The 125049-nt window shown below is 46.1% G+C and overlaps 2 protein-coding genes across 11 annotated transcripts; one reads left to right on the top strand and one right to left on the bottom strand.

Moving 5' to 3' along the window:
• The first annotated feature begins 15928 nt into the window (after positions 1 to 15928).
• On the top strand, positions 15929 to 95152 carry LOC123355391 (lethal(3)malignant brain tumor-like protein 4). 10 transcript variants are annotated; one of them, XR_006575098.1, is made up of 23 exons: positions 21446 to 21544; positions 32091 to 32259; positions 37645 to 37807; positions 40449 to 40566; positions 41694 to 41865; positions 43599 to 43656; positions 44778 to 44866; positions 47955 to 48059; positions 49747 to 49882; positions 50359 to 50450; positions 51640 to 51791; positions 53900 to 53976; positions 55376 to 55461; positions 61886 to 61996; positions 65843 to 65957; positions 66055 to 66154; positions 67571 to 67735; positions 70481 to 70615; positions 71036 to 71097; positions 77552 to 77718; positions 78602 to 78701; positions 85628 to 85690; positions 90364 to 90440. XR_006575098.1 is itself a non-coding variant. In XM_044997814.1 (22 exons), the coding sequence occupies exons 2-22, from the start codon at positions 32143 to 32145 to the stop codon at positions 90490 to 90492; spliced, it is 2412 nt and encodes an 803-aa protein (XP_044853749.1). In that variant the 5' UTR covers positions 15935 to 15987; positions 32091 to 32142; the 3' UTR covers positions 90493 to 95152. The 10 variants fall into 10 exon arrangements, 9 of the variants coding, with proteins under 9 accessions (XP_044853756.1, XP_044853753.1, XP_044853749.1 ...); XM_044997814.1 differs by lacking the exons at positions 21446 to 21544; positions 78602 to 78701 and adding an exon at positions 15935 to 15987 and having other exon boundaries at positions 90364 to 95152; XM_044997813.1 differs by lacking the exon at positions 78602 to 78701 and having other exon boundaries at positions 90364 to 95152.
• A 2920-nt stretch (positions 95153 to 98072) lies between these two features.
• On the bottom strand, positions 98073 to 98384 carry LOC123355462 (histone H4-like). Its single transcript, XM_044997972.1, has one exon. It carries the CDS (start codon positions 98382 to 98384, stop codon positions 98073 to 98075), a length of 312 nt encoding a protein of 103 aa, XP_044853907.1.
• Positions 98385 to 125049: the final 26665 nt, after the last annotated feature.

The raw sequence follows: 125049 nt of genomic DNA on the forward strand, positions 1-125049 counted from the left end.
GTGTTTACCTGCCCCGTCTGCAGGTCTGGCCGATCGCAGCTCCACTGGCCGCCGATCGCTGCTCCCGGCCAATGGGAGCTGCTGGAAGCGGCGCGGGCCGAGGGATTTACTGGCTGCCGCTTCCAGCCGCTCCCATTGACCCGGAGCAGCGATCCACGGCCAGTGGGAGCCGCAATCGGCCGGACCTGCGGACGGGGCAGGTAACCACACTGGCCCGGCCCACCAGGGGCTTTCCCTACAGAAGCGGTGACCCCTGTTTGAGAAACCCTGATATAGGTTCTTATGCTGCACTCATCACCAGATATCTGAGGCCCAGATTTTTAAAGGTATTTAGGTACCTAGCTGCCAAATCAAATGGAAATAGGCACCAAAACACCTTGTAAAAAGCTGGCCCTGAGTACCCTCCAGGAGCGCATTAAGCCATGTGACTAACATGGGTCATGCAGAAGCAGGTATCAGGACTCAGGTTCTATTCCCAGTTTTGCCACCAATTTATATGTTATCTTGGGCAAATGAGTTGGGTTCTAACTGTGAATGTCCAATTGTGGACCCCGGGGGCCTGGTTTTCAGGAGCTCCAAGCACACTGCCACTGACTTCATATGGGATTAGGGGTGCTCAGCACCACTGGAAATCAGGCCCTACAGGGCTAAAGTCAAACACCGAAAAATTGAGGCACCTTTGGCAAATGTGGCCATATTCTCGCTGTGCCTCCTCTGTGTAGGAAGTGATGCGGGTGATTCAGTGGATGATGTTATTACATCTGAATCTGTATTGAACCAATGGCAAAGGGGTTAAACTAAGTTACTGATAGTTTATGGCCATTAAAGATTGCATGGAACTTTTTGTAAGGGAAGGTGTCCTGGTTGCATATCAACCTGGCTAATTACATTCTCAGTATTATTGACCCAAGGGTTCGCAAACCATGAGTCAGATTCATGAGAGGGGCTTAAACCATGGGATTTAAAAAAAACAATCAAAGGTGGGTTATTTTAATTCGCCTTTTGGTTTTGAGCCTTTAGGGTACCCTCAGTTCACATTGTCAAGCTTGTCTCCACAGCCATGACAGTGGAGATTCTCATATAATCACATGACTCCAAGAGCTGGGGCATTAAGGAAAACACCATATATCGTGAGGACAATGTGACAGCCTGATTCTCTGCATTCTCCTTGCACTTGCAATTGGATACAGGATTCTTTACTTCCTGTCCTAAACTGTTGTGCGATGTTGCGGTACATTGCAAAAAGCCTGGCTGAAGTACCGTGGTGGTCAAAATGAGCCCTGTGTGGCATCTATAGAGCAGGTTGGTAGATTTGTATAATACATTGGGGGCATTGAGGATGAAATGTCATTTGTTTCCCCTTCTGTAAAATAGGGAGACTGAGGACGGGTGATCTTGCAGTTAAGGCACTGAGCTGGGACTCTGGAGACCTGGTGTCAGTTCCTGACTCTGTCACTGACTTACCAAGTGACCCTAGGAAACTCCCTTCATAACTGTGCCTCAGTCTCCCATCTGCAAAATGGGGATAATAATCCTTCCTTTGTTTATAGTGCAATCCATTTGGGGCAGAAATACTGTCTCTTACTATGTGTGCGTACAGCGCCTAGCGCAATGGGGCCCTGATCTAAATTGTGACCTCTGATAAAATAACAATCCCACTGATATCAATAATAAAATGCCTAAACTACATTACCAGCAAACACCCTTGCCTGACAATAGCTGATCACTTTTCTTTCTTCCCCGGGGTGAGGGAGGGTGATGTAACCACCTGAAATACATGCTGGAAGAGAATCAACACATTTACAGGTGGGAGCTGCTGACAGAGCACTGGAAAATTTGGATCTGCCCACAGATGAGCACAAGTCCCTGGGGCCGGATGCGCTGCATCCGAGGGTGCTGAAGGAGTTGGCGGATGTGTTTGCAGAGCCATTGGCCATTATCTTTGAAAACTCATGGCAATCGGGGGCGGTCCCGGATGACTGGAAAAAGGCTAATGTAGTGCCCATCTTTAAAAAAAGGGAAGAAGGAGGATCCGGGAAACTACAGGCCAGTCAGCCTCACCTCAGTCCCTGGAAAAATCATGGAGCAGGTCCTCAAGGAATCAATTCTGATGCACTTAGAGGAGAGGAAAGTGATCAGGAACAGTCAGCATAGATTCACCAAGGGCAAGTCATGCCTGACTAACCTAATTGCCTTCTATGAGGAGATAACTGGGTCTGTGGATGAGGGGAAAGCAGTGGATGTGTTATTCCTTGACTTTAGCAAAGCTTTTGATACAGTCTCCCACAGTATTCTTGCCGGCAAGTTAAAGAAGTATGGGCTGGATGATTGGACTATAATGTGGATAGAAAACTGGCTAGATCATCGGGCTCAATGGTAGTGATCAATGGCTCCATGTCTAGTTGGCAGCCGGTTTCAAGCGGAGTGCCCCAAGGGTCGGTGCTGGGGCCGGTTTTGTTCAATACCTTCATTAATGATCTGGAGGATGGCGTGGACTGCACCCTTAGCAAGTTTGCAGATGACACTAAACTGGGAGGAATGGTAGATAGGCTGGAGGGTAGGGATAGGATACAGAGAGACCTAGACAAATTAGGGGATTGGGCCAAAAGAAATCTGATGAGGTTCAACGAGGACAAGTGCAGAGTCCTGCACTTAGGACGGAAGAATCCCATGCACTGCTACAGACTAGGGACCGAATGGCTGGGCAGCAGTTCTGCAGAAAAGGACCTAGGGGTTACGGTGGACGAAAAGCTGAATATGAGTCAACAGTGTGCCCTTGTTGCCAAGAAGGCTAATGGCATTTTGAGTTGTATAAGTAGGGGCATTTCCAGCAGATCGAGGGATGTGATCATTCCCCTCTACTCAGCACTGGTGAGGCCTCATTTGGAGTACTGTGTCCAGTTTTGGGCCCCACACTACAAGAAGCATGTGGATAAATTGGAGAGAGTCCAGCGGAGGGCAACAAAAATGATTAGGGGGCTGGAGCACATGACTTACGAGGAGAGGCTGAGGGAACTGGGATTGTTTAGTCTGCAGAAAAGAAGAATGAGGGGGGATTTGATAGCTGCTTTCAACTACCTGAAAGGGGGTTCCAAAGAGGATGGAGCTCGACCGTTCTTGGTGGTACCAGATGACAGAACAAGGAGTAATGGTCCCAAGATACAGTGGGGCGGGGGGTTAGGTTGGATATTAGGAAAAACTTTTTCACTAGTAGGGTGGTGAAGCACTGGAATGGGTTACCTAGGGAGGTGGTGGAATCTCCTTCCTTAGAGGTTTTTAAGGTCAGGCTTGAGAAAGCCCTGGATGGGATGATTTAGTTGGGGATTGGTCCTGCTTTGAGCAGGGGGTTGGACTAGATACCTCCTGAGGTCCCTTCCAACCCTGAGATTCTATGATTCTAGAGTAGCCCCACTGATGATGATGGGGTTTCTCCAGGTTTACACTGGTGTCACTGAGAGTGGAATTTGATTTTATGTCTTCAGGAGCAGAGCTGGTCGAAATTGTTCAGAGGACTGATTTATTCCACACAAATACAGTTTCCCTCGACCTGCAGCTAGTTGTGAATTTATTACCCTTTGTCACCACCCCCATAACATTTAGCTCAGTGGTTAGGGCATTCCCCTGGGTTGTGGGAAACCCAGGTTTTAATCAGAGGGGTAGCCGTGTTAGTCTGGATCTGTAAAAGCAGCAAAGAATCCTGTGGCACCTTATAGACTAACAGATGTTTTGCAGCATGAGCTTTCGTGGGTGAATACCCACTTCTTCGGATGCATCCGAAGAAGTGGGTATTCACCCACGAAAGCTCATGCTGCAAAACATCTGTTAGTCTATAAGGTGCCACAGGATTCTTTGCTGCTTTTACAGGTTTTAATCCTCACCCTGGAACAAGTGCAAAGCAGCTGTTTTCAATTCACAAGAATTCCAGTAGATTTCAGTTTGGTTCAACCTGAATCACATTCCCCCCCCCCCCCCCGCCCAGTTTTTCAGAACTGCCCCTGAACTGAAAAATCAATTACTCTTTAATAGAGAAAACCAAGGGAGAAATCCTGGCTCCCTGGAAGTCAATGGCAAAGCTCCCATTGATTTCTGTGGGGCCAGGATTTCACTCCAAGCCCAAGTGCTCACAAGGGCATTGTCCCAAAGTCTTACCTGTGACACAGTCGTGCATGGAAGGAGCAGGTCACTGCAGAGAGAGGAGTCAGCATAAAAATTGCCCCTAAGAAATGTACTGTGGTATCCATAAAGAACGAGGAGTACTTGTGGCACCTTAGAGACTAACAAATTTATTTGAGCATAAGCTTTCATGGGCTAAAACCCACTTCATCGGATGCATGCAGTGGAAAATACAGGAGGAAGATCTATATACACAGAGAACATGAAAAAATGAGTGTTGCCGTACCAACTATAATGAGAGCAATCAATTAAGGTGGGCTATTATCAGCAGGAGAAAAAAAATGTTTGTAGTGATGATCAGGATGGCCCATTTCCAACAGTTGAAAAGAAGGTGTGAGTAACAGTAGGGGAAAAAATTAGCATGGGGCCCACTGACCTCATGCTATTAACCCTGCCGGGGACACTGCATCAGGGACAGCAAAGGCTCTGTAGGCAAGATAAATCCATCCTAACCAAGGGCTTGAGCCAACGCTCACTGAAGTTAATGGGAGGCTTTCCAATGAGTTCAGGGGCTTTGGATTCGGCCCCGTGCTCACTCTTCTGACACTGAAACATTGGCCAGTAAACCCAGTTCTCCATCGCTTGGCTTTCCTGTCTCTTCAGCCCTGTTAAAAGGACTCAGCGTGAGAGTCTAGTCTACCCAGTAGAAATGGGAACCAGTTAGGACTGAATTGGCAGATAAACGACTGGAGTTTCAAAACTAAAAAGGCCCCAGGTTGTTTTCGTCTCTAATTCATGGCAATGCCATGGTTCACGTGGAGCAGATTTCTGTGTGAAGACGAGACACTGCTGTGATTGAGGTGAGAGGAACCCACCTTGCCAATCATTTTGGGTGCATTATGCTAAAGTCTTATCTAAATTTGCCAGCTTCAAGAGGTGGAATCTAAGCAGGACGGTGTTTGAATTTTCCACGTCTGTTTGAGTTTTTCTCTTTCCTAATTCTACTTTTGCTTTATGTTTTGTCCAAGGAAAAAGGAAAGTATTAAAAGCTCATCTGGAAGGGAAGAAAAAAATGAACATGGTTATTTTCATGTCAGCAGCTTTTTTGCAGTACAATCCATGGCTGATTAGAGGGACCAGAACTCAGTGAATTCTCTGCAGTTCTTTGAGAGGGTGGCAAGAAAGGTAAAGTCTTGCGGAAACATGAACAACCGGTTCGGCGGGGGGGGAGTTAAACTTTGCAAGTTTAGGCAGTGTTGTGTAATGGTGAGAATAGTGGATTGGGAGCCAGGATTCCTGGGTTCTTTTCCCAAGTTGGCCACGTTTAACCATATGGCCTGGAGCCAATCACCTAACGGCTCCGTGCCTCAGTTTCCCCATCTGTAAAATGGAGGTAATGAGGCTGACCTGTCATCTGTGAAGCTTAATTGATTCATATCTGTAAAGTGCCTTGAGAGCCTGAGAATAAGGCAGCGAGACAAGTCAGTTATTAATATTCGATACAAAGCTTTTATTGTAAGTAGTTGGTTGTGTAAACACTGAAGCAAAATCACAATGATACATAAGAGCGGCCAGACTGGGTCAGACCCATGGTCCATCAAGCCCAGTATCCTATCTTCCAACAGAGTCCAGTGCCAGATTCTTCAGAGGGAATTAACCAAACAGGGCAATTTATTGAGTGATCCATCCCCTGTTGTCCACACCCGAACAGAGGCTAGGGACACTCAGAGCAGGGGATTACATCCCTGCGCATCCTGGATAATAGCTATTGATGGAGCTGTCCTCCAGGAACTTGTCTAGTTCCTTTTTAAATCCAGTTATAGTCTTGGCCTTCACAACATTTCCTGGCAACGAGTTCCGCAGGTCGGCTGTGTGTTGTGTAGAGAAATACGTCCTTTGGTGTGGTGTAAACCTGCTGCCTGTTAATGTCATTGGGTGACCCCTGGTTCTTGTGTTATGCGAAGGAATAAATAACACTTCCTTCTGCACAGTTGCTGCTTTGCTGCAGAACAAAGGGTAACACAGAGGGCCCAGTTCTGCTCTGAGTTGCTCCCTGAGAAATCCCATGGAAATCAGTGGTGACTCTCCAAGGTGCAATCAAGGGGATTGTCAGAAGTTGTCTGGCCCCTTTAAGAGGTAGTGGATCCAGCCTCACTCAGTCCTCCCCAGGTAGGGTTGTGAACTTTCTAATCACACAAAACTGAACACCCTTCACCTGCCCCCGCCCCTACCCCTTCCCCAAGGCCCCGCCCCTGCCCCACCCCTTCTCCGAGGCCCCACCCCCCACTCACTCCACCTCCCCCTCCGTCACTCATTCTCCCCCACCTTCACTAACTTTCACTGGGCTGGGGCAGGGGGCTGGGGTGCCGTGCAGGAGCAGGCTCAGGGTTGGGGCAGGGGGTTGGGTGCAGGAGGGGGTGTAGCTCTGCTGGGGATGAGGGTTTGGGGTGCAGGAGGGGATTCAGGGCTGGGGCAGGGGGTTGGGGTGCAGGAGGGGGTGCTGGCTCTGGAAGGGGGTTCTGACCTGGGGCAGGGGGTTGGGGTGCAGGAGGGGGTGCTGGCTCCGGAAGGGGGTTCTGACCTGGGGCAGGGGGTTGGGGTGAGGGAGGGGTTCAGGATGCAGGCTCCAGCTGAGTGTCGCTTACCTCAGGCGCCTCCCAGTTGGGCAGCACAGCGGAGCTAAGGCTGGCTCCCTGCCTGCCCTGGCTCTGCATGGCTTGTGGAAGCAGCCGGCATGTCCGGCTCCCAGTTGCAGGGGCGGCCGGGCGGCTCTGCGTGGTGTGCTCCAGTCAAAAGCAGCTCACAGAGCTTCTCTGATCACCCCTGCGCCTAGGGGCCTCAGGGACATGCCAGCCACTTCCAGAAGCCATGCGGAGCCAGGGCAGGCAGGGAGCCTGCCTTAGCCCTGTTGCATTGCTGACCAGCCTTTTAGCAGCCCGGCCAAAAACCAAATGCTGTCAGTTTATTTCAATGGTAAATATATCTTCACCTCAATGAATGTCTAAGTGGCCGCTTTCTTGCAGTGGGGGGTGGCTGTATTGAGTTATTGTGCACACTGGGCATGCAGGTTTTGTTCATTCCCTCCTGCCAGGCTAGAAGCCCCTGAAGCTGCACTAGGGATTCTGTGTTTCACCTCCTCCCCTGCCATTTGTGTGTAACTTGAGAACATAAAAACATAAAAACACGGGGTCAGACCAATGGTCCATCTAGCCCAGCATCCTGTCTCCAACAGTGGCCGGTACCAGAGCTTCAGGGGGAGCGTACAGAACTGGGCAGTTAGGGTGATCCACCTGTCTTCCCTTCCCGGCAGTCAGAAGTTTAGGGTTGCCTCGGGCATGGGGTTGCATCTCTGACCATCTTGGCTAATAGCCATTGATGGACCTACCCTTTATCTTGTTCTTCAATGAACCCAGTTATACTTTTGGCCATCAACATCCCATGGCAATGAGTTTCACAGTTTAACTTGCCATTGTGTGGGAAAAGTACTTCCCCTTATTTGTATTAAACCTGATGCCTATTTTAAAAAAAACACAAAAAAAACCCTATGTGGATGGAGAAAGATCTGGCACTCACATGGCAGGCAGGTCAAGTGGCTAGATCAGTGATTGCCTAGTGGTAAGAGGAGCCTCTGGAGAACCAAATGGGGAGAGGGTGAGCAGGCAGCTTGAAAGCGGGCTGCTTCTCAGGGAAGGGGCCCGCTTGGAGGAGCTGAATGAGGAAGGCAGCTGGCCTGAATCGGCAGCCCAGCCCCTGTGTGTGTGGAACGCCTGACCTATGGATGGGAAATCTACCTGAAGATTTGCACAGGCTCAGCAGGAGGATGGTGGGATCTGGGAATCAAGGGGAACAAGGGCTGGATCTCACACACACACACACACCCTCCCTCCCTTAGGGCTTCCCTGCACAGCTCTGAGTGTGGACTACAGGGGCGTGAGCTGCAGCGCACACTGGAGTGTTGCTCTGTAACTGCCTTGTGTAGATGCTGCTAGTGTGAACTCACAGGTAGCTGGTGTGTGGGAAGGTAGCCCTGTTTCAGGGCTCTGTTAACAAGCACTAGCTACCTTTGAGTTTAGAATCGCACACAGGCCTGGAGCAGGAGAGCTAACGTTTCAAAACGTGGGTGCCTAAAGTCAGGCACTTCAACACATATTTAGGCAACTAAATAAACACGGCCTGATTTCCAGAAGTGTTAAACAGCTGTAGCTCCCTTAGGCTGACCAAGTTATAAGCATCCCCTTAATCACTGGTAATGTAATAACCATAGGATCACTAATACTTCCCCCTCGTTTGTTTTATCTGATAACCACAAAAGGCTTTACTATAATTAATGAAGTTAGTCCCACAGCCCTCCTGATTGCTCAGGAATATTATCCCCATATTTAAGGTGGGGATACTAAAGCAGAAAGAAGTGGAACATCTTGCCTGACACATGAAAGGGATGAAATTAACACACACAGAAAAGTTAGGCTGAAGATCAAGAAAAACATCCTGGCGGTGAAGGATCAATCAGGCTACAAAACAGCCTTCTGGGGAAATGGTGGAATCTGGACAAGATTCTAGTAAAAGAACCGTAGGGCACAGTACTGCGCTGGCTGGGAGACAGGCTGAAGTATCGAATAGGTCTTTCCCACTTGTAACTTCTGTGATTCTTGGTACAGATCCAGGTAATTTTAGGCTCAGCAGTAACAGTGCCCCAGAATCACTAAAGGATTGAGGCTCCTCACTTCTAACTGATTTCAATGGAAGTTAGGAATCTGGACACCTGGGAGGATCTGGGCCAAAACCAATACATGTCAGCCCTCACTTCTCCCTGGATATTGGGAGTTTGAAGAGAACCAATACTCTTTTCTCGTGGTACTTTGTAGTTCAGGGCTCCGGTACTATGTTGACAGGTGTTCTAGACAAACCATCAGTTGGGTCATATAGATTCTCAGGCAAATTCATATCTCCCCATCATTCATGTAAGACCATGTTTTCTGCTGCACCCTCAGTGAGATTGTGTTCCCCGTGGGGGTGGAAAGGAGTCACACAGCTAAAATAAAGTGTGCCTCTGTACAAAGGTGTTCAAAGCCATGCTGTTTGCTAGTGCCCTCTGCAGCCAGCGGCAGCTCCAGGCACCAGCGCTCCAAGCGTGTGCCTGGGGCGGCAAGCCGTGGGGGGTGCCCTGCCAGTCCCTGCGAGGGCGGCAGTCGGGCAGCCTTCAGCGGCTTGCCTGCGGGAGGTCCGCCAGTCCCGTGGATTCAGCGGCAATTCGGCGGTGGGTATGCCGAAGGTGTGGCACCGGTGGACCTCCCGCAGGCAAGCCGCTGTAGGCAGCCTGCCTGCCGTGCCTGGGGCGGCAAAAAAGCTAGAGCCGCCCCTGCCTGCAGCCTGTGATCCCCCCAGATTTTATGTTCAGGTTGAGTCTATACTTGAATGAGAGCCCACTGAGGTCCTTCTGGGAACTTGCTTTGTGGTTCAGTAGGTAACATTCTGATCTGTCAGGAAGAAACCAATACCGAAGGCAGTGTTAGGGGTGGTATGCTGCTGGACGTATTTAGACTGAAACCGAAACCCAAAGTCCTGACCACTTTTGGCCATCTCACTAAAAGTGTAGGTTTCAGCCCCAAGGCCCTGGCCTAATTCCAGCTCAGGATAATAACATTTTGCCAAACTAAACACCCCTTTGTGCTTTCAAATATAATATCACATACCTAATCTCCTGCAGCGTTAACCATCTGCTGCAACCCATCCCAGAAGGGACCTCATGTCAGTGGTGAGTAAAGTCATCCCGATGTACCCCTCATACACACCACAGGAGTTGTGTAAGGTTTAATTAGCTAATGCATGCAAGGTGCTTTCAAATACTCGGGTGGAAAGTGCTACAAAAGTGCAAACTCTTGCATTAATTGTAGTAACTCATCTCTGCAAAAGTAAGGGAGTGATTTTGAATTCAGCCTTAGCCTTCACAGCAGCAGACACATGACACTTGCTTGGCATTACAGCAAGAATTTCAAATAAGGGTCTTTACGGGACACACCTTCCCATGTAATTCTAGTGAAGCACCATAATCATCTCTCGCAGCATGTCTGTGTGGCTTCATTGTTGTCACTGTAGCAGTTCACATGGGTGGCAGGGACAGATCTCAACTTTTGCACCTCAGACCTTTCTCACTTGACAGAGAATCTCTATTGGCCACCTTATGGCAGGTTGTTGGGCAGTTCAGACTCCTGCAGGGATGCGCTAGCCAATTCATTACAATATAATATGATTTTGCAGTTGTTAGCAGATGGTTGATTGAGCGTAAAATCTCCCGGACTGTTTGGCCATGTGGCTTCAGAAAGGTGATTTTCCCTAACGTTGCATTAAGATAGCATACTTGAGCTGTGGCCTCTGTGCCACAACAATGTTGGCATTCAAAGTACACCACAGTGGTGCTGGATTCTCCATCACGGTGGTTTTTAAATCAAGAGTGGGTGTTTTTCTAAGATCTGCTCTAGTTCAGACAGAACTTATTTCAGGGAAGTTCTGAGTTACACAGGCAGTCAGACAAGATCACAGTGGTCCCTTCTGGCCTTAGAAAATGTGACTCTATTAATCTATTCCTCAGACTGGAACCGCCACTGGTACAAGTATAGCTGAGCACCATGAGGTTTATGTAAATTAGAGGGTTGATCTCTTCTCCAAGTAACATTGGAGAAACAGAAGAAAAAAAATTACATCACAAGAGCGAAAGAATCAACTAAAAAGTCAGTTTCTTCATGACTATTTACTCTTATAACCGAGCAGGAGCTGTATAAATAATGGTAACAGCCAGCTTTAAAATGGACCCTTCCACCCAGTTGCATGTTTAAAAATAGCTTGAGTTTAGGACTGGGGCAGCTGTGTTCACAGGAAGTGAAAGTTAAAAGCCAGTTGCAGCCAGAGAGAGCATGAATTAGAGTCACCGCAGGGGGCAGTTTCCGTAATTAAATGACTCAGGACAGATTGGTGGCACACAGGCAAAAAGGGACCTGAAACTTGTTAATAAGTGTGTGTGAAGCTAGTGCTGGTAAAAGAGGCCAGCGTGACAGCCCCGGAGATTGATGTCCTCCGTGTATCACGGAACAGGACAGCTGGAGCCATGGTGTTACAGAGTTCTTCCCACCTTACCTTGCCAGTGCATCTCACGCCTGGAGGGACGTCCGTTAGGGGCGATAGGTAATTCAGACTCCATGACCCATTCACTCCTTGGCCCCTTCGTTGTGTCTGCCGGTTAATGACAAATATGTTGGGATGACGATGAAGACATCAGTCCCCTGGGAACTAGACTTGAGCCCCCAAAACCTAATTTCACATACTGTATTTCACAGAGCCACTATCAGATGGTAATCATTTCCAGTCACAAATGATTTGGGCTGGATTTGAACCAACTAGAGACAAAATCCCATTGCAGATCCCATGAGCCGTTCAGTCCCCCATAAACTCTTTACAAGTTTTATTCTAAATAATAAGTTACACTAACGATGATACAGCAAGTAAGCATTGAAAGTGTCCTAACAGCATACACATTGGTGGTGATGAAGGAGAGAGAGCACTGCTGGGCTTGCAGCCCCCAGGCATGGGTTTGCAAGTAGAAACATCAGGCCTGATTCTCATTTTACTTTGGCAGTGTAAAGGGACCTGGAAGGAGTGTAAATGTAATTTCTGAAATGGCATTGCTAGAGCAGCATCAAGGGTCCTTGACTCCTAGTGTCAACAAGCAGCAGGCCCAACACCTTGCTAGCTCTGCAAGCTTGAGCCAGAATCAGGTAGGGTTTGACCCAGCCAAGTGTCTCCTTTGAGATGCTGAGCACACTCAGCTCCCAGTTCAGGCAATGGAAATTGAGGGCACTCAGCACTTCCCAGGATTAGGCCCCGAGAGGAGGTAAATATGGAATCTCACGCTGTGACTTTTGCAGTCACTTTTTGCTATCAGAATTCCATCCAGAGCTGCAATCTCAACAAAATTCCACAGAATAAGTGGCTACAAGGTGTCCTGTTCGTCCCTGTGTGACTTCTTCCTTTTCAGTGTGCCATTTACAAAGAGAAGAATGGGGCAAACTTGGAAAAAGGTAGTTACATGACAAGCAAATGCTTTTGCAGTTTCCTTTCTATTAATGACTGTAAGTCCTCCTGTACTAGGAAGAGCCGCTGGACGCTGCCTTGGTGTGATTTTCACAAAGCGAAATGCCCATTCCCTGACAATAAGCCCCTTTAATGTGTCTCCAGGTGGGCACCCAAAACTGGAAGTCATTTATGAGAATCTTGCCCCTTCGTTTTTAACCTGAACATTTAGTTCTAAATAAAAACAAGCCACTTCTTGCTGAAATTAAAAGAAAAACTTTTGTATTTGAATGAATAAAAATACATGATCTCTTTGAATAGTTTTTAGTCATTTTTTCCTTAACAAAAGCCTATTTTGGGGCTCTAAATTACCTGATTATTATTATTAATTTGCATTACAATAATGCCCAGAATCCCCAGTAAAGTGTGGGTCCCATTACTGGTTTACGGTAGCACTGGATCAGGGCCCTATTGTACTAGGTGCTGTACAAAAGTACAATAAAGGAGAGTCCAAGGCTCGAAAGAGCTCAGTCTTAAAGTGGGCCTACTTCTGATTGCCTTTAACTAGCATTACTCCTGGAAATCCGAGGCACTGGACCACTGCGAAACCAGTCTGAGTTAAATTTCAAGCCTAGCTCTTTAATTTAAAGTAATCTAAAATTCAGAGCGCCCTAATTTCATGAATCAGAAGGTCGTGCATTTGGTTTATACTGTACCTGCCACATCCCACTCAGAAAACTGTGTTTACTCACTTTCCCCCACCTAGGAGCTGATCCTGCAATCTGAGCCATACGTGAGAACCCCTGCACCTGTGGAGAGCCGCACTGGTTTCCATGGATCTACCTGTGTGGATCAGATTGCAGGACTGGGTTCAAAATTAGGTCCTGATGCTGCAAACACCTAGGCCCAGATTTTGAAGGGATTGCTTGACCGAGTGAAGCAGCGCCTGACCCATGGGCGACCCGCCTCCTAGTGGAATTTTCAGCCCTGAGTTAGGTGGCTCTAGAGTGTGCATGCAACAGTTAAGTGCTTAAGAGAGGGATTTTCAGAAACTGGCCAGCTAAGCAGGGAGCTGCCTAAGAGAGCCAGGGGTGAAATGCAGAGGAGAGGGGCTTAGATGCCAAAGCAGTTGACCTGACCAGAGGTACAAGGTGGGTGAGGTATTATCTTTTATCAGACAAACTTCTGTTGGTGAGAGCGACGAGCTTTCGAGCTTACCCAGAGCTCTGTGGGGCTCGAGAGCGCGTCTCTCACCAACAGAAGTTGGTCCAATAAAAGATATTCCCTCCCCCACCTTGTCTCTCTAATCTCCTGGAACCGGCATGGCTACAACACTGCATACCTAGACCAGAGGGAGGATTCCTGCTGTGCAGGAGCCGCAGCTGCAAACCCTTTCCTGGAGTGAGGCACCTAAGACAGGCCAGATGCTCAGGTAGCCCAGGCCCCAGCAGCCAGAACTGTCTCACTCTTACTAGACAACTTGCTCACACTTGCCCTGCATTTCCCTGCACCCCCATGTGTCTTTTGTGCTAGTGCTTTGTTGCCCGTCACCTGTTGGTGGCCTTCCTCTGACCGTCCTGATGTGGGAGCTGGCAGGGAACAGGTGTTAGGTGTGCTCTGACATGCTAAGGGGATCAAGCCCCACTGGTGAGATATGCATCCCCCCAGGGGTGGCTCTAGCTTTTTTGCCACCCCAAGCACGGCAGGCAGGCTGCCTATGGCGGCTTGCCTGCGGGAGGTCCACCAGTCCCGCGGCTTCGGCATACCCGTCGCCGAATTGCCGCCGAATCCGCAGGACTGGCGGACCTCCTGCAGGCAAGCCGCCAAAGGCTGCCTGTCTGCCGCCCTCACAGGGACCGGCAGAGCGCCCCTCATGGCTTGCTGCCCCAGGCACGCGCTTGGAGCGCTGGTGCCTGGAGCCGCCGCTGCATCCCCCACCTTGGCTTTGAGGCCTCTGGGGCTTCAGCTTGGACTAGGGCTCAAGCTGTGGGATGGCGTCAGCACTTAGCTGGCTTTGCAAATACTGACCGGCACTTGGACAGCTATAGTGTTGGTCAGCAGCTGATCAGTGGCTTTGAAGATGTCAGTGGTGCCTAAATGATGGACTTAGGCAGGCCCCTAAAGAGGCAGATAGGTGCCTTTCAAGAGCTGGGTCTCGCATGTGCTTAAAGAATCAGGCTCTTGGAATGAAATCATGGCAGGAGATGAGGTGAGAGATGATGTTGGTATCTCATACTAGCGATGAAGAATGTGTTTCAAATGAGCCATTTCAAATCTCACTTATTTTACTGAAATCCCATTCCATTCAAATTGTCACAGCGTGAGGCCTTCTTGTGCTTTTCTCTGTCTTACCGATGCAGAAAATTGAAAATAGTGTCATGAAAATAATCATTCTTTTTATTGTTTCAAAATTCAAATACAAATGAAAGTTAAAACATTTTCAGGTAAGAAGACAATTCTAACAAAATGCAGAAAGGTCAAATATTTTACATTTAAAATGGTCAAGGTTTAACAATCTTTGTCACAAAATCCATTGGGGCTGGAAGTATCTATAAAAAAACAGCATTCCCCAAACTTACACTTGGCAAATTAACATGTCCTAACATTCTCAGCAATTCTGTCCTCCCAGATGGAGTAACTTGCAGGATCAGGGCATAAACAATCCTGTCAAAACCATGTATGAAGTGTACAGACTAGGGGATTGGAGGGTGAATCCCTGGCTTTGCCCCTTGCTAATAAATCACTGCCTTGAGAATTGGTTTGATGTTTCCCTTTGTCAGTTCAGGTGGCCAAGAGAAGCCACCCTCTTTACAGAAAATGTCCTTGTGCATCTTTCTCCACTCCTAAGTGTTCCCTACTTTTCCCTCCCCTTCGTATTCCTAGATACACTCTGTTTCTTTATCTATCTAAGATACTAGTGTAATGGGTTCCTGATAAACATCTGAGCACCTCACAATCTTTAATATATTTATCCTCACAACACCCTTATGAGTTAGGGAAGAGTCATTATGCCCATTGTACAGATGGGTAACTGAGGCACAAGAGAGGCTGAATGACTTCCCCAAGGTCACACAGGAAGACTATGCCACAGCAGAGACTTGAACTTTGATCTCCCAAGTTCTAGGCTAGTGCCGACCATGGACCAGCCTCAGCACTCAGCCCCTGTGCACTTCCCTCTTTTATCACCCCCAATGTCCGTCTCTTCTTCCTGCCCCCAAAGACCTCTTACACTGCTCCCTAGTGTCCCCCCCGTCCTGCCCCCCATTTTTCCCATTCTTCAGTTCTCATTTCCTTCCCCCTCTTGCTCTCCCCTTAGGTGCACCCCTTCCCTCCGCTCTGTGCCCCCCTTGCTACAGCCCAATATCTCGATCCCAGTCTGTCCCCCTCCATCTCTCACATCCTTCCCTTTTCTCTCTCCATCCTGTCCACATATCCTGCCCACTCTGAAACACCCCCCTGATCCCGCCCTCTCTGTCCCCACTCCCGCCCTCTGCCCCCTCACTCTGACCCTCCCCCACCTGCCCCCTCTGAAACACCCCCCTGACCCCACCCTCTCGGTCCCCCCCACCTGCCCCCTCTGAAACACCCCCCTGATCTCGCCCTCTCTGTCGCGCCTCCCGCCCTCTGCCCCCCTTGCCCCCCTCACTCTAACCCCCCACCTGCCCACTCTGAACCACCCTCCATCCTGCTCCTGGGTCCCCCCCCCGCAGCTCTCCCCGCCCCGGCCGCGCATGCGCGTTGGCCGCTCCCGGGCCACTCCAATAACAAACTGTCCTGAGGAGAGTTAAAGAGCCGCCAAGGAGGGGGGCGGTGAGTGGGGCGCCGTGCGCGGGCGGGGTCCCAGCCCCATTCCCCCCTGGCCGGGAGGGGTCCTGCCCCCCCCGGCCCTGGGGGAGGGGCTGCGCCATGGCCCCCCAAGTTGGGGAGCGGAGGCGACACGGGGTTGCCCTATATCCCCCCCCCCGCCCAGTGACTCGGAAATGTCCTGGTCTCTCCCCCCCCCACGGGTAGGGTGTGTGTTGGGGGGGGGGGTCCCAGTGAGGCTGCCCTATTCCCTTGCCTGGCTGGGGCATGGGGCATGGGGCGGCCCCTCCCCATAGAGGACTGTAGAAGGGGGGGGCTGCCCCATGTACCTCTCCCAGGTGGGTGTGACGGGGTTTAGGGGATCCCCAGTGCAGAGTGTTCTCCACCCCCCTGGCCGGGGGTCTTAGGCTCGATTGGAAGTGACTGCAAAGTTTGCCATCAGCTCTTTGGAGAGGGGTACAAGGGAATAACAGCCTGGGGGGGCGGTGCCTAGAGAATATCCTCTGGCTGGGTGGGGGCAGGAGGGCCCTCCCTCCTCTCCTATGTAACTTGTGTGTTTCCTGATCCTGCCACATTACAGGGTGGATGGGAGGCAGGAGCAGGAGGCTGCTCCCTTAGCGTCCACACAGCAAAGCCCCCTCTATTCAGTACCTGCCTGTGCCTCCCCAGCATGCTCCAGTGCTTTGCCTCAGTTCCCTTCCCTCTCCATTCACTCTGTCCCTACCTTCACTTGATGTCTGACTGACAGAGGACCCTATTCACCCGATACCGGGGGATCTAGTGAGAAGATGCCATTTCTGACTGAGAGGGGCTGACCCACACAATTTTTCCTTGTGACTATCCTATCGCTGATTGATGGAGAGAGAGGGACTGATATACCATAGTGTAAGGATCTTCTGATGGGAGTACCCCCTATACTCTGGGGGAAAGTCTTCTAATCTCTCTGAGCTGGAAGTCCTGTGTGTGAGATTAAAAATTCACTTTGATGTTATTTTAACACTGCCAATTGGATGGTTGAAAGCATATTTTGAAATATAGTGAAGCATTTACTATACAATCTGTCTCTTTTTATACTCTTGAAATCCCTGGACAGGAATACTTACAGAGAAAAGTGGAACTTGGTTATTCTATTGACTGCATTGTTGCTAGCACAGCTCATTATTAATAAAAGCAGCAAAGAATCCTATGGCACCTTATAGACTAACAGACGTTTTGCAGCATGAGCTTTCGTGGGTGAATACCCACTTCATCGGATGCAAGTAGTGGAAATTTCCAGGGGCAGGTATATATATGCAAGCAAGAAGCAAGCTAGAGATAATGAGGTTAGTTCAATCAGGGAGGATGAGGCCCTGTTCTAGCAGTTGAGGTGTGAAAACCAAGGGAGGAGAAACTGGTTCTGTAGTTGGCAAGCCATTCATTATTAATATTATTTATTATGAGGCTATAGTTGTCATTGCTACTGTTGCCACAAACATTATGTATTTTTTAAGATAACTTAGTTTGTACAGAACCCAGTATATAAAACAATCTAAAAAAACTTTACAAAGTTAAGTAATAACAGACAGAGATTTTAGAGATTTAGGTAAAACAAAAAAAAGTTTTCACTTGAGATGGAGATTTGATGTGTGGGAGAAATGTTATAAGGCTTTTCTAGAAGCAGAATCTTCAGAGGAAAAGGGTTTTTTTTTTAAACCAGCAATATCATGATTTTATTAAAGGAATGGATGCTAGTGGCAGATGAGTGGAGGGATATATTTAATACTTCAGAAATATTGATTATAGCTCTTGATGAGGATCATCCTAGTATAGGGATAAGTATTAATATAGGACAATCGTAGTGATGTTTGGTACTGGGAGGAATGGGATTACATTTTTAATCTGCAAATGTTTAATGTAATTTATTCAACCACTGACTGGACTAGCAAAAAAAAATTAAATGTTGATGTGTAGTTAGGATTAAGGGATAAAGAGCTCTGAGCTTTTGTGCTGAATTGCACAAGATCTCTCCTCTACAACCAGCTTCCTGAGTGTCTTAATATGTAGTAAGACAGAAGTATAAAGGGGGACAAAACTTGTGCCTGATACTGCAAAAACTTACTACTGTGTCTGGTGTTTGCTACTGTGAATAGTCTCTTTAATGGCCACTTGTGCCCACTATAACACTGTGGGTCCAATTTTGACATAACATTGACCGTACCTTTCTCTGCAGGGATACCCATTAAAATTGAATAATTGTGGAATAAGATATAATTCAGCATAAGTATGGATGTCAGAACTGAGCTCTATTCTATGTTTAGAGTTGCTTAATAGAACTCCAGTATATATCTTTGACAGACTGTGTAAATTGATTCCCATTTGTTTTGGTCAGAATTAATTTATTTTGCTTTCTTATATTATTTTTATTGCCATCACAAGTAAATGGCAATGATGAATTTTAATGTGATGAATGTAACAGAGGTGTGCTTTGCAGTCTGTTACTGTCTCGACCAAACTTCTCATGACCTCAGGCTATATCTTTATTGCCTCAAGCATGGTATTTAATGGTCTATACTAATATGTAAACGATAACACATTTTTTGGTTTACTTGCTTCTTGAGGAGATGGTAGGGACTCTTAGTCTATAGGCATATTATTGCAATAGACATTTTGTATCCAGAGTCCAGATTTCTAATGCTTGCTGTTGTTTTTTGTTGTGGTCTAGGTTCCCCTGTTGTCTCCCTTCTGTCACACAACAAAGCTTTTCATCTGAACATCCTGAGGCTTGATGAGGTGTTGATCTTTGGGGAATGACTAATGAATTTAGGGCCAAATCCTGAGCAGTAAAGCAGAGCCCATGTAAACAGATAAACAGATTCCATCTCTCAGTCAAGCTGTTTGTCCCTGGTGTGTGTGTGTGCATGCAGACATAGTTTTGGGAGGAGGAGGAGGACCTGCCACTTGCTGCACGTCCCTTGCTCAACCTTACACAAGCAGTTGACCCTAACTGTCACCGCTTTTAAAAGGTGTGTACCACATGCCTAAGCTAGATTCCTGTAGTAAAGTTTGTTCAGAACAGTTGAACAGCAGTTGTGCAAATTGAGTATCCCTCTTTTCAGTGGGATTTATTGTGTCTTTCTAAACTTAGACAGTATCTCACTTTAAAAGATTATATGACAGCCACCCCTATATCCCTGTTCTCTGAACTTGCCTCCTCACATTTCCATTCACACCTCCATGTCCTCCTTACACAGTTGCTTTTGCTCCTTTTCCTCATCCTTGCTTCCCATGGTGCCGCTTTCTGGTGTCTGTAGGAGCTGGGGGGACAGTGGGGCTGTGGAAGGAAAGATGTGGGGGCTTCTGATATGTACTTCTAGCCTTAACTCCAGCATAATATAACTTTTTTTAAATCTGGGAATAATAAAGGAGGACTGGTACCGCTTCACAGATTAAAAAACTAATCCTATCAAACCAGAAACACAGACCAAATCCCATCAAACTGCATTTCCTTATCTTTCAAACAGCATGAGGCCCTCTCTGAATTTGCCAGCACATTCATTTCATTGTATCACGCCATTACATTTAAACGAGGTGCAGACTTCCATCTTTTCAATATGTTGCCTTAGGCTATGAGGGAGCCTGTCATTAAGAACAGCTTCTACAATGCCTGGAGAGGGCTTGATGCCACTGACCTTACTTGATCAAAACTCCCATTGAGTAAAGATGGCAGGTTCAGGGATGGAATGTTATCCAAATCTAAGTCCTTGGGCTGTTTGGGATATCACAGATCAATACCATTTGAAGACTGGTTCATAGCTCTTAAAACCCTTGTGGTTGTGTCCAAGTCCCCAGGTACAATGGGTGTTTGATTTTTGTTTTATAAATTGTGCTTGATATGAGGTCCAGAAAACATTAGTACTTGGTGTATTAAGTTGGGCTCTATCTCTTTAGGTAGAAAAGTAAGTTGTATTATATAATATAATAATTCAGATCTGAATAGTGATCACTCTTACAAACTTAAAGACCTAATATTAGTTTTGCAGGGTTGGAGACTGGGTATAGGGGATGTATTTACACATTTAATCAATAATATTCTATTGTTATACAAGGTCCTGATCTAGCAAAACTTTTAAGCATGTGAGATGTCTGTGAGAAGTCAATAGGACTGTTCATATTCCTAAAGTTGTTCATGTGCTTAAACGCTTTGCTGGATTGGGGCCTTGCATAATAGTATATTATCAACTAAATGTGCAGTTCCCAAATTGCAAAACTAATATTATGTCTTTTTTTAAAACTTCTAATGGATGAAGGTGGATGGCAAACACTGTGCTGTGTAATGTATAAGAATGTTCATATTCTCTGAAAAAGTGCTTTCCTGTCTTTTTACTTATTTTAATCAGTAAATTGAAGTGATCAGCCAAGGAGCAGAATCAGTCTGTAGGAGGATGTCATTTTTGTTGTAACTTTTTCCTGATATAGTAACACTTGAGCTTTTGCAGCTTGCTAGTATATTTAATATAGAGAAGACATTTTGATGTTGTATTGTTTTTGCTATGTAGGGCTAGTTTCCTGGAGCTTGGAATTTTGTTATACCACCACCAGATTTTACTTCAGATTTTAGTATTGTTGAGCAAAATCCTAGACAGTTTTACTATATTCTATCATCAACCAGTTTAGTAAATAGCTACCAGGTTTTTTTAATTGCATTTTGCAATTTTTGTTGAGCTACTGGTAGATAGAATATGGGTGCTCCGACTAGTTTTGCTAGTGACTTCAAGGTCAGGTGAGTTTTAGTCACCAGTCTGCATACGTGTGTATATTAAAATGTTTGTATTGGTTTATGCTTATTTTGGCCAATTCTGTAAACACTTTTTTATATTTTTAAGGTTCTTGTACATATTTGACCTGAAGGTGAATTATTCTAGCCCTGAAAAGAGCAATTATTAATGTCCGCCTAGTATACATTAAAAAACAGTTCTTTCAAAACTGAACAGTGAGAAGCTGTATTATTCTCCTTAACCTCACCTTGTAGGTGATCAATCAAATAGGTGCATTCTGACCTCTTTTTGCTCACATTACCAAAAGGTTATTTAAGGAGAACCAAATGCAGCTTTACAATTCCTTTAACCTTTCTATTTGGGAACCCATATCCAGCTATTGTCTTAAACTTCAAGAGAAATTTTTAAGGACAACAAAATTTTATGGAGAATGACATTTTCCTTTGGTAGGAAGGGTCAACTAATTATTTTCCATTATTCACTTTAATTTTCTGAACATGTAATGGATGTATTTCATAGCGACATTCCTGGTTTGTGTCTCAGGTAAACTTCAACACATTACTTTACATTTTAGTTTCCCCTTGGAAGAACCATTATGATGTTTTTTTCAGAATTGTGACTCTTTCAATGATGTCACCAGATTGATGTAATTCAGAATCCAAAATTTTATTGTTTATCTTTGGGTCATTAGGACTCGAATGAAAATCATTCAAATCAAAACTGGTAGAGAAATGGCTGTACCTTCCCGTGGTAAATTCATTCATTTGGGAACAATACAGATTAAAGCATCCAGATGATGGATGTTTCAGGTAAAGTGTTTTTACAGGAAATTCTGAAAAACCTGTTTCCAGATGTGTGTCTTGTCAGGTCCGTGCTGCGTTGGCTTAAACTCGTAAAATGTGTGTAATTTTTTTGTGTACAAGTGGCCCCTTTGGTCGCTGACAGTAGAGAGCTGGGACTGGATGAGCCAAGTAACCTGAATTCCCCACTTTCCTCTCTTCATGCACATTGGTGGGGCAAGGTTGTATTGCCACTGCTTGTACTGTACTTGTTCATTGGCTATCTAGAGGAGGACGGTCAGCGAGCATTAAAAAATCACCCAAATCTTCAAAATAGGGGATTAGAGGGGAGGAAAAAGCCCCAGCAGGTTAACAGTTTAATGCAAGCCACAAAAACAAGTTAATGTATTGTGTGGTGCTATTTGTCACTTAGAATAATTGAACACAAACTGTTAACTTTTTGTGGACACACAAGTATGTTTTGTACCTCCTTCTGCTTCCATTCTCCTCTTCTGGGAATAGACTGAAATATTTTTTTCCAGCGTAGCACTGAATGCCTCATTGAGTTTCTGTAATGAAAAAAGATAGGAAAAAGACTGCTTTCTAGTTAACTTCAAGATGTTATACAATGTGAAGAGAAGGGTAGCAAAGCAAGTATGATCGCACGCTGAAGGAAACTTAACTGGAGGAGACTTGAAGAACTGAATGGAAAAACTGAATGGAAAACCTGTGAATCAGGGGGAAAATGTGTGAATTGAAGCACTGACCCTTGGAATTGCATTTGCTGCACCTGACTTGACGTATGATTTCTTTTCACTATGTTTCCTACTGAAACTTTGCTGTAATGTACAGTGGCTGGTGGTTGGAGGATGGGGTGTGAGAGTATGAGAGAGGGACAGAAATTCTTAAACTACATAAATGCTGGTCTAGTAATTGTGTTATATTGGATCTTTGCTTCTGTCAGATGGCATATGTGAATATTTGACCAGTGGCTTGTAAGAGAAAGACGTTCTGTAGACTATGGTGCTAGTCTGGATTTACTGCAAGAGTAAGGATTGGGTTTAGAAGTGTACCCATATAGTATTGCTGCCTGATCTTGTACATTAATAAGGGTTGGATAGACTCTAGTGCTATTTTTGTCTATCTCCCAACATCATGATAGAATACCACACAGATGTAATGAATTTATCCTCACAACGTCTTTGGGAGATAAGCATTTTACACATGAACAACTGAAGCACCAAGAAGTAAAGTGGCTTGCCCATCGAGAGTCTGTGGCAGCACTGGGAAAAGACCTTGGCTCTCCTGAGTCTCAGCTCAGTGTCTGAACCAAAAGGGCATCCTCTCTTTCCTACACCATCCTTCTCTAGTCTTTCAGTCTAATCGCATTTGGGTTGCTTTTGTAGTCATAACTTAACTCTTTTCTCTCACCTACTGCGAACACATGTACGTACTAAGAACGGGAGAAGCAAATAGAAAGCATAATGAATGAAGGCGGTTAGCATTTTGTTTGAGTATGTTCCATGATGTTTTTTCTAGGTTGAGACAGAGGACAGTATGAGCAACTGTATCTTATTGATGTACTAAAGTGCCTGCTGTGGCTGCTTGTAATTTATATTGAAATTATGGTGCAGCTCTAGTTCCACTGCTGGTTTTGATCATCCATTGTGTTTCTGGCTAGACTGACGGGATGCCAGTGGTAAGCTGGCTTTCTTGTTAAGAGGACTAGTTGAGCCTTGCAAAATATTACTTGCTCAGAGTGAGTAATTGTTTTTGATGGACAAGTAAAGTATTGTCAGTCGTCATCATCGTAGTAAAGGGCAGGCAAACAATTGTGTGTCTGGTTGATACATTTTCAGGGCAGTTTTTTGAGGTTAGATTAGTTGTATCCTAGGAAAAGGCCTGAGTCTCTTCATTTCTGGTTATAATCAGCAGAGAAATAGTCATTTACAGGCATTATGCGCTAGATATTTGTTAAATACACCTAAATAAGTGAGGTAATATGGAGCTTTGAAACAATCACTCATGCAAGGCAAAGACGCTTACAGAACTTTTGTTTGTTTCTTAGTAGATTTATTCTACTGAATGAAATGTCCAGCTCTATAGGTTCCCAGTTCTGTTTCTGGGCAAAAAGGAAATGTATAATTCCAGGCATTCTCAGAACAGCAGAAAATCTGGTTTTCTTGACTCCCAAGTATTTTTCAGTTGGGATTCTGCTTCTCCTTGTGTAAAGGCATAGTCAGAAGGGTTGAAAACTTGAAATTGTTGTTACTTGATTTTTAAAAGTCTTTGATCTTAATTCAGCTCTGTGTTGCTCCAGTTTTACATTGCTGTAGCTACACTGAACTCCCTGCGTAGTAGGGATTCAGGCTGATTGCATGTGAAGTAGAACTCTTCTTGAAAGCAGCTCCTTTCCCTGAAAGTCTAATAATATTTAGATCTTTTGTATTGTTTTATATTTTGAAAGCTATTTACAAATATAACTAACCCGAACACTTTTGCTGTATTATTTATCTGCACTTTACAAATAGGGTGAGACAGATGTTAATGGCCACATTTTCAAATATGGGTGTGTAAAGTGAGTCACCTAACCCCAAATTCAGACACCTAAATAAAAGGTGACTGATTTTCATGGGTGATAAGCACCCACAACTGCCATTACTGAAGACAATGGAAGCTGTGGGTGCTCAGCACCTCTAAAGATTCAAGCTGTCTGTCCTAAGTGTGATTTGCCCCAAGCCACAAGGTGATTTGGTGCCAGAGACAAGATTAAAACTGTGGCGTTCCTGGCTCCCACTTTCTGTGCACCTATCCCCTGCCTTTGAAAAGCAAAGTGCACTATGAACTATGTCCAAACCTGATCTATGATGAATTAATTGTAAATTATTCTCTCTCCCAGGATGCTTGCATCATTTATGAATCAGAATTTGCTGTTTAGAGCTGAAATTTCCATTCTAGTTTTGCCATATTTTAAATTACAGTTACAGGACATCCAGTCTTCTGGCACAGTAATGTTTTCTGGGTCTTTTTGAAAGTTAAAAGAAAAACAATCAGATACTGGGGCAAAAGGGAAAAGTTATTGCATGTCTAAGGGCTTGGCTACACTTACAAGTTGCAGCGCTGGGAGTTACAGCGCTGGTCATGCAGCTGTGTAGGGCCAGCGCTGGAGTGTGGCCACACTGACAGCTACCAGCGCTGCAGTGTGGCCACACTTGCAGCACTTTCCAGCGCTATATTGAGAGGTGCATTGTGGGCAGCTATCCCACAGAGCACCTCGTCCCATTTTGGCGCTGAGTATTGTGGGAAGGGGAAGGAAGTGTGCGGGTCATTCCGCTTCCTGTGCCAACGCCCCGTGGTGCATCGCTTCACATCCCAGCATTCACTCTTTCCGGCAACGTTTGGCGCCATTGTGAGTGTCTTTCTGTTTTACTCTCTGTGTGTGAATCGCGATTTCTGTGGCAAATGGAGCCCGAGCTGCTGAGGACTGTGCTGATGAGTGTCGCCAGCACAACACGTTTGGCAGTCGAGCTATTCCTTCAGCTCCAAAGTGACAGTGAGGAGTCTGACGATGATATCGATATCGATTCTCCTGCCGCGTGTGACACCAAAGTGCTTGTGGCATTCACGGAAATGCTCAGCACCGTTGAACGCCGCTTTTGGGCTCGGGAAACAAGCACTGACTGGTGGGATCACATCGTCATGGAAGTCTGGGATGACGAGCAGTGGCTGCAGAACTTTCGTATGAGAAAAGCCACTTTCATGGGACTGTGTGCTGAGCTCGCCCCCACTCTGCGGCGCAAGGACACAAGATTGTGAGCTGCCCTGACGGTGGAAAAGCGGGTGGCTATTGCAATCTGGAAGCTGGCAACTCCAGACAGCTACCGGTCGCTCGGGAACCAGTTTGGAGTGGGAAAGTCGACCGTTGGAATCGTTTTGATGCAAGTTTGCAAGGCAATTAATCGCATCCTGCTAAGAAAGACCATGACTCTGGGGAGCGTGCAGGACATTGTGGATGGCTTTGCACAAATGGGTTTCCCTAACTGTGGAGGGGCGATAGATGGGACGCATATTCCTATTCTGGCCCCCCCCACCTGGCATCAGAGTACGTTAATCGTAAGGGGTATTTCTCTATGGTTCTCCAGGCGCTTGTGGATCACCGCGGGCGTTTCATTGACATTTACACAGGCTGGCCTGGAAAGGTGCATGATGCACGCATCTTTCGGAACAGTGGCCTGTTCAGGAAGATGCAGGCAGGGACTTTTTTCCCAGACAGGAAGATCACAGTAGGGGACGTCGAAATGCCCATTGTGATCCTTGGAGACCCCGCTTACCCGTTACTGCCTTGGCTCATGAAACCCTATACAGGGAAGCTTGACAGGAGCAAGGACCGGTTCAACTACAGGCTGAGCCGGTGCCGAATGACTGTGGAGTGTGCTTTTGGCCGTTTAAAAGCACGCTGGCGTTCCTTGTATGGGAAGCTAGACTTGGGGGAAAGCAGCATCCCCGCGGTTATATGCGCTTGCTGTACCCTCCATAATATTTGTGAACGGAAGGGTGAAACATTCAGTCAGGCATGGACCACCGAGGTTCAAGTCCTGGAGGCTGAATATGCACAGCCAGAGAGCAGGGCTAATAGAGAGGCCCAGCACAGGGCTTCAAGGATTAGGGATGCCTTGAGGGAAGAATTTGAGGCTGAAAGCCAACAGTAATGTTTGCTGCCTTGGGAGTGAATTGCATTGTTTACACTGTTATTCTATTATCCCTAAAATGATTTGCAGTGCCTCTTTCTTTACTGGGCTAAGGTATATTTCACTATCTGCTATAATAAAGACTGTTTTCAAAGCCAAGAATTGTTTTATTGAAAAGAAAAAAACTTCCTTGACAGACAGACATACACACAACATTTCATGAACACAAGAGGGCAGGGGTGTGGGTTGGTGAACTGTACAGTCATAAGTTTGCATATGTCCTGTCTGGAGTGCTGTTTAATGAATCCTGCACTTCAGGGTGCATATACTGCATGGTGATGGGGGTTGAGTGCAGAGGGTAAGGGTGGTAGGTATCAGGGCTGGTTGGTGAATGTACAGGTGTTGGAGGCAGCTGGTGGTGGTAAGAACCTGGATGCTGGGGAAAGGGGGTTTGAGCTGACATTGGGGCACAAGGCAAAAAGCTTTGGGACGGGGGGGGGGGCTGTGGGGCAGCACGGGACTGCTCTGCCTGCATGGCTACGATAGCCTGGAGAGAGTCCGCTTGGCGCGACAGGATGTCTAGCAGCTGGTTTGTGCTTTTCCTCTTTGCCACAGCGTTTCTACGCCAATGTCTCTGGCGGATCATGCTTTCCTTTTCTCTCCACTCCTGCAAGGTTTTACTCTCTCTAGCAGAGTGATGAAGAACAGTTTTCAACATGTCCTCCTTGCTCTTTCGGGGATTTTTCCTCAAATTGTGCAGCCTCTGTGCTGTGGTACATCTGCTCAGTCCAGCAGTCAAGGTCACTGTAGAAAGCCAGAAATGACAACATTTAACAGGGCAGCATTGTATTCACTATCTCCAGACATAAATTGCTACACTGAGGGAGTTCTTAGTCCTCACTTTAGCATTCTTTTACCACACACATAACACAACAGAAGCCACAAAATGGTGAGTGAGGGGTGCTTATAGAGGGAGAAGTGGGGCTTGAGTGATAGAGGGGTGCTGGTTGCTTTGGGTAATCTGGAGTGATAGAGGGGTTGAGTGAAGATGCAGCTGCAGGGGTGATCTTCACTATCTCCCTATCTCTATCACTATCTTCACTAAAGAGTCTCCCAACATTTTTCACAGGAGTTAATCCTGGAAGATATCTCCCTGCTGCGAGTCACTAGGGAACAGCGGGAGGCTCTTCTACAGCAATGTGGATTCCGCCCTGGACCCTATGCGGCTTGCCTGTGTTCAGAAATGGTCTCCCCACCCCTCGCGGCACAGTGGCGCGGACGCGTCAGCGTGACTGGGACAAGGAACACAGTGGCTCTCCCTATAAACCTGCGCAGGCATATTGCCCACGCTCTGGCTGAAACTTTTGCTGAGATCACTGCAGCCGATTACCGCGACATGATAGACCACATCAATGGGCTATTCCACATCTAGGCTGGCATGCATGCAGCCCTAAACCCCCTTCCTCTCCAGAAACATTTCCACCCAGAAAATAAAAGCCGCTTACCGGTAACCCGCTGCTCTGCTTGTCCTTCTGCAACTGCTGGCTGCTGCGATTGGGTACTTTCCTCCTGGCTTGAGAAGAGCTCCTGGCTGCATGCCCACTCTGGGGTGTCTTCCCCCATCCCAGTAGCTTCACTCGCGTTTTCCTCCCCCCCACCCGCCGCCTCCGCCTCCTCCTCCTGTCCCCCAGCCTGCTCAGAAGTGTCCATCGTTGTCCTGGGATTGGCAGTGGGGTCACCCCCAAGTATCGCGTCCATCTCCCTGTAAAAACGGCAGGTCGTGGGGGCAGCTCCGGATCGGCGATTCCCCTCGCGGGCTTTGTAATAGGCACTCCGCAGCTCTTTAACTTTCACCCTGCATTGTAGTGCGTCCCGATCATGGCCCCTATCCAGCATGGACCTTGATACCTGCTCAAAGATATCGTAATTCCTACGGCTAGAGCGCAGCTGGGACTGCACAGCTTCCTCCCCCCAAACACTAATGAGGTCCTGCCAGTGCTCCATGCTGGGGCTCGTTTGCCGCGTGGAGGCATGGTCACCTGTAAAGATTAACTGATTGCACTCCACACCTGGCTGCAATTCCCAGGGCATTTAAAGGGCGGGTCACCTGAGGCAAGAGCAGTAGAGTGCAAACTGATGAGCAGAGTGGCTGAACAGGAATTCTGGGATAACTCCTTATTCCCTGGAGGACAATTAAAGCGCTGGTGAGTGTCCACACCTGCTGAGCAGCGCTGGATCACCAGCGCTGCACTCCTTATACCCCAACCGGGATGGGTTTTCAGCCAGCGCTGCAACCAGGGAGTTGCAGCGCTGGTTGTGCCCTGCAAGTGTGGACGGGGTGTAATTGCAGCGCTGGAAAGCCTCCACCAGCGCTGCAACTTGTAAGTGTAGCCAAGCCCTAAAGCTTTTTCTAATGTTTCAAGCTGGTTTCTGCTGTCTCTTTTAATTGAACATTTTGTTTCTCTTTATTGGTTTTATTGTAATGTAGATTTTACTGGTAGTGGATTATAAAATGAGCATTATAAGAAAAGTAATTTATTTCTTATAATATTTTTCTAGTTTTTTTAATTAAATTTATGAAAGATAGAGGTGAAAAAGACCTATTTTAGCTAGTCCTGCTCTGGCCAGTACGAGCTTATTCCATACATTGTGTTTTCTAATGCTTTTCTTGGTCTGGTTTTAAATAACTCAGATAGTTTAAACCAGAGATTCTCAACCGGGGTATGTGTATCCCTGGAGGTACACAGAGGTCTTCTCGGGGGTATGTCAACTCATCCTCTGGGCCTAGTACAACAGACTCTAGAGCCCTGCAGCGGGTCTGGGATCTTGTGGGTCCCACAGTATCCACTGCCATAACAGTGGCAGAGGGATAAAAATTCAACAAACAATGTGGGAGTAGATATTGCAGGTGGGGCGGGAGTGGGATTTTAAAAATAGTACTCCCAAGCCACAAAGAGTGGCTTGCCACCTTTACTTCTATGCTACTGCTGGTGGTGGCACTGCCTTCAGAGCTGGGCTGCCAGAGAGTATTTAAGTGAGGTGAAACTTGGGGTATTCAAGGCAAATCAGACTCCTGAAAGGGGTACAGAAGTCTGGAAATGTTGAGAACCACTGGTTTAAATTAACGTCTTCCAAGCTGTTCTATCTGAGTGGCCTCAAAGTCTCTGGCTCCAGTGAGACCTCTGCAAATGTTCTTACTGACTCGGGAACCAATCCTGCTCAGTGCCAAGTGCTTTCTGCTAATTCCCCCATGTCCCATTGAGTGCAGTGGGAACTGAGAGCGCTCCGCACCTTGCAGCACTGGGCCCCTTGCGAGTGTGGTAGGAAACAGTACTGAGCATTTGCCTAGTGCTTCTTGTGCCCAAAGATCTGTACAAATGTTCATTAATCCTCTGATGAGGTAGGTCTGTATTATTAACCCTTGTTTTACAAGGGGACAAACTCAAGCACGAAAGGGTGAAGGTGACACAGTGAGAACCCAGGGATTCAGTCCTCCATCTCTTGCTCCACCTATTTATTAGGAACCACTCTTTCCAGTACTGCAATAATACTACTCTGGTGCCATCAGTAAGAACGCATCAAATGTAAACTCTGACCTGGTGTGGGCTTGAGGGTATTTTGCTGAAGTTAAAGATCCTTTAAAAGAGAAGGTGAATTGGAGGAATGACAAATCCTGTGGTACATTGTATCTTTGCAGGACATGGCACCAAACTGTAGACTACAAATAGGCTTTTACAGCTTTACAAGTCTGTATCAAAATATTAATGTATTGGGTTGGACCTGGATGAAGACGACTTAGATGAAGGATGACCTGAGTAACTGTACCAATGTGTCTTGGTAAAAGAGTGTAATGCTATCATGTGATCTCTGTATTAACTTAGTGGAATCAGGGGCGGATCTATGTTTTTTGCCACCCCAAGCACGGCAGTCAGGCGGCCTTTGGTGGTGGTTCTGCAGGTGATCTCCCGGTCCCGTGCCTTTGGCGTACCCGCCGCTGAATTGCCGCCGAAGCCGCGGGACCGGCGGACCTCCTGCAGAAACGCCGCCGAAGGCTGCCTGACTGCCAGTCTCACAGCGAACAGCACGCCCCCCACCGCCCCCGGCTTGCCGCCCCAGGCACGCACTTGCTGCGCTGGTGCCTGGAGCCGCCCTGAGTGGAATCTTTGTTTGCTCATCCATTAGCTAGTAGTACTAAGAGCCTGATGGTAAGATTCTGTATCTCCTATTGAAGTCAGTGGGAGCTGAAGTTCTTGAGCACCTTCAAGAATTGGGCCATAAATGTAGCTAACAGATTCCCAATTTCATCAGCCTGACTCATCATGATCACAGTATATGGTGCTTGTATCTCTGCCAGTCTCTTGGGGTGCAAAAGCAATTGTCCTTGTTTGATTTTTAAATTTAAAAACGTAGAGAAAATAAACCTGCCCCAAGGGAAATAATCAGATTGTGATGCCTACTAGTTGATAGCAGTAGACTTAGTTTTGTTCAGAGGTGCCTAGAAGTACTGTTTGCAAATGTCCATCCCACAAATGAGTTAATCAAGTTAAACATACAACACTCCCTAAGCTGCTTGAATTGGAGATACATGATTGCTTGGACAGTGGGACTTGTCCTACCTCCGAGGTGAGCTTTTGACCTCCAGTAAAATGAAGTTCTGCCTTGGAACATGCTGATGATCTGATGTGTAAGAGACTTTGACATCAAGTGGTGGTATGATTTCCCCACGGCAGTTGAAGCCTGTTTTTGCAGGACAAGGATTAAATTGAATTTGTCACTGGTATGGCCTATTTTTGCTAAGGTAACGTAGGTTATGTGGTCAGAAAGGAAAAATAATAAAACTTTCAGTTCAAGAATGAGAAGTGAATTTCCTTTTTTTAAGCAGCCAGGTTTTTTCAGTATTCATATTATTCAAATTATATATGCCAGGCAATGAAGTACAATTTATTGATAATTGATTATGCCATGTAAAATGCTATATTTGTATTATTGTTGCTGCCATCAGCTACACTTAGTCCACATAGCAATATAGCTTTTAGTTGATTCTCCTGCTGGATACTTATACTTAACTTTTATATGGCTGCAAAGCAGTCTTAGGGTACGTCTATACTACCCACTGGATCGGCGGGTAGTGTTCGATGTATTGGGGATCAGTTTATCGCATCTCGTCTGGACGCGATAAATCGATCTGCTTATCGACGCCCATACTCCACCTCGGCAGGAGGAGTAAGCGGAGTCGATGGGGGAGCCGTGGCAGTCGACTCACCACCATGAGGACAGCCAGGTAAGTCGAACTAAGATACTTCGACTTCAGCTACGCGAATAGCGTAGCTGAAGTTGCATATCTTAGTTCGAACCCCCCCACCACCACTAGTGTAGCTCAGGCCTTAGAGTGTAAACAGTGTAGGAGATGAGAACCAATAATAGTACAATCTGCCAGTGCTGCTAAGATAATATTGCTCTTTAAAGTTGTTTAACGCACCCCAGTGCCACAGCAATGTTGGGGTATCTGCGCATATGTGTGTTGGTGTTGACAGGCCCAAATCCTAGTCCCATTTAAAATCAATGGCAAAGCTCCCATGGACTTGAGAGAGACCATGGCTTTGCCCATAACCTGTAAAATGGACAATATTTATGCAAACCCAGTTGAGTGTCACAGCTTTCTGTTTTGTAATTTTGTCCTGAAACTGCACATTTGTTTCACTCCCGCCCCACTTTTTTTTTTTTAAATAAGTGCCTTGGGCAAATTGCAAGTTGACATCTTTTTCCATCTTTTGAAAGCCATTAACTATATGAAGCATAAGCAGCGTCACTCTTAAAATCCTTCATGAAATGTAAGTGACAGGCCTGTTGATTCTGTGCCTCTCTTTTGTTTTGTTTTCAACCCCTAGTTTTCTTTCTTAAAAATTAAAAAACAAACAAACCCAAAGGCTAAGCTGAAAGATGGAACAGAGTGTCTCGGAGAGAAAACCCACCATCACCCCGACTGCAGACTTCGATGTAATGGGTGCCTTAGACTGGAAAGACGGCATTGCTACCTTGCCAGGTAGCAACATACAAGTAAGAAACCAAGGAGCAGGGTAAAGAAATAACCGTGCCTTTAGTAACGCACTGAAGTTAGCACATGTTCTTTTCTTTGGTTAAAAAAAAGACTTGCTTTAAAATGATTATCCCCTGTCAGCTGCTACTGTGACAAAACAGAGTTGGAGTCACCAAACCAGTAGTGAATTCCTAGAGAGATTTCTGGTAGCTTGTTGATTCCCCCCCCCCCCCCCCCTTGACTCTTGTTCAGTTAATTTAGAGTGTGTAAATATAGCTGCAAGGAGGTATTTAAGAGCCTTCGTTCATTGCTGCTCAGACATTTAAGGCCCGAACTTGCCATTTCTCAGCTGTGTGGGTACATCTTATTCAGGCAAGAAATCCTGTTAAATTCAGCACATAATGAACAAAGGCTATTCTCACAAGTGAATATTTGTAGAACTGTGCCCATTGGTTGCTTTAGTGTGTCTGTGATTATTTTCTCAGCTATTCTCTATCTTCACCTTTCTTATTGGTAGTGGCTATAGTGTAACTTACGTAAATCACAGCTGAGATTTTAGAGGAGGTTGCTCACAAATATGGTAGACAGAAAATGACCCCATCAGCTGATTGTGTTTTCCAAGTTACCTGACAGACTTATTTCAGTTGTACTTTTAAAATTAAATATTCAGGCTACATTTTCATTGATTTTTTTTTTGGATGTCTAACGTGATACCTTGAGCCTATTTTTTTTCTTTAAAAGGTGCTGAACATTTACAGCTCCAACTGAAGTGAATTGGAGCGGTGGGTACTCAGAGCCTCTGAAAATCAGGCTCAACACGTCTCGAATTAGGTATCCATTTCAAAATCAGTGGCCTCGCTGGAAAACATTGGTCTTTTTCTTTCACTTTTCCCCCTCCCCTTTTCTTTGAAAAATCGGCAGCTCGGTCCATTCAAAGCTTACTTCAGTCTATGAAGCAAATTCTTCCATGCTGTATCTCCACAGAAGTGAAAAGAATAAGTGCATGCATGACCCTATGTGTCTGAACTGTTTTGATCAACATATGGGACCTGAAATCAATGGGAATTATACTGACATAAAACCTGAGTAATACAGAATCAAGTTCATGGAGTTCCTAGGAGTCCTGGGGTTTTGTTCATATTGCAGTTTGGATAATTACTTTCTAATGGCTAACTTGTCTCCTGTATTCCCCTGTACTTTCATTTGGAGACATTATTCTTCACTTCCTAAAAGAAAACCTCTTGAGAAACATTGCTGTGTTCTCTTAAATAGCAGTTCTATTCCTCCCCAGAGATGGCTGCATTTTGATTCTGGAATAACAGTGTATGTAGTGTCTACAAAGCATGATGGGATTTATTCAGAACAATATAAATACAGGATTATCAAATACAAAGATGAGGCCTCAGGTATCACAGTGACTGAGCGTGGTACAAATGTCCAGGTTGTTCATTATTAACTAGCCTCGCAGGTGTGCGTCTCAGTAGTATGATCCAATAACGGGGTTTTGTTTTGTTTTCACTGTCCAGTTCCCTTTTATTTTTTGCCTCTTTTTTTCTCCCTCAGGTATGTCAGAATTCTTGCATGTGGAGGGGAAAACAGCACAGTTAGGTTTTTTGTAATTTCTACTTCTTTTGTCTCTTATTAAGGAGAATGTTTTTAAAAAAATCATGTGACTTTAGAGTTAGTGAATATGCTGTACTGGCAACTCTGCAGATTGAAATCCTCTATTTAACTAGCGAGCAGGTACAGTGCAGGCAGTAGCAGAATCAGCCACCTCATATGCTAATGTGCCTTGTCCTTGATCAGAGGGAACCTGTAGGAGCGAGAGTAGAGTTCAACTCCATGGCTCATTCAGTCTTCAGAGACTTCTGTCAAACCCACTAGTTGTGGTGGTGGTTTTTCTGATACGAGTGCTTGTCCGCTGGAAAGTGAACTGAGCCCCACCAACGCATTTAGTCCTGCATTTAGGATGGAAGAATCCCATGCACTGCTACAGACTAGGGACCGAATGGCTGGGCAGCAGTTCTGCAGAAAAGGACCTAGGGGTTACGGTGGACGAAAAGCTGAATATGAGTCAACAGTGTGCCCTTGTTGCCAAGAAGGCTAATGGGATTTTGGGTTGTATAAGTAGGGGCATTTCCAGCAGATCGAGGGATGTGATCATTCCCCTCTACTCAGCACTGGTGAGGCCTCATTTGGAGTACTGTGTCCAGTTTTGGGCCCCACACTACAAGAAGGATGTGGATAAATTGGAGAGAGTCCAGCGGAGGGCAACAAAAATGATTAGGGGGCTGGAGCACATGACTTATGAGGAGAGGCTGAGGGAACTGGGATTGTTTAGTCTGCAGAAGAGAAGAATGAGGGGGGATTTGATAGCTGCTTTCAGCTACCTGAAAGGGGGTTCCAAAGAGGATGGATCTAGACTGTTCTCAGTGGTAGAAGATGACAGAACAAGGAGTAATGGTCTCAAGTTGCAGAGGGGGAGGTTTAGGCTGGATATTAGGAAAAACTTTTTCACTAGTAGGGTGGTGAAGAACTGGAATGGGTTACCTAGGGAGGTAGTGGAATCTCCTTCCTAAGATGTTTTTAAGGTCAGGCTTAAGAAAGTCCTGGCTGGGATGATTTAGTCAGGTTTGGTCCTGCTTTGAGCAGGGGGTTGGACTAGATGACCTCCTGAGGTCCCTTCCAACCCTGAGATTCTATGATTCTATGATTTGCTCTCAGGTGAGCCATCAGCTGGTAACAACCTTCTGTCACTACCGGCTTGGGCTGGATTCAAGTAGATAATTTTATATCTAAAAGGCTCTATATATCTCATTATCCTCAAGAATCTAGTCCCTTAATACAAGACTGCTTTTAATATCCTTGCTTCCTTCAGTAGTTAACTCTGCTGCTTAATGGGACATCAGAGCTCTGGTGAGGCTCCCCATTCTGACCTTTTGTTCACAGTACCGGTCTGTTACTATTATATGCGTTTCTGAGGAACCCTCAACCTGTCATATCTTCCATCCATTCCACTACTGTGCTTCCACCATTTCAAGAAGGAGGTAGTGCTCTCATTAAACCGATGTAAAGACTCCTATAGAAAAGCCCATCAGAATCCCATGTATATAATTACCATTTGTTTGGGGTGGATTATCTTTGCTCTCAATTAAATAAAAATAATACTCTTGGTTACTTTGGGATTCAGGGGCAGAAATCTGTTTCTTCTGGTGCAGCATCTTTGAAGCTGTGAGGAATACAGGCTGCAGCTCAAATGAGTGGGGAGAGGGTTTTGGGGAGAGCTTTTATAAGCTATGGGTGGAATTGAGCTAGCGATGTTGTGAACAGTGAGGGTGAAGGAGAGGAGGAAGACGATGCTTCTGTCAGTGGGCCTGAGAGGTCAGGGCTAGTGCTTTTGTGAACCTGGTTTGGTGCGGTGGAGATTGGTTATGATTTTTAAGGAGTTTTATGCAACCTATATGCTAGTGCAGGGATCGGCAGCCTTTGGCACGCGACCCGCCAGAGTAAGCACCCTGGCGGGGCGGGCCTGCTTATTTACCTGCCACATCCGCAGGTTTGGCCGATCGTGGCTCCCACTGGCCACGGATCCCCGCTCCAGGCCAATGTGGGCTGCGGGAAGCAGCACGGGACGAGGGAGCCGCGATCGGCCGAACCTGTGGACGTGACAGGTAAACAAACTGGCCCAGCCTGCCAGGGGGCTTACCATGGCAGGCCGCGGGCCAAAGGTTGCCGATCCCTGTGCTAGTGTGAATGAAAACTCTACCACAGAGTCTGCTAGCGTGAGTGACCTCTGGTAGTTTATTTCTCTTGTTGTTGGGTAGCCATCTCCATACTGCAGAGGATACTGAGATCAAGGGGCTAGCAGTTAGTTTTTGTTGTACAATTAATTCCAAGATGATAAGAAAGTCCTTCTTCCTTGTGGTGACCTTTGTATACACCAACTTGTAGACTGTGCTTACTGGCGCTGTGCAGGAACCTGCTAGAAGAGCAGTGTCTGCTCGGACCAAGCAAGCACCCCGCTAGCAACCCAGATATTTGAAGCCCAGGTTGTAAGAAACCATGCGGTTCCCAGCTGCCTCAGCTCTTTCCTTTTCCATGGCTAGCTGTGAGTATAAACACCTTTGCTCTGTGTCTGGAAGGATTTTATTATTTGTTCTCTTTTTACCCAAATCTCCTGATAGCTTGTTATAGTTATTGATCGTGTAGATAGTTTAGACAGTTTTTAACCAGTGATACAGTTTGGATTTCCAGAATGACTCAATTTTGGTTCTGGGTTTGTATCCAATCCAGAGTTTAAAGGTCCAGAGAGATTGTGTTTAAGTACCGTAGTATGCGTTGTTTTCTTCCAGCTTCCGAGAGTTATAAGCCCATACCTGCTGTTATCTGTTCCTCAGGGGGAGGTGATCCCTGGACTGTTGTTCTGCCTGCCGGATCTTTATACCTTGAGCTTGAAAAGACAGTCTCCAGTCTGTCCTGAGGAGGCGGCCCTGTGAGCTAGACTCTCTGAACTTTCCTATTTGTTAGACTTCTACAAGTAGGATTTTGCAGAGGCTACCCTGAAGAAAGAAGTTACCACCCAGTAACTGTAGTTCTTCAGTAATGTTGCTTCCGTATATTCCCACATTCCTCCCATCTTCCTGTGAAGTTCATTTGCCATAGGACTCTTGAGTTTAGTAGAAGGAACTGATGGGATTGAGAACTGCATGGCCCCTTATAACTCTAACTCCAAATACTTAGTGCTCTGAAGAACCATATGTGCAATCCCTGCTGATGCTGCATTTATGGAAGGTTCCCAAAGCTCAAAGACATGGTAGGGGAGTGGAGGGGGGAAAGGCGGGGGGTTGGTTGTATGTGGGGAAGAGGCAGCTCATCCTACAGGTGTGTGTGGTACTCCCCAAGAACTGCAGTTACTGGCAAGTGACCTCTTTCTTAACAGTCCCTACTTGCTAAAAGATTTTTAGGTGGGTTGCTACTGTTGTCTATTTATTCATCATAGGCTAATCCTGAAAACTCACAACAGGGATTTTGGCTAAGTTGCTGATCTCTTTCAGAGGGCAGACAAGTCGCTTCATTTGTTTCCTAGAAATGCTGTAGGTTTGAATTACATAAAGGGAAAAAATCTGAAGCACACAAGAATAAACGTAGCTTTTCTGTATTAACACTGAAGCAGATCAATAGCTTTTTTTATGAGACCACCACTGAACAGGCATTTCCTGGTAAAATAGGATTTTTTTGTGACACGGTGTTGTATGGAAAGCAGTTTCTCTTGCCAATGGCGCTTTTTGTCCTAGCTCTGCTTACATATTGAATCTCATGCACTATCATTCCCCCTTTGAAGCCTGTCTGCTGCTGTTTAGTTTGCTTGTTTTCTTTAGCCGCTTTCTTTCTTTTGTTACCTGCAGTTCCGTTTAAGTGAGTTTGGAACATTAGAAATCATTACTGAAGCAGAAGCCATAAAAACTCTCTTGGCTCCAGCAATAAATGCCAGCATAGCCGGCCTTAACCTTGGTGCTTCCACTCCGGCTGCTACCAACACCACTGCTGCCTCTGGCGCTGATTCTGCAGGTGAGCTTTGTGCACTGCCGAGGGACCAAATACACAGCTTGATAGGACGCTGGAACCCCATGTTTTAAGAAGCGCTTCCTGTAGCAATACAGTGCTTGCTTGCATGTGCTGTGTGGTGGTGGTTATTGTAGTGAATCACTGTATGTTTTTGAATATATATACCTATTGTGAATGAATTTAGTTCCCATATAATCATAATACTATTTAGTGCTTATCTAGCATCCTTCATCTGAAGATCTCAAAGCACTTTATAAAGGTGGGTAAGACACTGGGCTAGATCTTTGTCAAGCACCCACTCAAAGCATGGCTCAGTTGCTAGAGCCACCAAGAGTTTGTTCTTGCAGACGGGGATCACTGGAGTGCCTGGTGATTCCTTTGCCTTGGACACACACCTGATGTTGGGTTGGAGCAGGAGTGGATATCATAACACTGGGGAGGAGGGATAGCTCAGTGGTTTGAGCATTAGCCTGCTAAACCCAGGGTTGTGAGTTCAATCCTTAAGGGGGCCACTTAGGGATCTGGGGCAAAAATTGGTCCTGCTAGTGGAGGCAGGGGGCTGGACTCAATGACTTTTCAAGGTCCCTTCCAGTTCTAGGAGATTGGTATATCTCCAATTATCATTACCACATCACAACACTGTGCCAGCCAGGGATTCCCTGTGCAGTTGGAATCCTCAGGTAGCCAGCTGAGCTGGCTTTGTGTTTGCTTGTACTAATTCTGTCTTGGAAAGCAGGGCCAGGGTCTCGCCCATTATCTGTGCAGGATACTCACTCTGGAAACTTGTGCCTCTGGCATGAATCATGTGGAAACAACCCTTAGCTCTAAGAATTTTGGATCCCTGAGGCTACAATAATCCAACTCAAGGGAACTGCCCTAGTGAGCAAAAGGTATCTCAGGCACCAGGAACGTTTCAGGCAGTTCCTTTCAGACCTGCTCCTCCCCCAGGAGCTGCTGCCCAGCAATTCCAACCAATGCAGCTGCCGTAGCTCTTTTGGGTCTAGTCTTGTGTCTTGTCCTTCAGCCCCAGGTGGCGTGCATTGAACTTGCTCAGTCCAGTAGCAGATATTCCTTTGGCTCTTGTTGTTTAGAGGTAGTTTGAGACTTGGTCACCACGTTGAGTCGCTTCCTGGCCATGCCTTGGGAGGCTGAAGGCTGGGGATTAGGGCTCCTGGCACGAAGTCCTGTGGCAGGCCCTGCGTCACAGGATCGTGTGTAAAATGTGTCCCAGCTTGGTGCTATGGAGCCCCTGGTGTATCAGCCTCCCTTGGTGCTAGGGAGCAGCTTTTGCACTAGCACCTTGGAGCAGTTCAGGGCATGTCACTACCTTGGAGCACGTAGGAACAGCGTGGTTTGCAAGACATACTGTCTGCAGCACTGCAGGGAAACTCTGACATGTTCTTCTACCAGCACTTCTGGTAGCAAAATGCCTAGTAAGCTCAGGAGAGATGGAAGACCATACATTCAGATATACCCATCTTGGCTTTATTGGGGGTGCATCTCCTCCCTGTCACAGAGAGACTAGAAGGTGTTTTTCCATCAGGCTAAGAATCTGGTCTTGGATGATGACTCAGCACTAAGACAGCCTTGCTCCGCTTTAACCCAAGAACACCCCCACCCCCCCCCGACAGTGGGTCTTTCTACAGAGCAGAGCTCTGCAGGCATAGCCTTTTATATAAGTGTTCTTCCTTACCTGCCTTCCCCATGTCTTGAATCAGCAAGTCCTCAAGGGCAGATGGAAAGGGCTTAGGATGTAGTACAAATGGACTGTCTCTGCTGAACTCCAACGAAATCCATCCGACGTCTGTATTGGCCCATCTGAGGCATCAAATTATAGACCATATTTTTCGGTCTTCCAGCAGGATATTACAAGCCTTGGTGAGTGGGGGCCAGGGAAGAATTGAAATAGTACCAATTACTCAACAATTTGTTTTTTTAGCATCTGAGGCCACGTTTTAGCAAACTGTGTCAAAACAGTCAATTGTGAGCCCAAAATATGCAGCTACGCTTATGTTAGGTATAGTAGATTGCACCCAGCTCACACGTATGCCCAAGTGCATAATTTGTGCACAAAATTACTTGGTTATAGATGAACAAAACATGCATTATTTTGATGCTAAGTTTTGGAAATATGGACTTTGTGTTTTATAATGTGATATTAGATCAGGATTTAATTTACATTAGGAAGAACCTAAATCAGGGCAGGCTGTAAAATTGTTATACTGGGATCAGCATGCTCATCATTTAAGTCAGTTTTGTTGTATTCAACTCATGTGTTTTCCTTGAAGCATGCAGCCATTTATATAGAGAGATTTTCAGACACTTTTAATAGGATACCTATAATGAGGCTTTTCCAGGGCCTCTTAATAGAGGTTTTCAAGAAATATGAAAAATATATGCAAGTACTGACTTTTAAAACACATTTGCATGTTACAAGCACCCTCCAAAAATTTAGTCACTTTTGACCCAATTTCAAACAAAAGTTGCACTTGTCAGAGATAATAATTACCTCCCTTAAAGGGGGTGGGAGGCTTAGTTAATGAAAGTTTATAAAGGGTTTTGGGAGAGCTCCTTGGATGAGACTGAGAAGTGATAAATTAAAAAACTTTACAGCTTTTTCTTTAATCATTGTCCTCTTCTGCAGGGCCCAAAGACAACTTGCCTAGTTCTGACATCTCAGCCTGTGAAAACTGTGGGCAGATGGACTGCTTGGAGAACGGGAAGTTTTGTACTCGAACCTGCTCTCAGCAGCATAAAGACAAGTAAGAAACCTCACAGCATTTTTCCGTTAAATGAGAATTTTGCATCTGTAGAAGGTGTTGCAGTGACAGCAATAAATCAACAGAGCAGGTATCGGCACAGCACTGGCGGCAGCAGCAGTGCAAAGCCTACTGATCACCCTAGTCCTGTTCTGAAGGTGCCGTCTATAAAGAAGAGAAGAGAGTTCGCTCTCCAGGACCTCAGTCTTTGGCCTCTCTGCCAAGATTGCCAGCAAAGAGGTCAATTAGTGCCAACTGCTCAAGTCTGGCTGCATTGCCACTCTGTGTGCTGTACCTGCTCAGGAGATAAATGCAGGATTTAAGCCTCCCAGCCTGTCAATCTGACATTTCCCATGAAGAAGGATGGTCCGTTGGTTAGGGCATTAGGCTGGGACTTGGGAGACCCAGGTCATCTCCCTGCTATGCTACAGAATTCCTGTGTGACCTAGAGCAAATCATTTAGTCCTTCTGTGCCTCAGTGCTCCAGCTGTAAGACCGAGATAACAGCACTTTCCTACCTTACAGAGACGTTGTGAGGGTAAATACATTAAAGATTGTGAGGCGATCAGATACTGGGGTAACAGGGACATATAAGTAGAATTGTCAGAATTTTATTTTTATAATTTCAACAGGTAATATCAATGTTTATTTTTAAGCATTTTATTAGTTTTTTTATCTATTTAAATTTTCACAGTTCCGCAAAATTATAGAGCGGTGTCAGATAATAATTTTATGATAGTAGATGCTGAGATTTAAAAAGCTAAAGCTTTGTAACTGTTAAAATACAGTCAACATCCTATATCAAAATAAATATAGTAAATATCCTTCAAGCAAACTCTAATAAGGTTTCAGGCATCATTTTTCTTATTTTGCCTAGCTGCAAGTTTATATTATTATTGATGAAAAATCTTTTAGTTGATTTGTATGTGTACAGTGAAATCAATATTTACACACATGTACTGATAAAAATCTAATCTTGCCATGCCTATATAAATATCTAAGATAGATAGAAAAATCTCTCTCTTCCCACAAATATTAAATTCGCTTCTTATTTGCCAGCCAAGCCCCACATACAATCCATACACTGATTATAGAAGAGGTTTTTTATTTTAAATTGTGGCTGTTTGCAGTGACTCTAAAGATATCCCAGCTGATTGCAGAAACAGAATAAGCAGCAAAAACCTTAATGTCAGCATTGGCTGCCAGGTTAATGAGGCTGACAGACCCCTCAAGCGACTCCGAAGGAAGAGGAAACTTCTTCTGGATTCTGAGGATGAGGACGAAAATGTAGATGATGATGAGGTAAACGAGATTGACATGCACTTTTGTTTGAATGGAATTGTAACAAACGAGGTTACTTGTCAATATACAAAGACAATCAAATCAAAGGGTGTATTCTATGTAAACCGGTGGGCTCCGTGAATCTTTCAGACTTGAGCCTGACCTCATTACACTGGTGAAAATCGGGAATATCTCCATTGAAATCAATGGAGTTATGCTGGTGAAAAAACGACAAGAGGTCGCAATTGAGTTTTTAGACTATAATTTGTCCACACCTATAATTTACATATCTAGTGCCAGAGGGGTACAGAGTCCTTTGCAGTAGTAAAAATAAATGCACGGCAAGGTCCCTGTACCTAAGAGTACAATCTAAAGCCACATTACAGAAAACTGTACTATTAAGATTTGAAACAGACAGTGGAACTTCAGTTCAATGTTACAAATGCATTAGATGTGCTATCTGCAGACCTTTCTGTACATTAAAATATCTAGAGACTAATAGTGGGAAAACAAAAATATCCCAGCAGTGTTGGAAAAACTGTAGTGTGCCTGAAGTCACAGGTGAAATAAATCTGATATTTTTTGTTTGAGAAAATTGCATCTTTGCCACCAATTCCCTCAGTCTTTTCAAACTTAGGAGTTGCACTGCATGGTTTTCTTCTTGTCCTTCAAAACACCGCAAAACAGTTTCTGAGACATGACTTGTTCGTTACGAAGGCACTTTCACCAGAGCATGGAAAGGTTGATACACCCATCCTCTGAGTGCTTGTGACCTCTGCTTGCTGTTCAAGTATATACTCATACATACCTTGTTGATCAAGGGAAAGAAGCCGTTCACAAGATTAGTGTTCATAAAACTAGAACTCCTCTGTTTGAAAGGTCCATACTCTGCTACTTGATATGCAGGCTGCCATGTCAGAGTATTTTTATTTGTATTCATGTGTTTTGCTTGTTTTGTAACACTGAGCTCAGCTGGAGCAGTTACTGGTGAACCAGCTGAAGTTTCTAATGGTGCGTACAGTTTAATTTATCCCATAGTTCAGCTGTTATCTGAGGGACTGTATGCAAAACGTCAAAACTACTTTCCTTCTTCCATCTCTCCCTTTCTCTTCCCCGCCCCCATTTATAAAAAAAACTTTTAAAGGGCATGGGACATATTTTGGCTCTGATTTTCAATTTTTGCCTTTCTTGCTTTTTTCTTCAAGAAGTGACAACCCTGGGTGAACTAACGTGATGTTAGTATTTCTTTTTTGTAGTTTACAAGTTATCGGACATAATCTGTGATGCAGTTTCTAGAGGTGTCTTTGTGACAGCAGTTACTTGGAACTTCTATTTCCTTCAGTGGCTGGTGAATATCCTTTCTGCGTATCCACGCACTAGCATAGATGGACACAAATTTGTGTGAATCTAATGTGTAGCATAGTAATAAGGTTGCTTATTGCTACAAATCCTTCAGTGCAGACAATGAATCCAATCCACTACAATAGAGAGTTCAGTCTTTACTATACCACGTGACTTATTTAAATGATCTTTGGTGGAAACAATTTGTAAAGCACCTTGTGATTCTTTCGGGTAAAAGTAGCTGTATATGTAAGATCCTGCTATTACTGTAATGCACTCACAGGTTTGATTTAAGAAGAATATTTCTGTTAGTAACATGTTACACCTTTATCATACCTACATTGTGAAATGAGCACTCGGGGAGCGACAACAATGTGGCTAAACTTTTTTTTTTTTTTTAAATCTGTGTCTAGGAGAAGAATAAATCAAATAATATGAAAAGTCGCAGAAATACTAAACCTCTAAAACAAGGTGAGCTGAGCTCATGGTCTCTTTTCTCATTGGTTGCAAACTTTACCAGCTGTTACAAAATGGATCATTGTAAACAGAAAAAACAAGGTCAGTGGAGCCCATTCCCCTTTCAGAGTAATAGTTACCTTTGTTAGGCACCTGTTCCGCTTTTTGTACATCAACCTTCTGCAGTGCATCAGGTGGAATATTACATTGTGTTTGGTACAGGATAAGAACCTCGAAAGCGTGGGCCTGATCCAAAGCCCAGTGAAGTCAGTAGGAGTCTTTTCCCATTGATTTCAATGAGCTTACGCAGCAAATTCTGAATGGAAGATGTAATGTAAATAAATAGGGAATTGTTTACAGATTTTGAAGGTGATGGGTTTGAGATTTATTATATACTTGAAGGGAGATAGTTATAGATAATTTGGGGTAATTTTTAATATCCATTTAAAATGTAACTTTTTCTTCTTTGTTAGTGTGGTTCTACTAGCCTGAATCCAGACACCTGCTTTGTGATCGTATTCACTATCCGTGTACTAATATATTTGCTAAACAAAAGTTTGTTTGGTTTTTCATTTGATTGATTTTGAGTTTGTTTTCAGCTGCTGTGTGCCTTTCCTGTGCTGTTTTTAGTTTTAACCCCACCCTTATTCGTGCTTCGAGATATTGGGTGGAGAAATTCTTTTCCTCCTTTTGAAGTTCCCGTTCTAGTGCTGTCCCAGCTTTGCAGCACCAACGCTCCAGTGGCAACTTGCCAGCAGCCTGTGTGCCACAACTAATTGGCATATAATTTAACATAATTTTTTCTAATGAAAAATAGATACAGTCAAACTATTGCCTGGGGTTTGTATTTTCTTTAAGATGGGTAGCTGCTTAGTGTAGTTCACCAGCAATTAAAAGTGATGGGGATAGCAGTCACCAGATGTTTGTCCCCCAGACTGAGCTTTGAGCTCCTCTGAGGCTCTTGTTACCTGCTCTTTAAGCATTCAAGGAAGGCTGGGCTGGCATTTGGATCTGCTCCAGATGGTGGTAGTGGCCGTTCAGTGAGTGGGAAGGAAAGGGAGGAGATGGCTGCTCTCCATTCAGCATTCTGTCCTCCATGAGATAAATGTTCTCTCTTTCTGTTTTTGATTATTCAGTTGTTCCTGGAAAGAAGATGGTGTGGAACTGGGTTTCTTACTTGGAAGAGGAACGGATGCCAGCTGCTCCCCTAAAACTGTTCAAAGAGGTTGGCAGCCCTTGGATGCTTTTTCTGCTTTGATAGTTCTAATGCAGCATCACCAAATTATTAACCCTTTGGTGCCAGAACTGGGGACTTCCCTGACACCACTAGTTGCAAGTAGTGCTCGGGTTGCTATAAGCAGGTAGCATAAAAATGTTGACTTCCAGCACCATAAGCAGGGCCGGCTCCAGAGCCCAGCGGGGCAAGCACCTGCCTGGGGCGGCCCTTTCCCGGGGGGGCGGCAGGCTGGGCCGGCGGACCTGCCGCAGTCATGCCTGCGGGAGGTCCACCGGAGCCCCGGGAGCAGCGGACCTGCCGCAGGCATGACTGCGGAGGGGACGCTCGGCCGGCGGCTCCTGGGGACCTCCCGCAGGCATGACTGCGGACGGTTCGCTGGTCCCGCGGCTCGGCTGGACCTCCCGCAGGCATGCCTGCGGCAGCTCAACCAAAGCCGCCGGACCTGCGAACCGCCCGCAGCTGCGGGAGGTCCAGCCGAGCCGCGCGACCAGTGGACCCTCCGCAGTCATGCCCACGGGAGGTCCGCTGCTCCCGCGGCTCAGGGGCGCCTCCCGGGCATGACTGCTTGGGGCGGCCAAAAACCTAGAGCCGCCCCTGACCTTAAGTGGTGTAAAAAAAAACAAAAAAACCCCACACTATGCATCTTCTATGGAGGCTGTGTGTTGTGATGGTTCGAGGGAGGGGACTTGTCAAGACTCCTGCATTCTATTTCCAGCTGTACTGCTGACTTTGCTGCATTACAATAATAATAGTTTGCCCCTAAAGCACTCTTCATTTGTAGATCTCACAGTCCTTTGCAAAAGGGACCAAGCACTGTTATCCCCACTTTCACTTTACAAATGGGGAAATGGGATACAGAGAGGTGTTAAGTGGCTTTCCCAAGGACACGCAGCGAGTCAAGAATAGAACCCCACAGCTGCAGATTGAACAAGTCATGCAACCTTACTTCCTCAGTTTCCCTACCTGTAAAATGAATAAAGCTGGTCAGCAGTTTTTTGACTCAACATTTTTTCATTGAAAAATGCCAGTTAATCATAACAAACTTTTTGCGGGAAAGCTTTGATTTCAACAAATTTACAGTTCAAAAAAATGTGGAGGGATAAACGGTTTTGAAGTTGTTGAAGCATTCCATTTTGACACTTAACAAATACAAACTTGCAGATTTTTGGTTCAGACAGACATATTTTAAAAATTAGTTAATTCAATTTGAGTAAATAAATAAATAAATAAAAAGCAGTCAAAATCAGAATGAAATGTTTTGCTTGACCTGAACAAAAAATACTTTTGGATTTTTGGTTTGTGAAAAGTTTTGAGAATTTTGACTTTGTCCCGGTTCAGGACAGGGAAAATTTTTGAAATTTCAAAAAACTTTGTGGGACAGGAAAACTGTTTCCCACACTAAAAACAAATATAATAATGTACCTTCCCTCATGGAAAGCCTGTGAGGCTCAATTAGTTAATGCTTGTTAAACAATTTGAGATTCTCTGAAAAATAGTCTAAAGGGGCAAAATATTATGACTGAAGTTAATTCAGGGCAGGAAGAGTTAATTCTCTAGATTTCCGAGATGATTGGCTAATATTTGATTTGTTTTAAATCTCTTATTTTTCTTTTAAGGCAACAGTGGGACTAGGTGACATTTACACACCCTTTATATAGTCCTTGCACTTGATCTTGGCCACAAATAATGTTCTAGTCTGCTTCAATTAGTTATGAGTAAATCAGCTATTAGCAGATATCACAGTCACGTTGCAGAGGGGCAGTTTAGTATCTTTTTATATGTCCTGCTCATGACTGGTGGTTGTGTGATGCTGATTTTAGCCTTACTAATTAAAACACTGTTAAAATTAATGGGATCCTTGAATCTTGGACTGTTATAGATTATCTTATTAAGAGGCAATCATTACAAGTGAGGGGAGAAGTAGCATCCAGTTGCTGTGTCTAAATCAGAGTACAGAGAACTTGGATATGATGAAACTTTATTTATAGGCCCTGACCCCGTAGGGTGCTGAGCTCCCACAAATCCCACCGACTTTGTTGGCAGTAGAGGGTACTCAGCAACTTGTAGGACTGAAACCACCATAAAGCGAAAGGAAAATCTTTTAAGGTTTACTGTATTGCAGTAAGCTGTTTGCAGTTCCAGTTATAGAGAACTTATTCTTCAGGCTTATCTATAGTTGAAAGTTAATTTGGATTGAGGTTGGATGTGAATTTAGAGTGCAAAAACTATTCCCAAATAACTGCATGTGTGGACACTTTTTTTTTTAAAGTGGATTAAGCTAAACCAGAACAAGGCACTCTTATTCCAGAATAGGAACATCCACACATGGAGTTATTCCAGAGCAGCTAGTCCTGAATGAATGTGCTCTGTTGGGATAATGACTGTAGTACGGAGCCAATCCTGAAACAGGCAAAAGTCCCCAAAGGTTTTGCCTGTGGCAGGCCTTCTGGATTGGGCCCTATAAAGGGTCCTTTATGTACAAATTAAACTTGCCTTGGAACATTTAAAAAGATTTGCTTGTACCTGTAGTTAATTAAAACAGACTTCCAAGTTAGTTCTTTAAAAAATCAGATACTTTGACAGTGAGTGTTTAGAATGTCATCTGCAGATATATTAGGGACACATGATGATGCTATTTTTGATCCATATAACTGTGCTTGACCGTTGGACATCACTTCTCATTTTAAAAGGGATACAGAACAGGAAACAGTTGCGGGCACCTGCATCCGGTCATGGGAAACAATTCAAAATTATGCAAGGATAACACTGAAGTGATTTCTAGTGATGATAGTTTTTGCTAAACTGAAAACCAGAAGTCTTTAGTGTTTCTGGTGACTATTCGATTTGAGCATTGGCCTGCTAAACCCAGGGTTGTGAGTTCAATCCTTGAGGGAGCCATTTAGGGATCTGAGGCAAAAATCTGTCTGGGGATTGGTCCTGCTTTGAGCAGGGGATTGGACTAGATGACCTCCTGAGGTACCTTCCAACCCTAATCTTCTATGATTCTATTCTGAAATAAGTTGTCTCTGTAAAAGTGAAATAATTTTTTTTTCTTCCAACATTAATTTCCCCACAGTATCAATCCTTCCCACAAACTAGGAATGGATTTAAAGTTGGAATGAAGTTAGAGGGACTGGATCCTGGACACCCATCTTTATTTTGTGTCCTCACCATTGCTGAGGTAATTGTTTTTCCTGGATTTGATTTCCTTTTCATTAGAAAACAACATCAGAAGCCTAAGGAGGACTCGTTAAAGAAATAATCTTTGAGATTGTTTAAAAAAAATAATAAAGCAAGCCAAGTAATGTAAGGGTTGGGAGAAGTTTGAGCTGAAAACCAGAGGAATGTAGTTGACGATCTAAATTTGGGACCATATCCTTCAGCTGTTACGTAAATAATTCTGACTCCAGTGCGTACCTGTAAGGGGCACACCCTCATCTTAAGAGAGGGGAAGCTAACCAGCTTCTCTGGACTCAGCCAGCACTAACCAGACTGCAGGCCTGGTTTGACAAGAGTAATTGGACATGGGTGAGGCCTCATTTTGTGAGAAACAGGATTAGGGAAGTAAATGGATCAGCAGGCTGGAAACAGAATGTCTGTACTTGCTCAAATCAGGGGGAACAACCAGGGAACCATTTACAATGGACACAATAACAATGGATAAAATAAGCCAACACAGACACACCTACAAGGTTTGCTCTGCCTGGCAGGGGAGGAGGCTGAAAAGGGGAAAACCTGTCACAGCAAGGGGTGGCAATTAGGGGGATGACTGCTATGCCTCAGAGACAACTGACTACAGGAATAGATCAGTGAAGAGGAAGATAGTCGGGGACCCTGCCACTCCTGAAACTGTATAGACCAGGTGCTGAGTAGGGTTACTGAAAGGTGAGGGCATAAAGATGGCCCCTAGCCCTGATCAAGAATGCTAAAAAGCAGACCCACAGAAAGGTGTTGGAGAACTGCCTAAGAGGTTGAATACTTTTTTTTTTTTTAACTTTAATTCTCCCAGTCCCCAGGGAGGGGGAGGGAGAGGGAAAGACCCCTCCCTTTTCCTTTGTTTGAAGAAACTCTTGTATACCACAAGCAGGGGGAGAACTCTGTGAGAGCCAGAGACCCAGACTGTGGTCCAAGAGGGCTTCCCCCTCCACAGTGCCCCAGTCAATCCCAGTGGATTGAAATGGGCAAGGATTTCAAACCGGGACTTAAGGCTTCGTAAAACCTATATGAATAGAAATATTTTCACAGTGTCTTTTTAAAGCATTGAAAAACTGGGTTGGGTTGGACCGGACCCTCTGCAGTTCCCTGCAGCATGTGCCACCCAAAACATTGAAGTGTTGGGCTACAGTAGGAGAACAAGAAAATGAAACTGACAAGTCTTATTTTACATTGTCCAAACGGAGGGCAAGTCTACGCTACAGCACTACATCGGCGCAGCAGCTGTGCCGTTGTAACATGTCTGGTGAAGACATGCTATGCCTATGGGAGAGTGCTCTGCCATCAGCATCATTACTCCACTTGACAAGAAGCGGAAGCTATGTCGGCGGGAGAGTGTCTCACACTGACATAGTGCTGGTGTGGACAGTGCGAAACGTGCGCCGCTTCAGGGGGGCGGGGCTTTTTCACACCTCTGAGTGACATAAGTTAGATGGACTTAAATGGTAGTGTAGACCAGCCCTGAGTGTAAAGGGAAAAATAAGCAAAGAGCATAAATGGAAAAAGTAAAACTGAATTTTCTAAAGGAAATTAGTTTTTTACATTTCCTTTCAGTTTTACAAACCCAAAGGGAAGAGAGTTAATGGCTTTTAAAACTAGTATTTTTGTCACTTGTCAGTGTCCCTTTAAGATAATACAATCTCTTGTGCTTGTAGGTGCAGGGATACAGGATGCGGTTACATTTTGATGGTTATTCTGAGTACTATGACTTCTGGGTTAATGCTGACTCTCCAGATATCCACCCTGTTGGCTGGTGTGAAAAGACAAGTCACAAGCTGCTCTCTCCGAAAGGTACGTGGAGAAATAAACCTGTACAAGAAGCAATGCATTTTGCTGTGAACTGGCTGCCCTTAGTGTCCATGCTTTGTTTCATGTCAAACCCACTTTGAATTATTTGAAGTGTGAAGATAATTGCCAGAAGAGCAAACCAATTTCTTACTGATATTCCCAGGGTTTGGCATTGTTAGTCAAAGTAATTAGTAACTCTTTATTAAGTGAGCATGCAAATCAATGAATATCTTTGTTCACAACTTACGCTTTCTTTCTTGCGTTCCATTTCTTAGAAACATTTGAAGTTTCAGATTAATGATTAGACAGTGCAGTAAAAGAGGGAGTAATGTGTTAACTGAAATGCCTAACCCCTGAAGATTGTACAAGGGCAGGTATCATGCAAAGTTCAAATCCTTCTCTAGGTTATTTCCATTTTTGAAAAACCAATCTGAATATAGCAGGAACAATGTAAAACAATCTCTGATCTCTTTTTCTAGGTTACAAGGAAGGGGAATTTAATTGGGTTTTGTATTTGAAGAATTGCAAAGCTCAAGCAGCCCCGAAAAACCTTTTCAAGACCCTCAGCACAGTAAGTGGTGGCATCGGGTATAATGTCTTTTAAAATACGACTGATATTAAGTAAGCACTGCCTAAAACTTTGGCCAGAATATAAACGTGTCCTTTTTATATGCTCAGGACAGAAGCTGTAACACTAAAGAACTTGGTGGAGTCATATGGGAGCAGTTTCCCACAGCAATTTATTTGTAGGATGAGAAACCAGAGTAATTTTCTTACTTCTCCACCCCAAGCCCCCCCAACATTCACTAACTTCCCAGACAGAGACTGTATATTTGCCCTCTTCCTTGATCTCTTTTCTGCTGATTTACATTAGCATTAATTAAATACATTGTAATACTCTGTTTTCGCTCGGGACCTCAGCTTCTAGATGTTTGTGATACTTCCCTGTACTCTAAGAATCTCACAAGTCCTGTTTATTCAGCACCATACACAAAGGTGTTCATCCCTGTACATACCTCTGTTTGTAGTGTCGTTATAGCTGTGTTGAGCCCAGGATATTAGAAAGACAAGGTGAGTGAGGTAATATCTTTTATTGGACCAACTTCTGTTGGCGAAAGAGACAAGCTTTCAAGCTTATCGAGATCTCTGTTGTTTTTCTGTCTTCACCGTCATTGGTTTTTTCCCCCCATCCTGAGTTAGTCAAATGGTCTCCTGGTTTCTTTGCTCAGCACCATTTCCCATTCAGCCTAATCAAAGTATTCTTACCCTGATATTGCAAAAGGATGGAGGATTTGCTTTAGAGGGATCGGGGCCTTAGCATGTAATTCTGGCTCTGCTTTTTGGACTGACCCACCTGTATAGCCTGGAGATTCTCACAAGCCACATCTGACTTCTCCTCCTCCATTAATATGGTAGGGCTTGCAATGCTAATATCCATCCTCTATCCGTATTCATCATCAGAAGGGCCCTCTGTACCTCTGTCTCTGAACTGCCTGGCTCTGGTGTAATTGAACATAAGTATTATTCAGATTGCACCAACCTATTGTTAGAAATCATAGGCATTGTTGCCAGAACACATGGAAATTTGGGCTTTAACCCCCCTGACAGATGTTCTGACAAGCAAGTAGTTACAGTATGATATTGTTTTCTACTATTACAGTATTTTGTTTAAATAACCTGAACCAAATAGGCTTGGAATAGTAATTTAAATGACCTGGCATAGAGCTCGACATGCCTTTTCCCTCTGTGCTATTCCTTAGCCTGTCACACCATCTGGTTTTCGGGTGGGAATGAAACTAGAGGCAGTGGACAAAAAGAATCCATCTTTGATGTGCGTGGCAACCATCGCTGATACGTTGGATAACCGGCTGCTAATTCATTTCGACAACTGGGACAAGAGCTATGACTATTGGTAAAGAAAACTATTTCCAAACTTTATCCGCAAATACTGTGATATTTTTCCCCTTGTAACATTTTTCCATAAAGTACATGATCTCTAATACTTAACTGCTAAGATTTTAAAGTGTGAGTGATTTGGGGCTCCTGAATCCATTTTCAGGCTTCTAAATAAGTGGCCTTGTCACAGTTTTGAGGTAACTGCACCTGTATTTCTCTCTTCATGGTCCTTCAAGGGCCATCCTCTTAAAGGTTTCTGGCTTCCAGCTGTCACCTTTCTTGGGTGGAGACCCATGTCTCACTGCCTTCTGTGAATATATTGAAGTCCATGGAAGTCTTTCCCTTTTAAATCCATTGAATTGATCAGGATCTTACTCATTTTTTGAAAATTATGTCCTGTTCTTTTATTGCACTTTTCATCTGAGAATCTCAGGGTGCTTTTTTTTTAGATGGTGAATATTTAATTTTAATAATTTAAGACAGAAAATATCATATTGCCTCTATATAAATCAAGATGTGGATATAACATGGAGTACTGCATGCAGATGTGGTCACACCATCTTAAATAAAGATATTGGAATTGGATAAGGTTCAGAAAAGAGCAACAAAAATTATTAGGAGTATGGAACGGCTTCCGTATGAGGAGAGATTAAAAAGACTGGGACTTTTTGGCTTGGAAAAGAGACGATTAAGGGGGGATATGATTGAGGTCTATACAATCATGACTGGTGTGGAGAAAGTAAATAAGGAAGTGTCATTTACTCCTTCTCATAACACAAGAACCAGGGGGTCACCAAATGAAATTAATAGGCAGCAGGTTGAAAACAAACAAAGGGAATGCACACAATGCACAGTTAACCTGTGGAACTCCTTGTCAGAGGATGTTCTGAAGGCCAAGACTATAACAGGGTTCAAAAAAGAACTAGATAAATTCATGGAGGATAGGTCCATCAATGGCTATTAGCCAGGATGGACAGGGATGGGTGTCCCTAGCCTCTGTTTGCCAGAAGCTGGGAATGGGCGACAAGGAATGGCTCACTTGATTATTCCCTGTTCTGTTCATTCCTCTGGGGCACCTGGCATTGGCCACTGTTGGAAGACAGGTTACGGGGCAGATGGACCTTTGATCTGACCCAGTATGGCCATTCTTAAGTTCTGATGTTCTTATGTTCATGCCGCATTCCATGTGAGTGTCTCCTGAGTCCTGGTCCCAGCTAACCAAGAGACCATATTGAATATTTGTAAAGGAAACACCTTTCCTCTCCATTTCATATATCCCAATCTGCACTATAGAAGTGTGTCCAGTCTTTAGTTTAATTTCTAAAAAACTTAGCTGTTGATCTGTGAAAGCAATACAAAGCATTTCGATTTGCACCCATCAGCTCTGTGTGTGGTGGTGGTTTCTTTAGTGTTACACTCTTTTCCCAGTTGTTTCTTACTCCAGGAAGGCAAACTTAGATACAAACAAAAAAACCTTCAAAGCAAAATTTGGCTGAAGCTGCATTGTTTTGCCTGGTTTGGCATGAAACCATCAGTCCCTTCTCCAGAACCCATGGGAAAGAAGGGGCTTTCTCAGAACTTGGGCCATGTTCTCTCAGGATTTCAAGTACTTGGACCAAGTTTTAGATTTGTAACCAAATCAGAAGCCAGGCAAGTTCCACTTGGCTTCAGGTTCAATTAATGAAATATGCACACAGTTTTAAGCTCAAGTCTTCAAATCATCCCCTTCCCCCGCCATAGCTTTTATTTCTTGCATAGGCTTTTTATGGTATGTGTTTTAACATTTTTTTTGTTTGCTTGTTTTGTGTGTTTTGAAAATCTGTGCCCAGACTAATTCAGTGGGCTCGTTTTTCAAAGAACAGCGTTTAGAAAGTATGCGTTAGCTACACAAACACATACTTTGGCTCTTTAGTATTCACCTGTCTTGCTGGGGCAACTTGAATGTCAGTTCTTGAAAATGTAGCTTTTGTGAATTCCAACCAGGAAGCGCTTGTGCTGTACATCATGATCACACATGCTAAAAGCATCTGCTGCCCCAGCAAAGAAACATCAGATGGGATTTGATCTGCTGTGTTTCTTCTCACATTAAAGTTGACTAGAGCCAATTCTTTCCTTTTGATCCAGGTGTGATGCTAGCAGCCCATATATTCGTCCTGTTGGTTACTGCCAAGAAACTGGAACCCCACTGACAACACCACCTGGTATGTTAAAGGCAGGATTGTGTTTCTTGCTTCAGTCAGAAGACCTGCAAGCTCTATCTCCTGCATAATTATAAATTTGCAAGTTACGAGTTCTATTCAGTACCCTTTCTTTTATTGGCTGAACAGGATTATTATTAATGCATACTGAAGTACAACTATATTTGATTTCTATAGTTCTTTCAAGCCACTGAGAGAGGGCTTGGTCATTTGGAAATGAATTTAATTTTTTGGGGGGGAGGTCTTTGGAGGTAGATGCAGTATTTCCTTGAAGACGAGCTGGAAAAAAGAGGATCAGTCTCATGCTCTCAAAGATTCCTGGAAAGAGAGGAGGAAAGATTGGAGTCCTGTATGTTTCTTCTGCATTGAAATTGAGATATTAGCAAACGGAAAGGATAAAATCTGCAGGGAAATCGTGTTGTTTTCAGGCTTTAGCAGGTTTTCTTGTTTTGATTTTGTTTTCTTGCTTAAAAAAAAATCACGTCCACTTAGTGCTGGATTGACAGCCTTGTAGCATGAAGTCTTTTATTTGCTTAATAGGTTTAGCAGCATCGGTGGGAGTATGAGCTTCCTTCACAATGGAAAGCTAGTCTCTGTTCAATTCTTGACTCCTCAATTTGCCAGTTGTGTAGTTTTGTGATGTGCACGGCTGTTCAATGGGAACAACACCGAGACTCACAAATTCAGGCTACTAAGATGGTGATAAATAGCAGGGATAGAAAAAAAGACGTAGAACGCTTTTTTAAAATGTAAAAGGAGAGCATATCCCACTGTGGTTGAAATACAGGAAATTAGTTTACCATAATCTCAGGAAGTTAATGGGAGAGATGGAGCCTTTCCCCTCCAGGCTGCTAATTTGCATCCAGCCCATGGATCGGTAGGAAGTGATGGAAAGTCTCTACTATCTGACAGCTGTTCAGAAGCCTGCAATATAGGAAATGAATTTGGTGATCTCAGTTCATATCACAAAAACCCATGACTGGCTCTATTTGGCAACTTACTCAAGAGACCAAGAATTGGTGGCGCAATAAAGAAATGAACTACTCTCGTTTCTTCAAATGTGGGTTGAGGCTCATTGTCATGCATCCAACGAAGTGGGTATTCACCCACGAAAGCTCATGCTCCAGAACGTCTGTTAGTCTATAAGGTGCCACAAGACTCTTTGCTGCTTTGTCTGTGTGCTGGAAGTTTGCACTGCTACTGTCTGTACTGTAATTTTTCTGTGTGAATAAACAGGTGGCTTAATTCTGCAAGGATGTCAATCTGCCATCTTTTGTGAGAGCTCAGTTCAGAGAATAGCCACGTATTACATAGCTGTGCTCCTGTGGTGGTGGTGGTGGTTTTGTAGTTGATTGGGGTTTTTTATAATTTAACGCTTAAGATAGTCCTTCATCTTTTCCAGAATACAAGGATTCCAAAAGCTTTTCATGGGAGAAATATTTGGAAGAAACCAGTTCCCAGGCAGCCCCAGCAAGAGCATTTAAACTGGTTGGTGAAGTTCTTTTGTCTCACTGGGTCAGAATATTACTATAGAGTGTACCATTCTCAGTCCCATCCATGTCAGGCAGGCTTCACAGTGGGGCGTTCCCCATCTCCACGCCACTGAGGCACACCGGATCTTTGCTCTGAGTCTGGGTTTAGCATGGCCCCTCAGGAGGACTCTCCAGAATCCTATCTCCAAGCCCCAGACATGGCAGACTCCTGGGCTCCCTTTGGCGAGGAGCTTTTGAACAATTTGTAAAAGATTTTTAACTGAATGTCTCTGTTTCTTCATTGGCTTTGAAGTTTTCTCAAAACTGCTAAACTAAAAAGAAAAAAAAATATTTTGGCTTTGTGAGGAGGGTATGAAGAGCCGCACCTCCCCTAACCCATAGAAATAGCAGATACAGACAGCAATCGCCCGGGACACTCATCAGGCGGCTCCTGGGACCAAGGGGAAGCTCTCAGCCAGCGAGTGAGAGGTCCATGCTGAGACTGTCAGGCAGGCCACATGAAAGCTCCCTTCATTGACTGAGAGCAGGCTAGAAACATTTGCATGGAATCAGAAGGTAGCTTTGTTTTTGTTTTTTCCAAAGCCCCCTCCCCTTACACCTCTTAGGCATGCGACCCCTATTCCCATGGCTTGCCAAGGAGGAAACGTTCGCTGGAGTCCCCTGAATATCAGGGGAAGGTGAAGTCCCACAGCAACAACCCAGAGGAGCAAAGCCCTGCTCCCAGCCAGCCTGTAAGCAAGGTCCATGCTCAGATGGTTGACAAGGTCCATCCTCCCTACAAGCTGTTCTGCCTACAGGAGCTCAGCTGCCATGAAAGGTGTCAGCGGCTGCAACCTTTCTGATACCAGAGCCAGTCTCCACTGATTCCAGCTCACTGCTCATGCTGTGTGGTCAGTGCTCACTCAGCCTGGAGCCAGCAGCAGATGAAGTGATCCCCTTCCATGGGAGATGGACCTATCTCCTCTCCCCTTCCAGTCTCCAGGAGGCCTACAAGAGGGAGTGACTACTAGTAATTTTCCTTCAGGATACATGCCTACAGACTGTCCTTTCAATCTCCTTGGTAATGCACTCTCCCCCTGCCTCTGCCCCTCCCTCACCTTTTCAAAGGGATTTGGCCCAGGACCTGAAGGACATTGTTCACAATCAGCTCTTAATGGGACAGCACAAAGTCTTAGCACCTCCAACAAGAGAATCTTCCCACTAGAGCCTCCTAAGAGGAGAAATTTGTAAAGCTAGCGAGATACCCCAGACTTTCAGCTAGCTTTTTAGAATTAAGATTGAAGAGAGGACTAACTTCACAGGTGCTTGTGTTATTAGAAAATGAAACAGGAAAAAAAAATCCTTAGAAAAACTGGCAGAGTTGACCAGGAGCTGTGTAATTCTTCCTCACCTGGTTTATGAGGGTCTGATGAAGGTGGAGTAGGAATTCACTTTCAAGACTTACTTGTACCTAATGATTAAAAGGGTCTTCATTACTCTGCCTAAAGTTAAGCCTGCTGCAGCCTCCTTATTAATGGGCATAATCATACCAGCTGAGGGAGTGTTCCTGCCAAACACACGGACAAGAGAATAAGATCATCACTCAGGCTAAACTTGGATACAGCAGCCTCAGCGCTGAGGTTATTGGCTGAAGTTTTTTATCATGGAGGTCTGTGCGCAACTGGGGAGTCATTGTGAGTGGGCAAAAAAGCCCTGGAAAAACCACTACATAAAATCTACTTAAAACTAGATTTCCCTAGTGGCTTTTTCAGCATTGGTGCTTCAGCTGGCTACATTTGTAGTACATTCAGAATTTCCAGAGATGTGTCCCAGAAGTTACTGTGGCTTCACTTGAAATATTTTATTGGTAAACTATTTGGGGAGCGTGGAGACAAAGTAGCCACTGCGGTTTTAGACCAGAGAATGAATCCCTCCCTCTTTCCAGTGAGAGAAACTTCAAACTCTCTTATCCCAACAAGTGTTCCCTTTGAAGTCACTGCCCCTTCAGGTCCTAGCACAGAGATTATACATGAGGAAGCGGCCATTGCTGTTGGAAGACCACGTTTGGGATTCCAAACCGTCCAGTCCCAAAAGCTTCTCTTGGTTTTGGGTTTCTCAAGTCTGAACCACTCCCCCCCTTTTACGAGGCGTACTTCAAGATGGGCCCTCAGAAAATGGATACTTGAGGCAATCAGGGAAGGATGCTCAATAGAAGTCACTCGTTATCCCAGGTTCAAGTTCATGCTTTCCCCAAAGATAATTAAAATAAAACACTAAAGACCCTTCACAGCATCAGAAGACTAACGGTGCAATAGTCCATCTCCTCCATGTTGGAACGATAGAACCAGTTCCAAGGAGAGACAGATATTTTGGAAAGAGGGCAAGATTCTTTGTGATTCAAAGAGAAACAATGGCCTCCAGCCTCTTTTATATCTCAGTTCTCTCAACAAGTCCATAAGGAGATCAGTATTCCAGGTAGAAATACTGAAATCCGTCATTGTCTTCCCAAAGGTTTAGAAATATGAAAATAATCCTCCTGGAGATACAATTGGGGCAAGTCACCCAGAGATACTTTAGCTTCCTGCTGCAATAGAAGCATCTCAGTGTAGAGTTGTAACTTCTACACAGGAAGGCACAAATGCCAATGTCATCCCTCTCCAAGTGAAAGGAATATGTGTCTACCCTTGTCCAATGACCTTCTCGTTATGTTATGCAGGGTCTAGCAGCCATTGCCAAAAGCCTTCAGAAGCATGACTTTGAGCAAACAAGTGGAAGGGCCAATTACAGCCCTCATAAAACTCTTGCATATAAGTTATTGTCAAAGCCATTCTTTATTTCAGAAGAGAGATGGAAAAAAGATAGTGTCTGATTTATCCAACATTAGCACACATCTGCTGAGATTAAAATCTCTGACTCAGCTCCTGGGCTACTAGGGCTCATGTGTGGAGACCTGGCACAATTCTTGCTTTGCTTCCAGCCAGCAATTGCAGCAAATGAGTATATAAAGATCTTGGTCCAGATCCAGTACTAGCATCTCTTGATGAATTCATTTTTTTGTGTGTGATTAATTCTGTATTGATTTCCACAAAGAACCAGACAATGAAAAGTACAAAAAGGTAAATGACCTGCAGCTTGTATATGTTTCAAATACCACATGCTTTATGGGATCTCCAGTAGAATTATGCAGAGTTACAACTTGTCAAGGCTGCAAGACCAGACAATACAAAACCAGGCAATACTACACAGACACAACATGTTAGGAGGAGGGTAACAGTAATAAAACAGGAGAAAACGTAGGTGAATAGGAAGAAGAGGTGGGGGAAGGAAAAAGATGAGGAGTTAGGAAGAATGGAGGACTGATTTCTTCGAGCCGTCTCAACATTTTTTAATCCAAATATATCTAGATACATGGTCCAAATTTCTTCAAATTAATTGAATTTACCTAGAAAACGATTACTTCTTTATATTTAACAGCTACCTCCTGTTGGGTCTGGAGAAGCTGATCCTCAGTATAGATACTAGATCCCATGTAGTGGGAACACATCTGGACTCCTATACAACTTGAGGGAGAGGGGAGTGGTCCAAGGAGGAGTCATGGAGTATAACCTGTCTCATGCTTTGGGCCGTCAGACACTCCTCCATTTACAGCAGATGATTCTTCAGAAATCCAGTGAATATGTAACTGCTCAGAATGCAGAAAACCTTCAGCTCTGCTTAGAGAAGTAACCTTGTTCTTGTGCTGGGCAGAAGCTCTCTTTTCCTCAGGGTTCAGTGCCAAGAAGGAAAGTCAGGGTCAGTCAGCTCAGCAAGACACTCTCAGAACTGAGGGAATGCAGTCTTGATCAGCTCGCCTTGCAGTGCATCACAGGCCAGGTCGGCAGCCTGTTGAGGAACCTATTTGCATCCAAGTTCAGTAGGAAAACCAAAAGAGGTGCTATATGAGGAAGAGAGACTCAAAAGTAGAGGCCGTTGTCCTCTAATCTCAGACATGTGTTGAAAGACCCTCCCTTATGCCTTCCCCCTTCAGCCACTGAAAGTAAAGATGGTAAAGAAGATTGTGATTATAACCACCTTCAGGTCTTGGTTCTCAAACCTGAATTAGACATAACTGGAACTTCATCTCAAACTATATATATAAACACACACTCTCTCTCTTCAACAGGGACTTATCCTGAATCAAAATCCAATACTGCCTAACCCATCAACTGGGAAGATGAGATGATGTACCTATAGTCACTCGTTCTAAGAAAGTGATAAACACCCTCTTGTCTTGGAGGAAATTCATTAATTATGTCTGTGTCACTTGAGGTTTAGATGTTGGGGTTACAACGGACACATCAGAGCAAGGTCAGCTGAAACAAAGAACACTCTTGGTTTTACAAGATGACCTTACCAGGGGGCTCAAGACCAGCACTTTTTGGAAAGACAAGTCAATGACTGCAGGCATATTGCACTGTAAGAAACCTATGATAATCTCATCGCAGTCACATAACACACATCGGAGGACCACTACTCTTACCAGTCCTCCTGCAATGGGCAGTTCCCTGCCATGATCTTGATCTGTAGGCTACAAGTCGTAATAAAGTTGCCTCTCAGCTTCATAGCTAGTAGGTCTCTTCCTTTTCTCATTGAAAGTATCTTGCCTGTTCACTACCTCCTGGTCTAAGGGGGTTTTGGAGCTTGCTGTCAATGAAAGTGCAGTTACACACAGTCTATCAAACATGGTCTATCAGTGAACTAACCAGCTCCACATCTCCAAAGTTACGAAAGTCTGCCTCGCACAATAGAAAGTGGTATGTTGCCCTTCTGGTTGAATCCAAACATCCTAAGGATGTAGAAATGCAGGTTCGATGTGAACAGAATAAATATAGGAATAAATATAGCAAAGATATTCAAAGCCTCAGGGACAGCTCCTCTTGTTACTATGCAGTCTGTGAAAAGAGCAGCGTTTTTTGTGGGTGAAGAGATCACACACGTGTTCTGAGGAGGCCCGTCATTCTCAAACACTTTCTCAGATACTGTAGAGTCAACATCCTCACTCCTGCTGGTGCAGTGTTTGGTAGAAGGATGTTACAGGACAGGATGCCCCTGTAGCCCTTAAGTTCCTTTTCAGTTCCCACCATAGGAATGATTTACTGTTTTCTACATCCTACTGTGAAGGCTGTCTGACATGGAGAGGACAGAGAAAGGGAAAATTCTGTCTTACCTATGAATTTTCATTCGAGGACCCTCCATGTCAGTCAGTCTGACCCTCCCTCAGAGGATTCTGTTATGCCCAGGGATTTTTCTGACTTTTGTTTACTTGTTAAATAGTTTGAAAAGGAATAGGGTGTTCTTCCAGGGTGTCATGTCCTGGCTCTGCTGCAAATGGTTTGAATTGAGTAGCACTTGTAAATGTTTCTTACAGGTAGTATTTTTCAGCTTTGGAAATTGTTCTGAGCCCAGAGTCAGAGCAGCAATCTGCCCTGCATCCAGTTGCCATGGAGAGAGGATATGACTTTGTGTAGTATCCAAAGGGTTAACTAGAGATTGCTGCATCCTGAAGCCAAGGAAGCTACATTACCAAGAACTCTTCAAAACGTTAAGTGATTTTCTTGCTGGTAAAAGGTGCCAGATTGACAGCCTGGGATACTTGTTTTCTCTGTTTATCTGCAGAAAAGGAACAGCACTGGTAACAGCAGGGCCATCTTCCCCTATGCTGCATGCAGTGTACGTCAGCCCTGAGATGGAGGGACTATATCTAGGATGCAATGGTAGCAGGGTCTCCATGCCCATTAAATTAATGGCCTATGCTGAGACTACCAGCAGTAGGACCGTTTGTTGCCAATTTTGACAGGGGTTTATGTGATGTGAACACATGTTCACAAGTGACTGAAATGAGATCTGCCGAATCACATCACCTAAATTATGGAAGAGAGCTGTCAGATGATGGTGTCTTTCAGTCACTACCATCCTAGGCTGCATTAAACTCAGTTACATAGTAGTGAGCTGTCCAGTGTCCTAAAATACCTGAGGAGGTGAATGGATCATATCCTGGTTCCCAGTAGGAGTTCTGCATGCAGAGATAGGGTGGTTAATAGCCCTGCGTCTTTAAATCTATGGTGTCAAGGTTATCCTGAGAAGTCTAAATTATTATTTTTTAAGCTTTAAGAGAGAAATAAAATCTGCCATCAGTATGGAGTACGAAAAGCTCCTCTCTGTTGCTCAGATTGTCCCATTTGTGGCCTTTGGCAGCTGGCAAATTGCCACCATAACCCATCAGGAAATCTTGATTTTGGTCTCAAAAGCAGTCAGTGGCTTGCAGGAATGGGGCTCAAAGTTACAAAGGAATGTTTGTGATATGTGGAAGAACTTACCTATTTATCCAGAAAAGATAACTAGTACTATACGACTTGAAATGATGGACTTTTCACAGTTCCACTTGAAATCTTCTCTTACAGCGTCCAGCCCACGGGTTCCAGGTTAACACGAAGCTAGAGGCCGTGGACAGGAGAAATCCCATGTTAATAAGAGTGGCAACAATAGCTGAGAAGGAGGACCATCGTATCAAGGTATGCCTTTCAAGGAAAGCACAGTGCCCTTCTGCCCAGGAATACAGATGATTTGAGGTACAGAATGTGCGTAGATTGGCTCCTCCTTGTTATGGAAATGACAACAAGCAGGAACATCTTACAAATAACAGATCTGGAAAGCAAAGCTGTCCAATCTAAAAATGATGTTTCACTTGTTTGTCCCATGTGAGTCGTCATGTTACTGCTCACTATTGTCAGATACTAGTTTAATTTAACTTATTTCGGAATGACATTTGCTGAAATAGTTTTGCCTTCCCTCGAGCAATTTCTGCATTATCTATGTGAATGAATGCAACACTGATATACTACTAATGAGAAGTTCATCGGCAACTTCTGAGCTCCCCTTAACAGTGAACTGAAAAGGGAAACCCATAGTCAAGATGAGCCCAGGTTTATGTGGTGAGCGGCTCCACTCACTATCATGTAATTTGCACATAAATGCATTTTTATTTGCCTTTTGATTTCATGTAAATATACTGCTGGTGAAAGGTGCTGGTTTGCCAGTCACAGAGACCGAATGTCAATCCACAAAATGGGGACAGTAGCCATGTGAGCTCCCTCAGCAATATGCCTCTGTACTGACACTGAGGGACCACCATTTGGATGAGAGTGGAGTCCTATCCATGGCCCATTCAATTCTTGGTCTCTCCCCTGAGATCACTAATGAGAGCCAAGTTTTACCAGTTATAGTTCTGTAATTAGCATTGTGGCCCCATGGTCATTGGAAATGACCAAGAACATCAACTCATATCATCTAAACCATCAAACAACCATTAGATGGAAACATCTTTTATTGGACCAGCTGCTGTTGGTGAGAGAGAGAAGCTTTCGCGCTTACTCAGAGCTCTTCTTCAGGTCTGGGAAAGGTACCCAGAGTGTCACAGTTAAATACAAGGTGAAACAGATTGTTTAGACTATATTAACACCAGGGGCGGCTCCAGGCCCCAGCACGCCAAGCGTGTGCTTGGGGCGGCATGCCGCGTGGGGCGCTCTGCCGGTCGCCGGGAGGGCGGCAGGCGGCTCCGGTGGACCTCCTGCAGGCGTGCCAGGTCCACCAAAGCCTGCGGGAGGTCCACCGGAGCTGCCTGCCGCCCTCCCGGCGACTGGCAGAGCGCCCCCCGCAGCATGCTGCCGTGCTTGGGGTGGCGAAATGTCTAGGGCCACTCCTGATTAACACACATTTCAAGGGACAACTCAAGGTGAAGCGGCCTGTTAACACCCCTGCAGTCATAGAGGGAATGTAAGGGGCAGGAAGCAGCTGGATGGGAGTTGTTAGTGGGTTTGTTGCTGAGATCATTGTAGTAAGCCATTAATCTAGTGTCTCTCTTCAATCCTTGTTTTTTAGGACCTAGCAAAGTTATGAATTTAAGTTCCCAGGCTCATCCTTTGAAAGTGTTGTGCAGAGGACTGATAGCTCAGATATCCTTAGAGGTTTTTAAGGTCAGTCTTGACAAAGCCTTGGCTGGGATGATTTAGTTGGGTTTGGTCCTGCTTTGAGCAGGGGGTTGGACTAGATGACCTCCTGAGGTCCCTTCCAACCCTGAGATTCTATGATTCTATGATATAGAATGATCGCATTGTGAAAAGTGTTCACCCACAGGTGATGTGGTGTTTCTGTCTTTCATCCTTTTCCTGTGTGAGTTCATTTGAGAGCATTGAGTTCATTGTCTGGTTTCATCCACATAGTCGTTATTGGGGCACTTAATGCACTGGATGGGGTACCCCACTTGTTGTGATAGGCGTGTGTAGGACCCATGGATCTCAAAAGATGTCTTGTGTGGGGTTGTTAATCATTGTAAAAGTGGAGCTATGGCTGCAGGTTTTGCATTTGTTGTTGTGGTAGTGTCTGGTGCTGCTTTGACTTGGAGTGTGCTGATCTGTGGGGAGCCTGCTTCTGATGAGCTTGGCAGGCAGTTGTTTGAAGGTCAGAAAAGGGGGTTCAGGAAAGATTTCTTTCAGTGTTGTCCTCATCAAGTCTGGGTTGTAATTGTTTGGTGATACAGTGTACGGGTTCGCATGTGGGTTGGTAAGTAACAACTAGGAGGGTGCATTCAGAGGGGTTTTTGGGGTTTGAGTTTATTTTTTTTGGTCTTGAAGCAGGTTCTTGTGGGATATTTGGGTGGCGCATTCTATGAGAAGTAGATTACAACCCATACTTGATGGGGACAACTTGCTGAAAGAAATCTTTTCTGAATCCCCTCTTCTGGCCTTCAAACAACTCCCCAACCTCGCCAAGTTCATCAGAAGGAAGCTCCCCACAGACCAGCACACACCAGCTAGAGTGGCACCAGACCCTGCCATAACAATAGATGCAAAACCTGATGATATCGCTCCACTGCTATGATGATCAGTCCCCAAAGGAAACTTGCACAACACCTTCAGAAGACAAGCCTGGGAACTTAAATTTGAAATGTTGCTAGAAACTAAAAATCACAATCGTATAAAGACACTAGATTTGTGGCTTGTTACCAGGGATGCTAGAAATCCGTTTGCCACAATGTTGAATTTGTGTTTTTACAGAGAATCTTTAGTTTTTACATTTTGTGAAAAAATAAAAACATATACAGGAACCCCTGTTATCTGGTCAAACTGGGACTGGAGCCAGATTGCATAATTAAAAATTCAGATAATCAGAGAATGGGCGGGGCTCCGGCTGTCAGTCCTGGGTGGTGGGGCTTGGGCTGTCAGCTTAAAAATTGTAAATATATCAATAAAATATTGTGTCCAGCCTACATACATTGTGTCTAGGGAAACTACAGTTCAGCATTTCATTTTAATCATGGAAAAACATGGATTTTTATGGTTTCTTATTGGAGAATATTGGGGGGAGGGCAGGGAGTATCACAGAAAACTAGGATCCCTAGATCCCAACAATCTGTAACCCACTAACCCTCTCTCTCTCTCTCTCTCGCTCTTTTTTTTTTTGGTCCTATGACTGAAGTTTTAATGGGCCACTTCACCTTGAACGGTCTCTTATAATATGTATTTAGCTGTGCCGCTCTGGCTTAGTCTACACTATCAATTTATGTCGGTATAACTACATCACTCAAGGGTGTAGATTTTCCACACCCCTGAGCAATGTAGCTATACCGACTAATCCGCAGTGTAGACAACACTATGTTGATGGGAGGACTTTTCCTATTGACATAGCTACTGCCTCTCAGGGAGGTAGAGTATCTACACCTCCTGTCAGCACAGGTAGCATCTTCACTGAGCCCTACTGCAGCGCAGCTCCACTGGTACAGCTGTACCACTGCAATGCTGTAAGTGTAGGCAAGCTCTCTGGGTACCTTTCCCAGATCTGGAGAAGAGCTGGCCCAGTAAAAGATATTACCTAAACCATCTTGTCTCTCTAATATCCTGAGACCAACATGGCTACACCAACGCTGCAAACAGAAAGTTCTAGTTAGTCCGTGCAAAAGCTGTACTAATTCATTTTCCATAACAACATTTTTGGATTCCTAGAATGCAAACCAATTAAATAAGCAATTGAGCTTGCAAATATTAAGCCCGAAGATCAGATGTGACTAAATAGCCACGTGTCCTGTGCTTTGTTGAGGGCCCTAAGGTTTGACTGTGTTACCAGAATCTTTGTTCTTTGTAACTACAGATGCAGGGCTCAGGAAAACAGTAGGTACATTGACCAGGTCAGAGACAGGATTGTGTGACATACAGCATGGAAAGTTGCCACCCCAAAGGAAATTTTTATGAAAAATTGAGCAAGTTAAAACAGCTGGGGGAAGGGCTAAAATGAAAGCTGAGTCGTAACCTTAACGCTCGCCCTCACTGCTGGTGTGGTCTGTACTTGTTTGGCTTCCCTTTTAGATACATTTTGATGGTTGGGACCAAAGCTATGATTTCTGGGTCGACGCAGACAGTCCTGACATTCACCCTGTGGGCTGGTGTGCAAAAACCGGACACACCCTGCAGCTCCCGCTAGGTGAGGGGGATGATCTCATGCCATTGCGTTACATTTTTCTTCTCTTGCCTAATCTTCAAGTGCAAAAAATATATTGTTTAACTATTTTCATTACTAGGTGCTGCTGATATGATGGGAGTAGCAGGGCAGGGGTGTCCTACCCCCGGCTGCCAGGGTATTGGTCATGTCAGGGGACCCCGATATGGAACACATTATACGTACGTGCACCTGGGCTATAAGGGATAATTTTCAAAGCTTGACACAGGTGTTTTAGCTGCCTGACTCTTATTGTCCATGGGAACAGTACAACTATATCCCCTTGTTATGCTGTAGATACTGTCATATCTTTGGTTGCAGCTCCCTCTTGTGTCTAAATGGACTGCTTGACTATCAGTTCAGCTTGCACTATTGGTATCGGAAACTAGATTGTATTTCAGTGGGACGATGATTTCTACCACCCACTGCCATTAATGTTGTTCCTTTTTATAAAATAACATACCTGAAAGCAGCAAACAAGATTTAAGGGAGAGGGAGCATGGTGTAGTTGTTAGTGTTTTGCTCTGCTACTGATTTCCTGGGGGAGCTTGGAGGAATCAAACTCTCTGTTGTCTTAATTTTCTTCCTCTGTAAAATGGGATCATCCTTTCTACCTCACGTAAGTCTGTAATAATAATACCTAGCTTTTATGTGGTATAAAGTGCTCTAAAATTCTCAGATAGAATGGGCAATAGAGGTGCAAAACATTGCGTGAATTTCTGCACAAGCCAGGAGGCTAATGGAGACTAGCTATTGTTAAGCAGTCGGTGCTGTCTAGTAGCTAGAGCCCAGCACTCTGAATCATGTGATCTTGGTTTCTAATCTTGGCTCTGTCACTGGCACTCTGTAGTTTAGTTTCTCTATCTCTAAAATTGGGCTCATAATACCTAGATCCCAGAGAAGTTTTGAGCCTTAATTTATTATTATTTGTAAAGCTGTTCTCGACAGAGCAGTAGAGTGGGCATACACCATAGTGGAGAGGGACTGCCAATGGAGGGCTTACCCTGGACTTTCACTTTCACTTTTCTTGTTAGGAAACTCACTCTTTTGTACTTTGCAGTTTCACTTTGCTTGTCAGATCAGCTCACCTTGATGCTCCTTTTGTCTCCTCCTCCCACAAGAGATCTGGTGCCTGGGTTTGTGCTGCTCTGTGCCTGAAACACCCTCTCTTGACCCTGTGCACCATGCAGCCTTACTCTCCTCTTTCAAATCCTTCCTCAAAACTCTCCTTTTGTCTAGTTGTCCATCACTGACCTCTGCTCTGGGCCAGATTCTGCTCTCATTTACATTGGTGTCAGCCCGTTGAAGTCACCTGTGCAACTCAGAGCAGAACCTCCTTGGCAGATCCTCCTCTGGTCTGCCTTCCCTCTTCCATGCCCCCTAGCACGCCCATACTGCCAATTGCACATGTCTGGCATGCAGCTACTAAACAGGCTGCTGCTCCTCAGGGGTCTTCTGCCCACATGCTTTCCCTTGCTCTGTTCCCCCAAACGGCTGCACTCTCCCGGGCTCGTTGGTGCGTGCATCCCTGAGTTGGGCAGGGTGGGCATGGGAGGGCTAGATGAGGCTGTAGTAGAATGTCTTTGTTTTCAACACAGGTTAGTTGGCTGCCCGTATTCCGAAGTTAACCTCAACAGAGAAAGCTCACTACAGGATCGCCTCAGTGGGGAGAGGCCTTCACCCAGCAGCAGTGTCCAGAAGCCCAAGAGACCAGAGACTCCTGCTCCATTCATAGACCCACAGGAGGACTCTCCACAGTCCAGGTGAGGCTGGCTTTATTGTTGACCAGAGCTCTGCTGATACCCAGTGTCTGCATTATCTCACAAGACTGAAAGCCGGGAGTTAACAGGATAGCAGTTAAAGCACTGGATTCATCTCTCCTCTTTATATCTGTGACAAAGAGCAGGAGCCACCAGGCAGTGGTGTGGAAGTCGGATGTATCAGCCCTAGAATGGTAAAGGCCCTTTTCCCCATGAGCTGAAATGAGGTTACCTCAGGTCAACTAGGGACACCTGAGGGCTGCTGATGGACCTTTAAAAAACCTCTTTTCTGGTGAGAGGTTGAGGAGAGATGGGAGACAAGCTGCAGCAATGAGAAAAGGCTTCTCCTGGATGGAAGGCTCCTCTCCTCCCTGCAGGGGAAGCAACCCCCCTAATGGACTGTTTGGGGAAGGGCTGGCACCCAGAGGCTAACATAACAAGGCAGCACCCCCAAGGGGAGGCAGGGAGAGAAATTCCCCTTTTGTGTTATGAATTTGTTTCTTTTTGTTTGGCTGAAAAGCACTCCTGGGGCCTACCCTGAGGCCCACCTTGTAAATACTGAGGAGTAAAAGCTCTCTGGAGCGGGACTGATTTACTCCAGGCCTCCACCACCAGAGGGGAGAATGCTGAGCAGCCACAGTACCATTCACCCTTGCCTTGCACAATCCCAATATGGGACACTGCACTTGTACACTCTATACATGCTCTGAATAGGTTTCTTCCCTCCTTTATCCTGTTGCCCTGGTCAAATTCCAGCAAGGAAATTACATTCTATTCTATTGCCATAAATATTTCCCTTGCCCTTTCAACTGGATAGAGGCTTTTTCTTTACTTCTTGTCCTGAAACTCTCAAGCAGGACTGCTATGTGCTGTTAAACCAGTGCAGCATTCCACCCTGGAGGTGGCTGCATTTCAGGTGCAGGAGAAATGATTTCTTATCATCATGAAGTGCTTTGGGAGCCTTTATGACAGTGCTTTATGAATGCAGTTGCTGTGGGAGTTGAGTATCATTTAGGAAAATCGGTGTATCAACCCCGTGGCTGCAAGAGGCAACTGAAACATATTACTGGTAAGAGCTGGGAACTAAGGGATTAATTGCCTAGGCCATGTCTACGCTACAGAATTAAGTCGACCTATGTTAGTAGTGGACCTGCAGTAATTACTGCTGTTTTTCCTGTCCACACAGCCCTCCTTCTGTCAGTAGTGTGCATCCTCACCAGGAGCACTTGCACCGACTTAAAAGAGATAGAGTGGGGGAGCTGAGAGCCCACTCGACTCCACTCCACTCCACTCAGTTTCAGAACAGGGACCCTACCAGCAGTGAACATTCTCGACATTCACGGCTCCGACTGTCAGCCCCCCTGACAGCCAACAGGTGATGCAGGTACCACAGTGACTATACAGACACTGCATCACTCAAACTATGTCAACCTAAGCTTTACGCCTCTCGTCAAGGTGGATTTACTGGATCGGCATAAGGGGCAAGTTACAGTGGCAGGAGGAACGCTCTAGTGCAGGGGTTGGCAACCTACGGCATGTGTGCCAAAGGCAGCATGTGAGCTGATATACTGCGGCACGCTGCTGCCAGCTTGGGGTCCCGGCCATCGGCCCCACTCAGCCCGCTGCCGGCCTGGATGGGCGGAACCCCGGGCTGGCCACGGGCTGAGCAGGGCCGGCAGCCAGGACCCCACCTGTCAGGGGCCAGCAGACAGAATCCCAGACCAGCAGTGGGCTGAGCCGCTCAGCCCACTGCCAGCCTGGGGTCCCAGCCACCGGCCCCTGTAAATGTAAAATGTATGACTGGCACACGAAACCTTAAATTACCGTGAATAAATGAAGACTTGGCACACCACTTCTGAAAGGTTGCCGACCCCTGCTGTAGTGTGTACACTTACATAGTTAGGTCAACTTAAGCTGCCTTACATCAACTTAACTTTGTAGTGTAGACATGCCCCTAGATTCCTGTAGAGCCAGAACTGCAGATCTCCGCAGTTTGTTTCAGTTGTGCTATTTGTTGTGTGTGTGGGGAGGCGGGGGGCTGTTGTCTTTTTGATTAAATGTTAACATTCTGTTTGCTTTGCGTGGAGGTTAAAAATCCCTGGACATATTTAGTAGGAAGAGGGTTTGCCTCCAATGCAATGTATTTGGCCAAATGTCTCTTCCCCTCCCAGCACCGTTCTGTGTCCCCCGTTGCCAGCCTCGTTCCCAAGGTGGCGGCGTTTCAGTGGTGCTGTACATAGAAAGATTGTACGGAGCTGTGGGACCCTTGTGGGAAAACAGGCAGGATAGAAATGTAATATACTGTTGTTTTAAACAATTCATTTCCTGCTAGTGGGAGGTTTGAGTTTCCTAGCACAAATCTTACAGTGCCCCACTGCTTCTCCCTTGCTTTGCACATCTGCTGCAGCTCAGTTTATGCACCAAACTTAGCTGTGAAAACTTATTTAAATATTATCCAAAGGTATCAAGGTTTAAAGCTCTTGATGCACCAGAATTAATGCTTCCATGGTCCCTTCCTGCTGCTGAGATCAGAGCCTGGGCTAGCGAGGGATGATTTCTCTCACATCATCTCCTTGCATCAGCGCTAAGAAGAAAAGTGCTGTGCATCACTAGCCAGGGGTGGGAGTGTAAAGTTTAAACCATGAAGTGGTGCTTAGAAGTTGTTTTCACATACAAGTCAAACAACATCCAGCATTCCTGGAGGAGTGGAATGTATGAGTTAATTAGCTTCAATTATTGTCTCTCTAGAAAATCTTCCATGCAAGATAGCGAAAGATCGGGTCGAAGCAGCGTCCACAGTCTGTCAGAGCAGTCTGAAAACAGTCAAGAGAAGCATTGGATTGAAGAGGAATCATCTGCAGATACCATCGCTAAACCAAAAAAGTAAGTGAGACTTGGCAGCATGTTTCAGTGCACTAGTGGGTAAGTTTCCCACAACAGCAGCTATACCTGAATTGGGAAAGGGCAGCAGTTGCTCTGTGGAGCAGCCAGTTTGTCCAGAGGTTTGCAGTTTGTATAGTAAGATGGTCAGGTCCCGTTTAAATTTCCCCACGTTTGGGGGAGGATTTCTTTCCTTTGTCTGCCATGGACCCAAATCTGTATCTCCTCCTGTGAATTTAGCAGCATGGCACTTACCCAAGAGATGTCTGATGATGGGTGGTGGGAGAGTAGGGGGTGTGATTGCCAGTTCTAAGGAGGAAAGTTCTTGGTTCTTGTAAAACTCCCATTAACACTCATTGCAGAAAAACAATTTGTCTCTATTGCTTGTTTTGTTACCTTTACATAACTGATTTATGCTTTCAGGGTTGGGTGCTCGCATGCCTATAGAAAGCTCCAGCTAGTGAAACAGGAATACGAAGGGAAAGGTTGGTTAATTTTGTGTGTGTGTTTTAGGTAAAGAAACCATCAAACCATTTGGTACTTCACAGTTTTTGAATCTTTAGTACTTCACTCTGGTGACTGCTGTAGGCAATTATCTCAAGTGTGTACTACAGTCCAAATCCCTCCCCTCCCCACACAAATGTATTAAAGCAAATGTTATGGACTCTTAGAGGTATCAGATTCAGTGCCCTAGAGCTTCTTCACAGCTACTGACCAGGAAGCAGGAAGGCAAGTTAGCCGGACCTCTGACACTGTCCCACGATGGACCCTCACCCCTTTTATGGAGAAACTAGTTTCTAAGGGTGAGGGGGGTTTCATTCCCCATTCACTCCTTGACCTCTCTGCTGAGATGGCTTTATGGTAAACACATGTCCACTAGAAGCTGGACTAAGAGTCACTGTCTGCTTTCCCATGGATCCCATCAGATAGGCATCACATGGTAGCAGTTTTGAATCACTCCTAATTTTTTTTTTTAAGGCTTTTAAAAATTTTCTAGTTTTCAGAAAATAAGAGAGAGGCCACAACAGAGCAAGGGAGGGAATATGGAGTTTTTCCTCTGGCAAGTTGTGGGTCAGTTTTTAAAGAAAAGGTTCTTACTGGTTGTACTTCCGCAAACTGCGTGTTTACTATAAAAAGCCAGTTCAGATAGCCGCGCAGACCTAGCTTTTAGCAGGATTTAACATTGTAGTAAGGTCCCAGTAAAAAATAGCTAAACAGGCACAAGCTGGAGCAGATGCCTTACTTTTTCTTATTTTTACCTGGTGCTCGTCACTATGGTCAGTCATATATGCCCCTGCCAGCCAGAAGGGGCTCTGGCCTTCTAGGGAACATCCATCTGTTCCAGTTAAGCTCAGCTTAGACAGAACCACAGACAACAGAGATGGATAGCGCTATTAAGTTATTTACTGTCATGCATTGACCTACCAGTGCCTGATAGTGTCTTACTCAGGGCTTTGTTCTGTCTGACATTAAAACAATGGAGCTGTCACAGTCACTAGGCAAACTGCACCTGCAACCCCTCCTGGTCTTGTCTAGTGCACCTTTTCTTGGGCCTTCAACCATCACTTGGCTCCAGGTGGACTCACAGTTCTGTCGCTCTCAGACCAGGCCCTGGGTTACAATGCCATGTATATTAACCATGATTATCTCATTATGTCTGACTTAAGCTCAGACCCTGTTGTTATTGCTCCCTGAGGGAACAGAACACTGGTTCATACAGGTTTCAGAGTAGCAGGCGTGTTAGTCTGTATCAGCAAAAAGAACAGGAGTCCTTGTGGCACCTTAGTAGAGTGACCAGACAGCAACTGTGGAAAAAACAGGACAGGGAGTGGGGGGTAATAGGTGTCTATATAAGAAAAAGTCCCCAAAACCGGGACTGTCCCTATAAAAACAGGACATCTGGTCACCCTACACCTTAGAGACTAAAAAATTTATTTGAGCATGAGCTTTCATGGGCTAAAACCCACTTCATCGGATGCATGCAGTGGAAAATACAGTAGGAAGATATATACACATGCAGAGAACATGAAACAATGGGTGTTACCATACTCACTATAATGAGAGTGATCTAAATCGGACAGTCTCTGTGTAAAAGAATATATGGACACAAATCAGACGTCAAGAATTATAACATTCAAAAACCAGCTGGAGAACACTTCAGTCTCCTTCGTCACTCGATTACAGACCTAAAAGTCGCAGTATTACAACAACATAAAAATCAAAAACAGACTCCAATGAGAGCCTGCTGAATTGGAATTAATTTGCAAACTGGACACCATTAAATTAGGCTTGAATAAAGACTGGGAGTGGATGGGTCATTACATAAAGTAAAACTATTTCCCCATGTTTATTTTTTCCCCCTACTGCCCCTCACACCTTCTTGTCAACTGCTGGAAATGGGCCATTTTGATTACCACTACAAAAAGTTTTTTTTCTCTCCTGCTGGTAATAGCTCACCTTAACAGATCACTCTCGTTAGAGTGTGTATGGTAACACCCATTGTTTCATGTTCTCTGTGTGTGTATATATCTTCCTACTGTATTTTCCACTGCATGCATCCGATGAAGTGGGTTTAGCCCATGAAAGCTTATGCCCAAATGAATGTGTTAGTCTCTAAGGTGCCACAAGTACTCCTGTTCTTTTTGCTGGTTAATACAGTGATTCCCCCAGCCTCCTTAAAGCAAAGTACTGTTTATTTAGAACAAAAGCCTTTCAGACTGCAGGCATGTCTAACTGACACCTTATCTAACCATCTTCCTCATGGCATGCGGACCCAGGTAGGACCAGCTCCCCTTGTGGCTCTTCCACAGAGCACTCCCCCCCCCACCCTAGCCCTGTGTCAGCTTGTCTCCCTGTCTGAGCTGCTGACAAGTAACGTCTCCCTCTTCTCCTCCTGAAAAGTTTTTTTTTAACTGTTTAGTGTTCTTTTGATCTCCACCCTCCTAGCTTTGGCCAAAACAAGGCTTGCTGTGTGTTAGAGACAGATTACAAGGTCCTTGAAGCTAATAGTGCACCCTATTGTCTTCCAAGTGTGTGCTTGAGGCTGCTTATCAAGATCTGTGTTGTAGCTTTCCTGTTTGCTCTTTCTACAGCCTCCTATTAAGGCTGTGACTGCACTACCGACTTTACAGAGGCAGGAGAGAGCTCTCCTTGCTGTCATAATTAAACCACCCCCAATATATCGGCAGGAGAGCCTCTCTCATCGACACAGTGCTGGCCTCACCAGCCTTTTGCCAGGGAAAATTGTCAGTTGGTGTGTGTGTTTTTTCACACCGCTGACCTACGAAAGTTTTACCAACAAAAGCAGTAATGTAGACAAAGCCTTAGTTAGATCGCTACATTCACCCAGGACAGTCTGATCACATGTCAGGCTTTGGCTACACTTGCATTTCAAAGTGCTGCTGTGGCAGCGCTGCCGCGGCAGCGCTTTGAAGCGCTAAGGGTAGTCAAAGCGCCAGCGCTGGGAGAAAACTCTCCCAGCGCTGTCCGTACTCCACCTCCCTGTGGGGAATAACGGACAGCACTGGGAGCGCGGCTCCCAGCGCTGGGGCTTTGACTACACTGGCGCTTTGTAGCGCCGCAATTTGCAGCGCTGCAGAGGGTGTGTTTTCACACCCTGCTGCAGCGCTGCAAATTTGTAAGTGTAGCCAAGCCCTTAGTTATATCTCATTGACCAAGTCACTTACAATGTTCATCCCATTATTGTGTATCAGTATTCATAGATTAACAGCTTCTCACTTCCGCCACTTCCTCTTCAAATGTGAAATAACCTCCCTACACCACATTTAGGAATGTTCCCCACAATGTTCACTTAAAACACAGAAATCTTAATTCTGATTGTTCCTAGTTCTTATCCCATCCCTCAGTGGTGTTTATAACACCTCACATACACATGCAGACTTTTTAGCTGACACACACACATTTACCTTACCCCCTCCCCTGCTCCAAAGATAAACAAAAGGTATCGTATGAAGGATTAACACTGGTGAATACTGGGGCAAAACCACCCAAATTAGAGGAATGGAGGGGACTGAAGGAGAAAAGGGACAAGAAGGGAACCGAACGGGCCACATGAAATAACAGTGATGGAACAACACTGAAAGAAATAGTGACCAAACAGGAAAATTATGTCAGTGAAATTGAGTAACGTGAATAAATCTGAGGAACTTCCAAATCTTTTATGAGTATTTGAGTGAGGAGGGGGTTTTTAAACTCTCAATAGGTAATTTTATGCCTTTTAAAATATATATAGCTTGACATATGACATGTATCTTACAGTCATGGAAGTTTGAGATGGTGGGGGCAGAAGGGGTAAACGTACTGGTGCTCCCCCTGGTGGCCAGTACAGGATTTCTCCCTAAATATAGCCTCTGCTTTGCCCTGTCTAGTTTTAAAATAATCCAAAATATAGTGCTTTCGCTATGTCTCCCTTTTAGGATGTTATCCCACAGTCCCTTAGGGAGGAGGAGTTGTGACTATTTATAGTTTCCTCTCTCCACACCCCAAAAAGGATATAAACCAGCCCCTGTTTTATATTTTGGGATGGTTGCTTCCTGTAGAATATTCTCTCTTGTGGGGTGTGTTTTTTTACTTTCATTATTTTCTCATATATGGAGAGAGATTCTAATCACTGCCCGACCTGACTTTATTTTTGTCTGTTTCCCCTTTTGATTTCTGTATCTAATAATGAAGAGTGCGTTGATGCTCTGGTCTAAGGTCTGCTTCTCGTGCTGCTTTCCCATGGCCTGATGAGGATACTGCAGGTCTTGGAAACTTGCCTTTTCTTCTTTGCAACTTTGTTTTTTTTCCATTGGAGCTTTTCTTCCAGTGCTCCATCTTTTAGTGATTTTATCCTCCCCCCCTCCCCCCGTGGATTTCATAGAATCGTGGAAATGTAGGACTAAAAGGATCCTCAAGAGGTCTGGCTTTTAGATGCTGAAAAACAGTTGTTGTGGCACAAGTGGGCTGTGAAATTTTTATAGCATGTTGTGGAGGGATCAGGGGGGAAAAAAGATTGAGAATCCCTGATCTACTCCATCCCCCCACAGTGAGGCCAAATTAAATTACCTAGACGAACCCTAGTTGGTCCCCTAGTTTGTCTAACCCTGGGGTGAGCAAACTACGGCTCGGGGGCCACATCCGGCCCTTCAGATGTTTTAATCCAGCTCTCGAGTTCCCGCCGGGGAGCAGGGGCCAGTGCTGCATGCTGTGGCTCCATGTGGCTCCCAGAAGCAGCAGCATGTCCCCCGGCTGGCTCCTATGGGTAGGGGCATCCAGGGGGCTTTTCACGCTGCCCTTGCCCCAAGCGCTGCCCCCGCAGCTCCCATTGGCCAGGAACCGCAGTCAATGGGAGCTGCAGGGGCAGTGCATTTGGACAGGACAGCATACGGAGCCCCCTGGCTGCCCTTATGCATAGGAGCCAGAGCGGGGACATGCCGCTGCTTCTGGGAGCTGCTTGAGGTAAGCACCACCCAGAGCCTGCACCCCTGAACACCTCCTGTGCCCCAATCCCCTGCCCTAGCCCTGATCCCCCTCCTGTCCTCTGAGCCCCTCAGCCCCACCCCAGAGCCCGCACCCCCAGCTGGAGCCCTCACCCCCGCCATACAATTTCCAAACCCAGATGTGGCCCTTGGGCCAAAAACTTTGCCCACTGACTTGTTCTTATAATCCTCCAGCCGCTAGCCTGTGCTGGTGCTACCCAGCTTCACTGCTGCTGTTATTGGAGCTAGCTAGATCAAAGCGAGCTTGGGTACGCTTCCCTCTGACTGCAGTGTAGACATACCCTCAGTCCATTTTCTACAGGAACATCACCAACCACCACCACCATGGGCACCAATTGGTAGTCTCAGTAGAAAGTCCAATACTGTACCTAAATGGCCCATGGAGTCTGCAGTTCCTTCTCACCTCTATGGGTGGCCCTCCAGAATAAGGGTGAAGCACATTGCCAGGGCAATGCGAGGCAAGCGGTACCTCTTCTCTGGATAAAATCTGCAGGACTTTAATCACAAGAGCCGTCCCAGCACTTTTCAGCGGCCCTGGAGGGGTGACAAGGGAGGAAGCTGTATCTTTGCTATATGCTTTTATTTTTTGCCAGTAAAGTAGCAAAGCATAATTCTTTGTTGCCACATGGTGGCACCATTAACCTTGACCATAATCTTACATGAAGTATTCCAAGGTTTAGAAATGCTTCCCTTTTGTATTGGTGGGGGGAGGAGAGGGGCCAGTAAACATTAACCATTATAACCCAGAGGAACGTGTTCTATGTTGTTCCATCCTTTGCATCAGTTCCCATTGTATAACCAGACAAATCCCTTTAGGACCATGACTCTGCATTTATCAAGTGAGCTCATTTGGCGGGGGGGAAGGCGGGGGAGTGATTTGATTTTTTTTTTAATTTTTTGTTTAAGCCTCACTCTCATTTGACAAATGGAGAGCAATATTGGTGTCTGGGGGTAACCTAGAGCATTACTGGCTTTGGAGTCTCTTGTGGGGGAGGGAGTTGGTCCAGGCCATCATCTGGCATGCGTCGCACTGTTAGCAAGCTGGTTACGGGCTGTGAACTGGAATGGTGCCATTTATTTCCAGCCAAAGATGCTGTTACCAGAACTCCTCCACCTTGTCAATAAAACGCTGCAAACATCGTCTGTGTTAGCAGCAGGACGTCATTTTGCCTAGAAACAGCTAACGATCACGTCGCCAGCCTGGCAGCCTTGCTTTTGGTTTTTTCCTTCCCTTCTTTGGGGGCATGCTCACAGTGCAGTGTGCCCTGGAATAGCAGTCTGCGCTCCTGCCCCACCTTTCTCCCCTTCCAAAGTGTTACCACCCCCTCCCCGCTACACACACACACACACACACACTCACTGGTTTTTGTGTTTTTTTGGTATTGCTTCAAATTGAAGACTGACTACTGACTCTGACTCCTCTTGTTTCTGTTTCCAGACACAGAATTCACTCTGCAGCAGGCCCTCCATCAGTCTGTCTTCATGCCCTCCCTGTCCTCCAGCCCGACCCACCGCCTCCATCTCTGCTGGGAGCAGCACTGCAGGCTGCTGCCGGAGGTTTCGGGCCTCACTGCGAGGAGCGTGGCCAAATGGACCGTGGAAGAGGTGAGTGCTGTGCGTCTGCCTTTTCTGCTTGTTCTGCTTGATGGAATCTCGGGTCACTCCTTTTTTCTCTAGTGCTGATTGGAAGACATCTTTTTTCCTCCCCTATGTAGGCAGTGGTTTATCTGTTTACTTTGCAGTGATAGCTCATGCAGGGAAATAACTGGCTCAGTCAAAAGTTTTTACCTTGACTCCCTGAAAAAATTCTGTATTAACCCTCTACTGTCCAACCATGTGGTGTTTCCCTGATTATGGATCTGTTTCCCACTTCTTAGTCCTGACCCTTTTCGTTCTCAGGCCTGAAACAAAATGTTGACAGTGGACACTGGCTTCCTCTGGTCTGTTCCTCCCCTGACTCTGCTGCTGACTCACTTTACATTGCAGATAACAGTAAAATTGTACTGTGCATGCTTGGAGTCCTCCTTCCTTCCTCTCCCTGCCTGTCTCACATGTAGAACCAAACTGGCCACAGTAAGACATGATTTCTGAGAGGCAGCAGTCGTGCTGTCAGAGATATATTTTTTCAGTCCTAGCTTATGAGATGCAGTGCTCGTAAGTAAGATGTGGCCGCTGCAGTTAGGTGGTCTCTGATAAAGCATGTCTGCTGCTGTGTGCTGAGTAGCTCGCTTTGCTTGGACGCCTGGGGCATTGGTTAGAATTGCACCACCAGCTCGGAAGTGTCAGAGACTTGACTCCTGGAGCGTGATGGCTGGCCTTCTCATGCAGGAGGAAATCTGTGGTAATGTGGGTTGTGAAGTGAAAAAGTCTTGCAAAGAAAAAATAAAGTTTGTGACTTTTTTTGCTTCTTTATGATTCATAGAGAGGCTTCACAGATTTTCAAACAAGTGTTTTTTTCCCCTCCTGCCTTTTACACTATGAAAATCAGATCTCAACTTGTCTCTTTATGCTGGTGGATTCGTCAGAAGACTGGAGACTAGAGGGATTAGGACATCACAAGAGACTGTGACCTGAGCAATTGTGACAGGGTGGGTTACTTAGTCTGATTGTTTAAAACTGAGGGGTTCTCTTTTGGTTTTGTGAAAACTTGTTTGAATTCAATTCACAACTAACTTTCAAGAGAAAAATATCTCTGTAGAAGATTCACCATCCCTGTGTCCTGCTTTTCAGAGCTGAGAAAGCTTCCACTTCAGCTTTCCAGTAGATCATCCAGCAAAACCAGGGAGGGCAAAAATTGTAACACCTGATACTGCTAATGTAAATAGAACAAGTGGAATGTTATTTTTCTTTTGGACAAAATGTTGAGACTGTTTCCTAAAAGAGCAGAGTGGGGAACAAGACTTTGCGAGGACAGGGGTGAGGCAGGGGCAGTATAGATGCTGAGTACTGAACATCAGAATACACCAAACTATGCTTGTCTGTGCTACAGTCTTTGCTACATGTTATGACAGTGACCACCAGGGATTTGGAGGAGGAGGAGAAGGAGGAGGAGGTGAGTTACAGCAACACCAGAGACTTTCGAAGGGCGATTGTATTCATTTTGATAGAATATATGGGCCCAAAGAGTTAAAGGTGTTAACATAACCCAGTCACTCGCCAACATTAAATAGTGTTAAACTAGGTTCGGGGTTTGGTATTCAGAGACCTCAGCCTGCTTCTTCCCTGGCAAACACTATAATATTCATGCCAAATGTTAGAAATGTATTGATTGAACCACACACAAAGAAAAGAATCAAAACGAGGTAAAGAGCACGGAAACAGAAATTGATTATTTATGCAAAACAAACTTAATCAAAACCTATCAAAGTCTGTTTTTGGAAATAGTGAATATTGGTTGGTCTCTTATTCAGTTAACCAGTCCTCCTTGGCGAGGAAATAAAGTTAGTTCTGCTGTTTAATTCTGAATTGGGAATGATAGTTGCTTTCCTTATTTAGACAAAACAGACAGACACAGAAGGGAGAGAAGAGAGAGGATAGTGGAGATGGGGGAAATGCAGCTTTTGTTGATGTTCTCAGGATACAGGGCACCTGGTCAGTCACAGACAGATATTTTGGGCTGGAAGGTTGGTCATAACAGCTGTTGTTCTGGACCTGGCTCAGCACGCCAGTCAGGGCCAAAGTCTGGTTGGTCTGGTCTGGTCCCTCTCCTTCACTGGCCCTTCTCCAGCTGAGCAGAGCTGGATGGTCTGGCTCATCTCACCGTGCGGGTGCTGTGCAGTACAGTTCATTTCAGGATCAGGTGAAAAGCTTAGAGGGAGAGAGATGGCAGAAAGGGAGCCCATAAGGGAGGGAAAGACAGATGAGGATGTCACCGTATCCGGTCGGGATCCTTGCTGGTGCAGTAATGATGAACAGGCCTCCCCACTGGAGTATCAAGGTCTAGAGTTCTGGCAACAATCCTTCTGCTGCAACTGCACTGATAGTAAAAAAAAAAGTTTGCTTTTGTTTCCCTCCACCCCACCGCACCCCCCTAAAAAGTCTTTTTTAACAGCTCCAAAAAGATAGTGGGTGGAATAATCCATCCTCTCATTATTTTGTCCACCAATTAGGCCTCATTTCTGACACTCCAGTTTTGGTTAATTGATTTCTGATCCGCTGCTCCTCTTAACATGGTCTTTGGAGTGGTGTCGGTGGATCCTTTCTGTTTAAATGAATGCCGTCTGCCTGCCTCCTCCTCGCATCTTTTCCTAAACAGTTTTATATAATAGATCATTGTGACACTTCATGAACATTTACCTACTTTTCACCAGTTAGGCTAACAATTAAAATAGGCCTACTTGGCCTTAATTGTTACAACAGGGCATATCAGATTTTGTCCTAAGTATCAGGAAAAGGATCCAATCTTGCAGAATTCCCATGGAGTCAATGAGATGTCCATGAAAGAAGCACTTAGAGAACCAGATGTACAATATAATATAGGCCTGTGAAGAAGGTAAAGACAGCAGGACTTCCTAGGTTTTAGTGGGCACAACTATAGCTGGTCTCTGGAAACCTGGACTTGTAACACCTTCCTGCCAGGCAGTCGTTGGTCAGTGGTTGGTGCCAGGAGCCTCTGAACTCTGAAAATTCTCCTTTAGTCTGAAACTAAAGATCTGTTTAATTTACAAAACCCACATTAAAGAAAAATAATTTATTTTAATCTCTAAGGTCGGAGAGCAGCTGAAGTGCATGACCAGCAGTAATCTGAGACACCCAAGTAAAGACTTGCCGTCAATAATACTAACCAGTCAAAAAGAGCTGTCATTTGAACGAGGGCTTGTTATTTATTGAAAGCTTCCTGTCATGTTTTCAAAGTGTAGTTAGATGGTAGGGTTGGGAGGGTCGAGTCCCAGGGATATATTAATATGTGACAGAGCTTGAATTGCTCATTAGTTAATCCCGCATGAGATGTTAATACAGAAGGCTGTGGGAGATTGTCCTTGTGTAAGCTGCATGTGGATTATAAAGCTCTTGTTAATACTAGCTCCTATTTGCATATTTTCACATGGTCTTGTCACTCCTACTTTGATATGTTATTACAGGGAGGCCGCATGCTGGCTTAGACTCCAGCATCCCACTACCTTCAAAATTGTTACCAGGTATAATAATAGAGATCTATGCAAGAGGGAGTATCCATCAGAGGAAAGGAGTACTTAAGATGCCAGAATTATGGAGACTTCAATATCCTAGCTCAAATCTAAGACCCCATTACAACCCTTATGGAAGAAGCCCTATAGAATTTCATGATATTGAGGATGTGTGATGTTCTCTGGACCGGTGATCTGATAGGCCACTCCAGTCCTCGGCTCTGGGAGCCAGCCTTACCCCTGCTCTGCTGTGAGAACCCCCACTCCCGGGGTGTTCACACACAGCCTCTGGCACATAAGCTGCTTCCAGCTACGTGAGTGGGCACTTTTGACCAGCCGCTGCTTGGATTGTGCAACTGAATGACGCTAACCAATATCTCCCATCCCAAACACAACCCTAGGAACCTCCATCTTGCAGTGTCCAGTTATGCCTGCTGGACACTACAAGCCTATATGAGTTCATCAATTTAACAAAGAAATTGATAAGCACCAGGTTTGTTATCCCAAGGGGAATCTCTGACTCGCTTCAGGTAGAATAAATAAACAAATGTATTAACTACAAAGATAGATTTTAAGTGATAAGTCAAAGCACGGCAAGTCAGATTTGGTCAAATGAAATAAAAGCAAAACATATTCTAAGCTGATCTTAACACTTTCAATGCCCTTACAAAGTTAGACATTTCTCACCACAGGCTGGCTGGTTACCCTTCAGCCAGGCTCTCCGCTTTGATCAGCACTTCAGTCGCTTGGTGGTGGTGTCTGTAGATGGAGATGGAAGAGAGGGGAAAAGCATGGCAAATGTCTCTCCCTTTTATCATGTTCTTTCTTCCCTGTTGGTGTTTTCTCCCCTCCCCCTCTGTTCAGAGTCAGGTGGGCATTATTACCTCATTGTAGTCCCAAACTGACCAAGGGCTTGTCTACACTGGTAAGTTTTGTTGCCAAAAATTGCCTTTTGGCGACAAAAGAGCAAAAGCGTACACACTATAATGGGACTTTTGTCACGAAAAACGCCCAGTTTTGGTGACAAAAAACTTCCACCCCTACAAGAGACTTTTGGTTTTTTCCCTTCCTTTATTGTCGACAAAGAGCCAGTGTAAACTCTGCTGATTGTTTCGTCCGCAGAACTGGCTTCCACCAAATATCCCACAATGCCTGCCCCCGATTGCTCTGCTCAGTGTTTTGATCTCTGCTGCCCTGCAGGCACGCGCATCTCCCCTTTCAAAGCTCCGGGAAGTATCTGTGTGCGGCTCCCTTTGGGGAACAAACAAAGAGCAAAGCATTGGAATGCTCCTGTTCTGCCTGGCACTAGGAGCACAGCAGCAGGCAGACTGCTGTCATGGGGGAGGGGGAAAGACTGCCGTGCTGCTTTGCCATTCCTCAACACGGAGAGCTCACATAGCTGCTCGTGATGCTGCTCTCAGCAGCTGAGGGGGGTTGTGGGAGGACTCATGCAGCGATCAGCTCGTTCTTCCCACAACACTGCACTGTGGCATACATACCCACAGTGCATTGCTCACCCTGTCGATGATGGTGTCCCCAGTGTGGACATGATCAGTCAACAGAGGGAGCAAGTGTGAGCACCCTTTGGCGATTTTTGTTTTGTCGACTTTTGGGTGTTGACATAAGTTTTGTCAACAAAACTTGGTAGTGTAGACAAGCCCCAAGGGAAGTGGGGAGTGGGGTGACTCACTCGAGAGTCCAACAGACCCTTTGTTGCTGCCTAGGCCAATGTCCTTTTGTTCCTGTGAGGCTGGGCTAGGTTTGTCCCATACATACCCTGATGAGGTGTGAACTGCCCCTCTGTTCCTGGAGAGTTTTGTCGGGGCTTGTTTTAAGCCACGAGGACACATTTTCAGCATGAAATTACAACCTATAACATTACTGTAACAATAATGCTCAGTGCATCATGAGCCTTCCGAAGACACCCAACATGACAAACTCTGCATTGGATGCCACACAATCATTTTATAAGGATGAACATGGGGGCTCAGGTTGTTCCCCCGAGGTACAGAGCATCACAGGATGTTTGCTAGAAATTACTCTAAAACCTATGGATCAGATCTCCTGTTTCCCTCCCCAGCATGAAGAGCCACAGGTGGGGACTTTTCCCATGGGCATCTCTGTCATGTCCTCGCAGAGATCACACGGCATGTGAGGGGCTCTGTGGCTTTCCCTGTGGGAAGGGCAGGTTGTGGTTTACCATCCCACAGGAAAAGCCCTAGAGCCCACCCACAAATCTGATGATCCCTGGAGAGCTGCAGGAGGTCAGAGGTATCCATGCACAACCCCTCTATCTCCAAACCAACTCTGATCACTGACAGCCCCCACTGGGTCCCTGGCACTGTAGCTTCCCCCCAGTCTCATTCTTGGCCATACATCATTGCTTCCCTTGGCCTTCCCTGATTCTGCTCCCTACTCCCATGCAGCCCTGGACAGTGCAGAGCACCCTCTGCTGGGCCAGGGGTTGGAGAAGGATGTTGGCATGAAGCACCTGGGCCCTTCTTCCTCATGGAGGTGGAGAGATCTGTGTGAGGAGGACCCCCCTCCATATGTGGATGGAGTGCTAATGCAGGACCAGGCATAGGATCTTAGACAATGAGAGCCTTTGAACCTCCTATTACTGTATTCTAAAAGGTCTCACAGCATGTGATTCAGGCAGGTTTCCCTACCCCACCAGTATCCAGCATCTGGTTCCCGTTCCAGGTTGCTGCTCTCTTGCAGTTCTCCTGTGCCCCCTGACAGTCACCTAACAGCTGACTTTTATTATGTTCTGGCGTAACCATTGATTAACCCTTGCTCCTGTTCCCAGTTTGTCTGCTAGCCCCTTAAACATCTGTTTTCTTAAAGGGCCCGTATCATGGAACAGGGTTGGCTGGCTCTGGGCCCCACTGCCCTTTAAAGGAGACAGACCACCCTGTTACGTGTACTGTAACATGTAGGATACATTTTTCTATTAAATTCTGTAGCACAATTCAGAAACCTATAGAAAGGTCTTCATTTTTGTTTAAATTCTGCAGGACTTTTCCATAGGGGAAACCAAGGAGAAATTACCTCTGCAAACAGCCTAGGCTGCTGGATTCACATCTCACCATTCAGAAACCCCAAATTTCCTCTTTGTATAAAGTTACCATGTTTTTGTGTGGATCCTCTGAAACAGAGCTCTCTCTGCTGTCCCGGCAATAGTAGTTAAACCCTGGGCCTGATCCTAAATGGTGCAGGGCACCTACAGTTCCAATGAAATCAATGAGAGTTTTCTGTAAACAGAAGGAACCCTGTTTGCTTTGTTTTTTTATAGTCTCATGGGAGTGAGAGAGAAGAATGAACGTTTGCTAAATTCAGAAACAGTAGAATCAGTAGGAGAAGGCATTTTATATTCCTTTTTTTTTAAGGAGAGGATGAGGTTGGACAATCAGGAGTTAAAAAGAAGAGAGAGGAAATAGTATTTGACAGCATCCCTTTTAACTGCTTGTCCATTTGTATTGGTGGGAGAAATATCACATCTATACCAACTCAAGTGAACATGCCTTCTGAAACAGAGCCATTCCCTGTAGGAAACATCCAATTAGGAAGAGATGTTTGAACAGATTATGCCTTGATATACAAATCTTCCATGAACCATGGAAGTTAGAGACTGAAACAACCCACATAAAGTCATCTAGTCTATTTCTTCTTTTATCTCTTCCCCGATATAGTGCACTGTATAGTCCAGTTTTAAATAACCTAACTCATGGGGCTTTCACCACATCCCTGGGGAGACTATTCCACAGTCGAGCACATCTCACTGTCAGAAAGTTTTTCCTGCTACTCAACGCAAAATTCACTTTTCCTCATTTAATCCCATTGGTCCTAGTTATACTCCCTTGCTTCACCATAACCGAATGGTAGTTCCTTTCTCTCCCTAGTGCTTCCACTTTTCACATGTGTGTAAACTATTGTTCCCCTTCCTCAGGCAAGCCATACATATTTAGTAGTCTAAATCTTGCCTCTTAAAGGGCCGCTGTCAACTCATTTAAATTATCTTAATTTCCAAAAGTTCCATTTTCTGACAGAGCACCCTCTAAATTGTACTTCCTGGTTGGTTGGTTGATTGATTTGTAAATCCTTAAAAATAATGTCAATGTTTGTAAGGGCTTTTTCAGCAAGGGAGAAACTGGCTGACTCTCCATGGGAGACCGTGGAATTGACTATGAGCACCGTGCTGTCAGATGCACAGAGGAGACAAACGGAAAAAGAGACTTTTGCTATCATCACTTTCAGCTATAGACATTTCAGATGTCATTTGTAACTATAATAGGTTGAACATATTAAGATGGAAATATGTTTTTTGAGTTGATGGTGTCCCGTTAATCTCTCCGTGGTAACTGCATTATTTCCACTATTTATTTTAGGTGGCTAGCTTTGTCCAGCGTTTACCTGGCTGTAAGGAACAAGCTTCAGTATTCAGGGAAGAGGTAAGAATAGCCTGATTAAGTGTTATCCTGTAGCACTGCCAGCTATGTGCTCTTGCAATTCTAGTGATTTGGAGTCATGGTGCCTAGCTAAGCTATGATTTCTGCTTATGAAAGAGAATGTGGCATTTCTGGGGAGCTGCAGCATCCTAGCCAAATTCCAGCATGAGTAAAACTTTAAAAACGGAGGGTGAATTTAAACTTGTATAGGTTATTTTTCAGGTCCTGTCTTGGACTATTCTGTAATGTAGTGCAATGCAATGCAATGGAGATCTCATCTGCTCCTTCAAGTGATGTGATATGCCTAAGGCTACATTTTAGTTATGGATATTTTTAGTAAAAGTCATGGACAGGTCATGGGCAATAAACAAAAATTCACAGCCTGTGACCCAAGACTTGGGCCAAGGTTGCTCTCGGGGGTGGTGGTCCAGAGACACCGTGGATGCTGGGGGGTGTCCCAGGATCCCTGATACTGAGGGGGAGGTGGGCGGTGCATGGCCCCAGACCCCCTGCTGCTGCTGGTGTGGGAGGTTTCACAGGGCTGGCAGACTCCCTGCCTGGCTCCACGCAGCTCCCCGGAAGCAGCCGGCATGTCCCTGCAGCTCCTAGGGGGAGGGAAGGCCAGGGGGACTCCGCGCACCGCCCCTGCCACATGCGCCATCTCTGCAGCACCCATTGGCCAGGAAGCACAGCCAATGGGAGCTGTGGGGTGGTGCCTGCAGGTAAGGGCAGTGCGCAGAGCCCCCTGACCCCTCTGCCTAGGAACTGCAGGGATATGCCGGCTGCTTCCGGGAGACCCTCCCCCTACCCCAGCTTCCTCTAGGTAAGTGCTTCCCCTACCCTCTCCCACATCCAAACTGCTGCTGCTGCTAACCCAGGGGTTGCCCGGCTCAGGCAGACCCTGAGCCAGCTGTACCAGCCACTGCAGAAATAACGGAGGTCACAGAAAGTCACGGAATCTGTGACGTCCGTGACCTCCATGATAGACATGCAGCCTATGTCTGCCTTTGTTAGTGAGCTTGGCAACCTGGGGGTTCTCTTAGGGATCGCTGGCTCTTCCTGGATTCCTAGGCAGCAACAACGGATGAGACTTTTTTGAAGCTGCAGCTGTTTAGGAAGTTGTAGCCTTTCCTCTTGGATGCAAATCTTGCCACAATTTTCCCTGCCTTTGTCACTCCCAAGTTGGATTACTGCACTGCACTCTACCTGGCCTTTTTACACCACTCAAAAACTTCAGCTACTGCAGAATCTGGCTGTCTGCTTACTTAGCAAATTTCCTCTAATGAATCATACCTTTGCTCTCTGGACTCTACTGGCTTCAATTACATTTCCAGGTGCAACTCAAGGTGTACTTAACACTCCTTTGATCAGCTTGCTTATTCGTGCTTCCCTTTTGCACCATCAGTGTGTTGTCTATTTCAATTGTACGTTCTTGAGAATAGGGACTGTATCTTCTCTATGTTCTCCGAGGCACTTAGCATCTTCTTGGGTTCCGAATAACTAATAGTACGTAGTGCTCATTGTAATGGGCATACTTTTAATAAATTCAGAAATGCATAAATGATTGCACCCCTGAGATGGCTGCATTTCAGTGGCAGGCAAATGAAAGTCATGCTCATAGTTCTGTATATCGGTACATATTTTCATTCTGTAAAACAGTTTGAGGCTTTCAAAAAGTACTGTACAGAAGGTAATATTACAGTGGAACACTGTTTAACTAGAGTGGGGGACATGGAATTTAGTCACAGAAATCAGGGATTTTTCAGTGTAACTGAGCACAGGGAAATAACCCAATTCCTGACAAAGTATATAGATAAATGAGATTCTACTGGTAAAGCTACTAATAAATCCACCATTCAAACTTTTGATATTGTGTAGTTAGAGTTAATTTCATTTCCAGCATAGTCACTTCCTATTTCACCTCTTGCCTCCAGCAGTCCAGAGCCCTGCTAAGCACCAGTCCCTAACCTTGGCATGAAGGGGTTCATGTATTTTCAGACTTATATTCAAACTAAATTGTCAGGTCGAAATTAAAACCTTTTTAATAATGGGCTGAGTGTTAGCCAGAATCTGGCAAGAATTAAGGTGTGACTGACAGAACCTCTGAACTCCACTAGAATAGTCCATTAGCTGTAATCAGGCCTGTAACTGCATTCTGTTTAAGTAAATACATCCCCTGCAGGCTTTGGGGAGGAGAGGAAGTTGATGCTTTATTTTCTTATTGAGCTATCTTAGCACTAAAGAGAATGAATCATGCAAAGAATTTTAGAAAGAAGCCAAGCAGGATGGAACAAAGGGACAAAGTATACCATAGGCATTGATATTACATTTGCGTCTGGGACTAATTCAGCAATGGTCTCTTTAAAATAAAATGACTTAGAAAGTAACAGGATCAGTGTAAAGCTGTAATAATTGTATCAGACCCAAACTATCATGCTGAAATACACGACTGGTTTGCAGCACACTTTTTCTTTTAGATCCATTTGGTTTTATTTAAGCAGCTCTGTTTATTTCTAGGAATCTCATCACAGCAGTTCTGTACCAGAGCACCTTACAAACATTCCTGAATTAAGTTGCGTGACCCCCTAGGAGTTAGGGAGCATTGCTGCCATTCCCATGTTACAGTTGCAGATACTGAGGCACAGAGAGGTTAAGTGACTCGCATAAGATCGCGCAGTGTTTTTATGAATAGGGGGAATAGAAATAAGATCTGGCTCCCAATTGATAGAATCATAGAATCTCAGGGTTGGAAGGGACCTCAGGAGGGATCTAGACCAACCCCCTGCTCAAAGCAGGACCAATTCCCAACTAAATCATCCCCAGCCAAGGCTTTGTCAAGCCTGACCTTAAAACCCCCAGTTCTTTGCCTTGCCCACATGACTGTCCAGTGTAATTAGACTGACCCACACTATTCAGCCAATTGTTAAAATCAATAGATTTCCAGTTAGAAAAAATCCTAGGAATGTAAGAATTGTCATCCTGGATCAGAAATGTGCCATGCCTAGTCCAGGACCCTATTTCTGACATTGGCCAGTGCCAGATGCTGCAGAACCCTGTAATGGACATCTGTGGAGTAGTTTGCTGTCGCAGGGTGGTCCCCCAGAGAGTCCTTTCAGGCCTTAATCACAGACCACAACCATTCCAGGCTTCCTTCACCACCATGCTTTGTTATGTTCTGTCAGCAGGCCACAGCCTTTAGTGTTTTATTTACATGTATTTGCATTCCATAGCCAGCTTCATTGCAGCCAGTCCTGCCTTCCTTCAGACTCCCTCCTCTCTTGCACTTCCTTCCTGTCTCTGTGTATAGTCCCACCTGCCAGGGCTGCTTTCCTTTCAATTAGCCCTTCAGCTGTAGCTCTACTCAGTTAATTGACACCCTCTGTCAACTACTTGTCGTCCGATTAGGTCCCAGTTAATACCAAATAATAGAATACCGGTGGGTATCAGAGTGATGGGATGTTGTTAGCTCCTGACTCAGGACACCTTGTCACACTTGCCTATAACAGAAATGCCTTCCTTGCCGCTATCAGTTAATATTTGGCTTATGCCCTGAAGCACTGGGGGTCTATAGGAATTATAACTTTATCCTTTCTAGGGTAACTGTGAATGTTCTTGTTAATCCATGTAAATGTCTACTCCCTTTTTTTAAAAAAAATTGCTAAGGTCTGAGACTCAGTGATACCTAGTGGAAGTGAGTTCCGCAGCTTAAATATGTATTTTGTAAAAACATAAGAGGAGGGTTACCGTAATCGGTTTTAAATGTGCTTCCTTTCAGTTTAACTGGATGTTCCCTTGCACTTGTATTATGAAGGAGGGTAAACAGGAGCAGACATTTTTATCTTCACCGTACCATGCCTTGTTTTATATACCTCTCTCGTTTCTCCTTCCTAAACAAAAAAATCTCATTTTGTGCCTTTGAAACTGATTTTTCATGAATCTATTTTGTTTTCTGCTTACGTGGAGACTCTATATTTATGGGCAGAATTGTAGTTCTGAAAATAATCAAACTTTTTTAAATCACAGGAAACTGTTTCTCAGCTATGAGATTTCAGCATCTGTGACCAAAGCATTCATGCAAATCTGCAGGTCAAAGATCCTTCACCTTTAAGTTTTGCCCTGGGCAGTTTTAATGGGGCTCCAAGAAGCTCTATATAAAGTAGCAGAGTGTTGTATTACTCCAGCCCATGATTGGTGTGGTTTCTGAATAACACCCTACTAGAGATTTGCTTTCCATGATTTTTCAGGATTTTTTAGAGTCGAGTGTATGATTTTACTTTCTGACTAGTTTATAGGATCCTTGATTGCATCTGAATTTTAAAATAGAAGTAATCCTTAGGCCACAATATAGTTCCTAATGGACATAACCGACCATCACAACAGACACTAACTGCACCCTTATCAGTAGTCTCAGCATAGGCACTTCCACTTCCAGAGATGGTCCCTCTACATGAGGATTGAGTCATGTTGAAAAGGGCAGCATGTGCGGGAAGCTTACCTTATGCATGTCTATCTGTGGATAAATACAGGAGTTCAAGGCTCAAGGCCTGTCACTCTGCTTTCTTTCATCAGCACCTAATACGTTAGTTTTATGTTAATTGAAAGCCAGGAGCTGGGGAGGGAATCATGGAAGTTTCCTGGCAGTAATCTTCGTTTCGTACTGTTTCTCTGTCCTACAGCAGATAGACGGTGAAGCCTTCCTCCTCCTGAACCAGGCGGACATAGTTAAAATACTGAGCATTAAGCTGGGTCCTGCACTGAAAATCTACAATGCCATCCTCATGTTCAAATCCGCAGAAGAAGACTGAGGAGATCCCTCTTTGATGCAGGCCAGGAGGGGACAAAGAGGAACAGGGGGAACGCATCAGCAACCGAGTGCTTAGTGCCTGCTTTACACAGTGCTGAACAGACTGACTGGAACTTCTGTAAGCAGGGGCCTGATCACGTTTCAGACTTAACGTGAAACCTGTTGAAAGGATATCGAAGATGTAAAAATCCTGCCCCAGCCTGGGATGGGGGTGGTATCACTTCCAGGAAGAGGAGATGATTATATTTTCTAATTGAATTTGGTTTTGGTATATTGATCTCTTTTTAGGATCTAGAAGAAACCTCCCATTATAAGGGGAATCCAGGGTGATATTATTAGAGGCGCTGCTATCTCAAGCAAAACCCTCTGAGCAAAATGACTGTTCTGTCTGACGATAGTGCCTGAAAGAGTCTGAATGATCACCAGCGTGTTCAATATATTCTGTATGTTTAAAACTTGAGGGGGACAGTAGAAGGGCAAAGGGGGGTGGGTTGCACTTCAAAGCAATGCACTTGAATTTCTCACCACTAGGAATCAACTACTGACCTTTTCTAGACTGGTTTTAAAATCCCACAGTTCGTCTTCTTGCTCTTGGCTGTCAAATACTCTCAGCTAATGAGATGCCTGCAGACCAACAGAACCGCAGCATTGGGGGGTCAAAATGGCTCCATCACAGAGATAGGTTATGTTATTTTTGGAGAGAGCTCTAAGATAGGCCTGTGATTGGAAGAAGTTCTGTTTTAAGACAGGCAGTGGTTGGGCAGAGATCTCCACTGAAGGAGTGGACACGCTAAAGCTATTTAGAAAAATGATCCTAGCTCATGCATTCCCACGAGGGAAAGTTTTTGGACTATTGTCATCTCTATACCATGGAGATCTTACTGAGAAATGACATGGTAAAGAGCATTCATGAATTTGGTGGGCTCACTAAGACCCTCACCACTTTAAGAGCAGAGCCATGTTTAAACAATCACGTTTAAACCCAGTTGTATCTAGCATGGTTCTCCTTCCATTGTGAACAGGACCCCCTAACAATATTTGCTTTAATTTTTAAACAGCAGGCACTGTGTTGAATGACTAAAGCGTGTCATGACGCTGTCATGTCAGAGTTCCTCGGAGCATTCCAGCATCACTGCAGGCAGAATTGGCAGAGAAGGCTCCTTGGATGAGGCTGAGGATTTGAATGGAAAGGGAAAAGTGCCTTTTGCATGCAGGGATGAGATGAAGCTTCTGCCAAGAGAATGGGAACAGAGCGAGGCAGCCACCTCTAGTTAAAATTCCCTACCCCCAACTTGCCAATGGCACCAGACATTCCCACGCTTTCTGAGCGTATTGGGGGAAGGCAGAGGTTCAAATAAGGGAACTAGTTTGTCTAGAATGAGACAGGTAGCAATTGTATCGGGGGAGACAAAGTGTGTAGCTATGTCCTTGTGCAATACGTAACAATCCACACACTTTGGTACCAATAAAGTACTGGCAATATTTCCTGCTCTTCCAAAAGTCACAGTGTCATTTTTACAGGCAGATGGCCCCTTGTGAGATGCCCAATATGTGACAATTACACACAATTATTAATACACTGAAAACTCCTTTCAATATAGTAAAACCTGGGGGAAGTGATCACTTCTTCCATCCCCAAGAGCTCTGTTCTGTGACCTCCCATGCCCTGGGGAGCATCATGGCTTCATCCCTGGCCAGCCTGTTCACTGGGTAGTTGTATATTGGAAATCCGCTTGGGGGTTTTGTGTGCATGAGGGAGAAGGGAGTGTTCAGAGGGATCCTCAGGAGCTTGGACACTATCTGTCTTCATAGAATCCCACCACTCAAGCCACGGTGTATGTGAGAGAGAGAGCACTTCTGGATGCTGTAGCCATGCTGATGTTACATGGCTCATGCTTGCCATCAGTCAAGACCAATGCTGGATGAATTTCCCAGGGGACTGTACCGTGGGAAGATATGAACCGTCCTCAGACACCGCCAAAAACCTCCAGCTATTGTTCTTGGAGTCTATATCACCAGTGTCGCTGCCTTTGTTCTAGTCCCACACCTACCGCAAGAGCTAAGTTATGAACTACCAGCCTCTGTTTAAACACTTCGTACGCAACTGTATGACACAAACATAAGGGCAACTGTTGGTCTTCCAGCTACACCGCCGCCACACCCACGTTCCAGCGTTACCTTTCAGCTTCTGATAGCAAGGTCTCCGTAACCTTCGTCGAGTAAAAAGTCCTTTAAAATTGTAAATAGAGCAGAATCCAGGCTGCTGAATCTGTTCAGTGTAGGATTAATTTGTGGAGCAATATGTCTCTCAGCTTTCTATTTTTGTATAAGGAGTTAAGGAGTTTAAGCCTTCCACACCGAAGAGTTACTGAAAGTGAGTGGTGGGAGGGAGTCGCTATGATTAATCTGAAATATTAAATAACAGATGGTGCGCTGCATACACCACTGCAGTAGAGTTTAGTAATTTAATGCAGCTTTATGGTGCTGGGTCAGATATGCACTTTATAAAATAAGTACATTTCCAATGTGATAACAGGATAATCACCAAAGAGCGCAATTTCATTATCATAGTCTAAGCATACTGGTACTATATAAAGAAATGCTGTGGGGTGACTTAGACTACGGTGGGCTCCTTTTTTATGGTGAAGCTTTTTCATTTTATGGTAAACTTCACCCTAAGCAAAGGGTCCCTCTAATAGGAATCACAAGTAGCACATCTCATGCACCGACACACTTCCCATTCTAATTGAGGCACAATTACTTAGTGATTAGAGCAGAGGAGTAGGAGACATGACTCCTGGGTTCAGGTCCTGGTTATTCCACTGACTTGCTTGTGTGATCTTCAGTGAGTCACTTCATCCCCGTGCCTCACCAGGCTCTGTAACCAGGATACAACTTACCCATCTGTGTAAAGTGCTTTGACATTGTCTGATGAATTGTGCTATGGGAGTGCAGTGTTTCACTATGTCTCTGATCCCAATAAGCAGGTCCTACTGAGTTTCCTCTTTGACTTCCTTCCCTAAGTTGGGACCCTCAGTGGGAACAGCAGATTGGCTCCTGGTAAAAAAGAAAAAAAAGAAAGAAAGAACGAACATTAGTGAAACAAGCCATGAAGATTGCAGTCACTGGAATTATTCAGAGAGAAGTGAGATCTTTAGGGGCTTCCCAGCAAGATGCATCAAAGAAGAGAATGTGTTCTTGTCTGGAATTTATTCAAGCAGAACAATAGCAGTAGCTTCCAGACAGGAAGAAGGAAGGGAACCATTTAGGGATAGAAGGAGGAGGAATATGCTTCTTGTGCCTATTTTTCTAATCTGGTAATTTTCTTCACAGAATAAGCAAGAACATGTGCATCTATTATTAGCTCTATTCCTTCCACATATATAGCTATTTTTAATAAAAACAAACAACTTTACAATAACTAGTCATGATTTCAAATCTTTTTGCCATCACATTTCCAATAATTTCATTGGAAAGCTAAAAAAATAACACACGAAGTTTTATTCCGCGTGCCGCCCAGCTCAGGTAGATGGACATGCACCAGCTCTGCTCAACCTAGCACGCTTCAAATAGCAGCGTAGCCAGGGGTAGTACAAACAGCAACTTGGGGTAGGCCCCCTAAATACAAACCCACCCAAACCCCAGGGTACAAACTTGGGAGGTTACCCCCCAGCTACCCTGCTGTTTTTAGCACACTAGCTCAAGTGGCATTAGTGCGTGTCTGTCTGCCCAAGCTGGGACGCACACTTCCAGCTGCAATGCAAACGTATCGTTTGTAAATGCTAGTCAATATTTGTGTCTTTAAGCAAGAGGTCTGAAAGCACATGTTTGAATTATATTTGTTTGTTAGTTTGAAACCTGCTCTTTAATTTCCTTTAAAGTAGAAAGCAAAAATTTTTGGCTCTTGTCACTTGGTTTGAGGGTTTCATGATCGGACTGGTAACATAAGCAAAAAAACCAGCTGTCTGCCTGGCTGAATTTCAGTCTTAAAAGATGAGCCATTTAAAAAAACAATCAAAGGATAAATCTATTACTTACCAACACAGCAATACAAAGCATGACAACTATTAGACATGGATCAGCAAGGCAACTGGAAAGTAGACGTTCTAAATGATTTTTGTTATATTTGTACAGTATGTTGTATTCCTATCCCCTTTTTAGAAAACCAAAATGTTCAGGTCTTTTCTTTTTAATCCCTCTTAGCAGGGAGTCTTGTTTTCAAATTTCTGTCATCACAAATGAACATCCTTGTAAACTGATGGTAGCAAATTTCTGCTCTGGGTAATTAATCGCATTAGAGTTGGACAGAAGCAGTCGGCGCCACTGACAGCAAAATCATACAACCAAAGAAAAAGAATTCAGCCCAGGGGATAAGCCAGTTCCGCTGTAGAAGATTTCCTGCCTGCTACTTTTATGCCCTGTTAAGGGAATGATCCCACAGAAAGCTTTAATTTTTTTGACATTCTCTCCATCATGTGAGGAACTAGTTTATTTTCAAACTTCTAGGACTTGAACTGGAAATATGAGCAAAATGGGGGAATTCATTTCAGCGTTTGAAAGTTGTTTGCTATTTAATACTTTGCTATGCTAGTTGCCCCATGTTTGACATTGAGCTACCACTGATGCTTTCATCTGGAAATGTGAATAAAATTAATATAATACTTGTTTCAGTGTGACTGATTCTTCCTGAGTTTACTGTAATAAGGATCTGACACACATGGGTGTTGGTAAGGAAGTGGGCTTCATTTCTTGCCTGCAGTCATATGAACTGAGTGAGGATGACAAAGGTGAGAATCTGCTGACTTGAGGAATTGTTTGTGTCCATAACCATACCTATGAAACTGCTTACAGCCAAAAAAAGTTCCAGTATTTTTGCTTCCAATCTGAGTGTAGTTCAGTTGTGTATTAGTGCTCCAGGCGATTGTCACACAGGTCAGCTCCCATACAAATGGGAACTTGTATCAGCTGAGATTTTAGGCTCTTAATCGCAGAACATTTTGGAATTTTTGTTCTTGTGACAACTACAACTCCTAAAGTTTCTTTTCTTGCCACTCATCCCAATGCCATTCTGTACTATCCTCAAGAAGAGCTGTGATTACCTAGTTTGTAACAAATTAGAGATGACATGTTAACATCAGCATGAATCTGTGCAAGGCCTGTTCATCTGAGGGTCTTTCTATTTGTACAGTTGTTTCTGCTTCCTTGGGGTCTGGCTGGTCACTTATTATCTGTATCACATAACTGATTTCAGTCAGCCCAGCCTGGCATTCATTCCTGTTGAGTTTAAAGTTCTCTTCTTTTGATATGTTGCAAACATTATGCAGCATGGTGGTGGTCACTCTCTTCCCAAATTAGCAGATCAACAATTAGTTCCACCCATCCAGATAGTCACTTCTTGTAGATGATGCTTTAATGTAGCTCAGGTGTGGAGACAAGCCCAAAGGGAAGTCATTTAAACTTATACCTACCGAAAGGGGGGAGTTGAAGGTGCAGACTTTTGACTTTCTCACTGAAGCTGGACCTGCCAAAACCCTTGTCGTGCACCCAAAACTAAAAACACTGGCATTTTGAAGTCTAGACGTAACTCCCAGAACTGTTCCTATTGGGGTAAGGAGTCGTAGCGTTCACATTCAGTGACTTTATTCAGATATTTTGATCTGCACTAACCCTTGGCTTTTTTTCATTACAGCATCTAGATCATTTAGTCAGTGTCTGGTGTCTGTCCAGTAACATCTCATTTTGACACCCCCTCCCCCCCAGTCAAATTGAGCTTTTGCTTTATTTCTCAGGGCTCTTGTATTTCTATGCTCTTGGAATTTTACACGCTGCAGGTATTTTTGTCAGCACAATGAGCTTGGTATCAATATGTTGTGCTGTAACCTTAATATAGCTCATTCCATCAAAATCTTTGAGAATACCTTTGCCTCCGGTGCTGTAGACAAGCTTTACTCCCATTCACCCAAATGCAGACTGTTCAATTCAAGCACACGTGGAATTTTTTGTCCCTTGGTACAGATATATGCACATAGCTTATTTTGTGCCTGCTAAATGAAACAAGCTTTGTGTTTGGATTTTAACAAGCTTGTGTTGGACTGGTTGATCGCTAATCAATCTAGGCCTGATTCTTACTTACAGGAAGGCTTCTGTATGCCTCTCTGGCAGTGTTTTGAATTGCAGCCCCCGTGTGTGAGGAGTCCCCTTGTTTTAAGATGAAGATAAAACAGCAGTATGGGTGATATGGCGACATCATCTAGTTATCCTTTCGTATATAATATTACTGCTCTTTTGAACTTCATGTCCAGCACCATACTTTCTCACCGCTTTACAGATCACAGCTAGTTAAGTGGTCGTCAAATCTTCTGTCTCTGACTAAAAAAATTTAGACGTTCTGCCTGTCCTCGGTCTTCTGCCAAGCAGTGCAGTATTTATGCTTCTCTTCGGCTGCCCTGAGCTGACCCTGCTGTGAAATAGTAGATTGCATGAAAGGAAGGATACGGCTGGTTATGAGAGAAAATAGTACCCAGATTACTACCCACTAGCCTGCATCTCCAGGGGCCTGGAGATAATGTCCTCCTTTACAGGAATCCTATCCAGAGACCAAATGAAATACTCTATCTGCTGAAACAGCCAGGAGTGGGGACACGAGTTGATGACTCATGTACTCAGAATTCCGGCTGGGAGTTATGTGCAGAAAGAGCCGGCTTGGTGCTGCTCTTAACTGGAAACACGGGTTCTTGGACTGTGTCATTTTGTGGAGCCTCGCCTGACTTTGATGGACCCTGCTGAATTGGTGAGTAATATGCAGGTATCCTAGATGCATGATGCTGGCTGAGCCTCACATCTTGGTAGCAGTAGTGCAAAGCTGTTACTGCATCCGTTCTCTGCTCCAGCCTTTGAATTGCCTGGTTTGCTGGTTGAATCCTCCTTTTTCTACCCTCACTTAGGCTACATCTACATTACGCACCTTTTAGCGACACAGCTGTGCTGCTACAGCCATGCTGCTAAAAGATGCGCAGTCTGGCTGCTCTTTGTCGGCAGGAGAGAGCTCTCCCGCCCACACACAAAATTCCACCCCCAGCGAGCGGCGACAGCTTTGTCGGCAGGAGAGCTCTCCCGCTGACAAAGCGCTTTTCACGGCAGCGCTTTACATTGGTAAAACTTTTGTCATTCGGGGGTGTGGGGGTTCACACCCCTGAACGAAAATTTTTTTGCCGACATAAGTCCAGTGTAGCCAAAGCCTGAGGTGTTAAACATCTGGATATTCTTGGACAGTTTCAGGCCACGCTTGGTGGAAACATAATCTTCTCTTTTCCCTTCTCTCTCTTTTTTTTTTTTCCCCCCTGCATGGTTCCTGGTTATGTGCTCACCTGGGTGTTTAAAACAGTGATTTGTAAACCTGTTACAGCTTCTTAAGTGATCACAAGAAATCTACATATTTGGTACTTACGTATTGCAACTTCTAGGAGGGCAGTGTTCTCTAGTGGTTAGAACAGGGAAACATTTCCTAGCTTCTGCTCCGAGCCCTGCCGTTAACTGCCGGCAGTGGTTACAGGTGTTTTCAAAGAGAATTACTGGCACAGCTTAGCCTCCAAATCCGTACAGAGTACGACCCTGGCGCTTCAACGCATAAACAACGTCCATAGCCGTCACAGTCTTCCGCTTCGCATGCTGGGTGTAAGTAACAGCATCTCGGATCACATTCTCCGGAACCACTTTCAGCACCCCGCGAGTCTCCTCGTAAATGAGCCCTGAAATACGCTTCACTCCCCCACGACGAGCCAAACGACGAATAGCGGGTTTCGTAATGCCCTGGATGTTATCCCTCAACACCTTCCAATGGCGCTTAGCACCTCCTTTCCCGAGACCCCTGCCTCCCTTACCACGACCAGACATATTCGCTAGAGTTTGAGTGGCAGTGGTGTTAGGGAGATGACATCCAGTTACCACAAGCAAGACTCCCTCTGTCGAGAGCAGTGGTCTCCAAAGTGGGGTGCGCGCAGGAGGATCCTTCGGGGTGCACAGCAGGAGGAGCGCCGCTGGAGCAGCAACACTTCCCCCCCCCCCACCTCGGCAGTTCGGCCAGGAGTCCAAGCGACCTTGTTTGTTTGTTTGGGGTTTTTTTGCTTCGACAGTTCGGCTGGGAGCAGGGGGTGCGCGATCAAAAAAGTTTGGAGACCACTGGTCTAGAGGCAGGGGCTAGCCAGGTACGTCCCCATCCTGGATACCCCAAGAAGCATCACGCTGGGGCCTAGGGAGTCTTGTGCTACTGTAATATAGACCTTCCCGTTGCAGTAAAGATTTCAGGCTGGATCATAAGGACAAACGCTGCCTGGATGTGAGGTTTGAGAGTTTCTAAACAGCTCACATTCTTTGTCTGAAATTGTGACATTTGAAAGAGAATTCACCAGGGAAAACAGCTCTGAGAAGTGCCCTCCAGCAAGGCAGAGGAGTTGGTTGAACCGAGGTGGGGGGGTGGGGATTGGAAACCTTGCATCTATACATTGACAAAAGAGGATTTCAAGTTCCTCCCAAATGCTTTCTCTACCGTGCCCCCCAATACTTTGTAAAACTTTCTGATTAGAGACCCATTAAAAGCAAATGGCCTTGAACTCCCCGTGAACTGGGCGTTAGGTAAAGGACTAATTTACACTTCAAATAAATGAAGCCGTTTGGCTGTGGATCAAAACATAGTTACGTTCAATGTGATCAGTTTTCCAGTGAGTCATTTTTTATGCATAGGCAATTTTATATTTTCTCTTATAAAATTTGCATGAGAACATTATGTAACCAGGACAGGGAGCGGAAAGCAGACGTGATCTATCAATATTGCAGAAAGTGATCATCTCCAACCAAGGTCCTACTGAAGCTTTTCTAGAGCCCTGAAGCCTGTTCCTGTTTATTTAAATTCAAGTTACATTGAACTAAATTCTAAATAAGATGGCATGACTAAGGGCGGATTAAAGCACAGACATCATAATCCCAGGCCTAGGGCACCAGCTACTGAAGTGGTTGTGATTATATCAGACTGTAGGATTTCGTTTTTTCTTAACAAAAGTCAGTCTCTAGCCCTGGATAGTTGCAAAGAAAAGCTTGAAACTGTGACCCAACGGTAACCAAAGCAGCGATAGCTGCCTGAGTCTTCAGAGAACCCATAACAAGAGCTTTGAGGAGTGTGATTGACCCATGCATCTCATTATGGTGATCGCTTCCACACCCAGTGCTCGGGAGCCCTGCCAACACCAGTCCAGCAGAGGGCTCTGTGCGTAGCGCCAGGAGGCTGCAGTGGACACAGATCTCTCATCCCAGGTCCACCCCAGCGGCTGCGGTGACCCTGCAGCCAGCCCTGCTCCTAAGGTGGAAAGATGGGGCTCATGCTGTCCCGACGCTGCTGCTCCTGCTTTTCAGGAAGGGCACGGAGCCCCCTGCCACCACAAAGTGGGGGGCCCTGTGTCACGGTGTGATTGGGGCCTGGACTGCTTTAATCCAGCCCTGGCTCTGACCTGCTTTTACAGTCCTAGGCTGATAAACTTTAAAGTGAAAGGGCCCCCCAGATCATCCAGTCTGACCTGTGTATCACAGCCCACCCGCACACTAAACCCAACAACCGAAATTAGACCAAAGTATGACAGCCCAGAGGGGATGAGACTATTCCGTGCCTGTAGTGAGGCGGAGTGGCCTCCCTCCGAACTGGAGTGTGAGGGGTCCACTACACTCCCCCAGTGGGTGGGGCCAAATCTGCCCCGCCCCCTCACCTGAAGTACCCGGGTGGGACAGGAAGTAGAAAAGGAGAGCCCTGGAGCTCGGTTGCTGCTGAGCCACGGGAGAGAGCGGACGTCTCGTCTAGGGAGCAGATGGCTCTGCAAGAGTCTGGCCCAGCCCCTGGGTGGACCAACCCCTTGCCATTGTGGGAGGCAGAGGAGCTTTGGAGCACGGGACCGTACACCCAGAGTCTGGTAGGAAGCAGAGCAGGGGGACCAGACGTAGCCTGGTTCCAATGCCGGAGTGTGAGTCGGCGGGTTGCAGCTGGATTCCCTGGGCTGGGACCCATTGGCGTAGGGTTGGCCTGGGTCCCCCTACCTCCTGCACTGAGGGGAGCATGGCTGCCGGTGGAGTTGGCGCCTATGGTGGGCTGCAAGAAATAACACTGCAGGTCACATGCGGCCCACAGGCCGTGTGCTTGAGACCCCTGCGGTAGAGAAAAGTGGAACCCCCCCCCCAAGGTTCCTGCCAATCTGAGCTGGGGGAAATTCCTGCCCAACCCCACATAGAGCCATCAGTCAGACCCTGAGCACGTGAACAAGAACCAGCGGCCAAGCACCTGAGAGCAAGAATGCTCAGTGCCCCCTGAGAGTCCTGGCCCTCCCTGTTCCATCTTTAGCCAAGGCAGAGGAAGGAGACAAAAGACACCCCCAGAATACATTGGGGGGGGGCGACCCCTTTTTGCCTGGATTTCTTTCTTGTCAGAGCGTCTATTGTTCCTTGCACTCACACGTGAGAACTACCGTTTAGGCATTAGGACCACTCCTGATGGGGTTGGGAGGGGCTTCTTGGATCACCTCCGCTACCCCTTGGGGTCTGTAATAATAACTCATCTGGTCACCGTCTCTGACTAGAATCAGATTCTGATCTCATTTGCTCTAAGGTTACTCCACTGAAGTCAGTGGAGTCACTCTGGATTTTCAGTGGTGTAAGTGGGGTGAGAATCTGGCCCTTGCATTGTAAAGTCTTTGGGGCAGGGATCACAGGCCAAATTCTGACCTCAGTTACACAGTTGGTAAATCCAGAGTGACTCCACTGATGTCAGCAGAGTCGCTCTGGATCTACACCACTGTAACTGGGATCACAATCTGGCCCCGTGCTTCACTGTGAAGCCCCATACGTGTTTGTGGCACTATATAAATTAACAATAATAATCTCTTCCTGCCTCTCCATAGCAAACCAGGGGCTGAAGCCAGTTTTTTGCTCCAGAGTTCCCCACTGGCTAAATTATGCCTCTGCCTGATAGACCCCCCTGTTCCGAGGGGAGATGGAAATGAATCCCATGCATCTCAGCTCATGTCATCAGACCGCCTCAGAGCTGTGACGCTGGAAATCTGTCGAGTCTCTGACAATGTGCCACATTCAAAAGAAGAGACTCCACTTTTGTTTTCTAATCGCAAGCCCCGGAGATGCACGTACAGCCAAGATTTAATCATTGGCAGTTTTCAGATAATAACTTTGTTGATAACACTTAAGTGTGCTCGAAAATCTTATCCGTGGCAATTGCACAGATATAATAATGCCAGTGAAGAGGAAAGGTACCATTTAGCAGTTCCAGAAAGGTTTGCGAAGAATCTGCTTTCTGTTAAGTGTGGGTCCTTAGGGAAGGGTAGCACATGCAATATTCAGAGGGACATGGAAATCAACAAGGAACAAGGCATAAATAGCTTAGGGGAAATTATTCAAGGAGATTATGAACCTGAAAATGATCAGAGGCGTCAAGAGATTTCCATGTGGGCAGAGATGGAAAATTTGGAACTGTTTAGAGAGCAGACGGATAAGAGGCAACATGATAAAAGTATGTGAGAGTGACTGGGATATGGCTTATTACAACAATCTGTAACCCACTATGCTGGCAAGTGAAAGACAAAACTTTTGTCATTTAGAGGTGTTAAAAAACACACACACACACCTCCAAAAGACAAGAGTTTTGTCGACAACAGGCGCTAGCGTGAACAACGCTTTGTTGGCAGAAGCGCTCTCCTGCCGACAACACTAACGCTGCTCTTTGGGGATGGAAGTTTTGGTTGGCGGGAGAGCTCTCGCCTGACAACAAACAGCGGCTAAACAACACGCCTTTTAGTGGCATGGCTGTAGTGGCACAGCATAGAAATAGCCTAAAAATCTCTCCTCGGCTTTTTCTTTTCCTTTCATCCCTGTAACTGGAGAGATGTTAACAGGCGACTTCACCCTTGAATGGTCCCTTGAAATATGTGTTAACTACTTATGCTAAACAATCTGTTCCACCTTGTGTTTAGCTGTGACACCCTGAGTACATTTCCCAGACCTAAGGAAGAGCTCTGTGTGGCTCGAAAGCTTCTCTCGCTCACCAACAGTAGTTGGTCCAATATAAGATATTCCCTCAGCCACCTTGTCTCGCTAATGGGATAGAAAGGTAGTTTGGGGGGGCTTCTGTTTATTCAGTGACATTGAAAGGCTGCAAACTTTAAAATGGAGAAAAGGAAATGCTGTTTTACACAATGTAGAGCTAGCCTGTGGAACTCACTGCCACAAGAAAGCATGAGGCCAAGAGGACTGGGCATTTGGAGGCATTGTGGAGTAGGAACTTCCCACTTGGGAGGCTAACCTAGATGGACCGCTGGAATGACCTGGCCTGGCGATTCCTGTGTGACTGCAGTGCAGGGCAGACAGCATCAGTCCCCCATCCTAAATCCCCAGGAAAGTCCTGGTGACACTGCTCTTCCAGGCCTCCACAGTAGAAATTGTGGAGGAGCATCAATGGTATGGCCAAAGGACACAGGCCTCGTGGTTATGTGCATGGCAGCCCTGCCCTCACCGTGGTCCTTGCACACCTCAGGCAGCAGATGCAGAGTCCTTCCCTGGCCGCACCGAGTTTCCCTGTCCTGCTGGACAAGAGCGTCTCCTACTTTTTGAAAAACAAGAACTCCCCCGTTCCACGAAATTCACCCTGCAGGTAGGTCTGCCAGCCCAGGTGGACAGAGGTGTGCTAGCAGGGCTCGCACCAGGGTGCTAACAATAGCACCGGGGACGTTACGGCCCATCAGAGGCCTGGGCGAGTCACCTGAGCTCAAGCCTAGGGGGTCGGGTGGGCATTAGCTCAGGGGTTAGTCCCAGTCACTGCTGGAGAAGCCATGTCCACACTGCTGTTTTCCAAGCTAGTGCGAGTCTGTCTACCTGGGCTGGGTGGCTTGCTGCCAGCTGCAGTGGCGATGAACCCTTAAGGGCCTGGACTCTGGGGGTGTCTACACAGCAGCTAGACACTTGCCACTGGCCCGACTCAGACTCATGGGACTGTTTCATTGCTGTGTTGACATCTGGGCTCGGGCTGCAGGCCAAGCGCTGGGACTAGGGTGACCAGATGTCCTGATTTTATAGGGACAGTCCCAATATTTTGGGCTTTGTCTTATATAGGTGCCTATTACCCCACCCCCCACCCCGTCCTGATTTTTCACACTTGCTGTCTGGACTCCCTGTCTGGGACCCTCCCACCTCGCAGGCACTAGCTAGAGTCTGACCCTTCATTTACCATCCTATAGTATAGGCCTGTCCTTGGTCTCAGTGCACTGTGCAATCCTTAGTGAACTTAGCTTCATTATCTACCCCAGCGAGGTGGATAAGGATCATTGTCCCCATTTTACAGATGAGGAAACTGAGGCACAGAGACGTGACTTGCCAAAGCTCACCCAGGACCATCAGGGAGCTGGGACTGGAACCCAGGCAGCATCCTGACTTCCAGTGCTGTTCCTTGGCCAGGGCCTCTCCTTCCTCCCCTCTCACAACGTTTACCCCGAAACATGGAAAACAAAAAGCCAGAACAAAAAAAACCCCAAATATCGGAACATCTGCCGGCAGCCAGCCAGATGGGCTGGAGGGCCGGCTAGCTGCAGGGCTGTGTGCATTTTTGTTGCACTCTTTTCTATAAGAATGCCCTGCATACATAATCGCATTACAGCTTTTTCCATAACATTACAATGCTAACATAATTATATCACAGTATTTTCCGTAAGCCATTATATAATTGAAAACTGCCCATGGAAAGCAGCATCAGTTTCCTTAAATGAAAGCATCCAAGCCAATCGGGTGGATTATTGCCGACTGCTGCTTTTTAACCCTTCTTTTTATAATTGTTATAATTATTTTTTTCATTACTGTTATGGGCTCTAATCCTGCCATCTGACCCACTCAGGCCTGGTCTACACTCGGATTTTACATCGATATATCTACATCTCTCAGGGATGTGAACTCCATGCTCCCGAGAGACGTAGCTCCACCACTCTCACCCCTGCTGTGGACAGCGGTACGTCAGTGGAAGAATCCTCCCATCGACCTCGCTACTGCCTCTCATTGCGGTGGGGGAACCTCTCCCGTTGGCGGAGGGCGTGTCAACACAAGTGGTGCAGCTGCGCTGCTGTAGCATGTTAAGTGGCGACGTCCCTCAGGCAGATGCTGGCACAGATCCCCCAGTGGCTGTAAGTATCCACTCACTCTGATCGGATTGCAAGATTGAAGCGAGGATGGGGAGGCCATGGCTGCGCTACAGCATAGGCTGAGGGAGCCCAGCTTTGGTCCGTTACTCAGCGATCATCCGAGGCCTTGTTGTTCGTATTGTTTTATAACCTGCCCGTTCCAGCTCTGAATCTCCCCTCTGTTTTCACTCGTGTTGAGCCAGTGCTACCACCTCCAACCACATAGGCCCAGATCTTCCAAGGTATCTGGGTGCCTAACTCCCATTGGTTTCTATGGGGGTTAGTCACCTTGCCTGCATAGGCCTTTCTGAATAACCCACCCTCTACTTCTGCCCAGGAATAAATTACCACCAACATTGCCACGAGGTCTTTCATAGCTATTCCCTGCTCCGCCACTGATTCACTCTGTGGGCCGTTGCCAAGTCACTGCCTCACTGTGCCTCAGTTTCCCCTCTCTGTTAAAGGGGGAAATGATACAGCTACACTGTACAGGTGCATTGTGAGGCGTAATTAATGCTTCTAAAGTTGGTTGAGACCCTCAGCTGGACTAGCCTCTCTCCCTGCTATTGTCTTCCATTGGGGTATAACATCAGCTGCTCTCTAAACATAACCCATCACTGTCCCTCCAATCCCTCTCTTGGGTTTCAACCAGGCCAAACTCATTGGCTAACAATTCCCTCCCGTCCCTTAGGAGGTGGTGCCTTGGACTGTGTCCCATTGATTGGGATCAGGTGTCAGTTGCATTTCCTCTGCCAGCCGCTTCCCACAAGTCCATGTTCTTCCCAGCTCGGGCTAGATTCCATCTCTTGTTTCCAGTCTCTGACAGTCTGGTTAACTGGGAGCAGCATCCCGTTTTCCTTGTGGGCCTAGATTTTCCCCTCCCTCCACCACCACACCCACACCCAAATGATTTGAGTTGGAAATATCCCCCGCCCCACCCCGAGTGACACAGTTATACTGACCTAACCCCGGGTGTAGACAGTGCTACGTCGACAGGAGAGCGTCTCCCACCTCTCCCGGAGGTGGGTTAACCACAGTGACGGGAGACGCTTCGTGTCCGTGTCGTAGCGTTGTCATTAAAGTACCACGGTGGCACAGCTCGACTGGTGCAATGCTGGCAGTATGGACCAACTCTCAGAGGGTTACTGCTGCGGCTACTCTCCCTGCGGGGTGCAGGCGAGATTCACTTCCTCTCACTTTGGTGCTCTGGGTCAGAGTGGCCGCCCGGGTGAATGAAGCTCTCCATCCGGTCACAGCACAAGGGTGGCAGGGCAAGTTTCCCTATTCACTGCCCCACCGTGTGCCTCTGCCCCATCTGTAGAGGTGAGAGGGTAGCGGTTCCCCCTGTCCTTGGCTTCTCTGCTGAGATTGTCTCCTAGGAGGAAGTCAGTGCAAAGTGAGGCTTGTGAGATCCTGTTCACTAGGAACTGGACTGTGACCCACCAACGCGCTTCAGACGCACCATCAGACAGTAAAGCGGCCTCTGACTTCAGCTGAACTGGGCTGGATTCAAACCAATGGCCTAGAGGTGTTTGCCTTCCTATTCCATTATTAATCCCCTGCGGCACCCAGTCATCGATCTGGGACCTCCTCATGCATCATGGCCACCAGGAACTTCCCAGCTGTGGCCAAAGAGGACAGGACTCAGACCCTCCAGGCCTGGGATTCACAAAGGTATTTAGGTACCTGACCCCGATTGATTTCAATGGGAGTTAGGTGCCCAAATACCTTTGTGGATCTCACCGCAAGTCTCTACCGCTCGTTCTAAGGAGGATGTTCACTAGCTACTAGTGTCTGTGACACGCAGTTGAGCAGATCTCCTCCCTACTGGCTAGAATCAGGTCACCCTCCGCTCCCTGCGTGTCGGAACTGCATTATACATAGTGGACCACACTGGTCCCTGGTCCAGCTGTGTCGAGGCTACAGTCGTACCAGGGATAAATCTGGCTCATTAACTGGCCTGACACCATCCTATAAGCTCATCCTCTGGCCTCTTAAATGTAATCGCCTTTTGCGTTTGACATACCAGTTTCTAATGGGCAGGTTCTTCCTTGCCGTTTCCCACCTCCTGCTCGGGCTCCATAAAACTCCTTGGTTTCTGGACTGAGCCCGGCTTAGTCTTCTCCATACTGATAATTACTAAGGTTATTCATGGTGGCTGTTGCCTTTACCCCCAGGAGGACGCTGCAGGATGCTCGCTGTGATCCTGTCCAGCGTGGTTTGCAGTGGGTGAATGAGCCTTTGCGTTTATACAGCACCTTCTACCAAACAATCTGGAGGGCCCGAGAAAGCTGGTGTTCTGTCCCCGAGTCTCACCGTGTCAGCAACTGAGGAGTCAAGTGACTTGCCCAAGATTAAGCCCTTGCAGAGCTGGGGGATAGAACCCAGGAGTCCTGACTTCGAAACCCCTGCTCAAATGAGTAGGGTCGCCCGGGGAGGGGGCAAGTGGGGCAATTTGCCCCAGGCCCCGTGCCCCACAGGGGTCCCATGAGCCCTGGCCAAGAATCCCTTCCCTGGCTACTCACCCGGCGGTGCTCCAGGTCTTCGGCGGCACTTCAGCGGCGGGCTCTTCACTCGCTCCGGGTCTTCGGCGGTGGGTCCTTCACTCGCTCTGGGTCTTCGGCGGTGGGTCCTTCACTCGCTCCGGGTCTTCGGCGGTGGGTCCTTCACTCTCTCCGGGTCTTCGGCGGCACTTTGGTGGTGGGTCCTTCAGTGCTGCCAAAGACACGGAGCGAGTGAAGGACCCGCCGCCGCTGAAGACGCGGAGCAAGTGAAGGACCTGCTGCCGCTGAAGACGTGGAGCGAGTGAAGGACCCACCGTGGACTCGGAGCGCTGCCCAGTGAGTACAAATGCCGCAGCGGGTGGCACCATTTTTTATGTCCGCTCCCCTGCTTTGCCCCAGGCCCCCTGAATCCTCTGGGCAGCTCTGCAAACAAGCAGACCTGCTGCCTCCCTTGGCATGCCTGGAGATCCGTTCTGCTGCGGGAGCCAGTCTGGTCAACTCCATGGAGAGGAACTTGGGGTTTACTCTGCAGTAGACGTCCCAGTCTGGCTGGGGTTTTCTTCTCCAGCTGAGCTGCTTGCTTCCTTCTCTTGCGGAAGGCTGGCTCAAGCATTGGACTAGAACCTGAGAGATCTTGGTTCTGTTCCCTTCTCTGCTGCAGACTCTTTCTGTGATGGAGGCACAGTGAGATGAAGAGATTTGCTTACAGTTTCTCATCTAAAACTTGGGATGATAATTCCCTACTTAACAGAGACGTGCTCAGGATCAATTCATTAATGTGAGGGGGACATGATGTCCCCAGCTTGATGGAGTTCAAGCTCTTAGCATAATCTGATGCCAACCATGGGAACTCCCCATGTGCTGCCTACGTGCCAGCACTTGCTGCGACAAAGCTTGGTCCTCTGAACCATTTGCCACTTCCGGTGAATTACCTGCTTTCCATGATATAGCCTGGTACGATGTCTCACTAGTCATTCTCTTAGGCCAGCGTACTGGGGGAGGGCATGCTCAGGAAAGATGGAATCTCTGGAGAATTTAGCTGCCAAATTCTGAGGCTGCACTGAGCATGTGTGAACTGAGATCTATTTTTTTTTCCAGAAGCTCATAACTTAGCCAAATTTGGGCAGATTTTCATGGAGATGTCAAAAGCCCATCCATGGTGCCAGCGTGAACCTCGCCCTCTGCCAAATGTCAAGTCCTTGCGCCAAAGCATGGGGGAGCTAAAGCTTCTCAACAAAACAGCTCTGTGCATTTTTTTAACATGGGCAAAACACACCTTCCCCTAATGTTAATCTCATTCTCCTAAATGGCTGGACAACTTTTGCTGAAAGTTTAAAAATCTGCCTGAGGCAGACATCCGGCATGAGACATTATAGCCTTAAGACTTAAAGTAGGAGAAAGTTTTATAAGCAATTGAAACAGGGTCTTATGATGGAAAGTGCCAGCTCACCTTAATTTTAGATGGTGTTGCTGGACCTGCCTACGATTGCACTTCTGATGAAGACTCAAGAAGTCAAATTCTGTGTGTGTGTGTGTGTGTGTGTGTGTGTGTACGTACACGTGCATCTCTCTCTCTCACACACACACACACACACTCTCTCTCTCTCTCTCTCTCTCTCTCTCTCTTATATGACCCCATTACCACAGCATCTCAGCCCCTTCAAGGGATTATGGATTTATAACTAATGTTCTTTGGAACTAGTGGGGGAGGTTTGGATTTTAGCGGTTTTGGTTGTTAAGGAACAAAATATCCAGCACATTGAGATCCTGAAAATCTGAAATCTCCCGGGCAAGCGAGTATGAATGAAAGGGCTTGTTCAGTAATGGGAGCTTTGTGGTGCAAATCCATCCTCTCCCCCTCCCTGTTCCTCTGGATTGCTCCACTTTAGAGGTGCTGGGTGCTGACTCCTGTGTGGAGCAGACTTTGGGTCAGGTTTTTGCCCTTGGGTGAGGCCGCAAGGAGCTGTGCACAGGTAAGAATGGCAGAACCCGGCCTTGTATGCAGCTGGCACTTCTACCGCTGTCCTGATCCCTACTGGCAGGAGCTATTTATAATCAATCGCAGTCCGGAAAATTCCCGCACACTCTGGAATTCTTGTACCATCTGTTCCTGTGTTTTATGGTCCCTTCAAGGCAAACTCTGAGGCTGGGTTTGTGTCCATGCTGGTGTTCGCTGCAGGTTTGACTGGCACGCCTGCTCGTTGGGTTCTGCATATGTGGTTCATTAGGCACAGAGTAGGGCCATTGGTACAGACTATTCCAGTCTTTGCAAACAGCAGTGTAATTATTGCCACATGGGACAAGATGGCCAAGTCCATGAAAGCTTTGATTTGCACGGAATGGGTAAGGTACTTCTCCAGGGGCGAGCGAGATGGGGTTTACATACCCGCCACGGACCTAGGGTTAACGAACTGTTCAAGCTCAGTTAGTCACCCCACCCCCACCCCCTACATCTGTAGTGGGTCAGGCCCGAAGAAGACGCTCTAGGGGACAGCCTGGCACCTGCTCAGCTGGCTGGGACGATGACAGTCCAGTGGCTCTCGCTGGGGGAGAGCCAAGGCCTGAGTGAGATTGCAGCCTGTCGGAGCCTCCCACCCCGGGGGGGGAGTAGGCCTGACATGGGACTAGCTGGAGATACCTGGGATCTGTTAATGCTGGTTAAGGGAGGCCACGGTAGTGGGTGCCTCACCCGAGGGGAAGGGGAGCAGGGCTGAGAGCTGAACCCAAAGCGTGGAGGCACAAATAACCAGCTGGGACAAAGACTCCCTTATTCGGTGCTGGATTTTCACCTGTGACTTTGGACTCGGCTACCTCAGAAAGGGGATGGGCTGCTGCAATGGCCTGGCTGGAGGGCTGAGCCGTATGAGCCCCCAGAGCCAGCTGGAAACTGCTTCAGTTCCCCCTCACCAGTGGGGCTGCGGCCCTGTTCTCTTCCGGGAGAAGGAAAACAAGGGGCCGCGATGGAACAACAGGGGGTTAAACCACAAAGTGTTTGCATGTGTGTGAATACACAGAGCCTCAGTGATATTCACTCAGTGTTTCCCATTAACGGTGAAATATACCAATAAATTACCCCCTACTCCCTAACGTCTGACAGGCCTGTGCAACCTGCTTGAAACCTCTCCGAAATGTAACTTTCAGGATCAGCTGGAGATACAGGGAGTGTGAAATAGACAAGATGTGTCTCTTCTACAGTGGACGCCGATTGGCAGATTCCAGCGGATCTCTTTCTGCCTTGAACACTCGCTTCCCCCGCCCTTCTGGGACGCTGCATTGGCGATAGCAACGAAGTGCTAGCGAGACAGTGTTCTGTCAGCCGTCTCCCCGCCGCGTAGCCCAGCTCTGTGAGCAGAGCTCCATGGTGGTGGTTCAGTCGGCATTGGTGGGAGCATGACTGGAGACCAGCCATTGCTAGCATCAGTGGAGCTGCTCTGCTTGAGAATTCTAAGCGGGGAGAAGTCTAGTGTAGACGCCACAAAGCTATGCAGCTATCTCGCTCTAAAAGAAACCCCTGAGGCCTTGTCTACCTCCAAACTGGTTTAGTTAAGCTGCTGTGAACCCCTGTGTGGACACTCTTGTTTCACTTAAGAGCAGTTTGTCCCAGTTTAACCCTGTTCCTAATTAAGCTAGACTGAAATAAGCCTGATCTAAACAGAAATAAGTGTTCGTGCTGCCTCTTGCACCAGTCCCAACATGGATGGGCCCCCAGGGGGTGGGGAACACATGCAGTGATCGGGGCCACTCTGTCCTCCTTTCTAGAGTGCTAAATGAGAGGGGAGTTGTGGGGGGGGGGGTGTAAGTATGTAAAAGGCCTAGTATGGGGCACTCGTCAAGTTTTAAAGAGATTCTTTTTGTTTTGTCTTGTTTTGTTTTTTAATACACCTTAAACTAGAACTGTTTTAAAACAAACTTCTACACGTCCCAGAGGGTGAGTGGCTCGTTGGCTGGTGGAGTGAGTTACAATCTTGGTGCCATATCATTGGTCTTCTTTGGGCCATTAATCATCTGCTGATCAGAGACAGTCTCTGTGAGTACGTGGCCGTCATATTCACAGCCACCGTGGAGAATAAGAGTCAGCTGGTCCCTGGAGCGTGAGAACAAACCCAGGCAGTGGGAGAAGCAAGTCACGCTGATGCGCTCTGGGAGGGCTGCCGATGATTAAGGTTGAACATACAGCGCGATATGCAACAGCAGGCCAAGCTGTGCTCACCTTGCTCCCGTTGTGTTGTCGTTCTGGGGCTGCTTCGAAGGGAAATCGAAGGCCTTATCCTAGCAAATCTCAGGCACATGAGTAAGGCTGAAGATGGACTATTTACGGCAGGGCTGGTAGAATCTCAGGGCCTATCACAAGCTGTTCCCCAGTCCCTGGAGTCCCATCGCATTGGCAGCTTTACCTGGGCAGGCTCCAGCCTGTCTGTTTTATTCTCGGGGCTTTGCTAGGAGGGGAGAGGATTGCGTTGTTAATGCGCGTGTGGTTATTCAAAAATTCCATCTTCTTAATGAGACATAATGGAGTGTGCCCAAAATGTCCTGGTTGGCCAGAAAAGCAGACAACGAGAGCAACAAGTACCAGACAAGGCGGTCTTGGCAATCAACGATTCCCTTACATTTAGGTGGGGGAGTTCCGGATAATCAAGTCAGGCTGTAGGGAAAAACGATGGCCACATAGTCATGACTAGCCTCATCATCTTTGCCTGGGGACGTTAGCCGGGTGGGAGCAGTCTGAGCGGACAGCAGAACGGGATAGCGCTAAAGAAGGGGGAGCGGGATGGGAGCGGAAGTGTGTGGAAGTGGGATGAATCCTTCCTTGTGGGTCTAAATGCTTGTGAGGGAAGGTTCTCTGGTTTGGCCTCTCCCCTGCTCATCTTTCTGTTTGCAGCTGAGAAGTTGGAAAAGCCCATCCCTGCGCTGCCCACACTGAGGCGCACACTGCAGTGCTTTGGCTGGCTGGTTTTAATGCCTTCAGGCTGGAGGGACAGCTCAGTCCAACAATCGGACTTGTCAGGGTGGCTGTTCCTGATGCTAGTCTGACTTTTGCTCAGTTTCTTCCCATTCCTTTTAATTACACCTGTCTGAGCCACTTCGAGCAATTCCCCTTCCTCCTTGGAGTTCACCCCACACCGGGCTTGTATCTCTACCAGACACCCTCGCCCGCACCTCCTCAGCACACAAAAGCATCTGATTTTTATTCTTTGAGTCTACAACTCCAGTTGGCAAGGGCTTCCCCAAGCTCCCTAAGCTTAGTTGCTGCGGTTTCTTGTTGACCATCAGGCAGGTGCCAGGTGCCAGCCCTTGTTCAGGCATTAGGCATTAGCTGAGAGCTGACAGTCTCCTAGCTGAAGAAGGTATTTCCCTTATAAGAATGTAGTTAGTGTTTAGACCAGGGGTAGGCAACCCATGGCATAGGTGCCGAAGGCGGCACGCGAGCTGATTTTCAGTGGCACTCACACTGCCCGGGTCCTGGCCACTGGTCCGGGGGGCTCTGCATTTTAATTACATTTTAAATGAAGCTTCTTAAACATTTTAAAAACCTTATTTACTTTACATACAACAATAGTTTAGTTCTATATTATAGACATAGAAAGAGATCTTCTAAAAATCTTAAGATGCATGACTGGCACGCGAAACTTTAAATCAGAGTGAATGAATGAAGACTTGGCACAGCACTTCCGAAAGGTTGCCGACCCCTGGTTTAGACTCTATGAAATGCTTGTATGTTACTGCCTGCACTAATCTCACTTATCATATCTATGTCCCATGTTATAGGGTAATACTGAAGTGTTTGCTCTGCAATTGGAAAACCCCACAGGCAGGAACGATGCATTCCCAAGTGTGAAACATTTGTGATCTCTTGCCCAACAAAAGAAGGTCCATAGACTGTACCAGACAAATCATCGTGGAACATCAGAAGACAGACTTTGTTGATTGCTCCCCCCACACCCTTATGAAGAGGAGATGTCCCGTCATCTTGAACTCTGGGGGAAGGGAATAAAAATCCCTGGCAAGAAGAAACTGCTTCTTTTTGGCTGTTTGAAGGGTCAGAGACTGTAAACTGAGGCCAGAGATCCTCAGGGGCTGCCTCCTGGGTGAGCCCTGAAAGATGCTTTGAATAGACAGCTCGCTACAACTCTGTCACTCTTAGGATTTAGCTGGTAATTCACTGGTGTGTCTGTTTGCTTGCTGTAACCGCTAAATCACTCTCAGTTCTTTTTCCTAGTTAATAAACCTTTAGGTAGTTTATTATAGGATTGGCTCCAGGAGTTGTCATTGGTGTAGACTCTACAGTACCAATTGATCTGGCCTCTTGGGACTGGAAGCAACCTTTATTCTGGTGTGATTTTTATGGTATGAGACCATTTATCACTAAGTCCAGTCTGGGTGAAAGCATAGACTGGAGAGTCTAGAAGGACTGTTTGACTCCGTGGTAAGACTGTTATAGTGATCCAGGAACTCACATTTGTTACTGGCTTGGTGAAATCTCATTATAGAACGTGCCACCCTCTGGGGTCTCTGCCCTGTTTTTGACAGCCTGCCCTGAGGTAGGCACGCAGTTGTGTGCCTCTCCAGACAGCGTGACAAGGTGTCTCCATGGAACAAAGCAAGGCTCCCCTCTGCATCCAGGATCTGTGTGTCTACCTGCTGGCTGGGTGAAACTGGCTAGAGGATGCATGTATGGAACATCAGCAAAGAGTTCTTCAGCTAGGAGACTATAGACCTTATAGACTAAAAGACAGTTTGGAGCATGAGCTTTCGTGGGTGAATGGAACATGAATCTTGCTGTAGGCTGCTGTAAAATGTTTACTTGCAGTAAATTGTTCAGCCACTAGATGTTGCTGTGTGCTGTATAGACTTCCAGGCTGGGTGTTCTTCCTGGTAAACAAAGGAGAAGCAGCTGGAATTCAAGCTGTGTGGAAACCTGTTTCAAAGGTACTTTCTTCAATGCACCACCTAATTCAGACAGCTTGTGTGATTTTTCTGCACCATGCCCGCTGTGAATCTGGCCATCTTGACCATTTTTCTAAAAGGATACAGTGAAGATGCTACATACCATCTACTAAAGGGTGTTTTAACTGAGAGCAAAGTACATCATCTCATTGTCTCGGGGAGGGGGAATCCCATGAAAAGCCATTGCTTCCATTGCTAGTAATTAAAATGGTGCATTAGCGAGAGCCTCTCTACTTTGAGACTATCGCAATCCCTGCGTCCATGGGAGAGTTAGGCAAATCCAGAACCCCTCGCTGTAGCTGGCTTGGTGGTTAACTAGGTGATGGTCCACGTCAGGGGGCTCCTTTCTTGGGCTGCAAGTGAAGAATTAAAGCCCCCTGTGCATTAGAGGTTAATAGGGGAAAGCGAATCATTGCAATGGGGGAGACATCCACATGGCTGCCTGTGGGCCATGATAATGGGAAGCTGCAGGCACAGAAGCAGAATGGTCAAGGGGGGGCACAGTGGATAGCTCTTCTCTTCTCCCCCACCCAGGATTGGCCTAGCAGAGGGGCTGCAGGGTGGGGCTACAGCACTGCCAGCCCCACACATTCAAAAATCATGAGACTGACTTAAAAAAATGCCGGGGGGGGGGCAGTGTTTCTTTATTCGCCTTTCAGTTTTTGAGCCATTAGGGGCCACTTGGATCACATCTTTAGGAGTCTCTGCAACCACAAGAGCTAGATAGTCATTTTTTGTTGTTTGTTTGTTTGTTTAAATGGAAACTGGGATGCTCATGTAATCACTTGAATCCAGGAGCTGGGGCTTTAAGAAAAACACCAAATTCCCTGAGAGGACAGGAAATGGCAAGAGTTGGCCATGATGGGCTGGGGATGAGCTGGGTGGGAGGAGCATGCACCTTTCCAGTCTGCAGCTGGTGCTGAATGTCCCTCCTTTACTTAGCACAAACCCTTCCCCTCCACCCCGCGCCTCACCACGTCTCCATACCTGTAAGCACAGACAGCACCTCTTGCTCATGTTCAGTGACCTGGGCTCCTATGGCTGGCTGTTTTCTCCTTGCTCTCCGAGTGTTAGGATGACACCGAGTATGTGAGGTATCAGGCCACGCTGCACTCAGGGCCACCACAACACTGGCCAGCACTAGGCCGGTTAAGTGGGGCTAGGAACCATGGACCAAATGGGCCATGTTCTTAGCTGGATCCTGTCCCTGACAGCTTGGGGGCATCTCCCTGGGCTGGTTAACTGGGTGTGTGCCGATGGGCTCGGTAGACTAGGGCTGGGGGAGAAGGACAAGGCACCCAGGGAAAGGTGGGTGAGAATGTCTCAGAGGCAGCGGGGAGAGGGAGACAGAAGCAAGTGGGGCCGTGGCCCTGTAAGAAACTGCGAATGGGGCTGGGCCGTGGGCAGGCTCCGTGAGCACGGCTTGGCCTCTCTGCCTTGGGGGAGGGGGTAACTCCTCCCCAGGGCTGTTCCCCGTTGCTTCGCGCTGTCCCTGCAAGGCCCACGCCTTGAGCTCCCGTTGCATTGCTGACCTGAGCGAGCAGAGGTCCCCTGTGCTAGTCTCCTGGGCCCAGAGTCCAGCAACCCTGCACCACAGTCAGGGGGCATCAGGGAGCCACTCTCCGCTCCCGCCTGCCTCACGGGAGCGCAGGGAGAGCCTTGACAATGGGTGGCTGCACCCCCTTTCCCGCCTGCTTGCTGCATTTTCACAGCTCTCCTTCCTCAGCCGCTGAAAGGGGCTCCGAAGGCAAAAACCAGCCCTTGACTCAGTTTGGTACCAGATCAAACCCCCCCCCCCCCCCCCGCCTGCATCATGGAAAAATGCTAACAGGCTTCCAGCAGAGGCCACTGGCAGCTTTCCATCAAACAGCGGCTCCACCATTGCTTGTGCCAGAGGCAGGCTGAAAAATGAACAGAACGATCCCTGTGTACCACGTCCCCCTCCTCTGGCTGTGCTGAGCCATTCTGCACACGCCCCTACCCTGCCCCCGCTTTAGGCAGATGCTTTTTTCCCCTCTTCCTTTCCCCTCTCTTTGAAGTAACTATGGCGACACTGGGAATGCTCTGTAGGGCCGGAGCAGACTGCGCGTGCAGCCGACACGCCTGTTCACACGGACTCCTCGGCCCGCTCCGGGGAATGCTCCGTCCGAAGTGGAGTGAGTGAGTGTACTAGGTGTGAAGGAAATTCTGCACAGCGAGGCCAGTGTCAGGGCTGGTAATAAAACTCGGGTCTCCTGAGCCTCGGTCCAGTGCTCTGCGGACTAGACCGGACTGCTTCTCAGGACTAAGCTGGTTATGGCATCTGAACTCCCCTCTCCCCTCTGCAAGTCAGGACTGTGGCATGCTGGCAGGGTGGCGTGTTGGCAACATTTGTTCTGTTGCTGCCTGTGCTGCGGAGCGAGGGCTCTGGTCGCCAGAGCTGTGGTGTTGCAATAGGACTAAATGTGCTTGTACTAATCGGTGCGGGGGAGCAGCAGGTCTCTTTGGGCTAGAAGGAAGAGCAGTTCCAACGGGCGGGAGTGGCATCCTGGTCAGCCCAGAGTCACGCTAATCCCATTGCAGCGCAGGCGCATCGCTGGGGCTGGCTGTCCTCTGGCGCGTCACCAATGCTTGGTGCTCGCTGGATGGTCCACAGAGATTTAATCTCTGCTCTGGAGAAAACAGCAGCCGGCTGTGTAGCTCCACTGAACGAGCTCCCTCCACTTAACTTGTTAAGGGTACTAACGCAGGAGTGCCGGAACAGGGGGCGGGGACCATGGCTCCATCTCCTTTTACCGGCCATAAGGGAGAGAAGGGACGGAGAGGAGTGAGCGGGGGGTGGGGCCTTGGGGGAACGGGCGGCACATGGGTGGGGGCTCAGGGAGAAGTGGTGGCAGCCTGGCAGGTTGCGTGGAAGGAGCAGTGCCGGGGTAGGGCCATGGCGGTTCAGGCACCGGGGAGCCCCCCACATTTAGGGTGCTTCCGCCGCTCTTGCACTAACGAGGATGTATTCCTGCTCCAAGTGGTGTCTGTCTGCTCCGGGCCAACGGGCCCTGCTGACAGAAGGCCTCAGCCAGCGGGGAAGGGTGGCCCCTTCGTTTGATTGCAAATATTTATTGGTAAACATCGATTTCACCGTACACGCAAACTGACAAAAATATATTTCCATCCATGAGAAGTGAAATTGGCTGACAGGCGGAGTAAGAAATGTTGCTTGAGAGCACATTAGAGTCCCACCTTGATGTGCATAAAATGTTGGAATGCTGCTGTTAGCTACTTATGGTCTGACCCAGCATCATTTTGTGCAGTTGTGGACCTTGAAAGAGACAAATTTAAAAGAAACGTTGCTGCTACGAAATATCAATCGAACTCAGCCAAACCTGCCTGTAGCTAATGTGCAGCTTACTCATGGGAGGCCAAACTCTGCTCTTGCAGCAAAGCCACAGTGAGGCCGCTGAACTCGGGGAGTAGCTCCAGCGTTACATGGACGTACATGAGAGCAGAAAATGGCCTGTGGTCTGCTCCATGAGCTGGGGTGTGTTCAGGATGGTCTAAGATATCAGACAACCCCATCTTGTGGTCCGAGCAGGTCGCTGGGAGTCGGGTGGGACTCCTGGGTTCCATCCCTGGCTCTGGGAGGGAAGCTGGGGGTAGCGGTTAGACCAGGGGGCTGGGAGCTGGGACTCTTGGGTTCCATCCCTGGCTCTGGGAGGGAAGCTGGGGGTAGCGGTTAGACCCAGGGGGCTGGGAGCTGGGACTCCTGGGTTCCATCCCTGGCTCTGGGAGGGCAGCTGGGGGTAGCGGTTAGACCAGGGGGCTGGGAGCTGGGACTCCTGGGTTCTATGCTCTTCTCCGAGTGGTGGTGTCAATTCATACTGGTACTTACTTTGTTGCAATAAGAGGGAGGGGTGAATGGGAGACCTTGGGGGCGGGCATGAGCCATTAGAGCCAAATCCCACAGAGAGACCCAAGGCAGGAGTGCGATAGGCTCAGGAAATACTGTGAGGTTGAGCTTTCCATCAACGGGGAGGAGTCTGCTTCCCATCCCTGCAGCTACCCTGGGCTGCTGCGTTTTCTGCCCTCCTCCTGCCTGGCAGTGTCACATGGGATCTGTGCTACCCTGCCTCAGGAGCAGGAGTTCACGCTACGTGGATAGCTGATGGGCCAGCATCAGAGGATGATGGTGCATGCGGTGTCTGCTCCCCTGGTCTACCCAACCCTGGCTCCACATTTGACCCCACAGCCAGAACTCTGAGGAAGGGGGATTCTATGGAGTCCTTGGGAGGCGGGTGCGATGCCCTGGAGGAAGCATGCCCTCCTTTCCACCCCTGTGTCTGCCCCACCAGACTGTCATCCCCTGCTGCCCAGGGAAGCAGAGGATGGTCTGGCCCAAAGAACCTTTGTTTTATTGGAAGCTTGATCAAGTGCATTGAGCTGGGAGCTGGGAGCTGGGAGCCAGCTTTCTGGGCTATGCTATACCCAGACTGTGCGATGGTTCCACACAGCTACAGAAAGGGGAACTTTTATAGACTCCGGCACAGATCCTCAAAGGAATGTAGGCTCCTGACTGCCATTTGTTTCTTGTGTTTGAGTTTATTCTCACCTTCTTCCCTGTGCAACCTTAGGCAAATCAGCTAATCTCTCCATGCTGCAGTTCCCAGTCTGGATGATGATGGGCGAGCACTCGTTACCAAGTATGATCATCTTCCATGGGAGTTATGGGTCTTCAAGTGGCTAATAAGGCCAATCCTTGAACCACAAGTTCTATTACAACGAGGGCAGATGTTTTCAGGCTCAGCAGGAGGTTGTTGGCCATGACTGGAAACCAGTCTCTCCTTCCTCCTGCGCCTCTTGTCCTCTTCGGCTTGTCGGCGAGCAAATTCAAAATGCAGGGGACCATCACGTAGGACTTCACTCCATTTTAAGCAATCCTGGGCAAGTGTCTCCCAAGTATCAATGTCAATATTACATTTTTTTTAGGTTGTCCTTCAGCAAGTCCTTATAACGCTTCCGTTGTCCACCCACGTTACGGTACTGTTCTTTCAGCTGAGAGAACAGGACCTGTTTTGGGAGGCGAAGGTCTGGCAACCGGACAACGTGACCAGTCCAGTGGAATTGCTGATGGATGATCATTGCCTCGATACCGATGGTCTTTGCCTCTTCCAGAACACTAATATTGACGCGCCTGTCTTCCCATTTGATCTTCAGAATCTTACGAAGGCAGTGTTGATGGTGCCTCTCAAGGACTTTCAAGTGGTGTCTATAGGTTGTCCAGGTTTCGGACCCATACAACAGTGTTGGGAGAACAATGGCTTGACTCTGGAAAAATTCCACCACGATTTCAACAGCTTCCACCCCACCATCAACCTCAGCCTGGACCAATCTACACGGGAGGTCCACTTCCTAGACACTACGGTGCAAATAATTTATGGTCACATTAACACCACCCTATACCGAAAACCTACCGACCGCTATGCCTACCTTCATGCCTCCAGCTTCCATCCCGGGCACACCACAAGATCCATTGTCTACAGCCAAGCACTGAGGTACAACCGCATCTGCTCTAACCCCACAGACAGAGACCAACACCTACAAAATCTCCACCAAGCATTCTCAAAACTACAGTACCCGCACGAGGAAATAAGGAGACAGATCAACAGAGCCAGACGTGTACCCAGAAGCCTCCTACTGCAAGACAAACCCAAGAAAGAAACCAACAGGACTCCACTGGCCATCACATACAGTCCCCAGCTAAAACCCCTCCAGCGCATCATCAGGGATCTACAAACCATCTTGGAGAATGATCCCACACTTTCACAGGCCTTGGGTGGCAGGCCAGTCCTCGCCCACAGACAACCTGCCAACCTGAAGCATATTCTCACCAGTAACTGCACCCTGCACCATAGTAACTCTAGCTCAGGAACCAATCCATGCAACAAACCTCGATGCCAACTCTGCCCACATATCTACACCAGCGACACCATCACAGGACCTAACCAGATCAGCCACACCATCACCGGTTCATTCACCTGCACGTCCACCAATGTAATATATGCCATCATATGCCAGCAATGCCCCTCTGCTATGTACATCGGCCAAACTGGACAGTCTCTAAGGAAAAGGATAAATGGACACAAATCAGATATTAGGAATGGCAATATACAAAAACCTGTAGGAGAACACTTCAACCTCCCTGGCCACACAATAGCAGATCTTAAGGTGGCCGTTCTGCAGCAAAAAAACTTCAGGATCAGACTTCAAAGAGAAACTGCTGAGCTCCAGTTCATCTGCAAATTTGACACCATCAGCTCAGGATTAAACAAAGAACTGTGAATGGCTTGCCAACTACAGAACCAGTTTCTCCTCTCTTGGTTTTCACTCAACTGCTAGAACAGGGCCTCATCCTCCCTGATTGAACTAACCTCGTTATCTCTAGCTTGCTTCTTGCTTGCATATATAAACCTGCCCCTGGAAATTTCCACCACTTGCATCTGAAGAAGTGCGTATTCACCCACGAAAGCTCATGCTGCAAAACGTCTGTTAGTCTATAAGGTGCCACAGGATTCTTTGCTGCTTTTACAGATCCAGACTAACACGGCTATCCCTCTGATATAAGAAGCTTTGTGTCTGTTCGAATGTCATAATCTTCAAAGACCCTGTGCCGTAAACGGGAAAAAGCTACACTGGCACAGCTCAGGCAATGTTGAATTTCTGCATCAATATCTGCCTTGGATGAAAGATGACTTCCAAGGTAGAGGAAATTATCGCCATTCTCCAGTGCCACTCCATTGATTTTGATAGGTGGGGCATGTAATACCTCATTTGGAGAGGGCTGATAGAGCACCTTAGTCTTCTTGATATTAAGAGTGAGACCAAGAAATGCGTAAGCATCGGCAAACACGTTCAAGATAGTTTGAAGATCTTTCTCAGAGTGGGCAAAGATTGCGTTGTCATCAGCACACTGAAGTTCCACAATAGAGATTGTGGAGATCTTACGCTTGGCTTTCAGCTTGCTATGCCTGAACAGCTTCCCATCCATTCTGTAAGTGATTTCAACGCCAGCTGTAAACTTCCCAGCAATTAGGTAAAGAATGACGGCAATAAAAACCGCAAACATGGTTGGAGTGATTATACAGCCCTGTTTGACTCCTGTTTGTACTTTGAAAGGTTCACTCTGAGAGACAGTGCTTCTCAGAACAGTCGCTTTCATGTTATCATGAAGCAATTTTAGGACATAGGTGTATTTATCAGGACATCCAATCTTAGAAAGTCCAGTCCAGAGGGCACGGCGATTCTCTGAGTCAAAGGCTTTAGTTAAATCAATAAAAGCCATGTACAGTGGTTGGTTTTGCTCCCGACGCTTTTCTTGCAGCTGCCATGCTGAGAAGATCATATCCACAGTTCCATGACATGGTTGGAAACCACTCTGTGACTCCGGTAAAATTTCTTTTGATGAAGCAGAAGGCGGGTTGCAAGGATCTGTGCCAGAACTTTGCCTGTGATGGCTAGGAAGGAGATACCATGATAATTTCCACAATCCACTTCATCCTCTCTCTTGAAGAGTGTGACAATCAAGGCATCCCTCATTTCACTGGGTATCTCCTCCTTTCTCCAGATTTTAAGGATAAGCAGGTAAAGCTGCTGAATTAACTCTGGTCCACCATTTTTAATGATTTCAGCAGCGATCCCATCTAGACCTGCTACCATGTTGTTCTTCATCTGCCTGGTGGCATTGTGTACCTCATACAAATTGGGAGGGTCTCTGAGCTCGTCCCTAAATGGTTGTTGCTAAAGGACTTCAACTACAACCATAGAATTACAGTTAAGGAGATCTTCAAAATGTTCTTTCCAGTGAGAATTGATGGCTTCGTTGTCCTTCAGATGTGTGGTTCCATCCTTGGAGTGAAGAGGATTCATACCATGACAAACTGGCCCATAAACAGCCTTGGTGGCACTAAAGAAACCTCATGTATTGTGGATGTCCGCGAGATGTTAAAGTTCTTGTGCTTTCTCAGTCCACCATTTGTTCTTAAGTTCTCTGGCTTCACGTTGTTCTTCCGCCCTCACCTTGGCATGGCCTTCTCTCTTTATATTACAATTTATGTCATTCTGCCATGCACGAAATGCCATTCTTTTCTCATTGATGAGTTGCTCAATTTCAGCATCATTCTCATCAAACCAGTCCTGATGTTTTCTGGTTTGGTAGCCTATGGTTTCCTCACAGGCACTGATGATCACTGCTTTCAACTAGCTCCAATGTTCCTCAATTTCTTCTGGAAACACTGATGGGAACTTTTCTTTTAAGACTGCTTGGAAGTGGTCACACTTAATAGGGTCCTTCAAATCTTGAACCTTCAGCTTGCGCCTGACCTGCTTCTTTTGCAGCCTCCATTTGGGGGCAATATTAACTTTCATTGTGGATCGAATAAGATGATGATCAGTCCAACAGTTATCAGCACTTGTCATTACTCTTGTGAGAAGTACGTCACTATGATCTCGGGTACAAACTATGATGTAGTCGAGGAGATGCCAGTGCTATGACTGTGGGTGTCTCCAAGATGTTTTGAACTTTTCCTTTTGTCAGAAAAGGGTGTTCGTAATAATAAGTTCATGTTCAGCACACTTGGTCAGGAGCAGAATTCCATTTGAATTGCTTTTGCCAGCTCCTTCATTCCCGATTGTTCCTTTCCACAGGTCTGAGTCTCATCCAACACGTACATTGAAATCCCCCCAGAAGGATGATCTTGTCTTCTGTAGGGGTGTCCAATAAAATGGTTTCCAACTGAGAATAAAAATCTTCCTTTACATTCTCATCGGCATCCATCACTGGTGCATAGGCGCTGTTGATTTTTGGTGAGCCTCAGTCGGAGTGTCATAAACCGCTCCTTGATGCCAACTGATACCTCAGAGAGGCACCGTACGAGCTTGTTCTTCATAGCAAAGCCCAGTCCATGCAATCGGGGTTCATTTATAGATTTTCCCTTCCAGAAGTAGGTGTATCCTCCTTTCTCCTCCCTCACCAGTCCTGTCTTCTAGTTTCGGACAAAGCAGAAATATCTATGTTAAACCAACTCAATTCATGAGCAATAATGGCTGTACATCACTCTGGTCGATCACTGTTTGAATTGTCCATCAGGGTACGTACGTTCCAAGTTCCAAAGTTGAAAAGTTTCTTACATTTTCGACCGCTGAGGTGGTGCTCCTGGTGGATGCAGCTATCCGGCCAGTAAAAACAGAGGCAAGACTATTTTTTAGGGTACCTTTTCTAATCCCTTCCCCATGTGGGGTGAGCAGAGTGGATCCTAAAAAGGACTGCTCAGTCGTGGGTGCAGTTGCCGAGATGCTCGACCCACCTCAATCCTCGAGCAAGACGACTGTATCACACACCCATCGCCTGTGTGTCGGTCTGTAACTAGGAACTTCCGGATTTCACTATCCTGTTCCCATCGCCACTCGCCGATCACCACCAGACTTTTGACTTGTGCAAATGTTGTTTTCCCAAAAACTGGAAGATGCCTGTGCAGGGCTTCTTTTAAAGTGGGGAGACTGGTGCACAACTGTCACCACACTATTCTTGACAGATAGAGGACTTGAAACCAACGGCCTGGACACCATAACGATTGGAAATCCTCTGTTTGCTGCAGCCTTCATCCACCTTCACAGCCATTGTAACATTACACAACAGTTTCACCTCCATTGTGCAGTTATCCTCCATCTGCTCTGCTGTTAGGGACAGTCTATATAGTGGAATAACATCTCAGGTAGGGCAATATGATGATGAACGTTTGTGAGGTGCTGAGATTCTGTGGAGATGTGGTCACAGAGGCATTGGCGTGAGAGCCAAGATTAGAACTTGGGACCTCCAAGGTCTGTGCTCAGACTGCTACCCCACACCTTTCTTATACCAGTAAGCATTCCACTAGGTGCTGTTTCTTACTTAACCCTTTAGGGACTAAGACATCAGAGCTGTATCCTCCTACACTTTCCTGAGGCGCCCTGGAAAATCTTGCTGTTCAGACACAGAAAATAGCAAAAACAAATAGATGTGCAAAGACTGTTAAGAGTGAATCTGGCTGTGCTGATTTTCATTCCAGCGTGAGAGCCCCCTGACATTTTGCACTTTTTATTTACCTGGCAGAAAAACGTATCTACAACTAAATAATGGAATGGTGCTGAAAAAAGAATTAAATGCTTTAGTGTCTGGAAAATGTGTGACTCAATTATCTAGCTCATTAATAATGCAGCTTTTGTAGGCTTGCTGCTCTATCCTCTGTTGACCTAAGGTAGGGCTTTATCTGCACTGTATAATGGCAAATAGGGACATCTATGTGACAGTGGCCCAGCTGTGATGCATATGCTTCCTACATTGATGGAAGATGTTTTTGCAACAATGTAGTAAATCCATCTCTCAAAGAATATCAGGGTTGGAAGAGATCTCAGGAGGTCATCTAGTCCAACCCCCTGCTTGAAGCAGGACCAATCCCCAGACAGATTTTTATCACAGATGCCTAAGTGGCCCTCTCAAGGATTGAACTCACAACCCTGGGTTTAGCAGGCCAATGCTCAAACCACTGAGTTATCCCACCCCCCAACTCTGAGAGATGGGAAGCCAGATCAATAGAAGAATCCTTCCATCAACCTGGCTGTGTTTTTCACAGCCCGGCGTGACATAGCTGGATCTAAGTTTTAGGTGTAGAACCGGCCTAAGTGTGTTGGTGTCACTTAGATTCCTATACTCACAGGGTCAAAGTTAAATCTCTTATGCCTGTCCACCGAGGCCGGTGGGTTTCCTCCCATGTCGTTGAGATCAGAACTTACCCCGGTGATATTAATATGTTTCACTTCAGTAACATTCTGTAAAGCACTTGGAGCTTCCTCAGATCCAAACGTTACTTGGACTGCAAGCTCTCTGGGGCAGGGACT

Source organism: Mauremys mutica, chromosome 23 (assembly GCF_020497125.1).
Source record: "Mauremys mutica isolate MM-2020 ecotype Southern chromosome 23, ASM2049712v1, whole genome shotgun sequence".
NCBI classification, from domain to species: domain Eukaryota; kingdom Metazoa; phylum Chordata; order Testudines; family Geoemydidae; genus Mauremys; species Mauremys mutica.

Excerpts from the sequence above, each read along its gene's own strand:
- LOC123355391 (XM_044997814.1), top strand. The coding sequence starts at position 32,143 with ATGGAACAGAGTGTCTCGGAGAGAAAACCCACCATCACCCCGACTGCA. Across the intron at positions 40,567-41,693 it reads TCTCAGCAGCATAAAGACAA|TGACTCTAAAGATATCCCAG; the intron begins GTAAGAAACCTC and ends GGCTGTTTGCAG. Across the intron at positions 61,997-65,842 it reads AGGAGGACCATCGTATCAAG|ATACATTTTGATGGTTGGGA; the intron begins GTATGCCTTTCA and ends CTTCCCTTTTAG.
- LOC123355462 (XM_044997972.1), bottom strand. The coding sequence starts at position 98,384 with ATGTCTGGTCGTGGTAAGGGAGGCAGGGGTCTCGGGAAAGGAGGTGCT.